Consider the following 144,179-nt stretch of genomic DNA (forward strand, 5'->3'; position numbering starts at 1 on the left):
ATGGAGGCAATGGTGAAGATCGCACTCAATGGGATGGGCTCGAGGATGTAGGGATGGGTTCGATTATCGCATTTGGAGAAGAAGAGAGATTTGTAGTTTGGGGTAATGTGTGTGGTGTAATGGCTGAAGCGAGAACCTCCGGATTTCTCCCAAGCCGTGATACATTGGCGTTGTAAGAAGGCCTCATTAACTTGGGAGTCGATCAACGCATCCTTGACCAAGTGACATGCATCCCATATTCCAAACCATTTCTTGATGTCAAGCATCCACCCCGAACTTAGTATTTTGCTCTTGCATGTCTTTTGGACCTTTTGACTTGCTTCATATGCGATTCTAGGAAGTCAATACAAAGGGCTACGTTGTGTCTTAAGCATGTACTCCACAACCCTTTGCATGCCCAAGACCTCAATGGGAAGCGATCCGGACTCAAGAAGTAAGAGCATGTAGGATGTTTGTGTCTTGACTTGAAGAAATTTGGTGAGAAAATGCTTTTGGACATTCTTAAATCTTTCCAAGTAGACATCCCAATGCTACCACCCCACACCTCCACTCCATAAAGAAGCACCGGTGTCACCAATGTGTCAAAGAGGTACTTTTTGAGAGCCCAACACTTGATCTCTCTAGCATTGCATATGTTCTCAAATGCATACTAAGCCCTCTTTCCGGCTTCCAAGCGACGTGTTGCACAATCCTTCCATTTATGATTGGATGGAACCTCGAGGTCAAGGTACTTGAAGCTATCTACCACATCAAGTTGCTCATTGTTGTATACAATGCATGGATTTTTGTCATTGAGGGTCTTCACAAGCATAACCTTGGTTTTGGATCCATTCACGATCAGCCCGCTATGTTGGAAAAAGCGTTCCAAGACACTCGTAAGCTTTTGTGCATCTTCTAAGGTATGTGCCAAGAGCACTACATCATCAGCATAAAGCAAAAGCATGATCACCACATTTCCAATCTTAACCTCTTTTATGCCTTCTTGTTGCATAAAATCAAGAACCATGCATTCCAATTCATCAATGAGTAGCCCAAAGAGAGTTTGGGGAAGTGGGCATTTTTGTTTGACACCAATGGTGCATGCAAAAAACTCTAAAATTCCATCTCCCATACGTAGTTGACATATCACTTTTTAGTAGATGAGAGAGAGAGAGAGAGAGAGAGAGAGAGAGAGAGAGAGAGAGAGAGGTAGAGATAGAAAGGGAGAGAAATAGAGGGGGTAAAGAAAGAGAAAAAGGGAGAGAGAGGGAGTAGAAAGGCAGAGATAGATAGAGAGGGAGAGAGAAACAAAGAAAGGAAGGGATAGGTAGAGAGTAGAAAGGGAGAGAAAGAGGGAGAGGATAGGTAGAGAGAGAGAGAGAGAGAGAGAGAGAGAGAGAAAATAAAAGAGAGATAGAGAGTAGAAAGAGAGGGAGAGAAAGAGACACTAGAGATAGAGAGGGGGAGAGGTAGAGAAAGATAAAGAGAGGGAGAGATGGAGAAAGAAAGTAGAGAGAGACAGAGAGGAAAAGAGAGTAGAGAGAGAGAGAGAAAATAAAAGAGAGAGATAGAGAGTAGAAAGAGAGGGAGAGAAAGAGACACTAGAGATAGAGAGGGGGAGAGGTAGAGAAAGATAAAGAGAGGGAGAGATGGAGAAAGAAAGTAGAGAGAGACAAAGAGGAAAAGAGAGTGGAGAGAGAGAGAGAGAGGGGGGGGATGGAGAAAGGGAAAGAGATGGATAGACTAGAGAGGGAGAGAAAGAGAGATAGAAAGAGGGAAACAAAGTGAGAAACAGAGGGATGGAGAAAGAGAAAGAGATAGATAGACTAGAGAGGGGGAGAAAGAGAGATAGAGAGAGGGAGAGAAAGAGAGATCCTGACATTGCAAGGATCCCAAATATACCTTCCTTGACTCATTTGGATAAGTAAAAGCCCCTGCAATCAACCAAAAAACTAAACCTCAAGCTTAGTTTAGTTAGTTGGGTCAGACATACACCAAAAAAGCATCCAAACACTTCATACAAGGTGTCAAAAGACTCACTAGACAGAGTCCAACCAATGAGAAGTGATTGGGTTGAAAAATCTCTTTAAAGCCAGCTACCGCAGTTGATGTCATTGATCTTGTGATTTTCAATCAAAGATCTTCATCTTCTTGATCCATCCCTGCTTTTGGCCGTATTGGCTCTTTGGTATCCAGATTTATCAAACTTTTTGGCTTTGACTTGTTCTTCTTTGCTTTTGGCCTTCCATGGTTGTTATGGAAGCTGCTAGTAATAGTGGTGGCCGGAGTTCTTGTTAGGGGATGTCATAAGAATCATCTTGTTGTTACTATCCTCAACAAGGTTGAATTTTGGCACTTTCCCTTTGTGGTTTGGCTAGTTATGGAAAGTTATTATCTATTTGCTCTTGGATTGCAGTTTTTGGAAGGACTTTTCTAGACAATCGATTAGCTATGTGTTAGCTCATTGACATGGCTGTCTTCTTCTTGGTTGAGTCTTTTATTCCTGTATAGGAGCCACATATGAGGACTCTCATTGCGGTTATGTCACCACCGGGGATTTTGGAATCCATTTTTGATGCACTTTATTCTTGTAACGGTGAAATTGGTTCCTGGGTCTTTGATCTAGACAATCATAAAACCCTGCATTAGTTAAAGTGTCATTCATGTCACCTATTGGGTTGTCCAGATTTCTGTTGTCTGCATCCTTTTGAAGTTCCAACTGTTCTACCAAGTCATAGAACTCGTCTTCTTCTTCGTCTTGTAATTCGCCACATTCCTTTGTTTGCTCTCCATCTCAAGAACTTGTTGATGCCTGGTTCTCTTCATTTTCTTGGATCGCACTCAATGCAATGTAAGGAACGATATCAAAGCCACCTTTATCACAAAGCTTTGTTGTTGGACCGTCTTGAATAGCACACGCATTCACAGTAGCCAAGATGTGTTCCCATTCTAGTGGCTCTAGGTCTTCTTTAGGAAATGGTTATGAGATATAATCCTTATCTTTGATCGCCCTTTCTAGGATACATTCCTCTCGTTCTAAGCTTCCACATTGCAAAGATCCACACATCCATAGTTCTTTAGGCTTACCAAACCATGCTCGAAGTTTTGATCCAACTAAAGTAGTTGAATCAAACTCCTCAACCTATGTTCTCGTACACATCCTCTTTCAAGTTTATCCTTGTCGTGGTTTCCATATGTCTCAGGTAGATATTATCATAACCCCAATGTTGGACCATTTTTAATTGTCGCATGAATGGCCTTCCTAGAATGATGTCATAGTTGTTCTTCTTGCCAAAGTCAACAATAGCAAAAGTGTGTTCATATTCAATGCCACAAGAAGCAACAACTACTTTTTTTAGAACTCCTAGGGGCTTTTCCATGTGTCCGTCTGCAAGATAGAGTTTCATCTTGGTAGCCCTTAGTGCTGGTTTTGCCCATTGTTTCCAGATCTCTTTTTTTGTGATGGAAACACCAACTCCATTGTCAAGGACTGCCATAGTTTTTACACCTTGTAATTCCACATGAAGAGTGTTGTTCCCATCTTCTCCCTCATAGTACTCACCTACCTTGTTTAATGGCACTGGCTTAGTGTTTAGTTGAGGCATTTCAAGCTCTTTGATCCCTTCCTCGATTTGAGTCATTGGTTTTTAATGCCAAATTTCTCTAAGCATTTTCCCACAGTAGTCCACATGTTTAGTCCTATTCTAAGCAACTCAGCTAATGTTATTGTACATGTGACTAGGGTAGATAAAATATATATTAACTCTTTTGGATCGATGACCTTGTTGGAAGACAATCTCTATGATGGGACTGCAATAACATTTGACTTTGCCTCGTGCTCTCCCGTATAGGACGGTAGTGTTCTTAGTGAATGGGGTTGACTATGCATAGATTGTACAGATCCTTTGTATCCCCAATATGATTGCACTTCTACATTCATTTTAGATTCAGCCTCAAATTCTTCTATTGGTGGAAGAAACACTCCTCTTCCATCACCGGTCTGGTTTACTCATCTGCTTAGCTCATTTGCTTCATTGGCCTCTCTGACTTGTTTCCACAGTTCGTCAAGACCATCTATTTCTTTACAACCCTCAGGTATAGCTAGGTGAAATCCCTCAAAAGAGTTATTGGTGGTATTCAACACCATCATTGGTTCTAATGTTGGGTCTTTGAGCTTTGGTACATTCTCGTGTGACTGGTATCTGGCTTTATTTTTTCATCGTTTGATGGGATTACTATAGGTGGGACAAGGATAGAGGGGAACTTTCACAAAAGCAAAGATAGGTGGAAGTGTTCAATTGTATGGGTTGAAGTCCCATGATTGGCACAAGATTCTACAAGTAATTATTTCTCTCTATTATATCTATACCTCTCCCTCATTTTGTTTAGATATTGATTTTTGTGTATGATTTTATCTCACTATCATTTACTATTTTGACATTATGGTTCATGCCGGGACAAGAAAGTGTGGGAAGCTATTTTCAAACTTGGAGAGTTAGTAAGGTACACCACATCTCCACTCAACTAAACTTTTCTATGCACACAATACCCTCAACAAGCACTTAGTGTACTCTTGAGTGTTCTCTTGTAGATTTGTAAGCCTCTAGAGAAATTGAAATAGATGCCATCGCTATTGCTCAAACGCTTGTAGTGGAAACCATGTGTGCTATTGAGGATGCATTTCCTTAATCCGTTCTTAGCCAAATCCACCGCTTGGTTCACGTGGTTGAGGAGATTTCTATATGTGGAGTAGTGCATGCATGATGAAAGTTATTTTTAGAGAGGTTTTTAAAGACTCTCAAAGATTTTGTACAGCTACGGTCCCAGCTAGAGACATGTATGGCCAAGGGTGGATCATGCAAGAGGAATATGTTTATATTTTAGAGTATTTGGCACAAGTTGATCCCTCAATGCCTCGCATGTGTTCAAATGAGGATGATGCAAGGATGAATTCACACTTGCCAAGTGGAAAGGGAAAATTACTTAGCATGGATATGGATCTATCTCGAGTAATGTGCACAAAGGTTATGACCAAGTGGGTGGATTTGTGGACAATGGAAAAGGCAAGGCGTTTGTAGGAGAGGGAAGTATGGAAGCAACTACATGGAGGGAGCAGAGCACCCCCAGTGCCTAGACACCTTGCATGTTTCCCAGATCTCATTAGTGCCAAGTGGATTCATGATAGAAAGACCGAAGCAAAAGCATGCGAAGAAGACATCACCGAGAAAGAATGGGAGTATGCACAAGGTTGCATGTACCAAAGGTAGAGTACTTGTATACTTAAACCATATTGTATGGTTTTTTCTTGATTTATCTTTGTAATTGATAAGAAGATATTTGGTTATTTTGTAGTGCCTTTCCTTTAACTCTATGTGGTCAAAGGGTCGACACTTTTGTACACGCCACATTGACAAGCATTGAACCGCCATGGAATGTGGCATCATGGGAAACTTTGACACAGATGGCAATGAAGCCAGGTACTATGGGACTATTGAAAGGATACTAAATATTAAGTTTAGAGACTTTCATACCTTCATCTTTGAGTGCAAGTGGTTTGGAAATGTTTCTAGACATTTTGAGAATGGCCTCTACATGGTGGACTCTAGTGTGCATCACACAAGGAGGTATGATAATTTAGTTTTGCCACGCAATTGTGAGAAGGTGAGTGATTACCTTCTTTACCCTTATTTTCTTGTAGCATTAACTATACCAATGTTAGTCACTTTGAACTTTTCTTCTATAGGTAATTTATATCCCAGCAATCCACCAAACAAAACTTTGGTTTGTAGTTCTTGTAACACCTCGGGGAGAACCATCTTTGCCACTAATGAAGTGGAGACTATATTCGACCACCGTCTCCCACCTACCACTTTGGATGAGGGAAAGACAGAGGAGAGAGAGATTGATGATCCAAGTCCCAGGGGTGCAAGTCATAGCGAGGATGATTTCCATGATGAGATGGAGGATGACAAATTCAAAGATGATAAAGCCAATACATCCACAAACGACAATTCTATTTCTCTCTTTATTGTTTAGGAGCCATGGGCTTAGAATTTTTGGATGACACTTCTTATAGAGATCTTTTGGAAGATGATTCATAAACCTTTTATATACTTTAAGTTATGAGATTTGTTTACTTTGTCATTTATTCATCTCTCTCTTTTTCTCTCCCTCTTTCTCTCTCTAATTTTGTGAAGCATGCTAAATTATGTTAATCAAGTGGGTCCATGTTTAGCTTCTCATCTTTGATGATGCTTGCTTTACATGGAGACGCATGCAAAACTCTAGGATGAAGCTTCCTTTTCGTAGTTTCATGTTTATCCACATAGCCATTGTTTCAAGTTTAAATATCTTTTTTATTTTATTTTTTTGAACTTTTAAATAATGAAATGTAATTTTTATGCACAAGAAAAATAGAGGGAAACACCAAAATTTGAATGTTTAAGTGCTAAATTGGGGTTCGATAATAAGTGCGGCAATATACGCAACAATAATCATGGTAATTAACGTGGTAGTATATGCGGTTATATCTGTGTAATATTTGAAATACAAAAAAATGTCCCTTTGCCTCCTCTTTCTTCTCGGGCTAGCCCACTTTGGACTCTCTCTCTACAAAATGCGGTAAGGGGTTACGGTAAATATTTTTAGATTTTCATAGCGTTTCTAGTTTTTAAAAATGGCTTTTGGCCAATTATGTTGCTCAATGAATTATTTATATGGGCTTGAAACCACTAGAACTCTGACTTAACCTCACTTAGCCTTGCAATTAAAACCTTGTGAATATAAGTAATGCCCTATCTATGTGTTTAACTATTGCAACATGTGGGATGCTATGGTGCAAGTTGCCTTACCCATTTACTGTTGCATTTATGGTTGATGTAAAGTGAGTGTGTCATTGCCGTGAGCTTGAAGCTTTCTGCAAAGCTTTGGGCTTACTCCCCTTTGTGGACTGATCCTGTCCTCAGGGCATGGCACTTCCCTGAACAAAACAAAAAACTTGTGAGGTCCCCAGCGCGGGAGATTTGAGCGACTTTATAGATGGGCTTCCTTTATTCTCAAGTTCCGTTGATGACACCCTACTCCGATTTCACGGAGGAAGGATACAAGCAACAGAAGAGAGGAAGTCCTCTATCCATCATGATCGTGGTTGGAAGGGTCATACGCCACAAGCCACGTTAAAATATCAAAGGATTCTAAAAAAAACTAATTCCTATATCATAAGATAAAATCTCATTGGCAAACCTAGGATCCATAAACAATGCTTTTTTTCCATGTTTAAGAGACACGACCGCCATTCATAAAACTTAAATGTGACATGAGACTTATTCTTATCTAGCTAGTAATCTTGTGAAAAATACCCGACTAATCGGGTCCACTTGTCCATAGACATAGATTCGTCCAGATACTAGTCTCCCACTTTCCACACCACACTCACCCATTCCTCTTGTTTTTTAATTACTACCACACCGTTTTACATATACAAACAGGATTCCTTAATTAGTTTTGGATACAAGTTCTTTCATACAGCCCTTCAAACATCACAAAAAAATTTCTTTTCTCAAATAGGGTCTAATGAAAATAGTTCAATTAATCAATTTTCTTATGATTTTCTCGCTACCCACGGACTTTTGAGTTTTTCATTATCCATGGGATTTCTCAGTCTAACCAACAGAGCCATTGTAAAGGATTTACTTATTCGCTAACTGCAAAATGCACATCTTTTCCAATTGCTAACATCAGGGTCGTCTCGCTAACCGCAAGGCATCTTGCTACCTGCAAGGCATCTGGCTATCCGCAAGGCATCTTGCTAACCATAAGGCATCTTGCTAACTGCAAGGGATAAAAGCAAACTGATAACCTCATATTATAATCCGCTAACCACGGGATCATCTTGCTAAACCGCCACGAGTTCCAGTTAGAAACAAGATATTTTTTCAACAATTGTTTTCTTTAAGTGAGTCTTCAACATTATCAACCAACTCTTAAAATCAAGCAACCAACTCATAATATCAAGCAATAATAATTTATCAAACAAATCTTTAACTACTTTATTATCAAACAAGTCTTTTACTACTCTACGAAGTCATATGCTTGTTTCTTGTGATACAATCACGTTTCTTGGATATTTTAAGAGAATTTCTAAGCTTGACTTAACGATCATGATGTATAACAATGCATAACTATAAATTTGTCTTACCAGATTAGCAACATGTTCGACTACCTTCCGTGGTTGAAGTTGGATGGCTTCAACTTCTTCCATAGTCGATACCGCTGCTTGCATTATGATTGGAGTAGATGACCCCTTTCTTTGTACCTTCTTTGGAGATGCAATGACAAGGGCATCCTTGGCTTCCTTGCTTGCCAAGAAGACAACAAAGAGAGAGAAAGAGAGCTATGTAATTCAAGAGACGGCACGACGGCGTAAAAATGGAGTTAGAGTAGGAGATGGAGCTTGCTTAAGAGTGAGAGGTTATGGGAGAGAGGTTGAGGGTCAGAGTTCACCTCCAAAGTAAAGACAAGAGAGCTTCCGCTTCTGAGAACTTCTATGTGTGTGTTGAAAGAGAGGGAAGAGGGGCCTTTAAATAGGCTCTCAAGGGCCAAAATCACAAGGTAAGAATAGCGAAAAGAAAGGAGATAAATTTGTGCACGTTCGTGGCTTTTATATATATATATATATATATATATATATATATATATATATATATATAATTTATTTATTTATACCTTTTTTTCTTTGTTCACGCATCTCCATACACGATTTTGAAACTCCAATTTTAAGGGAAGCTTGTTTAAATTGAGAAAAAGAAGAAAAGAAGCTTTATACTTGGCTTACTTCTCTTTCTTCTTTAAAAATACTCTTCCTTTGCTAAAAATACTTCTTCTTTTCTAAAAATACTCCTTCTTCTTTCAGAGTCAACTCCTACCTTTAACATAGAATTGAGGCTTAAGTTCCCATATCCATCTATTGTTCCTAAGGGAGTAAGAGCCATAACTAATAGTTCTAGAGGAGTGTGTTTTTTTAGGAAGCTTCTAATTTCAAGCTTTTGCAATCAAAATAATTTTTGCAAAGCTTTTTGACATTTAACCTTGAGCCGTTTTTAGTGGCACAAAACACTAAAGAAAAAAGGACACATTTTACATACGATAGACACCAAAAAACATACATAAGTTTGGCAAAGTCTCAACTTTAATCTTGAACATCTTGCAATGTATGAACCTCATATATACATCAACAAGAATGTAAAGTTAAATTTGTAGACATAATTCTCTTAAATCAAGCACAATATATGCACAAAAATTGTCCACAAGCAATGGTCGAGAAACAATACACATGGATGACATTTTTGGTCTATATACACATGCAATGGCAACCCTCCTCTATGCTCGCATGTCTCATTACATTGTCTCTTGAATTAGGAGTCCCTTTTTATCTTTAGCTTGTCATGCATGTAATTTATTTTTCTGATATCACTTACTATGGTCTATATACACATGCAATGGCAACCCTCCTCTATGCTCGCATGTCTCATTACATTGTCTCTTGAATTAGGAGTCCCTTTTTATCTTTAGCTTGTCATGCATGTAATTTATTTTTCTAATATCACTTACTATGGAGAAGAGTAAGTGATATCAGAAAAATAAATTACATGCATGACAAGCTAAAGATAAAAAGGGACTCCTAATTCAAGAGACAATGTACAAATTTGATAGAGGTGCATGGTAGATTTCTTCATCAAGTCTGCAAGAAGTGAGAGAGACAAAGAGGAATTCACTAGGATGTATCATTACAACTATCATTGCCAAAAATACCACCATTGTCATTAGATACATCTACCATGATGTTCTCATGAACATGGAGGAAGGACTAGGTGGAAGTAGTGTATGGCCATTGTTAACCACTCATATTGCACAAAAATGATAATATAGAAACTAAGATGATGCACCTTCTAAAAATAATATCCAAACAACCATACTATGAGTGTCATTGTTGTATGTGTGTAACATTCTTTGAATTTTTCCCTAGCCTTGTGTGAAGTTGGAATTTGCTTTTAACTCTTACTTTTAGTAAAGAGAATATTGTAAAGAAAAATTGCAACAATGTCTTGCAAAGTTTCTTTGCTGGATTGGTTGCTCCATGTTTTGGAACAGAAGATTCTACAAGAATAAGATAGTTTCAAATCGGTTGTGGCCCATGTTGTTGCACACATAGAGTCCATATAAAGCTGCTATCTTTGCCATCTAATCATTGGGCCATTCCAAAGGGGTTAAATATCACATGAGAGGATTTGTATAGTCTTTTACAAGCTGGCTTCCCCTCTAGATTTGACACTACACTACAAGTTGGAACCTTTAAATATTGCCACTACAAGTGAAATAGACGTAGAAGCAAATCAAGGCATAAGATGGTAGGCATGGAATTTCTAAGCATTCTTAAAACAAGTTGAAGGTGGTTGAGACCATGGAATCTCAATTTTTCAATGAGCTAGTTAAGTTTTTGAGAGAGCATGTGGTATTTTGTGCCCTCACAAAGAGTTTCTATGGGGTAGACATTAAACCAGAGAGGCGCTTTGTCTTCATCTTTCTGCACTAGAATGGACACATTGGTCTATTAAATTGGCGCGCTCTCTCGCTTTCTCTTCATCTTTTGACAGAGTGGACACACTAGCCAATTATCTCCTATTTGGTCAAATATGAGGGGTGTATAGGGATTTTTTGAAACTTGAGGTGTATTTTGGGAATTTCCACAAACCTTTTTAGGGGAATTTTGTTAATTTTTCCTAGATTTTTTGCACAAATTGGCTATCTTAGAAACAAGGTTGAGAAAAAGGGTTTTTGTTGAGCAGTGTTGCATGTTGTGAAATGATCATTATACGTAGTATATTACTCACTCTAGTATCAATTTAACATTATAGGAATCTCAAGTAGATTCCCAATGCTTTCATCACATGCATAACCCCCACCACTTCAAAATTATAAGATCCAAGATCGAACCTCGTGCGCTTCATGAAAAATTCTAAGAGCCTTACACTAACCCCTTAGGCACCACACTTGCATTGTTGGGTAGGGTGTATCTCATTGAATCAAAAACAAAATTCCCCTCTTGCACCCATCCTCCTAGGAGGTGTCCATACCATGCAGTGGTGTTTTTGGCATTTGGCCTTTCGCTTCTTGCACCTAGCCCACCTCCCTTCCATACCATATGGTGATTGCTACTCATTCCTTCTTGTGCACGCCTTCTAGCATACACTCACATATCTCCACATTACACTCAAAATCATTTCCTTTGAGTTAAAAACGAGCACATCATCACAAGATTCTCCCATAGTCAAAGGTTGTCCACAACCAACGACTCTACATGTTAGCTCAAGAGTAGCTTGATCATCCATGTGTGCACGATCGACCAACAAGCTCCACACAGTTCCTGGTCCACAAAGTGGGTTATTTAAAAAAGACACATATTTTGAGAGTACATTATGGATGTGCATGTCAAATGTGGTACGCTCATGAAAGTGTCCTTTGCTGGGTACACCAAACAAAACTACCACAAGGAAGCCTTGTGTGATTTTTACCGAATGTGAAAGGGGGCTTGTATCTTTTACCAAATTTTCAATGCATGGTTGTTTGCAACCAAGTTGTTAGCTCAAGAGCATCCTGATCATTTGTGCGTACGTGGATGACCTGCAAGCTCCATAGAGTCGGTGGTCCACACAACGGGTTATTTGCATATGTTGGTGTGTGTATCAAATGTGGTACCCTCATGGAAGTGTTTATTGTAGGGTACACCAAACAACACTATTGCAAGGAATCCCTGTGCGATTTTTATGAGATATGAAAACGGGCTTGCACCTTGACGACCTCTGGCCTTTTGTAAGATGTTGGTTGAATGGTGCTTTGGTCGATATGGATGCCAAATGCAGTTCCGTATGGGAAGCATGAACATCTCTTGAAGGGCATCTCTTAATCGACATCTGTGGTACAGAGTTAAAAGTGACAAAGGAGTGCTTATATCATGATGAGAATCTATTCATCAAGATGACATCCATGAATGCCGCACAATTGGTGAAACTATGTCCTAATCATAAACATAGATTCACCAGTAACAATAAGAAGGCGTCACCTGTATGCATCAAATTCCCCTTATTTATCCCTATAAACAAGACCATGCCTTGTCAAATGTATCATTTCTACCTTGTATGAGTCCCCTTCCCGTATCTGATACTAACGATAATCCTCAGCAAATCCTCTAGGTCTAGAAGACCATTTTCTTGCAAGCTAAACACAAGAAATCTTATTACCTCTCCGCCATGAGGTTGACAACCGCATTGATAGGCACCATGATCGGTACCCTTTTGCCTTTGAGATTGAAGAAAGAGAACTGCTCACTGAAGCCGAAGAATTTCTCATCTTCTTCAACAACATATGTCAGAATTGCCCGGTACAACTTGCAATCCAAAACTTTGCCCTTGTTATTTGCTCCATTGTCAAAATTCATCAAAGCCAAGTTGTCTTTGTGTAGTTGCTCTTTGCATGCAACTCACACTGGGCTCTTCAATTCAAACACGTCATTCACCCTCAAGGTTTATTGATCTTGTCTAAGGGGAGTTGGTCCCTTTGCCCATAACCAGAGTAGAGAATCAAGTTGTCGCTATGCTTTTCGAGCAACCTAGTCGTCCATGCACACGTGGATGACTAGCAAGCTCCACAAGAGTTGGGCACTTAGTACCCTCATGATAGCAGCTTGAGGTCTAGTGAAACCAAAAGGGGGAGTTGGCTATGTATCGTGGAGCAGACCATAGAGATTTCAGCAAGTAGCAAGCAGCATGTGGAGATGTTTGGCATGACAACTCCCATGCTTGTGGTGAGAGTTGCAAATGAAGATAAGTACGCTAGGATCGTAGTTGCATTAACAGGTGCAATGCCAGCCATGCGATTCTTAAGTTGATGACCCAACATGCACTGGCTCATTATAGCAAAAGCTGGTTTCTCTCAACTCAGCAACAGAAAAAAAATATTGTGTATGTTTATTAAAGTTGAAAAATGAGGAACATGCCAAAAAAAGGGGGGGTTGGAGCCCCTCCATCATCCACACACACGGATGATGGGGAAGCTCCAACAACTCCCCTTTTTTTTTATACTTTCTTGGCAATGCATGGAGCTTATGAAATATCTACTATTTTTAGGATTTTCAAGCTATTTTTATTCACGTTTAAAATAGATTCAAACAAAATACTTATATACTTGGTGCCCCTAAAATTCATTACAAAAAAGATGCTTTTGCACCCACGCTTTGTGTGGTACACTGGTAGCCATGTGCAAGGAAAGAGGTTGAGGGACCACTCTCGCAAGCAGAGCACACACACACACACACACACACATAGAGAGAGAGAGAGAGAGAGAGAGAGAGAGAGAGAGAGAGAGATGCCTAGAACAGGCTCACGTGCAAACGGAAAGAGGGAGAGAAAATGAAAACAGAGGCATGGCCTATGTTGGAATTAGGGTTGCAAGAAAACACACACAGCTTGGAGAAGACGAAGGAAGATGCCCTGAGGACATGATCAGTCCACAAAGGGAGTAAGCCCAAAACTTTGCAAAAAGCTTCACTCTTCGTTGTGTCCCTTGAGCTTCCTTCGTCTTCTCCAAGATGTGTGTGTTTTCTTGCAACCCTTATTCCAACAAAGTGTATCTCTCATTGTTGCTAACGCGATGGTGTAGTCGCCTCCACAATGTAGCTTCTGTAGCACGTGTAGAGAAGAGAAGAAGACCTCACTCCCTCTTCGACACAAAGCACGTAGTCACGATACACTTGGTAGAGATCCAAAAGATGATTAATTAAAAGTCTCCTTTCGGGTTATAAAAGTTGGCTTATATACCTCAACCTTGGAGGTATTAACTCATCAAAAATTAACTCCTACTTGCTACCATGGGTTCTACTTATCCGCATAGTTAATAAGTTATAATTTGAAAACTTGATTGAGTCCCAAAAAATAATTACAATTAAGTTTTGTCGAATCAAATAATACAAGAATGGGCTTTCCAATTGTGGAGTGTCTTCCGTTCAATAGGGATTTATACCCAACACCACACTAACACACCACAACCAAGCTAGCAAGAAAATCTAAAAAAACTTTATTATGAACACCAAAAGACTCATACTCTATTGTTCTCCATGGTCATCATTTTGTGCTAAAGAAGAGACAAGGTAGCCATTCTTAGTCCAAATACACCTCCTTGATTTAATGAAATGTTGTGCTTATAGTTGGTTTTCATAATAACTAATATCTAATTCTCCTAAATGATTTTCTCATGTTAAACTGATCATTTAATATGGGGAAGTGCCAAGGGAGAAAAAGCTAGAATATTGGTTAAGCTAGCAGACCGGCCACAGTAGAGATCCACAAGAGGGAAAATAGGGATCCAAAGGGGGGGCCATCTGCAAAAGAGCAATGTGCAACAGTGGGCTTTAAAGACCCTAAGGTTCAGCCCATTAAGACTTCCAAAATTCGAAGGTTGTGTCCAAAGGTCAAAACTTAGGAAAATTGGATGCTTTGTGTGTGTACAAAAAGTCTTCAATGAGTCCTACATAGGAGGGGGCAAGCCCTAGAAGTAGGGGATGAGAGATAAACACACACACACAAGCTTCCTTTACACAAAGAGAATGAGGGACACATGTCAACTCCATAGCCTAGATGCCCACAAGGTGTACTCAAATCCTATTGGATGGCCATGGAGGTGGACCAATGAGGATTAGGCTAGAGTAAATCTAGTTTAATTAATTTAAAAACACTTAATAAAAGAAACAATAAGAATTAAGCTCTCTAGAAAACTATTGGACAGTCTCCCAAGGGGTCCAATGAGCATTGAGCATCCCAATGGCTTGCCCGATTCCTATTAGCCAGGAGACAAAGGGGTCCAATGAGAGTTTACTTGCATTAATCAATGACTTAAATCTCTCACAAAAGGAAAAAGGGGGACACATGTCAAGAGGCTATCACTTATGCTGCTTAAATTTCATTGGCTAAGCTGGGAGAGGTCCAATGGGGTGTCAGCATGAGTAAAATGCAAGAGGGGTCGACCAAGAGAGAGGGGGGGCTGAATTTTTCAAGTCATTATCACACACACACTCACACAATATCATGTGTGAAGCAAGAAGACTCTCTCTCTCTCCTTCTCAAGATTTAATGGAAAGCTTAGCACCTACTCCATGCTTGTGAGAAGGGAGGCCTACACCAACAACTCTTGGCTTTGTAATGCAAATCCAACCAACAGACAAGCTTCAATGCATGCTCATCTCCTCTACCATGCTAATTACTAAGCTATGCTATGCTAATATGAGTGATTATGTGAGGAGACATACATCTTTCTTCTAAGACTACTCCTTCTTCCTCTCAATCTACTCTCATACCCCGCTAGCTCTCACCATCTTTGAAGGTGTGTGAGGTCTTGGGTCTGAGATCGTGAGGGAATTGATGTTGTGTTTTATAAGTGTTTTGCTTAGTGCTTGAAGCTTCCATCTTCATTGCACTGGCTAGTATCAAAGGAACACAAAGAATTGTATGTAAAATGCCTCTCTTGATGGGATAAACCTATAATACAAAGCCTTTTGGAGGGGGGGGCAGTTCCATGTAAATCTGGTCCTCAATTGTTGTCAATAGCTTAATTTCTCTCTCTTTTGAATTATTGTTCATGCTATCTAACTAGGTGTTATGATTTTTGTTGCTCTCTCCATCCAAGCACTCTTGTTATGCTCATTAGGAACCTATTCAACGAAATGCTCACTATGTTTATGTTATTTTCCGCTACACACAAGTTACAAGGCCATTAAATGTTACATGGTAGGAGAGCACAAGGTTTATCTTTTCTTGCTCAAGAAGGGAGTTCCTCAAGCTAGCTATAAATGGTTGGTATTATTAATTGCAATTGAGTAATTAGAATAGGGATTTTTCAGCCTTGCAGTGTGCCTGTCTTCATGCAGATAATGGGGCATCACCGTCGAGAGCTATGGTCTTAATAGTGAAGTCCTATGGGGCTTGAGCTATTAGAAGCTTGACAAGAGCCGTTGTTGTTTTGGTGTTGAACGACCCTCTCTTATATTCCTTGCAATTAATGGTATTTGAGCCACGGGTACAGTAGCTTGAGTGCTTTTCTAAAGGGGTAAAGAGGAATAGCAACTAGGGCTTGAAGTGCCAAAGTACACCTAAAAAAGTTTACACCTAAAATTTGTTAGAATGGATGACAATAGTATAGAGAGTGAAATTAATGTTGATAGCTTTTATTTTGCTAATGAGCAAGCTACTAATGATGCCCCTATGCTTGTTAACTACCTTGTTTCTAGGCTTCAACAAGCCATGGGCAATCCATCCCCCCAAAGTGAAGTGCAATGGCAGCTTTGTGCTCATGGGATTCTCCAAGCTCCTCACCAAGACAAGAGAGTACCTAGGAAGCAGCCTTGCAAGACTCTCAAAAGAGGCCTCTCTTTGATTCGGGAAGAAGAAGAGGATCCATACGAAGGGCTAAAAAATTTGCTTCTTGATGACGCATCTCCTTCTCAAAGGAGAACTCAAGAACCCCCACCAAAGGAACGAGAAAGAAGTGAGTCTCCTGCCACCTCGGTGGAGATGGCTCCACGAAGACGGCGGTCTAAACGCTCACCATCACCTCCTAAGCGGGGAAGACCATCGTACACTTCTCCACACCATAATTCAAAGAGGGATGACAAAAATCAAGAGAAGAAAAAGGCGAGAAAGAGGACACCCTCTTCCTTCATCCTCTTCCTCTTATGAAAGTGATGGTGCAGACAAAGAAGATCAAGGCAAGAAAGAGGTCACCCTCTTCTGCATCTTCCTCAAATTATTCATCTTTTGAAGAAAGCGATGGTGCAACTTTTGAACCATCAAAAAGAAGAGGCCATAGGAAATCCTATGCCTCGTGGAAAAGGTCGTCCAAGCTCAAGAAGTTCAAAGAGGGAGGGAAGAGCACCTCTTTCCTTACCTACAATGGCACCTTTGGTGCTACAAACAAAGTCTTGGCCTTTATCCAACAATTTGATGCGGTGTTTGGAGATGAGGGCTTCACGGAGTCCTCTAAGCTACTCCATGTAGCTATGCACTTTGAAAAGTCCACCAGGCAATGGTGGTCTAGCCTACGGGAAAACGATGAATCTCCAGGAACATGAAAAGCTTTGAGAGCTTCCATTATAAAGCAGTTTTTGGCCACCGATGGCAAAGACAAAGTGCTCACCGAATGGCGAAGCTTGAAGCTCTCTTTCTACGAATCCATTCAAAAATATGTAGACAGTTTTGGGACCTACATCTCAAAGCCACTGTCTTCAAAAATATGGATTTTGGAGAGCAAAAGCAACAATTTTGTGTGGGCTTAACTGAAGAAATGGCGGAGTATGTCAACTCCCAAAGGCCACGTACCATATCCGCGGTTATACACCATACTATGGTGTCTTCTCAAATCAATTTCCAAACAGGGGCTAAGAGAAATTATAAGCCCACGGAAAACAAGGTTTCCAATGAGCCTAAGGGGAAGGACAATGTCCAAAAGTCTCCTAAGGGAAATTCCAACAAAGCTAAGGAGAAGGGATTTTACAAATGCAAAAAAAAACTCTCTCATGAAGAGCTTGAGGGTTATCGCAAGGATAACCGTTGTTTCAAGTGCAGCGAGCAAGGGCATGCGTACTGCACTTATCCCAAAAAGAACACCCACCATGAGCCTCCTAGAGCTACCTTGGTCGAAATCCAAGAAGAGGAAGCTCATCACAAAGGATCCCCTCTATGCCATGCTTGGGGAAAGATAAGAGAACATGATGCTTTTATTCTCTTTGACCCTGGTTCTACTCACAATTTCATATCCACAGAGTTGGCCACCAAGCTAGGTATCCAAGCCTCTGAGATGGGAGATGTCCTACCCGTAGATGGTGCTTTCAAGGGGCAAGAATCTTCAGTCACTCCCTTAATTAGGAAATTGAGGCTCCATGTCCAAAGCTATGTGGACAAAGAGGACTTCTTTATCTCTCCTCTCAAGCATGAGGATGTAATCCTAGGGGCACCATGGTTTGATAGCATGGCTGCAAATGTTAAATTCCCTGAAAGGAAAATCTACTTTAAGTATAGGGAAAAGGATATGTACATAGATGCTAAGGAAATGGGTAACACCATACCCATTGTACATATGCAAGCTTTTAATAAGTCAATAAAGAGCTCTATTTCCGTGTACATGATTTTTGTTAAAGATTCTCAAAATGAACCTAATGCTTTAGCAAAAGAAAGTATAAACAACCACAAGGAATTAGATTTATCCAATTTTCTCAAGGGGTTTCAAGATGTCTTTATTGACGACATCCCTTGTGAACTACCTCCTAAATGAGGCAAACAATGACCATGCAATTGAACTTCTTCCAGGACGTTCACCGCCTAATAAACCTCCTTATAGAGTTTCGCAAGCTCAACAAGAGGAGATTATGTGGCAAGTGCATGAATTAGTTGAGAAGGGCATGGTTAGGCCTAGCTCATCTCCATTTTTCTCACCCGTGTTACTAGTGCAAAAGAAAGACGGCACATATTGTATGTGTGTTGATTATAGAGCACTAAATATGATCACTATCAAAAATAGGTTTCCCGTTCAACGGGTAGAAGACCTATTTGATAAGCTACAAGGGTCGACCTACTTTAGTAGGACTGACCTAAAAAGTGGCTACCATCAAATAAGGATAGTTGATCAAGACATTGTAAAGACCGCATTTCGCACTATGTTTGGTCTTTATGAATACATTGTCATGCCTTTTGGCTTGACCAATGCACCAGCCACATTCAAGCACTTGATGGAGAAGCTATTCTGGCTTCACCGAACCTTACTAGAGTGTTCTTTGATGATATTATCATCTACTCTAATTCTCTAGACAAACACAAGCAACACCTCCACGTAATATTTCAAGTCTTAAGAGAGAATAAACTTTATGTTAATTGAAAGAAAAGTGAGTTTTTCTTACAAGAGATTCAGTATTTAGGTCACAATATCTCTCAAGATGGCATCCAAATGGATCCATCAGGTAATGAAAGGATGGCCTAAACCAAGGAATCTTCATGAACTAAGAAGCTTTTTAGGTATGTGTGCATACTATAAATGCTTCATAGAAAAGTTCTCACAATTTGCAGGACCATTACATGACCTAACAAAGAAAAATGTTAGGTATACATGGTCCGCCAAGGAGAACAATGCTTTCAAAAAGCTTATTTAAAAGCTTATCTCTCAACCTATACTGACATTGCCGAATCTCTCAAAGCCATTTAAGGTCCAATGTGACGCTTGTGGTGATTGTCTTGGAGCTGTTTTTCTCCAAGAAGGGCATGCCATAGCCTATGAAAGTCGAAGGCTCGACCCTGTTGAGCAAGCTCTAGGCATATATGAAAAGGAACTCCTCGCAGTTCTACATGCCTTAGACTCATGGAAGCACTATTTATTGGGGATTCCTTTCATTCTGTGGACGGATCACCAAAGCCTAAGTACTTCATGACATAGACCAAGATCTCCAACAAACAAATGAGGTGGGCGAATTTCCTTTCACAATTTCATTTTCATATTGCTCACATTTTTGGCAAGCATAATCAAGTAGCCGACGCACTCTCAAGACAGCAGAGAGTGAATGCGTTTCCATAGCAACTCACAATGATCTAACTTCTATGATAGATGAGTATGCTATTGATCCGAATTTTAGAGATGTGATTTCAGCCCTTGCACTAGGGAAGAAAGAGGAACCATTTACTTTACAAGATGGTTATCTTCTCTATGGCAATAGATTATGCGTTACAAACTCACTACGTGAGAATGTAATGTATGAGTCACATGCTCCTCCTTATGCAGGGCATAGAGGAATTCAATCTACCCTAAAAGGGATTGAAACATATTTCTATTGGCCTAACATACAAGAGTATGTTTCTAAATGTGTGGTACGCCAAAAGACAAAGTTTGATAGAGGGAAGCAACGTGGATTGCTTCAACCTTTGCCAATCCCTAATTCACCATGGGAGAGCATATCCATGGATTTTATCTTTGGATTGCCTAAGTCTATCCATGGGAATACGAGAATATGAATGATAGTAGACAGGTTCAGTAAACAAGCTCATTTTATACCTGCCAAAAAGACTATCAAAGCCCATCAAATGGCAACCCTCTTCATTTCAAAGATCTTCAAGTACCATGGCTTGCCAATGTCCATAGTGTCAGATAGAGATCCTAGAATGATCAGTAATTTCTGGAAGGGTCTCTTTTAGAATTTAGGGACAAGGCTAAAATTCTCTTCGGCCTATCACCCGCAAACGGATGGCCAAAGTGAAATAGCTAACCAAACAATTCTTGATCTACTAAAAGCCTATGTAACGGAAGTAGATCAAAGGTCCCAATGGGAGAAGTACTTACCCTTAGTGGAGTATGCCTACAATAACATTGTACATACCTCCACAGGAAAAGCACCTTTCAAGGTAATTGAGGGATCCGAAGATCAAAAAGGCCCTTGCTACTTAACGTACACAGGAAGATCTTCGCTGCAAATGAGTATAGCTGAGACCTACAAGAATCTTTCCAAAACAAAAGGCTGCTGCTGATAAGCACAGAAGAGCCCATGCCTTTAAAGAAAATGATTGGGTCTTACTCAAATTTCCCAAGGCTCGATTAAGGCACACGACGGGCAAGAATCCTACGGGACACCAAAAGTACTATGCTAAGTTAGCAAAAAGGTACTATGGTCCCTTTCATATTCTTAGGCTGATCAATGAGATGGCCTATCAACTCAAGTTGTCTAGCCATTGGCTGATACACAATGCTTTTCATGTGAGCCTACTAAAGCCTTACAAAGTAGAGCCACCTCAAGAACCAACTATTGAAGACCCACCGGAGATCGAGGACCAAGAAGAGGTGCTACAACCCGAGTCCATTCTCCGACATGAAGACAAGGTATTAAGAGGCGGTAAGACTATCCAACGACATCTTAGCAAGTTTAAGAATTATCCTTTTGAAGATGCTAGATGGATGCAAGGTATACAATTAAAGGATAACCTAAACCTTGTCAATGCTTACAATGCTTCCCTAGAGTAAGCAAATGTACAAATGTTTAAAATGAAAAAAGTTTTTGTCTTTTAATACTCTCTTTTTCTTTATTGTGCACAAATGTGAAGTAGTTTGCATTCTTAGAATCAAGTTTGCGGAGACGACGTCTCCCAAACACCAAGTAGAGCTTGTCACTCTACTATGGAAGATTGATAGGACTAATGTGCAGACATGCTTGCGGCAGCTCAGGCTCTCAAGCACCAAATGGACTAGTCATCCATTCTGGAACGATGTCGTAGGGTAAGATAGGGATCCTCTACCCACTAGAAAAAGAACTAATGAATAGGCTTTATCTTCTCTACCCCATAGTCGAGGACGACTATGATTTTAAGAGAGAGGTAATGTCATAATAACTAATATCTAATTCTCCTAAATGATTTTCTCATGTTAAACTGATCATTTAATATGGGGAAGTGCCAGGGGAGAAAAAGCTAGAATATAGGTTAAGCTAGCAGACAGGCCAAAATAGGGATCCACAAGAGGGAAAATAGGGATCCAAAGGGGGGCCATCTGCAAAAGAGCAATGTGCAACAAAGGGCGTTAAAGACCCTAAGGTTCAGCCCATTAAGACTTCCGAAATGATAAGGTTCCAAAATTCAAAGGTTGTGTCCAAAGGTCAAAGCTTAGGAAATTGGATGCTTTGTGTGTGTACAAAAAGTCTTCAATGAGTCCTACATAGGAGGGGGCGAGTCCTGGAAGTAGGGGATGAGAGAGAAACACACACACACACACACTCACAAGTTTACATGACTTTTTGGACTCAGATTGGGCTGGTTGTTATGACACGCGAGTGTCCACAATTGGTTTTTGTTTCATGCTTGACAATTCATGCATATCATGGTTGAGCAAGAAGCAACCTACTATGGCCACTTCTAGTTGTGAGACTGAGTATAGTGCTACAGACGGAAGACGTAGCGTCCCTGCAAAATACCTCGAATAGCATGATGGAAACAACAAAACACTGCAAATACGCATACCTGACAAAGCCTGTGAGCATATAATCAAGTCGTACACGAACAGAGAGAGATAGAGAGCGGGAGAGAGCGAAAGAACACGTGCAGGCGCACCTCCTAGAGCGGAGTGCTACGCCTGCACGGCGAGAGAGAAGAGAGGAGAGGAGAGAACAAGACACAAGCACTGGGTACAATCTCCCCCCGTGCAAGAGTGACCATTGCCCTCTTGCATGTATTTCATTTATAGATTTCTTAAATGGTCAAATTGAGTACAAACTGGCCGACCGGTCATAAATGGCCAAAGCTCATAAAAGAGCACTTGAGTAATAAAATGTACATGATATACAAATACATTTGCATAGGCCAAGCTGGGTCTAGTCTTTTCCACCTGTCAATTCTATAACATACCTCTCCGTTGGAAAGCAACTGTCCTCAATTGCGAAGATAAAAATCTGTAAACAATACTTGTCAAAAACAATGATTAGAAATCTGTATCAAATAATTTTATAAAAAAAATTCATAAGATTAAACAACATTTCTTATGCCTGCCGTCATCCACGTACTACCTATTCTAGTGTCCCATAGCACTAGAGTAAGCACTATATGTCATACCCTGATGAATCAGGATATCATTGGTCACACTCATCATCAATCTCATAATGTCAAGTCTCATCACATAAACACTGTTGTTATAATCACCAGATACCAAGTCCCAATCCAATTCCAATTCCAATTCCATAATATAAGTCCAAATCCAAATCACTATCATTATGTACCCGGGTAACAAAATCATACCAGTTACAGTGGTGGCCAGCCACTGCAGCATGATTTTGTGATCGGTGTTGCCTCATCCGGCGAGTCTACACCAATAAAACGTGCTGCCTAAATCGGCGAATCTGCACTAATGCTGCCTAAATCGGCGGATCTGCATTGGATATTGTTCAAAAATCATAGATCTGAAGTTTATTATTGTGCTGCCTAAATCGGCGGATCTGCACCAAGATGAGTATCTACACACTGCCTAGATCGACGAATCTGTGTGTGTGTGACCAATGGACTAGGCAAGACATAAAGGAAAAAATATTTTCTATGTTGTTGATATCACAGTGTAGTATATCAAAGCACTTACAAATTGTTGTGCACTATCCCAGAGTATCTTAGCTCACATGAGTAGCCGCATAGCTTATTGACAACTCATCTCAATAAAAATTTCTTCCAATACAATTAGAAACCATGACCTTAGCAGTGTTTAAGTATTCATCTTAGAACACAATGAAGAGAAATGAAATATGGAAAGAGGAATGATGTATGTGATGTACATACCTGAAGGAGAATTTGCATCGAAATATGTGCGTACTTGTATGTGTGGCGAGCATGAGGTTCGAGTAGTATTGTAGCTCATGTGTTTAGCAATGTAACTCTCATACTACTTGAAATCCTATTCTTATAAACACCATTTGCTATCCCGTCATTTGTGTCTCAATACATACTTGAAATCAGGAAGAATACTCAGCGCATGTGCCAGTTGAGAGTGTCAGAGTTCCAGAAAATAAGCACACAAAATTGCAAAAAAAAATTAGTGTCAGGAGAGATTTTGCAGTAATCAACCATACTATCTACTTTAAAAGGAAAAAATAAAATAAAATTATTCAATAGTTTAGATATCTGGCAGTAACAAATGTTTGCAAAAAAACAACTATATAGAACATGAATATAGCATAGCGACTCCCAAAATTGTAACGTAAAATTGTGGATAAAGTGCCAATATACGGATGATAACTAAAAGAAAACATGGCCCATCTGTGAAATGAAGGTAGGGTAAGTTGATGATTAGAATTGAGATGCAAGGGAGAGATCCACTAACAAGTTATACTTACTCTGAATGGTAGGGTTCTTCCTAGTCATAACTATAGGCTGATCTTTAAGAAGAATATCAAAAGTACAACACCAAGATCACTCACTACCTGACTTGATCAAAATCAAACAATAAAATGGGGTAGTTTTTGGGCAATTAACGCGAGGTATCTCACTTGGTTGAAGCGACAAGGGTCTCTTCGCGTCAAGGTTTACAAATTGTACATAGTTAGATAATGCAGACTATTTATACGAGAGAAAAAGAAATGACCTATCAACAATGTACAAGGATTGGATTCTTTGCCTTAATTTGATCCAAGGCGTGTAAAATTTTAATCGTATCCATGTTTTTTTTTTTTGACTGCAGGTGGCAAGTAGCGGAATGAGTAACAAATACACTATCAAAAAAACCAGTAAGGAGGAGATTATTACCGCCTAGCCAGAATTATAATAATGATTTGATACAATTCAATAGTGTTGTGTCGATGAGCCCAATCGTCCCAGAGTTTATGATTGTGCAGTCCCATGGATACCTTGCAGTCGAGGAGTATCTGACTTCATCAACCAAGGTCTTGGATCGTGATTAACGTCTCTAATTTTACTGTGGTCATCAATTTTTGAATTGGCCGATGATAGTTATGGAACGTACATAAGGCGACGATATATATATATATATATTATATTATTTTATTTTTTTAAATTTGTTTATGCTACCACGTCTAAAAGATTCCACAAGAGAACGTCGAGGTTGACGATCAAAGATACAAACACATATGCTTACGAAGGACACCATTACGTCGTTAATAGACTAACCGTTAGCAAAAATCCTATGAGAACAAATTGATACAATCGTTATGGACCGTGATACAATGGCTAGGTATAAAATAAAACAAATTAGTACAATAAAAGAATGGAAACAGTAGCGGTGTCAATGCCTGAGGATGCTCTGCATAGGGCGTCGATTGAGAAATTATTGTAGTGGCCATCGAAGAGCATCCTCAATGTCCGTTTTTGTAGATGCAGTGGGGGAGAGCAAGAAATGAAATGAAATGGTATATGAACAGGCTTCAAAAAGGCCAAAATGACCTATGAAATCAAACTCTTAAAATCCTTCTGGAGCGAATCCAATGTCTGGGTATAAAATTAAAATGAGGTGGTGAAGAATTAATTAAATCCCTAAAACTAAAAGCTTAGTATTGTCGATTGAAATCATCAGGGGATGCTCTGCAACGGCCGTCCTCAGAGGAATTAGTATCGCAGATGTCGCTGAAGAGCCTCGTCAAAATTCGCCACTGTAAGCAATCGTGTTCGGGGGGAACAGAAGTGGGAAGCTGGCGGCGGATTACTTTGGCGGATGCTACAGATCTCAGGATGCTGGGGTGGAAAAAGCAGTAGAGTGCGCCAGCTGTAGAACCCGCCAGTATCAGAAGACACCACCATTGTAGGCCGTTGTTGACACACCCAACCAGTGCTTTAGTTATAAACAACTAGAGAGAAGGCTGCTGGATAATGAGCCGACCCTCTCCACACTATCGGAGCCCCTTCTTTAACTGCAGCTTCCTCTGCATTGTGAAGGGAGTGAAAGCTTCACTGATCGCGAAGTCTCGAGGGCTGCTCTCTTGATGCACGACAACTGAAAAGGGTGCAGCGAGCAGAAGGAGAGGGGGAAGTCACCTCTTGAAGGTGATGCTAAGGTCTACCAAAAAGGGTGTACTTAGGGTGGTAGGTGTTCCTGCATGCAGTGGTGGCTATACACGGTATCACAGATGGTTATGGTGGGCGACACCCCTGGGAGAGAGAGAAAGAAACCCGTTATCGGTGGACGCTGCGTTTTTCCAGAAGCAAACGATAAGGGAGAGAGATTGAGGACGGAGTGGTTGCATGAGAGAGAGAGAGAGAGAGAGAGAGAGAGAGAGAGAGAGAGAGAGAGAGAGAGAGAGAGAGAGAGAGAGAGAGAGTGAGAGTTGTTGGTGTATGAGCAGTGGAACTGAGGAGCGCCGCCGAGGTTGTGTGGCTGGAAAATGACAAGGAGGGGCGAGAGAGAGAGTTCAAGAGGGGGTAGCAGCTGTACAAGCTGGAGTCGAGAGAGAGAGAGACTGAAACATCTGTTGACGCCATGCGGTTGTTTTTTTTTTCCGCGGCTGATGGCTTTTGCATGGGAGTAGTAGTTAGTTAGGGAGGAAAAGGGTGGCTAGAGAAGTGATAGAGAGAAAGAGACACACTGCATGTTTATACGAGGTTGTGGATGGCTTTGCGACGCCATGCACTAAAAGGTGGGTTGGAAAATACCCCAAAAAGTTGACTGTGAGAAGATTAGGCAGGCGGCCGTCAACAACGGGTAGGAAGGGTCCGGCCTGGTCGCCAAGTTGAGAGTGTGTACTCTACTGTCGTTGCTATTGCTGTTGCTGTTGCAAATCCTACTTGCTGGCAGTTGAAGTTGCCATTGTGTGTTGTCCCACCATATCATGGTGTGTTGACTACCGTCTTTTGAGTCGCCACTGTGGAGGTTTTTCTGGTTGTTAATTTGGGGTGGGCACCCATCTCAATCTTGAAAGAGATCTTCAAGATCTTTTCAATGATTACTTAGGATGGTCATTGGGCAGTTACTCAGTACACAATACTAAATAACGCTTATTACAAGAGGGATAAGAATTAGAGAAATTCCTCCTCCTTGCATTGTAAACTAAACGAAAGCTTCTTCTCTTTCCCCCCCCCCCCCCCCCCCCCCCCCCCCCCCCCCCCCCCCCCCCCCCCCCCTTCTCCATGAAGTTAAAGCTATCCTACTCCTCTGTCTAACCGTGCACAGTTAGGAGATATATAAATTTGCTTTATGTAATTTGAGCGCGCGATTGCCTTATGGTTCTGGTGAGATATACAACCTTTCCAATTCTTCTCTCTTAACGAGGACATCATCTATCAATGCATCGTTATGCTCTTTTCTCTCTAAACACAAATTGGAAAATTACCATCGGTATTGTAAGGCAAGCATCATGAAGTAATTGGAATTTTATATACAAAAACAAAAAAAAGACTTATCTTTGAGGTTTATCATCTCCATAGCTTTGGCTGAACTGTGCAAGGTCGAGAACGTAGCCATCGCTCTGATACCACTGCTACAGACGGAAGACGTAGCGTCCCTGCAAAATACCTCGAATAGCATGATGGAAACAACAAAACACTGCAAATACGCATACCTGACAAAGCCTGTGAGCATATAATCAAGTCGTACATGAACAGAGAGAGATAGAGAGTGGGAGAGAGCGAAAGAACACGTGCAGGCGCACCTCCTAGAGTGGAGTGCTACGCCGGCACGGCGAGAGAGAAGAGAGGAGAGGAGAGAACAAGACACAAGCACTGGGTACAATCTTCCCCCCGTGCAAGAGTGACCATTTCCCTCTTGCACGTATTTCATTTATAGATTTCTTAAATGGTCAAATTGAGTACAAACTGGCCGGCCGGTCATAAATGGCCAAAGCTCATAAAAGAGCACTTGAGTAATAAAATGCACATGATATACAAATACATTTGCATAGGCCAAGCTGGGTATAGTCTTTTCCACCTGTCAGTTGCAATAAATAATAAAATGTCAATTCTATAACATATAGGGCAGTCTTCACAGCCACATTAGAGTGTGTATGGCTCATACGCCTTATGGATGATTATGGTGTTGGATAGGACACTGCCAACATCATCTACACTAACAGTCAAAGCACATTGGCAATTGCGAGGAACCAGTGTTTCATGCTCGCACGAAGCACATTGAGGTGCGTTATCACGATTTCAGAGAGAGACTCTCAACGGGAGAGATAAGTTTGGCTTATGTGCAGACACAAGACAACCTTAAAGATCTCTTCACCAAGGCATTGCCTAGTGAGATGTTTGAAGCTTTCCACAAAGAATTGGGCTTACTCCCCTTTGTGGATTGATCATGTCCTCAAGGCATGGTACTTCCCTTTACACGAAGTGCCAACTCTCGCTCACCACATCACTCTAAGGGGGGATTTGTTACCATGTATATATGTCGTAGTGATGTCTGTGAACACACTTAAGACCGCCGGGGCATTTTTTCCCTCACTAGGAGGTTTTTTCCCCCGTGCATTGTATATATGCTCATCATTCAAGGGCTAGGTTATCTTTCCATTGTACACTAAGCAATATAATCTATGATGTGTGCCTTGAGCTTCTAGTCTTCTCCAAGGTGTGTGTGTTTCCTTGCAACCTTTTTCCAACACAATAAACAACCATCATTTAGTGAAAAATATTCATTGGTCTTGTTATTCTCTAAGTCAGTCATAATGGTAAAATAGTGTCCATATTCTACATACTTGCCAATCATACATGATGTAAGATCACCATTGTATACAATAGAGACATCATTGACCTTAGACCGACATGAGAGTTCATATGCAACAATATTTTGCTTTTCTGAAATGTAAGCTAGTTATAAAATAAATAAAAAAAGCTTACTTTATTGGTTTATCAAGAAGAGTGGTTTGCGTAAGAAAATATATGGATACTTTGATGGTCTATCTGATAAGGAAAGATGTACCTAGCAAGCAGTGATTCCAAGAACGTAATGCATGAATAATTGCAAGGAGTTATTTTTTATAGATTCTAAGTACTTGCTCTCTAGGTGTAATTGGTGATTTTCATAAGCAATGGGATGTCCTTCTTGGGCAATGAATGTCCCAAAGCTATCTCCACATGACAATGGGCCTCAAAAGGCTTAGTAAAAAATGGTAAAACCAAGAGTGATTTTGTCATCAGCTTTTCTTTTAGCTCATTAAAGGAAAGATCTACTTTAGTAGTCCTCACATTTAACCTTTTCCTTAGTTAAATAATGAAGTGGCCCAATTATCATTGAGAATTTCCCTATGAATTGTCTATAATAGGAACACATGCATGTAAAGCTTCTTAGCTCATGTAAGTTATCTGGTTGTGGCCATTTGTTTATTACTCTGAGTTTGTTAGGATCCAAATAGACTTCTTCTTTAGAGATAATATGACCCAAGTACTATATCTCATTGATAAAGAGTTCACTTTTCTTTCTATCTACATAGTGCATGTTAGCATGTTGTTCTTCAAAAACCACTTTTAAGTGCTCTTCCAAATTCTTGGAGTAGATGATTATATTGTTAGATAATACCCCTCTATATGTTCTATGCTTTCAAAAAAGTATTTCCATCAACCTATTAAAGGTTGCAAGAGCATTGTTAAGACCAAAAGAAATTAGTCGGTATTCATACAAACCAAATTGCATACAAAACGCGGTCTTTGTGTATGTCACAAGGCTCAATCCTGATTTGATAGTAGTAACTTTCAAGGTCAATTCTATTGAAGTAGGAAGAACCTTGTAGATGATCAAAGATGTCCTCTATGCAAGGAATTGGGACCCGATTCTCTATTTTGTTCTTGTTTAGTGCACTATAGTTCACCCATATATAGTAACATCCATCCTTCTTTTGCACTAAAAGCATAGGCAACCAAAAAGGAGACGAACTTCAATGTACAATTACCTTTTCTATGAGCTTATTAACTTGGAAGAGAATATTCTCTTATGCATGAGAAACATGATAAGGAGGTCTATTTGGAGAAGCGATTGCAAGCACTAGCTCAATGTTATGGGCATCATCCCCTCTTGAAGGAGGTAGTTCACTAAGGATAGAGTCAAAAAGATCATCGTGATTCGTTTCATCATTATCGCATGAGTTTTTTAAAATTCTTGTGAATATGTATCATGAGTGGGAGAGGAATCTTCGGCATAAACCGTATATGAGAAAAGATAAGACTTTATTGATTTTTGTATAAATACACATAACACCACTAGAATGATATTTTCCTTCTCCTTACTACTAAGACTCATAGCTCTAATTCTATGATGAAAACTTATGATCTATCATGAAACTTAAGTTGGTGGGTAGCCATGCAATGAAACCACTATGCTCTTAGAATTACATATTCATGAAGCAACGGAAATACAAATAACTTTTCTGTAAGATCCCCAACTTTTGGGTCTCTTTTAAAAATAAGAAAAATAGCTTTCAATATCTATTTTACCAAATTTTGATTTGAGATGCTTAATTGACAGTATTGGAAGGTTTTAAAGTAAAAAGCAAGGCCTTTTCCATGTTCGAGTAGGTTAGATAGATGTTTGGTTCAGTTTTGAAAAAATTCGCTATTTTTAGTTTTTTCATGCTTTTTATGCTTTTATGTGTTTTTTTTCAAAAAGCAAGGTTGGATCCTTGATCTACGTGTTTCAGGGACGCTATGGTTCAATTTTGTAAATATCTGCTTTTCGAATGCTTTTGACGCTATTTTTAGTTTTTCATGATTTTTAGTGCTTTGATGAAAAGCGAGTCCGCTTTTATCCCAGTGGACGAGGGAAACACGTGGTTCAATTTTTTTTATTTTTTATTTTTGCTTTTTATACTATTTTTAGCTTTTCGGCATTTTTGAAAAGCAATGTGCTTTTTATGATGACCTAAACATAAAAATATTAATTTTTGTCTCCGTCGAATTTAAAAATGATCACCCAAAGCAAAAACGGGACCAAACAGGATTTTTACGAGATTTTTATTTAAAAAAGCGATATCGTAAATACATCGGGGCAGTACGAAAAAGTCATAATTATGTCGGGACATTACGGTGCGGCATAGTCTAGCTAAGGTTCCAATAAGTTGGCCATATACTGTTCAATTGGCCAATTTTGTTGTAAAAATTGAAAGAGAAGTGGGAACGTTGACCACCAAAAGCAAAGGCATGTTTTTAGCAAAGTGCACAAAAAGATGGAGCTATTCCTGGCCCAAAATCTAGCGCTAGTTTTTGCCTTGGGACTCACTCTAGCCAGCTCCAGTGTCTATAAATTGCCAGTTCTAGTGCTCAGCTTTTAGGGCTGTCTGCTGCGTCTATTATCGGAAGGCTATACGTATCTATTATACGGAGTGGTGCAAGCTCTTGATTACCATCTCCATAAGCTCTTCTCTTGAGAAAAAGAAGAAGAAGAAGGATACTCTCTCTCTACTTGCTTATTATCTCTTCTCTTGTTGCACGATGTACGCGCTCTCCAAAAGCTTTCGTGGTAAATACCTCTATGTAGCTCTCATCACCGCTCTCTTGCGGCAAAGCAAGAAGCCTTTCGACAGTCCCTAATCGATTCTAAAGCTCAGTGAAAAGCTCTAAACTCTATAGCCATTATCATCTCTCTCTGTATGTCGTTTTTTTTAGTAGTCACCCTCTCGGTGATTTTTTTTTCGTATATGAGTGCATGTATGGATTAACCGAGTACGTATGAAGTTGCCCCATGATTATTTCATCATGTTTAACACGCTGATTTATGCATATGATGCGTTTATGATCACGTGCGTGCATAAAAATCGTTTTTTGTTTCACGTCATAGAGGCGGTAGGAACAGTGTTTTGGTCATAACTCAAAAACCGTTATGAATCAGCCCGAACCCTTTGTACTAGAGAAAAAATACATCATTTAGAACATTTTTTCTCTTTGGTGTCGTGTGAAAATCACGCACAAGCTAAGAGATATAGTCAAAAAATAGCTTGCTGTCCATTATTGCACAACCAAATTTTGGACTCCATGCTCCTTGGAGAATCACTATATTGATTCACTGGATGGGCAAACCCACTTAACCAATTGAAAATCTTGATGAAACTTGATGATAAATGTGTTTAGCTCTCCGTTATCATCTCGAGAATGCGAGTTATTAATCATTCCATAACCCGTTTTACCTACATGTATAGGGGTGCTACCAAGGGGGAGTACCATATGACGTCGTGAGTTAATCGGGCCGTTTATGTGACTTATGGTTTGTTTTGGTGAGTTGATTTCAGCTACTAGATGGCCATAAACTTATATGAGAGTATATGGTTAGACATCCCGAACTGCATAGGCAAATATTACTAAAGTGGCTTTCTTTTTAGGTTACCGTTTGTTGTGTAAGTACCATATGGATAAAGTGACGTGGTAGAGTGATAGTCTATATTATGGAGCTGAGTTTGATGCATTGGTTTGAGGTTAAATACTTTCATTTACATGTTATACATGCTCCGAAAAATAGCAAAAAGTTGTTTTTTGCATTTGTGTGAAGTATGGTTTATGGTTGACCTAAAGGTTGGAGCTGTTTTGCATCATGTTTATGGTGATGGAATGTTATCATATGATGTATGGAAACTTATGGATTGATGTGGATGCCTCATATGCATACATGATTATGATTGCTTTCCACCTTTCTAGGTCAAAACTAGCTCCATGTGCTAGGGAGGTGAAGTGCAGATGTGATGCATCAATTTTGCATGGTTGGATGTTGTTAAAAATTGGATTTTTAAATCATGATTAGTTGCTGGTCAAACTCTTTTTATGCATGAAAGAATCATGTCTTAAGGGTCATATATATATGGACTCCGATTGATTGCAGTGGATATGTCAAACACCAAGTGTGGAAGTTGGTTCAATGTGATAATGATTTATGGTTAAGGGTTGAGATTGCCTTATGGATTATGGTTATGATTTTTATGGTGGAAGCCATTCATGGGTGTTTTTTTTTATATGGTTATACTGTCGAAATACTTCTGAAATTTTTATAGCCATGTTATGTTCTAAAGTGGTTATGCAGGATTGGTCATGTCTCACCCAAGTTGGGTAGAGTGCTCACCCGCGTGATGTGATTGGATTATGGTTTATGGTTTTGGGATTGGATCATGAAGTGATCTAGATGATTTATGGTAGACATGTAAGGGTAGAGACCCTGTATAGTCTAACTGCTTGGAAAAGATTGTTTGTGCATATGGGAAGTGATATCGTGATTGGACTCATGTATTATGTTTCCCATGGCAGCGTCACTACAAGACTAGGATCACATACATCGCTTAGCCTTAGACTAAAGGGTTGTTGACTTGGGTTTTGCTGGATCGAGGGTGTTGCTTAGGCCTAATCTTCTTCTTTTTGTTAGGCTCATCTACATAGTTAGTGCGTCGAGGGTTGAAGGACCTACATAGCTAACGGGTCGGGGATTTTGCCTTGGATTTTCCTAAACACCCGATGCTGGGTATCGAAGAGGCGTGGCGCCTAAACTGGTATGGTTGGTGTTGATACCCTACCACCTATTGGTACTTGGGATCCTTTCAGAGCTCGGGTTCATGGAGGGAGGCGAAGCGGCCTCAGCTTATGTCTGGCTCAGGTAGGTTGGAGGTGTTCTGGCACGCTGTCGTGCTGTGACATGTACATAGTGGGAACACATGCTACAAGAGTTATCTTGTAACTTTTTAGATACATAATTATATTTCCTATAATGTGCATATGCATATGTAAGTATAAAAATAAGCTTTCTATCTCATCTTATTATTTATCTCAAGGGTAATGTATTCTTACTTTACCATCAAAAAATACTATGGGAAAAGTGTCAATAGCTCCACCTCTTTAACTTGGGGCAAAAAGCATTGATTCTTTCTTTCTACCATCTCATTATTATCTCACACCCTATCTAGATCCTATATCTAGAGTAATTTCCAATCTATATATATTCTATGTACTTTTCTTATATTTCTTTTTAAATAGCTACTAGGAGAGAATCAAATCCTAGTGGGACACTAGGTGGCATGATTTCAAAGATACACTTATTTTAATGCATTATTGCAAGCATGATTACAAAACTTTGTCAAGGAGCAATGTCATGCTTTCATATGGCATGAGGTGTCCTTTGGAATCAAATGAAAGTCTACGCTAAGGGGACCACATGAAGACTTTTGCTGCCAGAAATGGACCCTATTTTGATGAATTTTTTACACAAGGTTCCAATCCGAATTGGAAAATGATTTTAAAATGAAAATCGTAGCTAATGAGCTGAAGTTTCTGCCCATATTTTTACTTTTTTATTTGGAGCTACGATTGAGGAGATATAATCAATATACTGGACCCAGTCTGCCCACATCATGCAGGGACAGCTCATTTCCAACTTTTCCAATTCCTGTTCACACTGGCTCCTCTCTTCTTGTGTAAACCCTTGTGGGTTCCCTTCACCTATAAAAGGGGACCTCTTCTTCCTTGGAAGGAACTCAAGCATTCAAGCCATTGATGAGAGGAATTCTTGAGGGAGTGAGTAGTAATACCTAATTGTACTTAGCCCCATTATCATAAGCCCAAGCCTACACTTTCTCCTAGAGGAAAACTAGCCATTCTTGTACGCCATCCTTGGAGGATCAACTCTAATCAAAGAAGGTGTTGTACTTGGCGTATCAATCAAAGTGGAATTATCCACTCTTCTTCTCTCTCCATCAATAATGGTGCCGAAGGGTTTCAAGTACATCTCTCCCCGCAGTATCCTTATTGCCTACGGGCAAGAATAGGGCTTGGGAGGGAAACTTCTCATCTCTTCACTTCTCTCATATCTACATTTCTCACATACTATCCTAGATGAATAACCCACATGATGATCATTTCTATCGCTTTCACTCTGTACGATCTATTAGAATTAACGTACGGATTAGCCGTAAAATACACTTTCAACAACGTATAGTGTTTCTCTTCGGCCCTGAAAGGCTCAATGAAATACTTCTATCACCGGATCCCATCATACTACCTCTCATAGACTATAATTTTTCTTTTGATGTAAGCGTAGTTATCTTGCTATGAACCAAGAGGATTTGTACACACAATTAATCCCAATCACTAGACAAAATATATATATTATGGTAAGCACAAAACTACGATTCCAAAGAACAATTCGTAGCCTATTTGGTCAGCCAAGATTGAATGCCATTAACTCATCCATTAACCCTTTCATATTACCCATGATACGATATGACCATAGCCTTGATGTTTTCATCTTCGTATTTTTTTGACATTCTCTTTTGCGTTCTTTCTTTGTGTGTGTGTGAGTGCAAGAGAGAAAGGGTGAGTCTTCTTTGATTGCACTTCTTTCCAAACCCTAGTCTTCATGGCATCTATGGTTTAACTCCTTCATATAGTTTTTGTTGAGTTCTCTCACAAACTCTCACAGCCATAAGCCCGGTGCTTTCCTGGCAAGACCGCAAATTTCTCGACAACGCTCTCGGTGAAATGAAATTCTCTCTGCCCGTAGTAGAGCGGATGTGGATGGGTGGACCGGTCGATTCCTACACAGGGTCCGGTGCTCTTCTAGTTATTTTGTCATAAACTTTTTTTGATGTTATGGTATACCTAGATTTTGTCATTGCATTAATACATGGTTGCTTGTTTCACTTAGATGGGGCATTTAAAGATTCTCTGTTGTCATTCTCTCACGTCTCTGTGCACTCTATTTTGCCCTCCACTATATTCTCCCTCTCTCTTTTACCGCAACGCAGTGTACACATCATATATTCACTCCCCACAATGTTATATTTTTCTTGAGTACGCTTTCATTCATAACACCCATTCATGGGTAGTACTAGTCGCTAGGTGCCTTTGTGGATACATCCCGGCTCATGGCCTAAACTCCATGCTTGGTCGGGTTCTGAGAACTCCTCCTCTATGCAAATGCTTCCGCGACTCTGATATATATTGAAAATTGTATAAAAGTGTAAATTGTATATTTTGTGCATAGACCCTCGGGAAGGGGTATCTCTCATCTTCTTAGTCTACGTAACCTTGTATCTGGAGCCTTATATTTATAATTAATAGTGTAATGGGAACATATTGCCCTTTAAAAGCTCCAATGCATCAAGCACTGGTTCCAATTCTTCATTTTTTATGCCCATCTTTTGAGCTAACTCAATTGAAATGAAGTTATAAGTAGAGCCAAGATCAAAGAGAATGAGAACACTTTGATCCCTGACTCCACCCCATCCATAACGTGGCTGACAAACTTCTTCACCCAGGTTATGGGACAAGAGATATAGGTAACATGAGGAGAGTTTGTCATGAAAATTAATTTCTAACCTTCTAAAAGTATTTTCCATCTTAAACTACCACTTAAGACTGGGAAAAATAAAAGAGAACAAGCGGAGTTAATTAAGTGCTTATATAAACTTAAATTTGGTCAAAGTCTTGGGACCAAAGAGAAGAAGTCTATAAAAGAGCAAGGATAATTGCTAGTTAGTTGATCTCAATCAAAGGTACATATCAACAAAGGATAATGTTATCATGAGCAATCTTGATGAAAGGTACAGGTTCAAAGGGAGTTAATTCGAGCAATTATAAGAGTCTAGAAATAGAATCTAGATGTGTAAATTTTAAGCAATAAAATTTATTCTTTAGACTCTAAGTATGAAGCGTGGGAAGTCTTAGGGTAATATTAAAATTTGCAAGAAAATAGTATAAATTTAGCAGGGTACAGGTCTAGCTTCAAAGCACCTCCAATGTGGGGAAGGGATAAAAGAGACTAACTCATAGGAAATTGGGTCCTTTCCTCTCTCTTTCGAGTGCCCAAGCTGGCAAAGCAAGCTCTCTCTCCCGCTCCTCTCTCATGGGAGCTCAAGAACTTTGCTATTGGATGCAAATCCAAGCAAGTAGATGCTTGAAATATCTTCTTCTTCTTCTTTACTAGTCTAGATATGCTTAATGCTTGCTCATATAGTAAGCATACTAGAAATTACTCTCTTTTTGCTTTAAAAGTACTTCTCTTCACCCTCATCTTTCTCCATCCCTGCAGTTCTTTCTCCCCGCTAGGGTGTTTAGGGCTTGGGAAGGAGAGTGGTTACAACCATGTGCTTTGGCGAAAACTTATAGATCATCATGAGGCCTCTAGAAATAGAATATGCCTCAAAACTCAAAGAAAGCATGGCGATGGTGATGTAACTAATGCTTCCTCACAGGGTGCTTGGTGTCGTGCTCTTAGATCTGGTGGCTTTATTAGCAGTGACAATGATATAACTTGATGGTATTGAGAGGAACTATCCGGGCCAAAGCAGACATGCTCAAGACTCAAGATCGAGGCTTTGACGCCCTTAATTTAAGCTTCAAGAAGGCCATTGATATCAAGCCTAGAAATGCATGTCCACGCTTTCAACTTGGGGACATGCTGTCTCAAACTTGCAACACCGAGGTTGAAAGTGGCACACATGACAAGAGTAGAGTAGGCTCAGTAATGCAAGAATGTCTGTGAAAAAGCTGATGCAACCATGATTAATATTGGTTAATGGTTAATCACTTAATAGGAGTGCTGCTAGTCCACCCATTTGTCAACAACATTATCGCAAGGGACGGACGCAACATGTAGAGGAAGAAAGTGGAGGTGGACAAGCGAAGCGTAGCATGCACTACGATCGAGTATATGTAGCCACACAAGCGTACATCAACAACAACCTTGGCCACACAAGTTGATATTTTCAGCCAGCATCTATGATACCGTCCACATGGATATCAACACACTTCGAATTAGCAAGAGACAAATTAGCCAAATTTTTACTCTACAAAACTAATAACATAAAACTAAACACAATAAATGTACCAATTTTAAGTCTCTTCTACAAGCTCCTGCACATCCTATCGCAGTTTACTCATTGTTTTGGCTGTATTCTTTAATTTTCGTCACCGAGTCGCGCCTGATGGTGTTTTTGAGGTCTCGCACGCGCACAGGGGCAGACCGTTTGTTTCAGCCATCGCCAATCTTTGATGGCGGAACTTTTCCCACCTTTAGATACAAGGCACGGATACTTCAGTGCACAGTTTTTGACCCCGAACAGGCTGTGCTTTTTGCTCCTTTTATAGGTTTCGTGGCTCCCACGGCAGGTTTCACTGGGGAGGGATGCACTATTAAGGCTGCTATAGAAGATTCGTGCAGAAAACTCATTTCTTATATTGAGTACCGCGTAGCGGGTGGATTGCTCCCATTTCATCCCGAATGCATTCGGAGTCACCTCAGATGTCTGCGAGAGTACGACATGTTTGAGGGAGAGTGGGAGCTTTTGACGATTGATGCATGGGGCGACTTTGCGTGGGGAGAGCGAGTGGATTTTGACATTGTAGCAGAGATTGATCAGGTAATTTGATAATATTTGTAAATTTGTCGTACTTTAATAAAAGCTTTAGTTTGTGTCTTTGTTTGTATTGCTCGGTTGTAAAGCTACATATGTGATTATTTTTTGCTAGGTTGCCGGTATTGTCAGACAGGTGGGGTGGCGGAAGCAAGGTCAGACACAGTGGCACATATGGAGAGAGCCTTCTTTCTTGGCTTTGAGTTAGGTATGTATACTTGTACGTTGCGATTTTTATGTGTTTCGATTGTGTGTTTTATGAAAATCTTCATGTAATTAGTAAGCTAAATAAAGGCCAAATAAACATATGAGACTTGACACCATTCTTGGTAAAACATAATAATACCTAAATTTCTAACCAGAAAGGGTATTGAACTTAATGGATAACTAGGATACAACCTCAATGATATGAAAAGAAAACGTTGAGATACAAGAATGAGGAGGACACAATATTGGGAGAAAGTGATGTGAGTTATCCCATGAATTCTCACATACAACATTACATCTTCGCAGAGGTGGGGTTTAGATAGTCGGCTGGTTTGTGTGTGTACTGCCTATGTAAGGTAGATTTGCTACATCGGATACTTCAATCATGTGTGCATTGCCATGTATTGTTGGTAAGATGTAGTAAGACTACAATGGGCGGTCGTTCAAAGCTTAAGGCTAGATTAAATTTTATTAGCAGCTTCGGGCTCTCCATGGGACCAGCGTTGAGGGCACATATCACCCGCATGAGGTTCTTTCTCCTTTCGAAGATCAGATCAGCCAGCATTTTTGCAAATCTGCCAGCGTATTGCAAAAGCCAGGCAAGCGATGGCACTTGGAGAGTTTTCATCGCGGAGGACCTTCTCCACCTACGTTTTTTTACTTCTTCCATTCGCGTTTTTGCTTGTGGCTATCAACGCTATCTTTTTGGGACTTTTCGACCTTGGGAAAACCCCTCTGCTCCATCTTCGTTTTCAGCTAGATCTGCGTTTCTGGGATCTGTTGCGTTTTTGGACAGCAAGGCAGCGTTTGCTGCACATAGGGTGAGCGCTGGGCCTTGCCCGCTACAGATCTGGCCTTCATCACCGGCTTGGCATCCAGTGCCTTGCTGGCCCGTATCCTCTCCATTTCCACCAGATTTCAACCATTCCCCACTGCTGTTTTTTCTCTGTTTACAGTCCTCTGACGGCTGTGCACACAGAGATAAACCCTTTCTAGACCCTCTGCACCATCGAGCATGTTGAAAATTAGTGGACAGCAGCATTTTCATCACCTCGTAGTTGCGTTTTTGGGTGCATAGCAGCCACATGGCTTGTGTTTTTTACAGAGGATGAGGTTACCTCCTGCCAGGATACCATCCGATGGTGGTCCGTGTGGTCTCTCAGTGACTGCTGCAGTACACGGTATCTTCGATGTCGGCTTGATCATCTACGGGTGTATGATCCTTGGGAGATCCATTCATTCCAGCCATCATTCGGCGGTTGCGCACTCCAGATGGGGGTGGTCACTTGTGGTTTGCTATGGACACACCTATGCACTCATAAGAGGAGTTCATACGAGATATGGCCATGCTCATGGCATATGGGATTCCGAAATTCCCAGAGACAACACCACCATCTTGGGTGGACAGGCACTTACCACTTGACCTCGACATGTCAGATCACTTGCTTACGGAGAGCATCTACATGGACCTAGGGAGAGGATCTTGGATCTCTTCTTGGACAGGTTCATTGCTTGGATCTACAGACTGAAGTGGGACTTCAGTGCTTTGAACTCTCTTGGAGAGAATCAACGATGTGTCCTTCAGATTGAAGTTGAGAGATCATTGGAGGATTCACAATGCATTTCACATGAGTCTATTGAGATCTTTCAAAGGTTAGGTGCCAGAGGAAGCAGCCAAAGGTCGAAGAAACAGAGGGGATTCTTCGGCCTGAGTAGATTCTAGTGCACAAGGACAGAAAGGTGAAGGGAAATTTGGTCCGTAGATATTTGGTCAAGTTCTGGAATTATCTGAAACCGGCTTGCCACATGGCGAGCCAATGAAACTGCAAACACGACTGAAAACTGAAAAGAGACTCGTACATTTTACCGACACATTACGATGAGAAGGCGGAGTTCCTTCTTATGAAGCATTGGCCCTCAAGACGAGCTCCCCCAAAGGGTATTTCTTTATCTTTAATTTGCAAAGGTTACAACTCTTGATTGGCTCGGCTCCAGAGCACTCGCGGGCATAGAGTGTACACGGGCTCGTCCTCGACGCAGGCTCAATATTTATAGGCCCCAAAGAGCTTGCTTTATTTGTGAAAGCACAGTTCAAAAAGCAATAACAATTTACGTTTTTGCTTTAAAAGGCCCAAAAAGCTTGTATCCGAGATCTCAACGTGGATGACGATGTAAACATGGAGATGTATGTCATGTTTATATATGTTAGGTGCAGCGGAATGAATGTTTGCGCTTTGCTCAAGATGAGTGATTCATATTTGCTCAAGGTTCCTTTTAGTTCTTATGGAAGGGAGAGCCTTCCATTCTTAATGGAGAGTGCTATGATCACGAACAAAGTGAGTGGACACTGTGCGTGCAAGTGTATGAGACTAAGAGATAGAGAGAAGAGAGATACGACACCAGAGACGTTGTAAAACCCTCCTCCGAAGGCCCCACACTCGTCGGCGAGAGTGGTCTACTTATGATTGCACAAATGGGTACAATGATGATGCATGGAGTGATGCAACTCGAGGCTATGTCGGTGACGACGACAGGGATGGCGACATTGACCTAAGGGCTGAAATCTGCAAGCTTTTAACGGCTGTCCAAAAACGCTATCTGCTGAAAATGCTGCTGAAAAACGTAGGTTTGGCTGCGTTTTTGGGAGGCTGAAATTCTTGACAAAAACGCTGATATGCTGCTGCTTCTGAAGCTGAAAAACGCTGCTTATATGATGCTGAAAACGCTGCTGAATTTGCTGTCGTTAGGGCTGAAAACGCTGGTAGTTGCAAACCAAAAACGCTAGAGATGCTGGTCTTTCCAAAACGCTAGGGAATGGAGTTGTTGGCGATGATGCTTGGGAGTGGAAACGCTAGATGCAAGGGAGCTGCTGCGGTCCACGATTACTGAAAACGCAAAGGCAAGATGGGGGCTAGCGATGAGCAAAATGCTAGGGCTGATGGGGTCTTGAGGGTTCTTGCTGAGAAGGTGCCTGTTGAGCGTGGAGCTCCTGCTGCCTCTTCTGCCATTTAGTGCTAACTTTTATATATTTTCTTACCCAAATTGCCCTACCTACTTTTGTTGTGAAGTCACTTAAATTAATAAGTGGAAAAATAGGCTAAATGCACTGGAAAATTCCCCTGATGGAATCTGATGGATTCTGATGGGAATACTGATGATCATGCTGCATGCACCCAGAGGATATGCATTTATACTAAGTGTCTGGCCATGCACGGTCTACGTAGTACGAATAGACTCACAAAAAGTGCCAGATCACTTCTAATCTAGATTGACTGGACTGACTGAACCTTGATCATGCTGTAGCTTGTCCACGAACACATAGGGTTGGATGATCGGTTCGTCTTGGATGATCTGTTCGAGAGCCAAGATCGGTTCTTCCTGGATGATCGAATCGTCCTGCGGGGGTTCTTTGGACCTCGACTCGAAAGCCAAGATCGATTCTTCGTGATTGATCGAATCTGCAATGATGTTAGCTGCGCTAGAGAAAGTATCAACTAACACATCATCCTTCTTGTGAAAAATCACATCTTCTTCATGCAACTCATCATGCTTGTGAGAAATCACATCTTGATAATGCAAATCATCATGCTTATCATTGTCAATCAAATCATCATCATGCTTCTCATAATCATGCAAATCCTGTGTATCATGCTTTGGAGAAGAAGAGACTGAGAGAGTCTCCTTTTCCCGAATCTCTTGCATCGGTGCCTGCACTTGAGAAAAAAATTGCAAGAACTCTTTCATGTGTTGGTCGCTCTTTTCTTTGAGGGCTTTGTTCTCGCGATCAAATTCTGCTTGTCTTGCTTTGTTCTCTCGATCAAATTTGGCTTCACTTTCTTTTTCTTCCAAGTCGTACTAACGCTCTATGGCTTCCATTCTTGCATCGAATTCACGATCTATGGCTGCCCTTCTTTCTTCGTAGTCGAACTTCCTGTCCATAAACAACTGCGGCAACTCCTTCATAGGAGTTAGTGCAATCCTTGTCGTAGATGGGGAAGGGGGAGGGTCGGAAAAACCTCCTGGTGGGGAAAATTCTTCTTCGCCTCTCTCATGCTCATCACCTCCAAGCGAAGTATCCATTCCGCTTCGAGTGATGACCATCCTGAAGTCGTGGGTTCTTGTGGGTTCTTGGGGTGTTGGGTTCTTAAGTTCACGAGGAACTTGGGTTCTTGCGGGTCTTGGGTTCTTGAGGGTCTTGAGGTTCTTGAAGTTTTCTTTCGCTTGCAATCTGTGTTTGAGAAGGATCTTCTCCTCACCTGAGTTCTACTCCTTTCCGTGGGCGCACCCCTTGGCGGCCTTGCGCTCACACCAAGGTTGCTTTTTCCCACCTCACGTCGTTGGCCGGCCGCTAAGTGCATGGTCCGCTCTCAATGAGTGAAAAGAGACACAAGGGGAGGCTGGACAAGCCCTTCTTTCCTGGGATTCCTGTCACTCTTCAGAAACACGATTAGGAATCGACACGCTCAAGCGAACTTGGGTTCGTGCGACCGCAACAAGCAAAAAAAATTCTTGTGATTCTTGTGGTTCTTTCCTTGAGTGATACAGAACACTGCCAAAGCTCTGATACCAATGTTAGGTGCAGCGGAATGAATGTTTGCGCTTTGCTCAAGATGAGTGATCCATATTTGCTCAAGGTTCCTTTTGGTTCTTATGGAAAGGAGAGCCTTCCGTTCTTAATGGAGAGTGCTATCATCACGAACAAAGTGAGTGGACACTGTGCGTGCAAGTGTATGAGACTGAGAGATAGAGAGAAGAGAGATACGACACCAGAGACGACGTAAAACCCTCCTCCGAAGGCCCCACTCTCGTCGGCGAGAGTGGTCTACTTATGATTGCACAAATGGGTACAATGATGATGCATGGACTGATGCAACTCGAGGCTATGTCGTTGACGACGAACGGGGATGGCGACACTGACCTAAGGGCTGAAATCTGCAAGCTTTTAACGGCTGTCCAAAAATGCTATCTGCTGAAAATCTAGGCCCCTTTGGGGCTGCTGAAAAACGCAGGTTTGACTGCGTTTTTGGGAGGCTGAAATTCTTGACAAAAACGCTGATATGCTGTTGCTTTTGAGGCTGAAAAATGCTGCTTATATGATGCTGAAAACGCTGCTGAATCTGCTGTCGTTAGGTCTGAAAATGTTGGTAGTTGCAAACCAAAAACGCTAGAGATGCTGGTCTTTCCAAAACGCTAGGGAACGGAACTGCTGGCGATGATGCTTGGGAGTGGAAACGCTAGATGCAAGGGAGCTGCTGCGGTCCAGGATTGCTGAAAACGCCAAGGCAAGATGGGGGCTGGCGATGAGCAAAACGCTAGGGCTAATGGGTTCTTGAGGGTTCTTGCTGAGAAGGTGCCTGTTGAGCGTGGAGCTCCTGGTGCCTCTTCTGCCATTTAGTGCTAACTTTGGTTTGCTTATATATTTTCTTACCCAAATTGCCCTACCTACTTTTGTTGGGAAGTCACTTAAGTTAATAAGTGAAAAATGTCAAAAACATGGAAAATAGGCTAAATGCACTGGAAAATTCCCCTGATGGAATCTGATGGATTCTGATGGGAATGCTAATGATCATGCTGTGTGCAACCAGAGGATATGCATCTATACTAAGTGATTGGGCATGCACGGTCTACGAATAGACTCACAAAAGCCAGATCACTTCTAATCTAGACTGGCTGGTCTGACTGAACCCTGATCATGCTGTAGCTTGTCCACGGACACATAGGGTTGGATGTGTCACGTGACAATAAATGAGGTCTCAACGGGGAATAAGATATGAATGTGATTGTGTAATATGGTGTGGATCAATGCTCATTTGGGGTCTGTAGACATCTAGAGACATTGGCCATTGGGTCTTTGTACGATGTGGACAAGGGTGACTTTCATTTGGAGGCACTATATCGTGAAGCATGCTCCATGGTTGTGATGCCATGCGTGAGTACTGTCTTGTGTGGATAGTAAATGAGTATGCATGACCGTTGTTAGTGTTTGCTTTTTTGATGATCTTTTTGCAAGTGTAATTGAAGCGATTATCCTTCTTTTATAGGGGGGTATGTCACAAAATTGATGACGTGTCATATCGTCGGCCGCTTTAACTGAAGAGAAACCGCCAAAGTGGAGGAGAAAGATTAAAACTGCGATGTTGATGTAGCAGCCTGGGACTTGCGACGTGAATTATGCTGAGAATCACTGTGCTGACATGGCACTGAATGGACAGGCCGAGGTGGTTGATGTTCCTGCGCATGCTTTCTGGGTGCTATGCTTTCTAGAGCCATAAAGCAGGTGCTTTATGCCTTGGTAGGTGGTTTATATACAGGGCTTGCAAGCCTATTTGGGTATCAGTCCAAGAGAGACAAGCCCGTGTAATTGGAGCCCGTGCCTCAACGTGTTGAGCACTCGGGAGTTGTATCTTATGCAGATTAAGGATAAAGAAATACCCTTGGGGGGCGCATGGCAAAGGGCCAATACCTCTGGAGAACGAACTCCGCCTTCAGCTTCTTGAGTATTGTTGTTGTTTTGCAGATTGTTCTCGCATTCTTTGTTCTACTATCATTTGTGGGCTTTCTGTAGAAATACTGCCTTGTTGGGTGATGCGCGGATTTCAACTTTGCAGCTAGTTCTGGTGAAACAAAGTTCGCCTTCGCACCACTGTCAAAGAAAATCAAGTACTCCTTATCTTGAACTTTTTCCCATGCTTTGGCAGTTCTTAAGAGTCATCCTCTTTCCACAAACCCAAAATATCCGAAACTAAACCAACATTGGTCTTGACTTTCTTGCCCTTTCTGTCTTTTGGTGCTTTTGAGGTCTCTGCAACGCCGATATCATTCTTCTTGGCCTTGGTTTGGACAAGCATTATGTCCTTGAACGTCACACCCAAAGCCTGGACATGTCCAACAATTTAGGTTTACTAGTTCCGTAACCCTCTTACATAATTGGTTTGTACACTCTCATCCAACCACATAAAATTTGTTACTTCAGTATCCACATCTTCCTCCTCGGAATGGTCACCCTAGAGGAGATCATGACCGCCATTCAGGCGGCTAATGAAGCATCAGAAGCACGCATGATAGCCCAATTTGACGTCTTAGAGAGACAGATCAATGACATCCAGGTGCAAATGCATAACATGCAGGGAGACTTAGGGATTCTCCAAGGACAGGGTACCGACTCGGTGATCCAAATGGAGTTGTTATCCAACACACGTCATGATCCAACAGCAAGTGACAGCCCTACAAGAATGTAGTCCAGCACAGAGTTGGGGAAACACAGGACGGCAGGTACCCCCGAATCAGACCAGGTTGTCTCCTATAGTAGAGGAGAAGGAGGAGGTCGTGGATGGGACCGACTCCGATGCAGAGGAGGATGACTGTCACAAAAATACGGAAGCGTAAACTGACGTTTAATTGCACTTCAAATACTCAAGAGAATTAGAGGGAGCGAGAAAACTTGACACTTCACTGGGGAACAGAAGATGGGCTGGTCCCCCCCCATAAAGAGAATATCTTTATTACTAAGGGAGAATCTTTACAAGCACAGGAACGGGGCATACGCCCGTCCTCTATTCTTTCTTTTGTTCTGTTCTGACTACTGACTGAGAAAGTGTTTCCACTTTCTTACTGCTTAGGGGATTTCCCCTCTTCTGCGAGACTGGTTGGAAGCTCTCGAAAAGAGAGTCTATCTTTCGAAACAGCTCATCGGAAGCTCTCACAGAGGAGAGTCCATCTTCCGTTATGTGTTGCCTTCATGCTCATTCATTCATGCATCAAACACAAAAGAGAAACAAGCAAAATGCACACGCACATGCTTGCTGTAATTTTCTGCACATAACCTGAAATTCTTACCTGTGCACACCCCTACGCCGAAACAGAGGTCTTCTTCGCGATGGAATCGCGCCAAACTTGATGTAGACTTAGGATAAGGAGAGAGAAGAGAATTTCTATGGCTGATCTGCTGAAAACAGCCCTAATCTAGGTGATTAGGGGCTGAAAACAGAGAATTACAGCAGCCGCACTCTGCTAAGAGAGCGTCTACGGCAGCTTCTCGCGATGAAACTTCACCAGAAGGTGTCTATGACTGTGAGATCCCTTGTTCTTGACAATGGGAGCACAAGGCTACCACATATGTCGCAAGGGGCTGCTCTCAAGCTTCAATGGAGGGCTCCACCGCGTAGAGCACGCTCACATTAGGGGGGGTAGGTGCACTGCCAGCCCTGAAAATGGGGGAGGGGGGCTCCTAAATAGCCATCAGGGAGAGGGGGCGCTAGGAAGAGAGAGAGGGTGAGAGTGAGAGTGAGAGAGAGTTAGTTTGCATTGGTAAGTGTGCCACTTGGCACACTTACTTTAGAAACTTAAAAACCATTCAACTTTTGACTTTAAAAACTTCTAGCTCATTAATTAAAAATGTGCAACTAACTAACAAATGCTACCAATGATTCTTTTATGAGAACACCAAAGGTCTGCCGGCGCAATGCCGCACTGGCACTGCACCGCCTTTACCTATTCACACTTGTCCGGCCGCCTGCGCGGGCACGGACCGTTAAATTTAATTTAACGAAACTTATCCTAAGGCTTTATTAGCTTTATTATCCTTAGGGTCACTGTTCTAAGGACCCCATCTCATTCATGTGCTTGTACTGACGCGCGTATTTTTCTGAGGCTACTGCTTACCCCTTTCTGAAGACCCGATTTCCCAATCACTAGGGCTTCAGGGTAATTTCTGCTAAGGTCCCTCTGAGGTGTTCCAGCCCGCATTTAGGCTCACCTGAGGCCTTAGAACTGCTAGGTCTATTCTGGTGTGCACACAACTAATTAGATAATTCTTTTCTCGTAAATAAATTAATTATTTACAAAGTCTGACTTAGTTACATCCCTCTTGGTTCTAAACAGTTGACCTCAGCTGTAGAGCGTCAACATAACTGTGTAAGATGTCAGGGTAGTCCTTGAGATTGGACTCAGTCATCCACTTTGCATCTAAAGGAGTGTAATTCTTGAACTTGACTAAATACTTTCGATGTAGACTCCCCGACTTGAGTTGTCTCTCCGAGTGGTGTATTATCTGTTCAGGTTGAAGGATTTCCTCAGTCTCTTCGACTTCTGGAGGATCTTCTTGTACGGGCGCCACTGGAGGAGGTCCAACATATGGTCGGAGGAGACTGACATGAAAAGCATTGTGGATGCGTCAGTTAGAAGGCAAATCCAATCTGAAAGTCACATCATTGACTTTATCTGTAATTTTGAAAGGGCCGTAAAATCTATGGGAAAGTTTGACAACTTTCCCTTTGCCGACCCGCCTTTTCAATCTAGCTTTCTCAAACCGAAGCAGGACATATTGTCCTTTTTCAAGATTGAGATTCCTTCCGTGCTTGTCTGCTTTTCTCTTCTGTTGCTCTTGAGTTCGAAGAATCGCTTGCTTTACTTGTTGATGGGCAATATCAATATTGCGCACAAATTCATGTGCAGCGAAGATGTTTTCTTTGGTCACCATAATAGGAAGTAAGAGTGGCTTCCCATAAATAATTTCGAAAGGGGCTTTACCAGTTGAGGAATGTATGGTATTATTATACGCAAACTCAACTATTGGTAAGTACTGTTCCCATTCGGATTGTCGTTCCGAAACATAGCACTTGAGGAGATCTAAAACAGTGGCATTAGCGATTTCGCTTTGACCATCTGTTTGAGGATGATAAGCTGATGAAAAATCAAGCTTAGTTCCCAAGTTTTCAAACAATGCCTGCCAAAATAGACTAGTCATGCGGGGATCTCTATCGCTGACAATAGTCTTTGGCAATCCATGGTGTTTAAAAATCTGAGCTAGAAATATTCTAGCCATGTGATCAGCTTTGATCGTCTTCTTTACTGGAAGAAAATGGGCTTGCTTACTGAATCTGTCTACGATAGTCGAGATTGCATCATTTCCATTCTTGGATCGAGGAAGATCCGTAATAAAATCCATGGCAATACTTTCCCATGGCGTGTTAGGCACAGGGAGCGGCTGAAGCTTGCCATAAACTTTATGTCTGTCATATTTCACTTTTTGGCATACTAAACACTCACGTACATGTTTTTCAATGTCCGCACGGAGTGTTGGGCAAAAGAAATACCTTTCGAGGGCACTAGTGGTGGAAGCAATTCCCCGATGCCCGGCATAAGGAGAATTATGTGCTTCATCCATCACCTTTTGTCGTAAGGGCTGAGCTATGCATATTACTTGTCGACGATAGAGTGTATTATCCCTGATAGAATAAGGTGGCTTTGAGTGACCAGCTTGAAGATCTGCCCAAATTGTGGCGAAATCTGGATCTTGAGGATACATCTCGCTGAGAGATTCTAGTTCCTCATGATAAATTGTTGTTAGTGCATTGATCTTTGGACGCCTGGAGAGAGCATCTGCAGCTGCATTCTTTGTTCCAGAAGTGTGTAAAATCTGAAAACGAAACATTGAAAGAAAGTTGGCCCATCTCATCTGCTTTTCTGATAACTTTCTCTGTGTGAGAAAGTAGCGAAGACTTTGATGATCTGTCTTGATAATAAAATCAGCTCCTAATAGATAGTGTTTCCAAATGGAAAGAGCATGAATTACTGCCAGTAGCTCTTTTTCGTATATGGAGGCATGCAACTCTGCATCTTTAAGGCGCCGACTTTCATAGGCTATCGCGTGACCCTCTTGGTTCAGAACTGCTCCTACACAATCTCCAGATGCATCGTAGTATACCTGGAAAGGTTTGCGAAGATTAGGGATGGTGAGAACAGGTCCGTGACCGAGTAGATACTTAAGCTTTTCGAAAGCTTGTTTTTGTCCAAACCCCCAATGGAATGGAATCCGCTTCTTTGTCAGGTCATGGAGGGGACCTGCTATCGCGGCAAAAGCTCGAATGAAACGCCGATAATAAGAACAGAGGCCAAGGAAACTTCGTACATCATGTACTGTAGTTGGCGTAGGCTATTCTACAACTGCTTGAATCTTATCAGGGTCCATTCTCACCTGGTTGTGAGATACTATATGGCCCAAATAGTGGATTTCTTTTAGAAAGAACTCACTCTTCTTAGCATTCACAAATAATTTGTGTTTGCGTAATTCTTCAAACACTAAGGCGGGATGCTTATAGTGTTCGTCTTCCGTCTCTGAGAAGATTAAGACGTCATCAAAGAAAATGCCTGTAAAGCTTCTGTATGAGTGGAAGATTCTATCCATCATTCTATTGAATGTAGCTGGTGCATTAGTGAGCCCAAAAGGCATCACTAGAAATTCATACAACCCGAAGGTTGTTCTAAATGAAGTCTTATGCACATCCTGAGGAGCTATGCGGATTTGATGATAACCGCTCTTCAAGTCTATACGACTAAAGACACTGGCTCCTTGTAACTTATCAAGAATGTCGTCAATCCGAGGGATTGGAAATCGATTCTTGATTGTGATCTTGTTTAGAGATCTATAGTCTATGCACATGCGGAATGTGCCATCCTTTTTCTGTACTAGCAAGACAGGTGAACAATATGGAGAAGTACTAGGCCTTATTAAGCCCTTCTCCAAAAGTTCGTTAACCTGCTTGAGAATTTCCTCTTGTTGCATTAGACTAACTCGATAAGGGGGCTGATTTGGAGGAGAACTTCCTGGGATCAAATCAATGGTATGATCCTCAGGTCCTGAAGGTGGGAGTTCATTTGGAAGTTCATCTGCAAAACAATCTTTATATCTTTCTATTAACTTAAGTCTTTTTTGCTCTAAAGAGGAAGAAAGTTGTGAAACAGACACATCTCTCTCTCTTGCAAAAATCAAGTACGCTGAAACACACTTTTTCATTTCTTTCTTGATGGCAATGTGGTTGGCGATAGGAATAAGCCAATCACCTGCATCTGCAAGTACAAGATACTCCTTTCCTTTATGAGCAAAAGATAAGGTTTTCTGAACATAGTCAGGAATGGGATGCATCTTGTAGTGCCAAGGCATTCCCAAGATAACATCGCATCCTTCAAGTGAAGCTAGTAAGAAAAACTCTTGATCCTTGTAGCCGTCGACCTTTAGATTCAACTTCCCTATGATTGGAGTAGTGTTTGAGTTCTGCCCTTTGAAAGCAGATTGCGCTTGAATAGAGACTCCAAAACGATTGGGCTGCAAGTTCAGGTCGTCAGCTAGCTTGGTAGAGATGAAGTTGTCTGTACTACCAGGGTCAAACAAAATAAGAGCCCGTTGGTTGTTGATACTACCCCATGCTTTGAGAAGAGCTCTTTCTTTTCCATCCTTGGTTGTATTTCCCTGTACATCTGGGACTGCATTGGAAGAGGGTGGTTGTGGAGGTTTGGTTGGACAGTCACCCTTCATATGACCAACTTGTCCGCACTTGAAGCATCTTCCTTCACTAATGTAGGTCCGCAACTCAGCAGGAGAGAGATATCTCCCTTTCTTGGGCTGATTTGGCTTTGCTTCTGCTTCGGAGGCGGTTCTTTTCTTCTTTTGAGAAGAAGTAGAGGAGGTAGGCTGCTCATGGAGAGCCTTCTGCTTAGCATGGTAAGTGCTTTGCTCCATCTTCCTGGGAGTACCCTTGTCATGTATTCCATCAGCTATGCGGGCTGATTCCATAAGTATCTGCAAGTTACCTCGAGGATAAAGCTTCATAGCCTTTTGCAAGGCTTCATGCAAACCTGCTTCAAACTTGCGCATCTTCTCCGAATCATCAATCTTCTTGAAAGGAGTGACTTTCAAGAGAACGTCCCAAAACCTATCCACATAGCGTGGAACAATTTCGTTCTCTGACTGTGAAAGTCGATCCCATTCTTTCTTTACCTCTTCCTCATAGTCTGGAGGAAGGAACTGTGCGTAGAACTCCTTCTTGAAGGCAGTCCAATCTTGGGGTTTGCGATCTTCCAGGATAAGGGTTAACCACCAATTGCTGGCGGTGCCTTTCAGGTACAAACTAACATGGCGAAGCTTGGATCTTTCTTTAAAATTCCCTTCAGCAAATGCAACTTCAAATTGGCGGATGAAAGCCAAAGCTTTGTCATTATCACGCCGTCCGTTGTAGGTGTCGAATTTCACATCTCTATCTCCCGACTTGAATGTTTTCTGCCTGTGGTGCTTCTTCTTATGGTGCTCCTTCTTTCTATGCTTAGACTCCTTGGGGACAGGAGTCCTTTCCCTTGAATGTACTTGTTGCTGCGACGGATCGTCGAGAAACATGTCTTCCGGAGAAACTGTCTTCCAGATCCTTCATGAAAGAGAACTGAGGGGAATCAGGGGGATCCTGCTCTTGAACTTTTGGATTAAACCGCACATGACGTTCTGGAGATTTCTTCTGCCTCTCGTGCATGCAGGAAGTTTCAATCAAAGGATCTTTTTTTGGTTGTGGCGCCTTTGGGTTCTGCGGGATTTCTCCCGACCCCATCAACATTTTCTCCTTCCCTTTTTCAAGAGTATGGAGAATCTTTTGGACTTCTGGATGGGAGAGAGCTTTCTGCAACTCTTCCACCTGCTGTTGAAGGGGAGAGAACTCTATCTCGCGTCCTCCCATTTCTGCAGTCTGCCAAGAGTCGTCAATCCCTTCAGGAAGAGAGAGAGGACCTTGCTCTGATACCACTGTCACAAAAATACGGAAGCGTAAACTGACGTTTAATTGCACTTCAAATACTCAAGAGAATTAGAGGGAGCGAGAAAACTTGACACTTCATTGGGGACCAGAAGATGGGCTGGTCCCCCCCCATAAAGAGAATATCTTTATTACTAAGAGAGAATCTTTACAAGCACAGGAACGGGGCATACGCCCGTCCTCTATTCTTTCTTTTGTTCTGTTCTGACTACTGACTGAGAAAGTGTTTCCACTTTCTTACTGCTTAGGGGATTTCCCCTCTTCTGCGAGACTGGTTGGAAGCTCTCGAAAAGAGAGTCTATCTTCCGAAACAGCTCATCGGAAGCTCTCACAGAGGAGAGTCCATCTTCCGTTATGTGTTGCCTTCATGCTCATTCATTCATGCATCGAACACAAAAGAGAAACAAGCAAAATGCACACGCACATGCTTGCTGTAATTTTCTGCACATAACCTGAAATTCTTACCTGTGCACACCCCTACGCCGAAACAGAGGTCTTCTTCGCGATGGAATCGCGCCAAACTTGATGTAGACTTAGGATAAGGAGAGAGAAGAGAATTTCTATGGCTGATCTGCTGAAAACAGCCCTAATCTAGGTGATTAGGGGCTGAAAACAGAGAATTACAGCAGCCGCACTCTGCTAAGAGAGCGTCTACGGCAGCTTCTCGCGATGAAACTTCACCAGAAGGTGTCTATGACTGTGAGATCCCTTGTTCTTGACAATGGGAGCACAAGGCTACCACATATGTCGCAAGGGGCTGCTCTCAAGCTTCAATGGAGGGCTCCACCGCGTAGAGCACGCTCACATTAGGGGGGGTAGGTGCACTGCCAGCCCTGAAAATGGGGGAGGGGGGGCTCCTAAATAGCCATCAGGGAGAGGGGGCGCTAGGAAGAGAGAGAGGGGGAGAGTGAGAGTGAGAGAGAGTTAGTTTGCATTGGTAAGTGTGCCACTTGGCACACTTACTTTAAATACTTAAAAACCATTCAACTTTTGACTTTAAAAACTTCTAGCTCATTAATTAAAAATGTGCAACTAACTAACAAATGCTACCAATGATTCTTTTATGAGAACACCAAAGGTCTGCCGGCGCAATGCCGCACTGGCACTGCACCGCCTTTACCTATTCACACTTGTCCGGCCGCTTGCCCGGGCACAGACCGTTAAATTTAATTTAACGAAACTTACCCTAAGGCTTTATTAGCTTTATTATCCTTAGGGTCACTGTTCTAAGGACCCCATCTCATTCATGTGCTTGTACTGACGCGCGTATTTTTCTGAGGCTACTGCTTACCCCTTTCTGAAGACCCGATTTCCCAATCACTAGGGCTTCAGGGTAATTTCTGATAAGGTCCCTCTGAGGTGTTCCAGCCCGCATTTAGGCTCACCTGAGGCCTTAGAACTGCTAGGTCTATTCTGGTGTGCACACAACTAATTAGATAATTCTTTTCTCGTAAATAAATTAATTATTTACAAAGTCTAACTTAGTTACAATGACACGAGTTTGTATCGTACAACTGACGAGACGAACCCCATGCAGCAATTGCTGGAGCAGTTTGAGAAAGCGAGTCTCCAAGAGCGTCGTCTTCGCAGGAAGGAACTCACGAAACTTGTGGCCGCCATGAAGGCTCCCCATGCTTCCAGTACCAGCTCAGTAGCACAACCATTGGTTTGAAACTCACCGAATTTCACCGAGTATGACTGTAAGATCGACCATGGAGCAGTCAACCAGTTTATCCATCAATATGTGGCTCACTTTCTGTTGGCCAAAATTAGGGACCTGTAGGATAAGGTTCATTTGGCAGCCCTGCATCTCACAGGCGAGGCAGTCGCATGGTACGAAGTTCTAGTGGGATATCTTCATCTCGGATTTCAAGCAGCGGTTTCTCCCTCCAGAGTACCTCACCGCATTGGAGGATGAGTTTGCCGACCTCAAACAGAGAGGTATGCCAATTTTGACGTATTTCAACAAGCTACTCACATTGGCTCAGTAGATAGGAACCACATAAAAGATTCCACCCTCTCGACTAGAAGACCATCATATCAAGCTCATTCCAGGCGCAGAACCACCCAACCAATTTCCCTATCGCTTATCCAAAGCGTTAGAAGGGGAGTTGGAAACACAGATTGCAGACCTCTTACAGGACAGATTTATCCGCCCATCATCCTCACCATTCGCCGCACCAGTCCTCTTCGTCATGAAGAAGGATAAGTCAGCCCGATTATGTGTCGACTACAGAGCATTAAACAAGTTGACGATCAAGAACAAGTTTCCCATGCGTTGCATCGAGTACATTTGGAGCGATTTGATGGCGCAAAGTTCTTCACCAAAATCGACTTGAAGAGCGGCTACCACCAGATTTGCATTTTTGAAGCCGACATTCCGAAAATGGCTTTCAGAACAGAACGTGGCCGTTATGAGTTCGTGGTGATTCCCTTTGGCCTCACATGCGCTCCAGGGTCATTCACTAAAACCATGTCCCATGCATTTGCCGTGCTCATTGGGAAATGTGTCTTCATCTTCCTAGATGATATCTTAATCTTTTCAGCAACATATAAAAAGCATTTGTTGGATGTGGAGAAGGTTTTCCAGATTCTCAAAGAAAATCAACTCTACGCCAACGCCAAGAAGAGTACCTTTGGGGTACGCGAGGTTTCTTACCTCGGTTTCATCATCAGCAGCAAGGGCATCAGATTGGACCCCAAAAAGATCCAAGCCATTTTATCTTGGGAGATTTCCCAAACCGCCCAGCAGATTCGCTCTTTTCTAGGTCTTTGTCAGGCCTACAACAGACACATGAAGAATTGGCCTGTGCTTGTTGGGAATGTCCCGCAATCAATGTGTTCCAAGAGAGAACATTCCGGACATGAAACTTGTCACGAATCTTGGCATTGAGGGGCCAGGAAGGTCTAGATTGTTTTCAGCAGCCCCTTACTAACAATATCATCATGAATTTTGTTGCCCATATCAGCGTCTTGCATAGTGCCACCTACCTTCAAGATGAAAGCATAGGTGATTGCATCTGGAGAAATGCCCTCGCTCTCGCGCTGGCTGAAAACAGCCCAGGGCTTCCTGGCCCTGCCACATTTGCCATAAATGTCGACCAAGGCAGTGCAAGCAAAACATTTTGTTTTTGACAGCCGCTCAGTTTTTTGTGTTAAGCCAATTTTTAGAAATTTCAAAGTTCATAAATGGCTAGTTTGGGGGAGCACTTTGGGGGCCATTTTAGGGTCATCCCATGGGCTTTATAAGCCCAAAGCATAGAGGGTTTTTGGCAATGTGAAGCCCAACTTTCAAGTTCCCTCAACTTTCATGAGTGAAGACTCAAGCCTATTACCTCGGCCCTCAAGGCTGATTGTCTATTGCTAATGTGCTATATTGCCACAAGCTACAACTTTCAAGTTTCATTGCCTCAAGCCTCAACTTTCAAGGCTCTAGCCTCTCATTGCTTATAGTTGCATAGGCTCATTGTCTACTCTATTCTCATATGACATAGGCTCATAGCCTCTACTATGAGTATGCTACTACGCTCAAGGCTCAAGCCTCATTGATCTATGAACCTATCATCTATGCTCTATGACATATGTGTGGTTAATTTTTTTTTTTATAAACACATTTGTAATTTTTGCCGTACCTGACACCAACCCGTTCCCTGACTTTTGCCGTCCCGACCCCGTTCCCCGTCCCCCATTCCCGCTCCATGTTTCTATGGATTTTGGGTGGTGCTCTTGGCCTTCAAGAGCCTTTATAAGGCCTGGGCTGTATGCCAATTATCACACAGATATACTTTTGGAGCCCGTGGAGTTCTGAGGTAAAGAGCACTTGGGAGTTGTACCTTATCTTGATCAATAAAGAAAGAATTACCCTTTGGGGATGCTCGACTTGGGGCCAATACTTCTTGGAGGGGAACTCTGCCTCTCCCGTGTCTTGAGTACTGTTTGCTGCGATTTATGTTCGGTTGTGTTTGCAATTTTCTGTCAGTTTACCACCTTGCTAGGTGTCAAACCAATTTCAACCAATCTGCCACACTTGCTTTTACAACGATGCTTGCTACTCTTGTCCTGTCTTACCCCACTAGCATGCATTTGTCTATTAATTGGCTTCCTATGCAAGTTGCCTTGTCATCACCAACCCTTGGTCAAAGCCATCTTTGTTATCGTGTTTGCTTTGGGTTTGAGGCGCCATGCACCTTGCTTGTGGTGGGATTCTTTTTTGGTACAACGTCTCTTTGCCAGTGGCACAGTGCTATGATCTAGTGGTTCTCGAACATGTTCAGTCATGGGTGTTTCTATCGGAACCTTGGTTGCAGTACCTCTCAGAGTTAAGTTTTTTCTTCTCTTGGTGCCAACTGCAGATCCCTCTTAGGGCTTTGGTGCTCTCTCGCCATCACCTCTCAAAGTTTGGGTTTTTCTTTTTTAGGTGCTAATTGCAGATCCCCCTCCGCATTTTGGTGTCTGCTTTCTGTTGCTCGGTTTGAGCTCCTTTTCTTTGTTTCCTTATGGGTGGACTCCTTTTCTTTTGCACTATTGTCTCTTTCCTCTTTCTTTCCTTGTTTGCTTGTTCTTTTCTTGCTTTTTTCATTTTCTTGCTTGTTTTTCTTTTTCATGTTCTTTAGTGTGTGTGTTGCTGGCCTCATTTTGGGTGTGTGGGGGGGGGGGGGGGGGGGTGTGGGTGTGTGAAGTAGCGACCTTCTCTCCCCTGGTGCGTGTGTTGGTGGTATGGGTGTGTCGGTGAGATGGATTCGGTTTTTGTTTTTTGTCTTTCGCTTTCCATGAGGTTGGTTTTTTTGCTATTGTCTTTTTTATCTCGCTTTGGTTTTTTGTTTCCTTCTTTTTGGTACCTTTTTGGGTGGATTGGTTTGCTTGGGCTCTCTCTCTCTCTCTCTCTCTCTCTCTCTCTCTCTCTCTCTCTCTCTCTCTCTCTCTACTAGTTTAGAGGCTGTTGGTCTCCCCTGGGGGATATCTGTTTTTCCTCTTCCGTCTATTCCCTTGGGGATCCCTTGGTGTCGTGCTGATCAGGAGCCACCTTCAACAAGTGGACCGAGGTACCTTGAGTCAGAGCAGTTCTCGTGCTACTCTAGTACGGCCTTTTAGGCAGCTTTTTGGGTGCACCAGCTTGCTCCTCTTCTGGTGGCATCCGCAGTCTCTTCTCGTATCATCTTCGTCATGGACAGTCTCTTCCTCCATCTCTATTTACATGGTGGCTGAGGATCCATCTCTATCTCCTAATCAAGCGCTGATTGGCGATCTCTTCTGCTATGGGGTCTATTCAGTTGTGGAGTAGTGTTTTCTGATGTAATAGGGGGCCTATTCTTTCAGAGTCCATAGGTTCCCTCTCCTCTGCACGTAACTCGTCCATGGCACTTTTACTTTCTTTAGGACAATCGTTTTTTCAGTATTCAGTTTCGCCCTTGTGGCGCAATTGTATCAGTTTTCAGCTTTCGATTCGCCTTCGGGCATGCTCTTGTAACAGATGTACTTGCCCTCAGAATTTGGACGTTCTAAGGGTTTGTCAAGTAATAGAAATAGCCTCTTTTTTTTGGGGGGGGGGGGGGGGGGGGGGAAGAGAGAGAGAGAGAGAGAGAGAGAGAGAGAGAGAGAGAGAGAGAGAGAGAGAGAGAGAGAGAGAGAGAGAGAGAGAAAATGTAATATTAATGTCTGCAAAAGGCCAAAATGACCTATGAGACCAAAAGGCTACATGTGGTGAATCTAATACCAGGTCTGGGTACAAAAAGTACAAAGAACTAAAAAGAAAATAGTGGGTAGGGGTGGGGTGAAAGCTAATACAAAGGGAATACAAAGGGTGAGCTGATACAATGGAGCTCTCTGACAGTCGAGGCATCATATACATATACATCAGTATCCGGGACGGCTCCTATGTTGCGCCAGTATGGTATGGATCCTCTGTCGCAATCTGCGTCGATATCGAGAGGGCCCTCTCATCCGTGGGCGACGGGACCGTCCCAACTCTTATCGCCTGATCAAGCAGTATGCCTCTGGTGCCTCTGGTGTTGTTATGATGTGGGGGCTGCTCGAACTCCTGTCTGTGACTGAAAGAAATCTGTAATCTGCCGCTGTCGCTGGATCTCTCTCATTGTGCCCCTTTTCAAGAGGTCCTCTCTGTGTTTGCGAATCTCCAGTAAGTATAATCCGAGGCATCTCTGATCTTGGTATCTCATGACTCTAGAAAGTGGCCCAAAACCCTCTCTGAATAGACAGTGAAAGTGGCCTTGTATCTCATAGTATACTGGGCAGTGACATAAGCTCTGTCTCTGGCTCTATTTGGCACACTTGACAAATCCTGGACTCAGCGGGTACTCCTCTAAATCTGCCTCTCTCGATCTCTAGCTGATGTGAGGATATGCGTATCTGACCAATAGCACATCATATCCCGTGGGATAGATGAGTATCCATGTATCCTGGTCTGATCACAAAACCATCCTCCGTGAGTTGGAGAAGATGCACTCTATAGAAAGTCATCTGCTCATGTGTAGGTTGTATCCATGTCCTCTTCGTATCCAACTGAATCAAGTCTTGTCTGATGAGCCTGGTAATCTTTGCCCTTGTGAGAGGGATGGAGGGTGTTACAAACGGGAGCGCATAACAATATAAAATATATTCGGATAAATAGATTTATCACTTAATATTGAAGCCAGAGGATGTAGAGAGATAGAGTGAGAAGATCGACACAGTATTGGGGACCAGAAGATGGGCTGTTCCCCCCCCTTAAAGAGAATCCTTTATTAGGGAGAATCTTTTTTACAAGCACAAGAACCGGAGAAAACCCCTCTGTTCTAAATCTTTGACTCGATGGTTGTTCCTTCCCGTAAGGGAAATCCGAGAGACGAGCTCTCGATCCTTTTTCCGTCTGTACTCGAAGTCGAGACTCCACAGACAATTTCCGAATTCCGTTCCCGGAATTCCCAAGCGTAGGCCGAAGCCTTCTCGCTTCTCCTTCGCAATGAAGTACCTTCAAACACACACGCAAACACGCGACAACAATCCGTATGGCGAATCCACAATAGATACCTGTCGCTCTTTCGTGGGAAAAGCGACCTCCGTACTTCGCAGTCTCGCGATCTCTTGCGTCTTCTGGCGACAGAGTCTTCTCTTGCTGGCATTGGCAACCCCTTTTCAGTGAGGGCATGTGGTGCTTTTATAGCTCCTTGACCATTGCACGAATAGCTACTCGCGTAGAGATCGCGGCCGTTTTTTTTATTTTTAATTTTTGGGTTCTATTCGAAATAGAGAGAGAGAATTCGCTGGCTGGTTTTGTTGCTTTATTTTCTAAGTGGCTTCCCACTTATTACGTAGACGGCCGGCATATTTTAAAATTGGTCTGAACCTGCCGAAAAACTCAATAAAACCTTATAAGTTTAAAACAATGCTTTTCACAACGCTTCCCAGGCGTCCCTGGATGCAACCACATGCACAAATGAAATGCAGACATAGATTCCTCGCGGGAAAGCGTTTGCTCTTTCCGGAAAACTCGTTAAAATTTTCTGCTTTTTAAGAAAAGCTTTTCAGAAACCATCTTTATTGTTGTGCTTGCGTCCTTACGCGTATTCCTCTTTTCCAGTTCGGATTTTCTCTCGACTGTGGATATCCCCTTTCCGATGCACCTGTCACCCACCTTGTGACGCATCAGGAATACCCATCACCTAGTCCTTTCCTACTGAACTTACGGTACAATCCCCTTCACGATGCTCTATGTCACCCATCCTATGACGCATCAGAGATGTCCGTTTCCGAATGGTCGGATACTTCTTTACTGATGCTCCCTGTCACCCATCCGTTGTGACGCATCAGAAGTACCCGTTCCTGGTGGCGTTACAGATATTCCCTTTCACAGTGCTCCTGTCATTACTTTGAATGACGCACTAGGGATACTCTGTACTCGGATGTCTCCAGTGAGAAAAATCCTCTCACTTAAAAATCCAATAATTCAATTAGAATTATTTTTATGTCAGATAAAGCCAATTTAGCAACATCCCTCTCACTTATAAACAATTGTCCTCAACTGTAGAGGTTCAACTGAACTGTCGGGGAGAAACCGGAAAGATTCCAAATCTTGCTCAATGGTGAGTTGAGCTGGTCCTTTCTCAAAAGAGAACTTAAAAATTAAACTAAACAGAAATTCAAAAATTCAATAATTCAATACTTACCTTACCGGTTCATGTCCTTCCTTTAGTACTTCGAGGATATCCTTCACCATTCATCAAACTTACGAGCCATGTAAGAACTCGTCATTCGCGTCTTTCCGAAAATCTGTTAACTCAATTCCACCTTCTCAATCTCGAGAAGAATAATCCTCCTAAAAATCAATTTAGGTCTATGTCCTTGCGCACAACCTTGCGCTATTAGTCGTGAGGATATTAAACCTCTTGTGTCCTCCCACATAGGGAATGCCCAAATCATAGAGCATTAAGCTCGATGTCTTTCTTTCACAAACAAAGTTTGCGATCACCTTAAAGAAGGTTCTGTGTTTCGGGCTATCGCTCAACGTAGGCGGATGGTTCCAATCTGAAGATTCCTTGTGCACGGCGGCACTTCCTTCCAATCTTTTCCTCCTGCAAATTATTACCACCAGCAGTGTTTTTCCGACGCCCATTAGCGTCTCTTACTTACAAAATCATAAAAAAATGATTCACCTTGCGAGCATCAATGACGCCTTGCAAAATCTCAGGCAGATAGGATTCTAGCCATAGCATTTTTTAACGTACGTTCAAACCCAGTTCACAATAGAGCGAACCCTCTTTGATTCTTACCATTTTGAAACGGTTGGTGAACTATATTCTTACGAACACAATAGTTCGAATTTATTCTAGCAGCGTGTAAATGCTACTTGACTTGCTCATGGAGAAACATATACCTCAACCTAAAGTTGCTATTGTAATGGTAAAAGCACATAGTGTACTCAATGATCAACGACCATAAGAAAACCTCTTCTCCGTAGAGAAACTCAAATTCCTTCTACTGAACACATCTCAAATAGAGATTCTCGTGTCGGAATATCCTTGCGCGCAAAAAGGCGCTCAAGAGAGTATAACAAACTTGTCCAGTTCCTTGACATAGGTCTACATCTTCGTGTGTTATCCATGTACTCAAAAGTGTACATAATTCTTAAGCTGTGTTAGAGTTTCAGTGAACCTGGGAAATTACCTTTCCTTCGTAAGATCCTTAGAGCGAAGACGCTCAACTTGACAATCCCTTAGCTCGATCTTAGAGCAAAACCCGCTCATCAAATAAACTAGGATTTCAATCCTTGGATTCCTCGAGCACAGGCCGTAGTCGTCACTTGTTCCTTCCCTCATAAAGAGAGTGTTCATTCACTTGTGCGAAAAGCACTACCATGTCTTCCCTGATCGGGTAGGGGGTGTTGGTTCATAAGCTTAGTAAAAGCTTTTCTTGGTTGAAAGCTCGGAATGGTTCCTTCCTTTCTGCCATCCTACCCGCAATAGTAGGTAATTTGTTTGTGAACTACTGGATACGAGATCAATAGTTGACCTTCCGGATGGTTGAGCAAACCAATTCATCTTAGAAAACAATGTTTCAAATTGATCCTACTCTCATAAATACTCAAGAGTGATTGTCCTGGTTAAACACATGTATATCTCGTGCATAAAAGCAATACGCATTTTATGAGTTCCTCAAAGATTTAACTTTGATCAAAGACCTGCCCTCTCACTTAAAGTTTGAGGGTCAAAAACTCAGGAGTTAGATTGAATTCCCTTACTCCGAACTTTCTCCGGATAGCAATGTATCCTTCGAGGAGAGGTAACAAAAATTCGTTGTTTCTGTGTTCAGTGGTTCTCGTCCCACTACGGGGATTGTATTCTATGTACATCAAGGTGTACACTTTCAGCTTTTATTGTTGACTCCACCATCTGCTGCAAAGTAATTTGCCGATGCGTCTACAAAATTCGGGCAAAAATCCTTTGTTGAATTTCTTCATCTTTCCTCCCTCAGAGAGGGTCGAGAGTGGAGCTACCTTGGCAAGAGTGAACCACTACTTGCTTTGACTCACTCGTGTTCCTATTGGGAAAACCGATTCTAATCTTCTTGAATGCCTTCCTCAAAGCGTAGAGGAAAAAAAATTTGTCGGAAAATTCAGCCTTAAATTGAATCCAAGTCTTGTTGTTGTAAGTTCCTTGTAGAGCCTTGGTATACCACCAAGTACTTGCAATCCCCTTGAGGTGTTCCGTCACATGCCTCACCTTCGACGCTTCTCAGAAATTGTCGTTTGCAAAGGCAACTTCATACTGTCGAATGAAAGCGGTAGCTTTCGGGACATCTTCCCTTCCATCAAAAGTATCAAACTTGACCGAAGGGTTCTGAGGTCTAAAGACCTTCTTCATACCCTTCCCGAAATGACGGGATTTCTTGGCTATGGTTTTGGATTAATGTTCATGGATATTTTATGGATTCTGAAGGATCTCGAGCATTCCGCTCCTTGGATTCTCTAGGTTCTTGAGCATCATGCTCTTGTTGCCTTCTCAGAGAATTCCAAGTCTTGTGTCGACTTCTTGCAGAGAGACAAAAAAAATTTCCAACTCTGCGAGCTTTTTCCTGTAAGACTTAGGTTTCCGCCTGCTTACTTCTCTCTTGGCTTGTCATGGCTTCTTCCCGTATCTTCCTAGAGTCGTCCTCCTTTACAGAGAAAGAGAGGAGACCATGCTCTGATACCACTGTCACAAACGGGAGCACATAACAATATAAAATACATTCGGATAAATAGATTTATCACTTAATATTGAAGCCAGAGGATATAGAGAGAAATAGATAGAGAGAGAGAGAGAGATAGAGTGAGAAGATTGACACAATACTGGGGACTAGAAGATGGGTTGGTCCCCCTCTTAAAGAGAATCTTTTATTAGGGAGAATCTTTTTTACAAGCACAAGAACCGGAGAAAACCCCTCCGTTCTAAATCTCTGACTTGATGGTCGTTCCTTCTCGTAAGGGAAATCCGAGAGACGAGCTCTCAATCCTTTTTCCGTCTGTACTCGGAGTCGAGACTCCACAAACAATTCCCGAATTCCGTTCCCAGAATTCCCTAGCGTAGGCCGAAGCCTTCTCGCTTCTCCTTCGCCTGCAAACACACACGCAAACAGGTGACAACAATTCGTATGGCGAATCCACAATAGCTACCTGTCGCTCTTTCGTGGGAAAGGCGACCTCCGTACTTCGCAGTCTCGCGATCTCTTGCGTCTTTTGGCGACAGAGTCTTCTCTTGCTGGCACTGGCAACCCCTTTTCAGTGAGGGCATGTGGTGCTTTTATAGCTCCTCGACCATGGCACGAATAGCTGCTCGCGTAGAGATCACGCCTGTTTTTTTTTTTTTACAAATTTTTTTATCATTTTTTTTTTTGGTTCTACCCGAAATAGGGAGAGAGAATTCGCTGGCTGGTTTTGTTGCTTTATTTTCTAAGTGGCTGCCCACTTATTAAGTGGACGGCCGGCATATTTTAAAATTGGTCTGAACCTGCACAAAAACTCAATAAAACCTTATAAGTTTAAAACAATGCTTTTCACAACGCTTCCAGGTGTCCCTGGATGCAACCACATGCACAAATGAAATGCAAACATAGATTCCTCGCGGGAAAGCGTTTGCTCTTCCCGGAAAACTCGTTAAAATTTTCCGCTTTTTAAGAAAAGCTTCTCAGAACCCATCTTTATTCCTGTGCTTGCGTCTTTACGCGTATTCCTCTTTTCCAGTTCGGATTTCCTCTCGACTATGGATATCCCCTTTCCGATGCACCCGTCACCCACCTTGTGACGCATCAGGAATACCCATCACCTAATCCTTTCCTACCGAACTCACGGTACAATCCCCTTCACGATGCTTTGTCACCCATCCTATGACGCATCAAAGATGTCCGTTCCCGGATGGTCGGATACTTCTTTACTGATGCTCCCTGTCACCCATCCGTTGTGACGCATCAGAAGTACCTGTTCCTGGTGGCCTTACAGGTATTCCCTTTCACAATGCTCGTCATTACTTTGAATGACGCACTAGGGATACTCTGTACTCGGATGTCTCCAGTAAGAAAAACCCTCACTTAAAATTCAATTAGAATTATTTTTATGTCAGATAAAGCCAATTTAGCAACAGAGGGTGCATCCAGAGAGTACGGAAATGGGGGTAGCCGGTCCATATTAAAGCCATGTAAGTGAAACCAAGATGCCATCTCTGCATACCAACATGATCTATGTCACGTGACACATCCAACCCTATGTGTCCGTGACACATCCAACCCTTTGTGTTCGTGGACAAGCTGCAGCATGACCAGGGTTCAATTTCAAGTCAGTCTAGAATAGGAAGTGATCTGGCACTTTTGTGAGTTTGTTCGCAGATCGTGCATGTCCAGACACTTAGATTAGATGCATATCCTCTGGTTGCACACAACATGATCATAAGCATTCCCATCAAAATCCATCGGAATCCTTCAGGGGAATTTTCCAGTGCATTTGACCTATTTTCCCTATTTTTGACATTTTTCACTTTACTTTTAAGTGACTTTTGTTGGAAAGTAGGTCAATAGGCACCTTCTTAGCAAGACCCCCCCCCCTCGTAGCCCTAGCGTTTTCAGCCATCTGAGGATCTAGCATTTTGGCATCAGATCAGCCTTGGCATTTTGTGCATAGCAGATCAGCCCCGGCGTCATCACGACACAGCAGATCAGCCTAGCGTTTTGCATTGCAGAACAACCGGCGACAGCAAAAGACCATTTCAGCCCTAGCGTTTTTGGATCTGCATCATACCCCATCGTTCACCACGATGGAACATCAAGAACCACCAGCGTTTTCAGTTTTCAGCCTTTAGCACTCGCAGATCAAGTCGGGAACCTCGCAGATCTCACCTTCCCGCAGCAGTTTCTCGCCGCACGGTGGGATCCATCGAAGTTTGCAGTTTCAGCCCGGAAAACGCAGATTTCAGCATCTGCGTTTTCAGCCGGTCGTCGTCGCATCGTCGCCATCGACATCGTCACCGACATAGAGTCAGAATTCAACAGATAAAGATTTGCAGATTTCGGCCCTTAGAGTTTCCAAATTTCAGCCCGTCTCGTCGTCGTGCTCATCGTCGTCGACATCGTCGGCAAGTCCAAGCATTGTAGAGATTTGTGCAATCATAAGTAGACCACTCTCGCCATAGAGAGTGGGGCCTTCGGAGGAGGGTTTTACGTCTTTGGTGTCGTATTCTCTTCTTTATCTCTCAGTCTCATACACGTTCACGCACAGTGTCCATTCACTTTGTTTGTGTTTATTGCACTCTCTCACAACGGAAGGCTCTCCCTTCCGTAAGTAAAATGAACCCTTGAGCACAGTTCCGAGCACTCATCTGGAGCAAAGTTCAAACATTCATTCCACTGCACCTTACATTGGTATCAAAGCTTTGGCAGTGTTATGTATCACTCAAGGAAAGAATCACAAGAACCAAAGATTTTTTTTTGCTTGTTGCGGTCGCACGTAACCCAAGTCTTCTTGGGCGTGTCGATTACTAATCGTGTTTCTGAAGAGTGACAGGAAACCCAAGAAAGAAGGGCTTGTCCAGTGTCACGTGACATCCAACCCTATGTGTTCGTGGACAAGCTACACCATAGCAGGGTTCTCGTCAGTCAAGTCAGTTTAGATTAGCAGTGATCTGGCACTTTTGTGAGTCTATTCGTAGACTGTGCATGCCCAGTCACTTAGAGTAGATGCATATCCTTTGGTCGCATAAGCATAAGCATAAGCATTTCCATCAGATTCCATCAGAGTCAGTTTGGGGATTTTTCAAGTGACTTTATCCCATTTTCCCCTATTTTTCACATTTTTCACTTATTTATTAAGTGACTTTTGTTGGGTACTCAATAGGGAAAATTGGGTAAGTTAATATATAAGCAAACCCAAGTTAGCACAAATTGGCAGATGAGCAATGGCACAGCAAGCTTCCCCAAGCAACAGGTGTCCCTCCCTCTCTCAGCAAGACCCTCCCCAATCCCTTGGCGAGGCCACTCCATCAGCCAGCGTTTTCTCAACTGCTTGCCTCTCCCTCCCTTGGCGTTTCCCAGCATCAGCCCCATCGCCATCCATATCCTCATTTGCCTGGCGTTTCCCCCCTTCAAGCCGCCCAAAGCCAGTGTTTCTGGATCACTAAACCATCAGCAGGCTGCAGCGTTTTTGCTTCAGCATTTCAGCCCATTCACTAACGCTAGGCCACCAGCTTCTCTAGCGTTTTTTAGCATTAGAGGACCTGCTGTTCCAGCGTTTTTCAGCCAAGGAAAACAACCTAAAAATGCAGCCTAAAGAGCAGGTATACCAGCGTTTTTCATCAGCACATCAGCCCTCAGCCACAAATCAGTAGGGAAAACCTGTCATTTCAGCCCCCAAAAGTGGCACAAATTCTCAGCCCTTGCCCCTTTGTGGACAGCAGATAAAGAAGCATCGAATTCAGACCTAAAGTCTTCATCGTCTTCATCGACATAGTCCCCGTTTGCATCAGTTCATTGCATATGCATTGTACACCTTTGTGCAATCAAAGTAGACCACTCTCGCCGACGAGAGTAGGGCCTTCAGAGGAGCGTTTTACAACCTCTCGGGTGTCGTATCTCTTTTCTCTCCTTCTCTCAGTCTCATTCACTTGCACGCACAATATCCACTCACTTTGTTCGTGATCATCGCACTCTCCATAAAGACGGAAGGCTCTCTCCTTCCCTAAGAACTAAAAGGAACCTTGAGCAAATAAAGATCACTAATCTTGAGAAAATACAACATTCATTCCGCTGCACCTTACATCCAGCGTCCTCGTGTGCCTCTTTTCACTCATTGAGAGTGGACCATGCACTTCTCGGCCGGCCAATCGACGTGAGGTGGGAAAAAGCAACCTTGGTGTGAGCGCAAGGCCGCCTAGGGGTGTGCCCGCGGAAAAGAGTAGAACTCGGGTGAAGAGAAGATCCTTCTTTAACACAGATTGCAAGCGAAAGAAGAACCTCAAGAACCTCAAGACCCGCAAGAACCCCAAGAATCAAGACTCCCAAGAACCAAAGTTCCTCGTGAACTTAAGAACCCCAAGACCACAAGAACCCACAAGAACCCTCGAATGCAATAATTGGTCATCACTCGAAGCGGAATGGATATTTCGCTTGGAAGTGATGAGCATGAGAGAGGCGAAGAAGAATTTTCCCCACCGGGAGGTTTTTCTGACCCTCCCCCTTCCCCATCTACGCCAAGGATTGCATTAACTCCTATGGAGGAGTTGAAGCAGTTGTTTATGGAAAGGAAGTTAGAACGCGAAGCAAGAAAAGAAGAAAGACGAGCCAAAATGGAGCACGAACATCGAGAAAGAAATGCAGAAATAGCCCGCGAACACGAAGAAAGAATGGAAGCCATAGAGCGTGAGCACAATGAAAGAAAAGCCGCCTTGTTGCGACTTTTTTCTATTGTGCAGGCGCAGTTTGCACAGAATTAGGAAAAAGAGACTCTCTCAGTCTCTTATTCTCCACAGTCTGATACACAGGATTTGCATGATGATAAGCATGATGATTTGAATGATAATGATGAGCATGATGATTTGCATGATCAAGATGTGATTTCTCACAAGCATGATGATTTGCAGGAAGATGATGTGATTATTCACGAGCATGATGATGCGATTGTTCACAAGGTTGATGGTTTAGTTGATACTTTCTCTAGTGAAGCTAACCTCATTGCAGAGACGATCAATCACAAAGAACCGATCTTGGTTTAACTATGTCAGACTTTGTAAATAATTAATGTATTTACAAGAAAAAGAATTATCTAATTAGTTGTGTATACATCAGAATAGATCTAGCAGTTCTGGGGCCTCAGGTGCGCCCAAGTTTGGGCCAGCGTACCTCGGCGCCAGTACAAAAAGATCCTCCAGAAGTTGAAGAGACTGAGGAAATCCTTCAACTTGAACAGATAATACACCACTTTGAGAGACAACTAAAGTCGGGGAGCCTACATCGAAAGTATTTAGTCAAGTTCAAGAATTACACTCCTTTAGATGCAAAATGGATGACTGAGTCCGATCTCAAAGACTACCCAGACATCTTGCACAGTTATGTTGACGCTCTACAGTTGAGGTCAACTGTTTAGAACCAAGAGGGATGTAACTATGTCAGACTTTGTAAATAATTAATGTATTTATGAGAAAAAGAATTATCTAAATAGTTGTGTACACATCAGAATAGATCTAGCAGTTTTGGGGTCTCAGGTGCGCCCAAGTTTGGGCCAGTGCACCTCAGGGAGACTCTAGCAGAAAAATACCCTCAAGACCTAGTGATTGGGAAATCGGTTCTTCAATGAAGGGGTAAGCAGTAGCCTCATATTTCAGGCTCAGAAAAATTACGCGCGCTAGTGCAAGCACAAGAATGAGATGGGGTCCTTAGAACAACAGTAATTCTAAGGCCTGAATTATTTTTACGGCCTTAAGATAAGTCAATTAAATTATTTTAAACTGTCTACGCTAGACCAAATGGCCGGACAAGTGCGAACAGGTAATGCCAGAGCAGTGTTGGTACGGCATTGCGTTCGGAAGCAGCTAACATTTTCATTTGTTGCATCTATGTGTGCAGTTGTGCGCTTAATTGCACATTTCATTAATTAGCATAGGATGGTTTTTAAATTATTAAGTAAGTGTGCCACTTGGCACACTTACCCATGCAATCTCTCTCTCTCTCTCTCTCTTTATGCTAGCGCCCCCTCTTCTGGCTGGCTATATGAGAGCAGTCCCTCCCCCTCTTGCCAGGTTGGCAGTGCACTACCCCCCCTAAGTTCAACATCCTCTACGCAGTGAAGCTCTCCATTGAAGCTTGAGAGCAGCACCTTGTGGTGTATGTGGAGCCTCTGAGCACCCATCACCTATAACAAGGCCTCTCATGGTTGTAGGCAGCTGTGGGAGAAGTTTCATCGCGTAAACTAGTAGAGAACTCTCTTTCTCTTTCGTCTAGCTGCTACAAATTCTCTGTTTTCAGTCTCTAATCACCTGTATTAGGGTGAATTTCAGCAAAGCTTTAATAGAATCTTATTCCTCTCTACCTACTCTACACATACACAAAGTTTGGAGCGTTTCCATCCTGAAAAGGACCTCCATTTCGGCATTGGAACGCGCCTAGGTAACAATTTCTGGTTATGTGCAGAAAATTACAGCAAGCGTGTGTGGGTGTGTTTTGCATGTTTCTTTCGTGGGTTGATTGTAGGAATGATTATGTCCAAAGACTCAAGAGACAGAGTTAGTGGAAGATAGACTGAAACCGGCCCGTAGGGCGGTAGGCGTTGGCTTTCACCCGAAATTCTTTACTTTATACACACACACAGAGCACTTTGCAAAGGAGACCTGTAACGGGAGTTAACACTTAAACACACACACGGCTCGGAAGCTAGAATGCTCCGAGCAGACGCCGACAACCTGTAGGCCCCAAAATTGGCGTCCCTTTCGGTATTTCTTTATTCTTTAGGAGGGTAAATTACAAGGTAAGGTCCTGGGAATCCTTCACGTGTATCCACCTAGATACCATTTGATTTGGCCAAATTTCGGCAGCATAACAGCCCCAAAACTTGCGCGAAACCAATTCCCTTGCTGGTACTCGCTTGCACTGTCGTATACCCTCTGATTCTTGTCCAAAAACAGTAAATTCAGCACGCTGTATTTATTGGTTTTTGCCCTGTTTTCAGCCCCAAACAGTCCCCTCACTGTCCTCTGCCAGTGGGGCACGATTCCCAATGATCCTGGCGTCCGTATGGCTGAAAAACAGTGAATTTACAACGCATACACAACGCTGATTTTGCACCTGTACGGTGAGGTTATGACCCTCACCAGTGCCTGCTTTGGAGCAGCAGCTAGCTACCCCTGTTCCTGCTCAAGGAGGCTCTTGCCTCAGCACAAAAGCATGAACCCACACAACTGTACATCAGTCAAATGAGGAGCCCTCTTGTGGGGCATCACATAACTGCACGTAGGGGAGAGAGAGAGCAATGTGTAGTGTGCAGGGCATCACTCCTAGCACCACACTGTACATGGGAGGGAAAGGAAGCACTCCATAGCTCTTAACCTGTGACAGGTTCTCAATGAAGCATCCTCCTAGCATAAATCGAGCGCCCCCTCTGTTGCCCTTGACCTGTAATGCATCTATGAACAAATAGATGCAAAAAGGGGAAGATTTCCATGGCTGCCAAAACCTGCGTATCGCTGAAAACGCAGCAAAACAGCCCTGTAAACACGCATTTGATGCCTTCCAATGCTGAAAATGAGCTCCTTGGACCTAGGCAAAGTCATGGGAAGCTCAAAAATGGAGAGAAATGGCTGAAAATCAGCATTAACTGCCTCCAAAACTGCTCCAGAAAGTCAGTTACGAGTTCTCTTCTCCCAAACTTGGTAAATTGACGAAAAAGTGCCACTTGGCACTCATGCATGCAATTTCCCCGCATTGGGTTTCCTGCTTAAAAATATCTCAACTGGTGCATCAGTTGACTTTGCAGCAGAGTACTAAAATGTTCCCTTGGTCATACCAAAGGTAATGACGCGAACACATTTCACGGCCCAAAATAGCAGTTCCCTAATTTTTAGGAGATGCTTCCGTCGGGCTCCCGCTGGTCTTCTGACCATCTATGCTCATTGGGACCGCATCCAAAAGTGCAATATGACCCAACTGTCGGATACTTTCTGTTGGTGATCCCACCTTGACTTTATGCCTTTATTGAGTTCACTTCCTAGTATCCACCAACTTGCTAAGTGCGACGGGGGGACCTACATGATCTTGCTCTGAGCCTAGACATCCTCTTACTTTACGAATTCCAGTGCCGACCAACTTCCCGTCTGCGGGTGAAACTACCGTTCACATTGGCCATACAATGTCCGACCATTTGCAACTTCAAAAAGAGGGTCTTGAAAATTAAACAAAAATCATTGGAAAGAAACCAACAACTAAGGTTAGCAGTTGCCACGTCCTTGTGACATACCCCCCTCTTGAAATCGCAAACGTCCTCGATTGCATACCATAAATACATGCCACTGATGATCTTGTGTTGTTAGCACTCTTTTATCATCGCATGTATCCGCAAGAAAGACTGTCAAAACATGTGTACAAATGACTTAATGAGGCCTTCATACTTTTGTCAAATTGTACACTGCTGTTGCACTGAATCCATGAGTACATTTGATGTGCTAGCTCTATCATTACCCCTCCTTTGCAGACATTGGGTTGGGCATACGTAGGCTGCTCTTCCATCCACTTTGCATCCATAGGTGGATAGTTCTTGAACTTCACCACATGGCATCTTGCAACCTGTCCCTTAACTTTTTACCTATGCAAGAGGCTCTTGCCTCTGCAAACAAACATAATTCCACAACCTGACGTACCACCCACAACCAAGCAAGCTCAAATTTCAAGATGATTTACCAATGCGTCATAGAATCCAAGCAATCGCCTTAGAGAATCGGCAAGCAGCGTGTCACCTGGCAGACCCACATCACTCCCGAAGGAGATCTAGTGGCCAATCTACCACCGTGAGACCTCTCCCTATCTCATCTTGGTTCATACTTGCAAACCCTAAAAACGCAGCAGAAAATCACCCCTAATTTGACCACTTTTTAGCAGGGCGTACATGCGGAATTTCCTGTCTGTCTTGTGAAGAGGAACCCTCTTCCATAATGCCATTCCCTTTGTCGGCCATAGTGTAATCCCGCATTACTGCACTCTGTGTCTTTACCCAAAATAACCGAGGCTCACTTCTTGAGGAAAAAGTGATTGATATCCTGTCTGTCCATGATCCCGGCAATGGAACCATGAAACCGGCCCGTAGGGCGGTAGGCGTTGGCTTTCACCCGAAATTCTCTACTTTATACACACACACAGAGCACTTTGCAAAGGAGACCTGTAACGGGAGTTAACACTTAAACACACACACGGCTCGGAAGCTAGAATGCTCCGAGCAAACGCCGACAACCTGTAGGCCCCAAAATTGGCGCCCCTTTCGGTATTTCTTTATTCTTTAGGAGGGTAAATTACAAGGTAAGGTCCTGGGAATCCTTCACGTGTATCCACCTAGATACCATTTGATTTGGCCAAATTTCGGCAGCATAACAGCCCCAAAACTTGCGCGAAACCAATTCCCTTGCTGGAACTCGCTTGCACTGTCGTATACCCTCTGATTCTTGTCCAAAAACAGTAAATTCAGCACGCTGTATTTACTGGTTTTTGCCCTGTTTTCAGCCCCAAACAGTCCCCTCACTGTCCTCTGCCAGTGGGGCACGATTCCCAATGATCCTGGCGTCCGTATGGCTGAAAAACAGTGAATTTACAGCGTATACACAACGCTGATTTTGCACCTGTACGGTGAGGTTATGACCCTCACCAGTGCCTGCTTTGGAGCAGCAGCTAGCTACCCCTGTTCCTGCTCAAGGAGGCTCTTGCCTTAGCACAAAAGCATGAACCCACACAACTGTACATCAGTCAAATGAGGAGTTCTCTTGTGGGGCATCACATAACTGCACGTAGGGGAGAGAGAGCAGTGTGTAGTGTGCAGGGCATCACTCCTAGCACCACACTGTACATGGGAGGGAAATGAAGCACTCCATAGCTCTTAACCTGTGACAGGTTCTCAATGAAGCATCCTCCCAGCATAAATCGAGCGCCCCCTCTGCTGCCCTTGACCTGTAATGCATCTATGAACAAATAGATGCAAAAAGGGGAAGATTTCCATGGCTGCCAAAACCTGCGTATCGCTGAAAACGCAGCAAAACAGCCCTGTAAACACGCATTTGATGCCTTCCAATGCTGAAAATGAGCTCCTTGGACCTAGGCAAAGTCATGGGAAGCTCAAAAATGGAGAGAAATGGCTGAAAATCAGCATTAACTGCCTCCAAAACTGCTCCAGAAAGTCAGTTACGAGTTCTCTTCTCCCAAGCTTGGTAAATTGACGAAAAAGTGCCACTTGGCACTCATGCATGCAATTTCCCCGCATTGGGTTTCTTGCTTAAAAATATCTCAACTGGTGCATCAGTTGACTTTGCAGCAGAGTACTAAAATGTTCCCTTGGTCATACCAAAGGTAATGACGCGAACACATTTCACGGCCCAAAATAGCAGTTCCCTAATTTTTAGGAGATGCTTCCGTCGGGCTCCCGCTGGTCTTCTGACCATCTATCCTCATTGGGACCGCATCCAAAAGTGCAATATGACCCAACTGTCGGATACTTTCTGTTGGTGATCCCACCTTGACTTTATGCCTTTATTGAGTTCACTTCCTAGTATCCACCAACTTGCTAAGTGCGACGGGGGGACCTACATGATCTTGCTCTGAGCCTAGACATCCTCTTACTTTATGAATTCCAGTGCCGACCAACTTCCCGTCTACGGGTGAAACTACCGTTCACATTGGCCATACAATGTCCGACCATTTGCAACTTCAAAAAGAGGGTCTTGAAAATTAAACAAAAATCATTGGAAAGAAACCAACAACTAAGGTTAGCAGTTGCCACGTCCTCGTGACATAGACTCTCATTTATGAGAGCTTCCGATGAGTTTTGTGGAAGGTAGACTCTCGCCTACGAGAGCTTCCCAAAATCTCATAGAAGAGGAAAGATCCTCTCAGTAGTCAGAGAGCAGTTCTTCTACTCTCTCAGTTAGAAGAAGAAAAAGGACAAGAAAGAATAGAGGACGGGCTTTTGCTCCGTTCCTGTGCTTGTAAAGATTCTCCCTTAGTAATAAAGATATTCTCTTTATTAGGGGGGACTAGCCCATCTTCTGGTCCCCAATGATGTGTCAACCTTCTCTTTCTCTCCAAAGTCTCTTGAGTAAAAAAATTGCATTTAACAGTAAGTTTTCGCTTCCGTATTTTTGTGACACTTGGCTCTCGAGTCGAGGTCCAAAGAACCCGCACAGGACGATTCGACCAATCAAGAAGGAGCGATCTTGGCTCTCGAGCCTAGGTCCAAAGAACCCTCACAGGAAGTATTATGTGTTCGCATGATTCATACGCACGCATTGTTCGAGTGTTTCATTCGTGATCGTTTCCTGTATTTTTGTCAGCGTCTTTATGTGATCCCTTTTCCTAGGCATGACATATTGTACGTTGAGCACGTTTCACCCATGAATGAACACAAATGTATGCGGATTTTTCATGAAAAGCTGAAAAGTATGCATTCATGGAAGTCACATTCCATGTCTCTTCCTTGGCATGACACATTTGTAGAAAGAGCACATGAAAGTATGAGCACCAAGCATTTGCATTTCCGTTGTGAATTGCCACAGTTGATTGCTTTAGATCAGAAGAGAAAGATTGGATCTCATTGTTTGCATATGTTTGATGAACGGTTTGACACTCCGTCTATTTGTTCATCTACATTGCATTCACAGTCTTTAGAGAAGACGATATTTTTCAGTCACTTTACATGGAATGGGTATGCTCATGGTTTTGCGTTGGAAATGGTTTAAGGAATTTTCAGACATGGAGTTTCTTGAAGAAGGAAGAAGCATGACTCTAGACGAAGTTGAAGCATTGAAGGAGCCACATAAGACTTTGTGTCGCTTTCGGTGTGGCCCAAAGAAGCAAGCGCTGCAGACCTTTCTGAAGTTCAAGTACTGCACGACCCACACATTAGAGTGGGCCGGCGAAGAGTCCCTTCCGGGATTCCGGATGCTATTGGCGATCTCCCTCAACGCCATACAGTTCGGTACCAGTACCTCACTTTGAAAAGGAGGGGATGTCACGTGACACATCCAACCCTATGTGTCCGTGGACAAGTTGCAGCATGACCAGGGTTCAGTTAGTCAAGTCAGTCTAGAATAGGAAGTGATCTGGCACTTTTGTGAGTTTGTTCGCAGATCGTGCATGTCCAGACACTTAGATTAGATGCATATCCTCTGGTTGCACACAGCATGATCATAAAGCATTCCCATCAGAATCCATAGGGGAATTTTTCATTGCATTTAATCTATTTTCCCTATTTTTGACATTTTTCACTTATTATTTTTAAGTGACTTTTGTTGGAAAGTAGGTAGGGCAAATTGAGTAAGTTTGTATATAAGCAAACCCAGAGTTAGCACTTTCTGACAGAAGAGATAGCAGGAGCACCTTGCTCAACAGCCACCTTCTCAACAAACCTCCTCCCCCCCCGCAGTAGCCCTAGCGTTTTCAGCCATCTGAGGACCTAGCGTTTTGGCATCAGATCAGCCTTGGCATTTTGTGTATAGCAGATCAGCCCCGGCGTCATCACGACACAGCAGATCAGCCTAGCGTTTTGCACTGCAGAACAACCGGCGACAGCAGAAGACCATTTCAGCCCTAGCGTTTTTGGATCTACATCATACCCCATCGTTTTGCAGATTCACCGCGATGGAACATCAAGAACCACCAGCGTTTTCAGTTTTCAGCCTTTAGCACTCGCAAATCAAGTCCGGAACCTCACAGATCTCACCTTCCCGCAACAGTTCCTTGCCGCACAGTGGGATCCATCGAAGTTTGCAGTTTCAGCCCGGAAAACACAGATTTCAGCATCTGCGTTTTCAGCACGTCGTCGTCGCATCGTCGCCATCAACATCGTCACCGACATAGAGTCAGAATTCAACAGATAAAGATTTGCAGATTTCAGCCCTTCAAGTTTCCAGATTTCAGCCCGTCTCGTCGTCGTCCTCATCGTCGTCGACATCGTCGGCAAGTCCAACCATTGTAGAGATTTGTGCAATCATAAGTAGACCACTCTTGCCATAGAGAGTGGGGCCTTCGGAGGAGGGTTTTACAACGTCTCTGGTGTCGTATTCTCTTCTCTATCTCTCAGTCTCATACACTTTCACGCATAGTGTCCATTCACTTTGTTTGTGTCCATTGCACTCTCTCACTAAAGGAACGGAAGGCGTTCAAACATTCATTCCGCTGCACCTTACAATCTATCTCCTTGCAATGCCAGCTGTCGCGAAGACTCTAGTGCTAATCAAGCATATTTGTCTCTAGGGAGAGCCGAAGTGCTATGCATAAATGAAACTGATCGAGTGAGTGCCTCCACTACCAATGGAGGAGTAGCGAGCTCCGCCCTAACAATGTCGTGTGGTATTGAGGCTTTGGCCCTAATCATCCGAGAAATCATAGACACCAAGGGCTTCTCCATACATCTCCATCCATCGGTACTACCAGCTCTGCTATGATGATCAACCATCTTCACTCCGTACAGCATGGCCGAAGTGACCAAAGTGTCAAAGAGCCAAAGCTTTGTCCGAGGTTCCTGGAACTGAACCTGCGAACATATCCTCTCAAGTCTCCCCAATGCTGCATAGGCTCTGTCTGGTCAATCGCGTATCTGCTGCACGTCTCAGGGAAAATAATGGATCACTGAAAACCGCCCCAAGATAAGTGTATGTATTTGCATACTCCACAGTCTCTCGACCATATGTAAAAGTGGGGGCGGACCTCCTTACCCACTGCGCCGTGGTGTTAAACACCATTACCTTGGTCTTACCAAGGTTCACAAACAATCCACTGTCCCGTGCAAATACATGCATTGCATCCAAATGACGCTTCATCCATTCTGGAGATTCGGAGATCAGCACAATATCATCAGCATATAATAGCAACGGAATCCATGTCCCTGCAAGCTGAGCACCTCTATCACCCTCTGTATGTACATAATCTGAAAACTCATCTACATATATCCCAAAGAGAGTCGGAGATAGGGGACAACCTTGCTTCACCCCAATGGTGGAGTGAACCATGTCGGACATGCCTTGAGTAGTGCGTACCTGTCCTACCACTGTCCTGTATAAAGCTAAGATCCCCCAGATCAGCTCTGTGGGCACCCCCATGTCTTGAAATCTGCGTACGAGTCTGGCTCGTGGCACTGTATCAAAGGCTTTGCGGAAATCCACAAAGCTACAATATATCCTCTTGCCATGGTGTTAGAGAGAGAGTATCCTTTCTTATGAGCATTTATTAGGTCGTCCTTTCCCACCAACTGCACGTGCAAGGCTTCTCTATGTTTGTTCCCATTTTTGGCATGCCCAAAGAGCAAAGGCTAGCACATATAAGCATTTGAAGGCACACATGTAGTTGCATGAATGTTATAATTTCCTTTCTTTTAATCTTAATCAGCATTTTTTGATATACAAGTATCAGCTTGTTGGATCAGTGTGTACACATTGAAAGTATCTTTTGGCCACTTGGAGTTGTCCTCATGTATGTTGCTTCTGGAGTGAAAGAGACACAGTTTTCAGTATTTAAACTTGTTGAGGTGCTTAACTGTGTCCAGAATGTTCAGTACAATTTCTGTCATGGAAGATGTCTGCACGGAAACCAGCGGGCAAAAGGAGCAGTTGATTTGGATGGAGGCGGTTGTTTTGTGTGTTGTCATTGAATGTTTTGTGTCCTACGGTTGACATATTTACATGGTAATGGGCTGAATGAGGACCTCTGTATTTAACATCATAAACTGCCTTGTATAGAGTCGATTTTTTCTGGGATATCAAGAAAGATCGGGAAGTGCAGAGTCTTGTATTGTACATACTTTGCCTCTCGCTGCTGGACTATGAGGCTGTGGTTCCCAACATCTGTTATTTTGGCCTTGGTTTTCTTTTTCACCTGGTCGTCATGGAGGTTGCTTAATGGCAAATTTAATGTGTCAACCTTTTTTATTTTGGATGAAAATCTATAACCGCTGGAGTATGTTGGATCAAACACAGCCTTCTTTGGTTGGTTTTGCAGGTGGACTGGGCAGAAGTATTGTGTAAAGACAAGGTGCTGACAGAAGCTTGAACTGGCCCTGAAGTTTGCTAACCAGAGAATGGATTTTTTGTTTGCTGAGGCTTTAGAATATGCGAATATACATATCCTGACAGTTGAAAAGAGCCAAGTGCAGAAGGTTACCAGGTGCTCCAATTTAGTTCGCGAGCTTCTCAATTACTTCGCCTATCCAACGTGGTGTTGATGCTCACACATTGATTGGTCCTTCCCATTTTGTGTTAATGCTATTGGACCTACAATCAGAACTTTCCAATTCTTTTCAAAACTTTGTGCTTCAAGGCCTGATATCTCAATAAGCTCTGGTATTTGTCGTTCCATGAGGACTAGCCTAATGGAGTATTGTGCACCTGGTTTTCAGCTCTGGAACCCGTAGTGCAGCATCCCCCTTCCTAAACTTCAAAGAACGCAATGGATGTCCATGGAAGGCATACTGCAAAGACCGACTTAATTTTTCAGGGAGCTGCCACCACAAGATCTGAAATGGCATTATTCTGATGTCTAATATTGCTGTTGTGTTGGTGCTTATGCGTAGATGTATGTTTGAAGCTGTGACACTGAGTCAGTGTTTGTGTACCTTGAGTTGCTTGAAATGTTTGCCAGGCTCACTTCTTTTGAGCTGAATTTTCTGGCTTGGATTGGCCCTGTCTTGAAATGAAATGAAGAAGCAACCTCTACCCTGAGCTAGTGATGTTCTCAGTACATTGAAATACATTCATGATGTAAAGATGGGCGAGGTCACCTGCTGCTTCAGTATCCATATTCGTCATTGGAAGTAAATTGCTCTATGTTCAAGGAATTATTTACAGTTTTGTGGCATCAATGAACGTTTTTAGTCGAGAAATAAGTTGAATCTGAGAAAGTGAAGACAATGTGGTGCTTTTTTGTGGCCAGATATAAGGTTGGTGCATTATTGTGGGACTCTGGATACCTCATTTTGATAGGGGCCTGTTTTGTTGAGGGTTAGAATTTAATTTAATGACACTTGGTCCGGACAGAGTGTTTGCTGCAAACGTTCCTCGAAGAGCCTCTGATATCACAATGTGTGTACTGTTTGCTGGTAAATAGGATCTCCGAGCTTAAGCTTGGTATGCGGCATAGTGTCATTTTTGTTCTAGTTTCTTTCCTTTCCAATGTTTTTCTCAATGCTCTGAAGGCTTGCCCCCCCCCCCCCCCCCCCCCCCCCCCCCCCCCCCTCTTAATAGTTACCTGATTGGTATAGACCTGAAATTCCTCTGGCCTTCTATTCTTTACCTAGTTTAGGTTTTGGAATCTCTCTTTTTCAAGTTTTAGGTATTATAAATACTCCACCTACATAAACCTTACTTTGGCCTTGTCAGCTGACAGCTCTGTTTTCTATTTTTGATGGCACCCCTTTGGCTCCTGCATAAAACTGGTTATGGCTTTCATTGGATGATATTTACGTTCTTTTGGATCAGAGTTTTTTGTAAGTTTAACCCTGTACCTCGCTCATGCATATGCGCCTAAATCAACTACTACCTCTGCAACAGTTGTGGTTTTTGCTCCCATACTCTTGATCTATTAGCACGTGGCACCCTGTGTTCTCTCATACTAAGGTGGTTTGTGGTTTAGGCTGGGTTGGGTTCCTTTGCCATTTGCCTTGTGACGCTTGCTATGTTGTTTCCCTTGTGACTCTTGCCATGGAATCTAGTGATAGTGTGTTGCAAGTGGTTCTATCTTTGGAGTCAAAAGAAAGAAATCCTCCTCTAGTACTATGAGTAGAAGCTTTTGAGGGCAGGTTCGGGAGGTGGCATCATAGGATAGTTGAACCAAAAAGTTTGTCAGCTACTGCGCTAGGACATGGGGGCAACACATAGTGTGTGAGTCCGACAATGTGAAGATGATACAATTCTTGGGGAACTAGAAGCTAATAGATGCAGAGAGAAGCCATTGATGTAACATATCTAATCCTCTTCCAGACCTCGTTTTAAATTACACACATTTAGACATTGCAGCTTAACTCTCACTAATATCTTTGAAGCATGCACACAATTTCCACACACACACACACTCTCTCTCTCTCTCTCTCTCTCTCTCTCTCTCTCTCTCTCTCTCACGGAGAATGATGAGGACATGCAACCACGAAGTGCACAATGTTCAGCACTCTAATCATTCAATTTCAAAGAGAAATTAGAGACTAATCCACTTTAAAACATCAATGAAAAGTATGAATGACAATGAGTGAAATTAGTATCCAAAGTTACAGGGCATGTAACCTCAAGAACATATGGCAATCTCCACTCCATATTCTAATTTTCTAAAATGACCTTAAAAGCATGCATTGTAAGTGTTGGAATTAGGGTTGCAGGGAAACACACACAGCTTGGAGAAGACGAAGGAAGCTCAAGGCACACAAAAGAGAGTGTATTACTTAGTGTGCAATGGGAAGATAGATAGCCCTAGAATGATGGGCGTATATACAATGCACGGGGGAAAAAAACTAGTGAGGGAAAAAATCCTTCGGCGGTCCTAAGTGTGTTCACACACATCACTACCACATGTATATGGTAACAAATCCCCCCTGGAGTGATGCGTTGAACTCACACATGAGTAAAGGAAAGTGCCATGCCTTGAAGACATGATCAATCCACAGAGGGGAGTAAGCCTAAAGCTTTGCAAAAAGCTTCAAACTTCTCATGAGACAATGACTTTGTGAAAACATCTGCAAGGGTGTTCTGTGTTGGCACATAAACCAACCTGATCTCTCTTGTTGAGAGCCTCTCCCTGACATAGTGGTAATGCACCTCAATGTTCTTTGTGCGAGCATGAAAAAATGGGTTCCTCTAACCTGCCAGTGCGCTCTGACTGTCAGTGTAGATAGTGTTGGCAGTGTCTTGTCCAACACCCAAATCAGCCATAAGGCTTCTAAGCCATACACACTCAACCGTAGCTATGAAGACTGCCATGTGCTCAGCCTCACAATTAGAAGTGGCCACATTAGGTTGCTTCTTGATCAACCATGATATACATGAACTGCAAATCATGAAACAGAAACCACTTGTGGACACTCGCGTGTCAAAACAACTAGCCCAATCTGAGTCTGAAAAAGCATGTAAGTCTGGCGGCAATGGCCCCCCTTGGGATAAAACAAGCCAAGATGTAAAGTGCCACTTAAGTAGCGGAAAATCCTTTTGACAGCCTGCCAATGCTTAGACCCTGGGCTATGCATAAATATGTTGACCTGTGAGACTGCAAACTGAATATCCGGCCTCGTGCTGCAAACATAAATGAGGCATCCACATTTTGGTAAAGAGTGACATCTGCAGGATCACCAACATCATGAACACTCAATTTCAAATCTGTTTCCATGGGAGTGGCAACATGTTTGCAATCCTCAAGTGCAAACTTACATAGCAATGTTTCTATGTAACTTTTTTGACACAAGGCAATACTACCATCACACTGCTTAAATTGTATACTCAAGTAATGATGCAACAGCCCTAAACCTTTCATTTTGAAAGTAGCATTCAAATCAGCCTTAAATTCAACAATATGTCTCTTATTTGATCCAGTGATCAGCAAATCATCTACATAAAGAACCACAATGAGAAGTACATCACCCTCACGCTTTACATACAATGTGCTTTCTGTTGGACTGTTATGAAAGCCTAGCACGAGGAGATTGCTTCAACCCATACAAAGCTTTGTTACATTTTCACACCTTATCCTCTTGTCTTTTCTTGACAAAACCGCGAGGCTGCATTACATAAACTTCCTCAAATATGTCACCATTCAAGAAAGCAATAACAATGTCTGATTGATGTACATCCCAACCAAAATGAGCTGCCAATGCACATAGAAAACGTACAGTAGTCATATGACAAGTGGGAGCAAAAGTCTCTTCATAATCTATGTCTTTTTGCTATGCATAACCCTTTGCAACAAGTCGAGCCTTATAGCGATCAATCTCACCATTTAGCTTGCATTTCAACTTGTAAACCCACTTCATACCAATGGCCTTTTTTCCTCAACATCATGTAAGCTAGACACAACCAAGCATAACAATCTGATGCATAAGATGCACGGCGAGAGCCTGAACGAGTTGCACCAGCCATTTTGGCATACCTCTAGCCTGCTCATTTTCAGCCATTTCCTCCTCAAGTACATCATGTACATCTACATTAGTAATAGACTGATCTATAACATTTTTAAAAACCCCCATAGGCTGTACATTTGCCTCATTGGAATTTACATTTGAACTTTCATTGTTGAAAAGAGGCAACAAAGTGTCAAAAATGTCTTGTGAGCTTACATTACTATCTCTAGTACATGACAGCAAGTGTTGAACAAAGTCTTCCACAGTCACAACATCCCGTGAAATCAGAATACACTTTGTTTGTGGATGATACAATTTGTAACCTTTGCTTTCAGCACTATAACCAACAAAAATACATTTCAAAACCTTATCATCCAATTTTATGCGTTGTGTTTGTGGCACCAAAGCATATGCCAAACATCCAAAAACACCCATGTGCTCAATAGAAGGCTTTCTATCATGCCATGCTTCATATGGAGTAATAGACTACAAAGCTTTCGTAGGCACCTGTTTAGTACATAAGTGGCACACATTATGGCCTCAAGCCAAAAAGAATGTGGCAAAGCTTGACTTTTGACCATGCATCGTGCCATTTCGATAAGTGACCCGTTTTTTCTCTCAACAACACCATTTTGCTGAGGTGTATAAGGCATTGTACACTGGTGTTTTATCTCATGACTAGCCAGAAATGAATTGAATTCACGAGACATATACTCCCCCCCTCGATCGAAAAATATGAGTAGAAGCTTTTGAGGGCATGTTCGGACGATGGCATTATAGGATAGTTGAACCAAAAAATATGTCAATACAAAGACTAGCTACTGTGCTAGGACATGGAGGCAACACATAGAGCGTGTGAGTCCAACAATGTGAAGATGATGATACAATTCTTGGGGAACTAGAAGCTAATAGATGTAGAGAGAAGCCATTGATGGAACACATCTAATTGTCTTCCAGATTTCATTTTAAATTACATACACACACATTTAGAATTGCAGCTTAACTCTCACTAATATCTTTGAAGCATGCACAAAATTTCATCTCTCTCTCTCTCTCTCACACACACACACACACACACACACACACACACACACACACACACACACACACACACACACACACACACACACACACACGGAGAATGATTACAACATGCAACCACGAAGTGCACTAATGTTCGGCTCTCGAATCATTCAACTCCAAAGAGAAATTAGAGACTAATCCACTTTAAAACATCAATGAAAAGTATGAATGACAATGAGCGAAATTAGTATCCAAAGTTACAGGAGCATGTAACCTCAAGAACATATGGCAATCCCCACTCCATATTATAATTCTCTAAGGTGAGCTTAAAAGCATGCATTGCAAGTGTTGGAATTAGGGTTGCAGGGAAACACACATAGCTTGGACAAGACAAAGGAAGCTCAAGGCACACAAAAGAGAGTGTATTACTTTGTGTGCAAACGCTATAAGGCTCGACTTGTTGCAAAGGGTTATGCACAACAAAAAGGCATAGATTATGAAGAGACTTTTGCTCTCACTCGTCATATGACTACTGTGCGTTTTCTATGTGCATTTGTAGCTCATTTTGGTTGGGATGTACATCAATCAAACATTGTTACTGCTTTCTTATATGGTGACATATTTGAGGAAGTTTATGTAACATAGCCTCACGGTTTTGTCAAGAAAGGAGGATAAGGTGTGCAAATGTAACCAATCTCCTCGTACTTGGTATGAGAAGGCTGACACTCATTTGGTCAAACGAGGCTTTTGTAACAGTCCAACAGAAAGCACATTGTATGTAAAGCGTGAGGGTGATGTACTTCTCATTGTGGTTCTTTATGTAGTTGATTTGCTAATCACTGGACCAAATGAGAGACATATTGCTAAATTTAAGACTAATTTGAATGCTACTTTCAAGATGAAATATTTGGGGCTATTGCATCATTACTTGGGTATACAATTTAGGCAGTGTGATGGTGGTATTGCCTTGTGTCAGAAAAGTTACATAGAAATATTGTTGTGTAAGTTTAGACTTGAGGATTGCAAACATATTGCTAGTCCCATGGAAACATGTTTGAAATTGAGTCTTCATGATGTTGGTGATCCTACAGATGTCACTCTTTACCAAAATGATGCTGGATGGCTCATCTATGTATGCAACACAAGGCCGGATATTTAATTTGCAGTCTCATAGGTCAGCATATTTATGCATAGCACAGGGTCTAAGCATTAGCAAGCTGTCAAGAGGATTTTTTGCTACTTAAGTGGCACTTTACATCTGGGCTTGTTTTATTCCAAGGGGGGATCATTGCCGCCAGACTTACATGTTTTTTCAGACTCAAATTGGGCTGGTTGTTTTGACACAGGAGTGTCCACAAGTGGTTTTTGTTTCATGCTTAGCACTTCATGTATATCATGGTTGAGAAAGAAGAAACCTACTGTGGCTACTTCTAGTTGTGAGGCTGAGTACAAGGAAGTCTTCACAGCTACGGTTGAGTGTGTATGGCTCAAATGCCTTATGGTTGATTTGGGTGTTGGACAGGACACTGCGATAACTATCTACACTGACAGTCAGAGCATATTGGCATTGTGAGGAACCCAATTTTTCATGCTCGCACAAAGCACATTGAGGTGCATTACCACTATGTCAGGGAGAGGTTCTCAACAGGAGAGATCAGCTTGGCATATGTGCCAACACATGACAACCTTGCAGAGCTTTTCACAAAGACATTGTCTCGTGAGAAGTTTGAAGCTTTCCACAAAGCATTGGGCTTACTCCCCTTTGTGGACTTGTCATGTCCTCAGGGCATGACACTTCCCTTTACTCATGTGCCAGCTCTCGTCCACCGCATCACTCCAGGGGGGATTTATTACCATATACATGTGGTAGTGATGTGTGTGAACACACTTAGGACCGTCGGGGCATTTTTTTCCTCACTAAGAGGTTCTTTCCCTTGTGCATTGTATATACGCCCATCATCTAGGGATATCTATCTTTCAATCTCACTATTTGGCTTGCGTTTCAACTTGTAAAAGCACTTCGTACCAATGGCCTTAGGCAAATCACATAAAGTCCATGTGTAATTTTCTATAAGTGCATCATATTCTGATTGCATGGCAACCATACAAGTTTCTAAATTTTGTACTTCATCAAAAGACAGAGGTTTCCTCATCATCATGTAAGCTAGACAAAGCCAAAGTATAACAATTCGATGCATAAGATGTATGGCGAGAGCTTGAATGAGTGAGACTAGACAAAGGTGCATCCAATTTAGTGTCACGCAATGTATGCACTAGCCATTTTGGCATGCCTCTAGCCTACTCATTTTCAACCATTTCCACATCATGTACATCTACATCAGTAATAGGCTGATCTGTAACATTTTCAAAAACCCCCATAGGCTGTACATTTGCTTCATTGGAATTTACATGTGAACTTTCACCACTTAAATGAGGCAAAAAAGTGCTATAAATGTCTTGTGAGCTTACATTACTATCTCTAGTACATGTCAGCAAGGGGCTGAACAGAGTTTTCCACAAACACAACATCCCGTGAAACCAGAATAGCTTTGTTTGTGATGATACAACATGTAACCTTTGTTTTCAGCACTATAACCAACACCAAATACTTTTGACAACCTTATCATCCAATTTTTTGCGCTGTGTTTGTGGCACCAAAGCATATGCCAAACTGCCAAAAACATGCATGTGCTCAATAGAAGGCTTTCTATCATGCCATGATTCATATGGAGTAAAAGACTGCAAAGTTTTTGTAGGACACCTGTTTAGTACATAAGTGGCGCACATGATGGCCTCAAGCCAAAAAGAATGCGGTAAAGCTTGACTTTTGACCATACATCGTGCCATTTTTGTAAGTGAACTGTTTTTCCTCTCAACAACACCATTTTGCTGAGGTGTATAAGGCACTATACTTTGGTGTTTTATCTCATGACTAGCCAAAAATCCATTAAATTCATGAGACGTATACTCCCCCCCTCGATCGGAACGGAGGGTGCCCATCGTACATTTCGAGACATTTTCAGCCATAGCCAGAAATTGTTTGAAGCACATAAAAACTTTGAACTTTGGTTTAAGCAGAAATACCCATGCATGCCCGGAGTAATCATCAATGAAAGTCACACAGTAAAGGTAATTTCCCAAGGATAGAGTTTGCATGGGTCCGTAGACATCACTATACACAAGCTGCAATCTGCATGTGGCCCTAACTGAACCATCCTTTGGAAACTTAGAACGCTGCATCTCACCCAAAATATAGCCTTCACAAACATGTTCAACATGTGATTCAAGAGGCGGCAAAGAAGCAACCATAACAGATTTTTGCAAACGCAGTAAACTGGCAAAATTCAAATGCCCAAAACGTGCATGCTAAAGTTTTGCATCTGAAATAGTTTTAGAATCCACAACTGCATTTGAAAAATTTTGCCCACTTGTCATACAAAGTGAGCTTATACAACCCACGACATAATATGCTAGATGCAACAATTTCATCACCAAAACTGAGATCATGTACTGTACATCTGTCGAACACAATCTTGACTACAAGTCCAAGTCTAGCAAGTGCATATACAGAAAAAAGGTTCTTCTTGATCCTAGGTACATAAAGTGCATCAACTATTGTGAAAGAAATGCCATTTGGAGCAGCAAGCACAATCTTTCCAACTCCTTGAACCAGATAAGAGGCATTGTTGGCAAAAGTAACTGAATTTCCATGAGGGACAGACTCAAGAGAGGTGAACAAATCACGATGTGAGGTAATGTGCTTTGTAGCACCACTGTCAAAATACCACACAAGTGAATCTGCAGCAACTGACATGCATGCATTATGGACAACACGATTATAAGTACACTATGCACTAAAAGCCCATTCTGCATCAACATCAACATTACAATATCGTTTCACAGAAGACTCAATAATAGATGCATTTTTAGTGGAACCACCCTCTTTCTTCTTAGCCTCTTTAGCCTTCCACTTAGGACACTGCTTGATCAAGTGATCATTAGCTTTAAAACAATGGCAACGCATCTTTTTGCCCTTATCTAGAATTACTAGATGAATTGCTGCCAGCAGAAGCATTAGGAACATGTCATTTTTCACTCACAAAAGAACCATAACAAGTGGTTGCATTGCTGTTACCTTCTTTCCTTTCAACAACTATAAAAGCCTGTTCAACTCACACTGTCTAGTCCTATTTTTTTTGGAAAGTGACTCTTGCAACAATAATGTGCATAATGCATCAAACTTGACAACTTCAGGATTTCCTTGGATCATAAGTCTCCAAGTACTATCAAAAGTCCAGTAAGAATCTGGCAACAAGAATAGTTTGCACAAGGGAACTTTTTGAAATGACTTCACCTGCAGAAATAAGTTGTCCATTGATATCCTTGACACCAACAAGGAAAGTGTCCATATCACCTTCCTCATGCATAATCTTCGATTATAGATCTTTACGCAATAATGCAATTTTAGCCTCATTGCGAGTTGCATAAAGACCAACCAGAATATCCCATGCCTGTTTCACAGATTTTGCTGAACGAATGTGAGGAGTAATGGTGCGCTTCACAAACAACCCAACCAGCGCATGAGCCTACGCATCCTTTACATCTCAACGAGCTTCTTTTGCCGTAGGCAAACCAACTCTAACAAAGGCAATCCTTGCAGCAAGACCTGCAACATCTTTAACATCGCCTACATCCTCAGAACCAGGACGTACATCAGTGCCCTGCACAATATTTTAGACGCCCTTCGACACAAGAACATATTGCATCATATAAGCCCACATAGGGTAACTGCCCAAAAAAAGGAGAAACGAAGCAGGAACAACACGTGCTATATAGCACAAACCGTAGAAGACTGTAAGGGACCTGATATGCAAAAAATGGCACTTATAAAAATTTTGCACAAAATGACGAAATAGCCTGTGCAGTACTGCTTGTAGTGAAAACGGAGGCCAAAATGAGCCCGAATAAGAAATCTGAGCAATGTAAAGATAGATAGAATGATTTCCAAAGCTCACTTAAATTGGAGAAAGTGAGCAAGCAGGATGCAACCTGCTCTGATATCAATTGTTGGAATTAGGATTGCAGGGAAACACACACAGCTAGGAGAAGATGAAAGAAGCTCAAGGCACACAAAAGAGAGTGTATTACTTAGTGTGCAATGGAAAGATAGATAGCCCTAGAATGAGCAATGCACAGGGGAAAAACCTCCTAGTGAGGGAAAAAATGCCCCGGTGGTCCTAAGTGTGTTCACACACATCACTACCACATGTATATGGTAACAACAAGAATGACCTATCTGACTGTCCAAGGGTACATATGCACATCTATCTCAGTCTAATATGCACATATCCCAGAGAGCTACAATAATACAACTTGGAACTCCTAAGAGCCCACTACATCCATCAATCAATGTACGTCCATAAGATGAAAAATACATGCCATATCTTAGAATGAAGAATCTATGAGTTAAAAATCCAAGCGTGTGTTGCATTCTATTGGTGTCTTCAAACATTCTCCCCTTCCTCAACTTTGTCATTGAAGATATGAATTTGCAATGATGACTAGAACACTAATGGGGAAGAAAGTGGTTGTAAAATAAACAAGTACGTGAAATTAGTAGTGCCAGCATGTATCCAGAAAAAGCATAAGTGATAGTGTAAATCATAGTTATGGTTATTAGTGGAATGCCAAAAAAAATGATTTGTTACATTATCAATGTAGAGTATATAAGTAGCACTCGTAAAAATTCATTAACAAGAGTTTTGACCTTATTAAGATATCTCTAAGTCAGATATCCACCACAATATAAGTTTGCAAGCTACCTAATAATTAAACGTTCATATGTGTGTTCTTCAGGGTAGTAAAGATAGCTCCTTGTTGCAACTCAAAATTGTGAGTATGAATAAGAAATGAAGTGCTATGGAAATTTGTTTTGTGCTTTCTTTTATTCAAGTGTTCTTTTGTTTTGTTTATCCAAGACTATTCAATAAAGAGTTCCTAGAACATGAGCCTTGTAGGCTCTAATCTCTCACAAAATAATTTTCTCTAGCATGTGCACTGCTTTATTTATCTCTAACAACATTATCCCCAATGTCTCCCGAGTCCCTCATATGGTAACTATACTCACAAGCTTGTGGACTCTATGGGAAATATTCTCACTAGGCATTACATCTTATGTAGAGCAAGGAGCATCGTTTGCAATGGTCACTCATGGATCTACAATCATCATCACTAAAAACATCATCCTTTTGGCAAGATGATCATTTTTCTCCATCTCCACTGCTCAAGATTGAAATGTATCTACTAAGCTCCGAGGAATTTCTTTTCTCTATTGTGGGGATGCAGGAGGTGATCTATTACAAGGTGGCTGACAATAATGATCCACTCTCAAGGGGAAATTTGTATCTATGACCAAGTATCTATGACCAAGCTTGTTGATAAAATTCATGGTGTCCTCTTACCTTTCCCAAAGCATGGCATAGAGGAGATCCTTTATGGTGAGGTTCCTCTTATTGGATTTCGACCAAGGTAGCTCTAGGAGGCTCATGGCGGGTGTTATTTTGGGGACAAGCGCAGTATGCATGCCCTTGCTCGTTGCACTTGAAACAATGGTTATCCTTGCGATAACGCTCAAACTCTTCAGGAGAGATTTTGTTTTTTCCTTTGTAAACTCCTTTCTCCTTAGCTTTGTTGTTATTGGAATTTCCCTTAGGAGACTTTTGGACATTTTCCTTCCCCTTAGGCTCATTGGAACCCTTGTTTTTTGTGGGCTTAAGATTTCTCTTAGCCCCTTTTTGGAAATTGATTCAAGAAGCCACCATAGTATGGTATATAATCGTAGATATGGTGCGTGGCCTTTGGGAGTTGACATACTCCGCCATTTCTTCGGTTAAGCCCGCACAAAATTGTTGTTTTTCCTGTCCAAAGTCCATTTTTTGAAGACAGTGGCTGGTAAGTCCCAAAACTTGTCTACATATTTATGAATGGATTTGTAGGGAGAGAGCTTCAAGCATATACCATATACACTTTGTTTTCTTTCCTAAGTGCACGTTTAACTTGAGTGTGTGAAAGAAGTGGGTGCGTCTCAAGTTTGGGGTTGCCTGTGAGAGTGATGTGTTGACCGTTAAAACTAAAGTACATTGTGTGCATCGTGTAGTCAATTTTGGGGTTATTCTCATGAAGAAAAGGCACACCTAAAATTTTGTCGGTGGATTGCAGTGGTGCAACAAGAAAATTATGCTTTTGGGTGTATGCACATAAAGTGATTTCAACATCATTAACCATGTAAATACCATTAATTGTGTACCTTGGAATGCACTCTTCACTTTAAAGGGTGATTTTATTATAGTTAATTGTGATTTGTGTGCAAGATGTTCAGAAATAAAATCATGTGTGCTGCCATCATCGTGCAAAAGAGAAACTATCGAATCGTGTATAGAAGCATAATTAAGACTATATTAGGTAACATGGGAAAATCTCAATTCCTAGGTTGGACAACTTTCAACATATCATGTATAAAGTAATGAGATTTTTGTCAAAGAGGTCAATTTGCTTAAGGTCTCATTCCAATTTATGCCCGTAGATTACACATTGAGAACAAAATTGGACATGAAGTTTCATGGTTTTAGTCCATTGAACCATTAAGATACTAGTGCATTCCAGTTATTATCATTGTGTATGCCTTATTGTCCTACCTATGATTTATCTCAAGGTGGAGTTTCAAGGCCCACCACTTATCCAAGATAAGTTCAAAATGAGTACCTAAACTTATTCAAGGTCCACCACTTGTCCAAGCTAGGACCCGAATTGAGGAAAACAACCCACTTTTTTATGACATTCAAACTCATCCAAGCAAAATCCATTGCTAATCTAGGATTTCTTCATTTGAGGCATGAAGCATACATAAAACATGTATCATATGATTGTTTGCATCATAAGAGTGTTGGTTTCATGGTGCACTTATCTAAGCTATGCTCCCTTGGATGAATATAAATCCCAGTGTAAGGAACTAGGCAACTAGGCTCTCCCTGGATCCTCCTCCCAACCTCCCTTTATAGGTGGGCTCCTAGCCCCTTGCCCTAGACGGATCCCCTGTCCACACTGCCTAGCCCGGCCCTTGGCCATAGTCCTTGCCTAGCCTAGTTCTTAGGGTACAGGACCCTTGTCCTGACATTACTTCCCCCTTAAGGAAGAGTTTTCGTCCTCGAAAACACAAGTAGTAATATCTTCTTAAGAATACCGATGTTCTCTTTATTGACGTCCCATAAGTGAGCCTAGTTGTTTGTATGACCGATAATTGGTGCAGTGAGGAGGTTCAATGAAACCAAGAGGAATATCTTGATGTTCAACATTGTTGTCCGTTTGCAACCACGTGGGTCTAAATGGTAACTCCATATATAATTCACTTGCGTACTGTAAAGGAGTAACCACAACTAAGAGTCACTTGGGTCCAAATGGTAACTCCATTCATAACTCACTTGAGTACTATAAAGGAGTAACCACAACTAAGAGTTTTCCAACGGCATAACCAGTTTTCAGATCTTCTGAAGGTACTGGAATAATGCAAGGAAACCTTGGCGTAACTTTCCATGCAGTTGTGATCCAGATTTCCTACTCGCCTGAGTATCTTGAAAAGTTTGTGACATGTTCATCCCTAATGAAGGTTACGTGCCAACGTACTCTGTCAGCACACCTGATAAGTCCTTGACGTATGAAAGTATTGACACAATCTTCAACCCCACCACAAGAGGTGTTCAAAGTCGAAAATTGTACTTAAGCAAATTCTAGAATAGGGAGAAAATCATCTATCTAGAAATGCGTTGTGCTAACGTATGCTCTTAGCAAATCCTTTAGCACAAGATTACTCTTTGTAATCTTTGTAATCTGCCTATCCCCTTGGATAACTGACAGTACTGAGGTGTGTTTTCCTCGCGGTCTACAGACAGTCGTCCCAGATGACTGGTAAACGGGAAATCACACTAGTGTTTAACATTGGTGCAGAATCAACAATGTCCGAAATAACCATTGTGGTTAACTTGAAAAAATCTAGGAACGCCCAAACTGAGCCATGACCTCTATTGGTGATTAGTGGATTTAAAAGTAATCTCATAGAGATAGTGCACATAGAGTGCAAAATGCTTCATAAGCAACAACCTATGGAATATGCATGCCATTCCAAATCAGCCTTTGCTAAACACTAGGGCCCATAACTCCTAGTGTGCATGCATTTAGCAAACAGATCCGAACCTGTATATCCATGGTGATCCTTGCCTTCAACTTGTGGCAAATGTGATGCACCTAGAACACATTAAAGAGGATTGTAAGTAGTTCTGAAAAGAAAGTAAATACTTCCAGTTGCAATCTTTTGCAAGCCTTGTTGAAATGTCTGAACCATAATAGAAGGTGAAACAATGATCACGTCTAGGTACAAACAATGAAACTTTTTCATTTGCTATATGTGTAAACAACCATCTGTAATGTTGTTTAGCAATACTTGTACCTTAACAAATCATTCTAAGTATTCGACAATTTCTGGCCACGAAATTGCTCCTGATACGTCGTGCTAAAAATGATCTAGAAAACAGACGTGACCAGCACTTAGGGACTTTGTCGTGACACATATTTGAAATAGGGGCGCCAGTGTCAGTCCCAGAGACTCATATTCGCCACATGTGGAATATGTCTCAACTAAGGATGTCTGAAAAAGAACATCCTACAAGTACAAGATGTACTTGTGTGTGGAGGTAGCTCTAAACATTTTACAACAGGAGTGAGAGGGACCCTCATTCATTGCTCCACACTGGCTAAACCGAACTCCTTGAGTTCCTAGACCATGTTGTATCCCATGTGACAACATGTGCCAAATTGAACCCTACAAGTATGTTAGTAACAACATAAGGCAGAAAGATAGATTGGCTACTTGGCCCAAAATACTTTGTGCCGACATGCCCTTGGCATGACTCTGTAACATTCAAGCGTACTTATACGTCTTGAAAAACCAAGCAAAGCATACTAAAAATGGAATAACACCAAATCAATAGATGCATACCTGGAAATTTGAACGTAATGTTCACTTACCCGTATTCAAATGGAGAGGAGCACGATCCCTACCTGAAAAAAAAACAGCATTGCACTGGGAAGCGTGGGTGTTGTCTTTGCAATCCAAGCTCTTGGATTAGAATTGACGTAGTCAAACCCCTTGATAAGACTCTTTGTAGAAACTGCTCAACTAGTAGATAATGGTAACCAACATAGTTAACCGTGTACAGATTGAGTGGAATCAACTTGAAAAGTGTGTTCGTCTGCTACCGCGTGGTAGATTGCGGAATTCTTTCCTTGAAAGTATAACTGGGAGAGATCAACTGTGATCCTCAATGCAGATCAAACTGTCCTGACACCCACCACTTGTCCAAGCGAGGTCCCCTTAACCTATGGAGGAATACAAAGTCAACTTCTTGTCCAAGCTACACTCAAAGTGATATGTAAAAATCAGTACCTACATATATGTCTAAGTTGTTCTCTATTGAAATAAATAAGGTCTCTAGTGAGGAAAACCCCATATCCAAGACTAAGATTACTTTCAATTTTTATGAATATAGCCAATTTGACCATTAACAAATAAAAAAATTGAATTTTATTTAAGATATCACTTTCAATTTTCTTTTTAGATATTTTTAAAGTTACATCAAGAAGTGTCAAGATCACATATATTACATTCTAGAATACCATGTGATATGCCACTTATGCACATAGATGTATTCTTTTGAACATGTTCATGAGGATAAGACATTTAGGTATTCAGCTACACTTATGCTAAGTCATCCTAATTTTATACATTTTATAACAAAAAGGTTTTTAAATCCACCACTTGGCTATTCTAAACTATTCAATCAATTCATCTTACTTGTATCAATGCTATTCTATGTGTATTTACGAGAAAAAAGCTATTGTTATAAAAAAAATTTCAATCTATTTGCAATTATAATAAATGTAAGGCTCTTGTGTTTATTACATTGTTTTTATTATTAAACATATTTGGAAAACACAAGTCTTAAGGAAGAAGAATTAAACTAATTTCAATAATGGATTTTATGATAGATAGTTGCAATTTTGACATCATGTTCTAAATGAATGGGTTATAGCTGCATATTTTTCAAAATTGTATGATTTAGATAAGAATTGTTTTATTTGTTCCATGAATACATGCATATGAATTCCCATCCCAATATCACAACAACACGGCATATTCTTGTATAAGTCTCTATGCTAATATGACAACAACATTGTTCAATGAATATTTTTTAAATTGAATGAGTATGAAGAAAGAGGTCTTCTATTGATACCAATTTATAAGTACAAAACAATATATACCACCCATTGACCCAACATAAGAAGTCGTACTCATGTTTTGAAGGAAAAAGGACGTTGTTCAAGTCGTACTTGTGTCTTGAAGCAAAAAGGGTTCTCTTGACTAAATTCGTTTATACATTGTAAACAAAAATAGTGATCACATTCCAAACTAAAAATACAAAGAAAAATTTGTATCCTTAAATTATAATTCACTCCATTAATAAAGAAGTCCCCTTTCACTAGGGTGAACAATTACAACGAGGCCTAAATATTTATAGTGGATCCATTTAGACAAGATATGAGCACAATATAGATAATTTTCTACTCAAAGCAACAAGAAAAAGAACACCCATAAGAAGGATGCACTCCATTAATAAAGAGTCCCCCAAATGTTAAGGTGCACTCCATGTGAAACACATTAGATTGAGTAGAATTCTCCTTGCAATAGGGTACACTTCAAGTAGAAAAAAATAAAGTGATAAATGGTTGAATGAAAGATAAATGGAAAATTTATAATCACCTTGAATAAAAATTTACAATGTCATTGAACCAATTCTAATTGATATGTGGTTTTGTGTAAAATTGATATCTTTGTCACTACATCCTTGCCAAACAACTTCAACATGTGACTCTCAACACTGTCTTCTTGACAAGTACAAGTTCATGACATAAGTTGTCTCAGGATCCTTTACCTTCTTCAAAATTGTATTGGAAGTATAACTCATCTTGTTTCTTGCACACATCTCACTAAACAAGGAACTATTGTGCCTTTTAAGAAGCATTGAAGTTGTTCAGGTGTTTGTCTCCAAAATTTTGGAAATATGAGATAAGTTCCTGGCATATTCCACATCAATCTATATGGAGTATCATAAAAAATTAATGTGTTGCTAGCATGTAGATCCTCAAACATCCCCAAAACTGAAGTCAAATTCTTATGATAAACTCTTTTTTATCCAATCATAATATTTGGATTTTGAAAATTCTTATTGCTCATAAACATCTTGAGCTTTGAACAATGCATAGGAAAGCACATCTCAAGTATATGTTGAGCTTTGGTTAGGTTATAGCAACTCCATATCCAAGGTTCAAAATAATCAAAACAAAAGTCCAAGAAAGCTTCTGCATCACGGCATACCACATGATAAACTTCATCTTTGTCATTGATAATTTGCATGTGCTCAGCCCATGATGGAACAATATCATCGTGCCGCATTTCAACTAAATGAAGTAGTAAACCCTCTATATCTAAGATAAGAACCCTCCATTGTTGCTTCAAGGTAAGTAGTAATTGAGTAGGGGGTGGTTGCTGGCTTCGATGAGGCCCCATAAAAGGTTGAATATAAGAATTTTCTCGTTCAAATGAATTATTCCACTCTAAAAACAACATATTTCTTTCTTTTGGCTCTGAAAAAAAACACGAAACATTTAGTTGAAATTTAACTTTTAAACCTTAAATCAAAATTGATGGTTTTAGCATTCAACATTTGATCACTATATACATCCAAAAGAATCTTAAATTGGCATCACAATACTAAAAAACCTTGTGATTATAAAATTAGGGCAACTTGTCAATACATAAGTAAACTTTAAAGCTCTCCAAGTCAATTGATACAATTGGTCTAAAAACCAATGGCTAAGTAAAAATAGGTGACAATTGGTCTAAAAACCAATGGTTCAATATCAAGAAAAACTCAAACACAAAGAATAACCTTTGTGTGAATTGTTTTTAATTGCAAAGACACAAAATTGTGCAAAGTAACCCATGGATGTTCTTAGAGGTTTCTTCTTTCATCTGAATGAAATGGTCCAAATTCCCTATGAAATACTCCTTCAAAGAATAATCTGGATGAAATCTGCAAGAAACCATGATGAAGTGAGTGTTTTGAATCAAAATACAAATATCATTTACAAAAGCATTTATTGAAAATTCAACATGATTTCTAGTGAGTAGCACCTTTATGTTTGAGAAGATTGTGCTCATTTAGTAGCTTCTTCACAAAAGCCTTAGCTATTACAGTCTTCAATGATGGTGCGGTACAACCCAACTTTCTTGCTAAGGATATTAATTGTGCTCCCTTCATCATATCAATATTGGTTTTTTCTTTTGCCATTATTTCTACTATTTCATTCCACCTATTCTCCTTTTTGCTGCTTGGATTAGTTGACTCCTCCTGCTTGCCAAAAAGGTCTCCTAGCTTCTCAAACATTGGTAGCTTATTTATGGTTGTCTCCTTTTGCCACCATCTTGAGTTTTGATCTTTCCAATAGTCCATGAGACCTTTGTATTCATTGTCATTGGAAATTGGGGCTTGTCCATAATGATTAGAGTCAATGAACTGACGCACGTTTTTGCTCTCGTCAAGTTGCAACAAGTATGGGAGCAACTCTTCTATGAGAACATTATCAACCATATTTTCTTCATCAAACTTTGAAGGAAATATGAAATTATTTATAGGTGAAACACAACATTTCTAAGGAGAGTCATCAACAAGAATTGTTCTGCATGGCGATCACATTCAAAGCATGTAGATATTTTTGCCAATGGCTTAAACATAGCTGGAACTTGAGGATTTTTTGGTCTAAATAATTTCAGACTTTGGAAACATTGCAAGATTCTTGAGACCAAACTACAAAAAATGGCAATATCTCCTTTGTAGTGCTTTAAAGTGTTCTCAACATCTAGTAAACATTAGCTTCTCTAGCTGCTAAACAAATCCCAACATTAAATATGGTAAAGAAGTGGATGCACCCTGGCCGTAACACAATATGCCTTCGTGAATCATATTGAATAGATTCATGAATTAATGATGGTTGTTGACTTCGTTTCAATAGTAGACCATTCAAGTCCAATATTACTGTCAACATGGATTTGTTGGGACTTGATGAAACCAAAGTAGTTGCATCAACAACACTCTTTTGCACATCTTTTATAGATTAAAAGTTTTCACCCATGGCTTCCTTTGATGAAATACGCAACAAAGAGGCCTCATGTATTTTCATTTGAGTGTCAGTTATTGGATTCAATTGTTCAAGTGAGAAGGTTCTCATTAATTGATGTTGGATTGAAGAATTATTTATCTATTCCACCCTCAATCCCTGGATCTAAGCAAAAAACAATGAAAGATCACACAATAGCCACCTAGAGGATGACATATTAACAGGTAAGATATTTTGAGATGATTGTTGACATCCACATAATCATCAAATTTTCTCAAACATTACTGCTCCATGTCTATTATGCAAGAAAAAAACACTTAGAGGTAAATCTATCCAAAATCTAAGTATTTTAATTTTGTTACTTACGTCCTTGAAAAAGACAAAGGCTATAATCCCAGTAGATCCTAGATATTTGTAACAATATTCACTCAGTCAATACTATTAAATAAGTTTTGTAAGGATGGGTGCATCTTTGATTCACCACTTGGCCAATCTAGACAAGTTTTGGGGAGAAAGAAAATTCTCAATCCACAATCAAGCCACCTTACAAGTTTTGAAAGGGAAAGCTCACTAGTTATCACATCTTTGAACCACAACAAGTGACCATTTTAAACAACTTATAGAAGATTTGTTGCATTTTAGATCTACCACTTGTCCGTTCTAAAAAGTTATAGAACACATATTGTTTCTTAGATGCATCACTTGAAGATTTGAAGTTCAAGTTCTTGTTGAAGAGTAAGGGAAATCTTAATCCACCACCAAGCCACTTTGAGCAAGGTGTGAGAAGGAAAAGTGCATCTTGTATTTATTACTTGCCCTTTTGAAACAAATTAAGTAAGGTTTGGTGCATCCAAGATCCATCACAAGACCATTCTAAACATGGTGGTGTAAGAGAAAAAATGCATCCGAGATTCACTACCTTTCCATTCCACTTGTCCAACCTAGGCTCTATTGAGTTATAGAGGACCATAAGATCCACCACTTGTATAATATATGTCCTATTGAAACATAGAGAGCCATAAGGTTCACCACTTGTCCAAGCTATGTTCCATTCAAGCATAGAGGACCATAAGGTCCCATTCTATGCTCTATTCAACCATAGAGAGCCATGAGGTCCACCACTTATCCAATCTATACTCATTCAAGCATAGAGAGCCACAAGACCCACCACTTATCCAATCTAATATTGATTCAAGCATAGAAAAACACAAGGTCCATCACTTGTATAGTCTATACTTTATTGAAGGGTATAGAGCCATAAGATCCACCACTTGTTTGAGGAACTAACCCATTCAAACATAGAAAGATACAAGGTTCACCACGTGTCCAATCTCTGCTCTATTGAAAGACAAATAGCCATAAGGTCCACCACTTGTCTAAGCTACACTCCATTAAAGCATAGAGGACCATAAGGTCCACCACTTGTCCAATTTATGCTCTATTGAAGCATAGAGAGCCATTAAATCCAACACTTGTTCAAGATATGCTCCATTCCACCATAGGTAGCCACAAAGTCCCGCACATGTCTAAGAAAAGTGCCATTCTAGCATAGAGAGCCACAAGGTCCACTACTAAATCTAGGCTCTATTGAAGCGTAGAGAACCTTAATTTCTACCACTTGTCCAATCTATGCTCCATTCAATCATAGAGGATCATTCAAGCATAAGGTCTACCACTTTTCTAAGCTATGATCCATTCAAGCATATAGAACCATATAATCACCACCACTTGTCCAATCTATGATTTACTCAAGCATAGAGGTGCATGAGTTCCACCACTCATCCAAGCTCTACTGTATTCAATCATAGAGAGACACAACGTCCACCGATCTAAGCTCTATTGAAACATATAGAGCCATAAGTTCCACCATGTGTCCAAGATATGGTCCATTCAATCATAGAGGACCATAACATTTAAAACTTGTCCAAACTATGCTCTATTGAAGCATATACAGCCACAAGGTCCACCACTTGTCCAAGCTAAGCTACAATCAACCATAGAGATCCACAAGGTCCACCACTTGTTCAATCTATGGTCTATTGAAGCATAGAGAGACATAAGGTCCACCAATTGTCCAAGCTATGCTCCATTCAAGCATAGGGGACCATAAGATCCATCACTTACCAGATATGCTCTATTGAAGCATAGAGGTCCATAAGGTTCTCCACTTGTCCATGCTATGTACCATTACAGTGTAGAGAGCCACTAGGTCCACCACTTATCCAAGATAAGCTCCATTGAAGCATAAAAATAGAGATAGACACATTGCATGGCCACAAGCTTCTATATTATCTTTAATGTATCATCCCTAGTGTCAATGATTCATTGCTCTCAAGATTCATTATATGCCCAACCACAAGTATCATGGTTTATTTAGTCTCAATCTCCATCACTTGTTCAACTTAACATATAATGGACTATTTGGTGTCAATCTCCATCACTTGTCTCCAATGAAGATCCCACTCATTGTGTGATATAAAGATAGGAGAAGGAAATGTATCCATACTAGTGGAGAAATCCATTCCAAACAATCTATTCTAAAAGCTTTTGTGCATCATAGATCCACCAGTTGGCCATTCTTAACAAGTTTTGGAAGGCAAGATGCTTCATATACCACCATGAATTCACGATTTGAAACACGTTTTTTAAGGAAATGTGCATATGAGGTTCACTACTTGGACTTTCTAAATGGCTATTAGAATGGGAGGTAAAATTTACACCCATAACTTGGATCTTCTAAGTAACCAAAAGACAAATTAGTGAAACTTAGAACTACCATTTGGCCATTATAAACAAGTCTTAGAAGGTGGTAGCATCTTAAACATAACATTCCAAAGAAGTTGTGGAAGGGTGGCTGGTGCACTCAATAAACTAGCACTTTTCCAATCAAAGAACATTGTGTAAATATGATTGCATCCTAGATCCACCATTTGTCCAATCTAAAAAAGTTCTTGAGAGGAGCAAGGAAATTTCCAATCCACCATCAAGACACTTTAAGCAAGGTATGGATGAAAAAGTGTATCCTTTACTTAACATTTAGCTATTCTAAACAAGTTTTACAAGGGTTTGGTACACTCCAAATCCACTATTGGTATATTCTTAACGGTACAAAATAAAAAATGCATTCAAAATGAACTATTACATAAATTGCTAATGCATAAGTTTATGCTTTGATAAAATATGTACAATCAGATACAAATTATTGTATGGATTATGTTTAACATGATACATGAACTTTGAAATAGAGCATTACTATGCTAGCTCAAAAATCCTTGTGAAATTCAATGGATATCACTCTAGGAACAAATTTCTCTATGAAATCAAGTATTGATTGCATAACATGGTAATGCCATCATAACTCATGGCGTTTATCATGATACATACTCAGTAATGAGTTGGTTTCAAATAGATTATCAAAAACTTTCATAAAAGGGACTTTATCATGAGATTTGAGTGATGTCATGTAAATTCATATTCTTCAAGAAGCTCTTCACCACTTTCTATGTGGCGTAGGGTTTGAACACAAACATAGCCACATTTATCCAAGCTAATTTGTGTTGTGGTGGCTTTATGTCATTATGGAAAATTGGGATCAAAAGTATAACATACATTTGCACTCATACTTAGACCATGAGTATTATTTATATATCCTGCTAAATTTCCATCTTCTATGTCACCAACAATATATATCTCATACTTTGGATCCTCCAAAAGTGAGTAACTAGCTGCCCTTGGAGATATTTCGCACAACTTCTTCCAAGTCTCATGGAAATAATTATCATCACCATAATGGAGAATAGTCATACCCTTTTGAAGATGTGTACGCACAAAAATCCCATAACCAGATCGTTGTATATTTGAAGCTTGTAATACAAAGATAACACCACTTATCCCAAAGACTTTATCCTTTGGAATGGGAAAAGTTTGTATACCAAGAGGGTCATCATGCCACACATAATGGGAAAGACCTTGCAATTTCAAATAAAGTGTGTGTGAAATAGGTAGACCTTAGATTCCCTAGTAGGCCATTCCAACATAGTCCTAGAGGGTAATTGCATCCAAGATCCACCAGTTGGCCATTCTAGCCAAGTTTTGGAAGGTGGGTGCAATGGTTGGTGTCTCCTAAATCCTCCAATTTACAACTTTCAACAAAGTATGTAAGAAAGGTAGACCTTAGATTCTTAGACATTCTAGCCAACTCCTAAAGGTGGGTGCATCCAAGATCCACCACTTGACCATTCTAAGCATATTTTTCAAGGTGGATGCAATGGTTGGTTTTTTCTACATCCACCAAACTTTCCATTTTAAACAAAGTGTATGCAATATGGAGACCTTAGATCCACCACTTGGCCATTCTAGCCAAGCCTTGAAAGTGGCTGCAATTTAATTCCACCACTTGGCCATTCTAACCTAATCTTGCAAGGTGAATGCAATGGTTGGTGTGGGACCCATGTCTAACCTCACCATCTTATCTTATTGCAGTATTAGCAAGAACCACGATTAATTTGTCAATCCATGGGATGGAGTTGACTTGATTAGTGCATAGAGGCTACAAGAGGGTGTCAATCTCTCGAAAAAAAACTAACAACTCGCATCTAACTCAAGCTACACTCAAGTGATTGAAATCACCAAATGCCAATCGCTCATTGACAAACAAATCACATCCGTTACAGCATCAAATGACATCCAAACGTAATGAAACTTCTAGGAAAATTTTATAAGACCTAAACACACATGCTTATAGTCTCAAACCCCACTTTACATCAAGTTCCAAAATCATGATTATTAACAACAGTGGATTTTTGACCTAGTCGTTTTCGACCCAGAATGCATCTAAATGCTTAGCAATGATGCCCCAATACTCCACCTATGCTTAGTTTTTGATTTGAAAGTGTAAATTCCTAGTCATGATGAAATTAGGCTGTGGGTCCGCGACGCCAAAAGCTACGAAATACTGTGAACAGCTTACGTCAATGCGTAGAGCTCTTACCTGCGATTGTAATACAACAAACATGACTACAATGTGACAACCGGGGAGGGAGTAGGAAGCACAAGAAGGAGAGGAGTGAGCACCGTTAGTTCACGTTGTGTATTTCTTATCCAAAAACTTATAAAAAACTTACAAAAATTGGCTTTTATACCTTAGCCAAGATTTTTGGGTGGTCAAAACTAATAATCTGGAGTTCTACCAAAGTTACAAAATGATTGGCTGATACAATCTGGAAGCTTGTAGTCCCAGCTCATTAATTATAGAGTTTATCTGAGAAAATAGGAGTTACACTATTAACGATTTATCAAAATAATAAATGTTTTACAAAGAGAACTCTAAAAAATGGTATCTGTGTTAGCTTGCTGCTAACATTCCCCCCCTCCTCGCTAGTATCGTCCCTTGACACAGCTTATGGACTGAAATAGTCTTTGGGTTGACGGCTGGCGAGGCAGTCTTTAAGCGCATCCAATGACTTCTGCTATCTGATTTTTCTTCCTTTGTCTAGTACTTGCAGAAATTGCATGGTCACTCTGTTCTTCAGCTCCACTGCTGAGTAGCCTTGAAATCTGGATGTGAGGTTGCTAATCACTGGCGCAAAGATCTTCGTTCGCCAAGTGAAGAATCCAGTGTAGAAAGCTTCCTTGAACGCCAACATATTATGCGATGGAAAGAACATACACCGGGCGTAGAAGCCATAGAGTACTTCTTCGGAAGGCTGGCTACTTAGATCATAGCATAACCCCTGATTTCCCTCGAGGAATGACATCCACGGGGTGCTTGCTTGCTCTGGCTCATGAAATACTTCAATACAAGTGAGCAGCATTTGGCATGGCGTAGGAGAGATCCGGTACACTCTTGAAGACAGACATGGCGCCCGTTAGAGTTTTCACCATGTATTCCTTTGTTGCTTGTCCTTTCTCTGGAGCTGCCAGTCGTGGGTAATTCAGCCAGGTCGGCCATTTCTTTGTCAGTGCCTCATGCTCTTGCCATGTCCTTACTCTGGGTACATGACAAAATGTTGGATCTCTTTGAAGGGCTACAATTGCTCTTGTAAACAGAACCAAATATCGCGGATTCTTGTTCAGCCAGCTTAACCTCCACTTTGGGTGGTCTTTATCTGCGCCATCTTCTTGCATGTCTTTGTAGAGCCTCTCCTTTACCTGTAGTAGTTTCACTTTTATGAGAGGGTATGGTAGGGATTGTTGATGCCATTGTGCATTGATCTCATTGGGAGTGAGTTGAGTGACGTTGACAGAGTGTAGAACTCTTAACTTCAAATCCATCGCGGCTTTCCACTGCTCATCCACCTCTTGGGTGATCTTCTCTTTCAGTGCGTCTCTTCAGCTTTTAACAGATGGACTATAGGCACTGTGTCTGCATCTGTAATGTTTATCTAAAAATCTTCTTCATCACTCGGATTTGCTGTGGACTGTGTCTCCAACTCAGCAAATGAGATCGAGGGTATGTCCATTTGCGGCGGCTCTGAAGTGCCTGCCTCTTCCTGCGTATCCGGCCTTCCTTCCCTCGGAAGCTGGTTAATTCTCTTGAGCTCAGCTATTTCTCTAAGGAGCTCTTCTTCTCTCTCAACCCGCATCAAAGCCAGGTCCTTGCGCTGTGATTGGTCCAACTTTAACTTTAACTCAAGGTCCTTGTTCTTCTTTTCTAGTGCCTTGTATACTTCATCAGTCTCCTTGATCAAGGTCACGACTGGATTTTCTCTGATTTGCCGTAAGAAGATTGCCTGATCATTGATTCGCTATTCAGAGTACTATAAAGAAGCATTTGCAACATCCAATTGTACTTGAATTTTTTGAGCTGATAGGGATGTCGTAAGAAGTTCATTTGTAACTTTTGTTAGCTATTCGTCTTTTGCCTTGCAAGCATTGGATAACTTGGTGAGCAGATCAGCTAACTCCTCCATTTCTTTCTGCTGTCTATCTCTAGCTAGCTGACGCTGTTCAGCTTTTGCTTTCATCTCTTGCACTTGCCTCTGAAGATTGGTGATGACAGTCATCCTGTCTTCTAACTCTCCTTGGAGAGTGTCAATCACCATCTCGAGCTCTTTAGCCTTGGTAGTACTGCGACTAAGTGCTGCTGATCGAGGTCTCTCCGTCATATCTTGCATCTGCCTTGCATATTCGTTACTTGCAATATGACCTCGTCATTTGACTGCCAATCCTCATGTCTTGCTCAGATGAGTTGATGTGCCTGCAGCCTCATGTGTGTCTTTCTGCTGCATTGTAGCTGCTAGTTCTTCTTGCGTGGAGGTAGAGGGTTGGTCTTTTTCTTTGTCATCTTGAGGCCTTGTGGATGCCTTGGCTGTTTCTTACTGTGTGGAAGTAGAGGGTGCTAGCCCAGACTGTGTAGTCTCTTTAGGTGCAGGGCTCACTTCCTTCTTTGGCTCAGGTTCTTTAGTTGTTGTTGCTTCTGTGTAGCAGTGGCCTCTTGTGCAGTGGTAGTCTCTTGTTCTGGCTCTACTTCTTTATCTTTTTGTTTCTTTGGCTGGTCAGCCTCTTGTGCAGATGCCGTTTCTTTGGTGGATTCAGATTCTTTGGCTTTCTCTTCTTTAGGTGATGGTGGTGGGCTTGGCATAGGATGGTCATGTTGTTCAGTAGGCGGTGAGGTGGGTCGGGGAGACTCATAACCTTGTTCTTGTGCTTCTTCTCTAGCCGTTTCCTCGGCTTGTCTTTGTTGCTCCACCTCTTTGGCTTTTCTAGCCGCTTCTTCGGCTTCCTTTGGCTTTAGGGCTTCAGCTTCTTGGTACATTTTTTGCAATGTCTCAGTGGGATCTTCAGCCTCTTTTCTTGTGTGATGCTTCGTTCTTGGGCCTTTAAGTCCGCTCGGCACCCATTTCTATGGGTCCTTCCCTTGTGCTTGTCGACTGTGCTGGTAGGCATGTTTTTCTCTTTTGAAGCAAGCTTATTTCTGCACGGGCTCTTCTTGGTGGGCTGCCACATGTTTTCTCTTCATTTCTTCCCTTCTCGCTCTCTTCTCCTTGTTATCAGAGCTCTCACTGCTGTGCCTTTTCGGCAAGCTGTCAGCTGATTCTTCATCGGATTTATATGATCTTTTTCCTGACCTTGTAGCTCTCGGAGATGGTTGTGCTGCCATTATCCAGGTGTTTTGGTCAAGGGCAGGTGGTAGATTGTCGGCCATGGCGATGGCATGGTATGCTATCCTCATCAAGACTTCTGGCGCACCCAAGTAAGTGATCTTGCCTTATTTCTTGGTGCCCTTCAAGGTGGTCAGGACATACTGAGCATGGACCACTGGTTACCTGGTTGTTGACTTTAGAACTTGGGTAAATGTAGTGGCAACTAAGTGATTTGGCATAGTGTACCTTGGTAGCATTTTTGCCAAAAAATGGAAGTGCTGATGGTATAACCTGGCTGGCTCTTCCACCTGTTTGTGAATCAAATCTGCAAAGGTAGCACGACGGTCTCTTTGGTAAAAGTCCCTGCTGTTTTCCTATCCCTTGCTCTCATGGTCATTCCCTCTGTAGGTAGTTTGAGTGCCTCTGCCACTACCACCTCGACCTTGTTTCCCTGCGTGTCAGATATCTGGGCCGTTCCATCTTCTTTGATTGTGGATAAAAGCTCGTAAGCTTTCTGAAAATCCACTCTGCAAGGCTCTTGTTCATAGAAGTCTCTGAGTCCCAGCTTGCGGTTGGCTTCTTTGGTCTCTGGCTTTGCGGCAACATCATATACTTCCTTTGGTAAGAGTTGCAACTCCACTTGATGTCCCTCTTCACTCTTGAATCTGCCGGTGAAGACTCTAGTGTGATGCTCTTTTAACTGTTCTCTGGAGAGGTATGCTGCCTTGGTTGCTTTGACTGAATCAGGGTCTAGTTGATAAGCGGGCAGTTCCTGCAACTTCTCCTTTTGGTTGAGCTGGTTCTTGGCCCTCTCTGCTGCTTGCATGGCTCCTGTTCAGTGAATAGAGTGCAAAGATAGCAGATTTGTCGGGATTTTCTCTGAAATGTCCTTTAGTCTGAAATGCTGACAATTTTGGTCCAATTTGCTTCAAATCAATTTTTGAACAAGCATAGATGCATAAAAACATGCAAGGAACAAAACTGTGAAGTCAAAACAAATTTTTGCAACCAAAGTAAATAATCGCGATTATTTACAGCTGAGCAAATTTTTTAACTTTTTGCAAACTTGGCTTCATAGGCTTGATGTATATACCAAATATATGCCAATGATTAGTGGCAAATTGTACTTCTTTAAACGACATCCACTAATTGAATCAGCCACTGGTTCACCATCTAGGATGGACAATTTTACTGCTCCACTTGGAGATACATCTTCAATGATAAATGGTCCGTTTCGCTTTTTCTTAAACTTGGGAATGTGTTGCTTAAGGGAGTAGACTAAAACTAAGTCCCCTTTCTTAAAATTTTTGTGATAAAGTGGGAATCAAAAAACTATTTTTGTTTCCATTTTTGTGTATAGATATGAGCTACAATAGTAACCCTTTCCTCATCTAGCTTTTCCAAATCTTCAAGTCTTTTTGACAATTCATGTCCAGTCCACTCAAGACTCCATGGCTACCCTTAACACTAGGTTGGTAACCTAACAGGACATAAAAGTGTCCTTTCAGGGTTTTGAAAAAAACCTCCAAAACCATAGTAGATCCACTCATTTTGTAAAATCCTTTCATGAGGTTATAGTTCAAGGCCTACTACATATGGAAAAAGTAAGAAACTTGTAAAATTTCTCATCTTTTGGTCACACCAAGCCTCCAAAGTTGATGGACCAGTACATTTTCATCAAAACAGTCATTTCTTATGTTTTGTTGCATAAAAATAAGATTAGGGATTTTGGTAGGACTTGAGATAAATTCCCTAGTTAACTTCAATGGGTTGGTGATCAGAACATATGATTGCTTCTCACTCACTATTTTTTGTTTTTCCAAAAGAAATCTATCTGCAAACCATTCTGCAAACCTATCATCAATGTTTCTATAGCCACGCTCAATACAAATAATATATGCATGTTTTCTTAGTTCCCTTTTGTCCTTTAGGTTCATAAGGAGCCATGGAGCATCTCAAAAGAATAATACATTTCTTACCAAGGGGAATCTTGGGGACAAAGATGAAGTGCTAAATATAGCCAACATGAAAAAAATAGGTTCAACATTATGAGTTGTAGAATCCCATAGAAACTATCCAATATCTAGCCAAATTTGATCCTTATGACTAGATATAGTTACTACCTACAAAATGCATATAGTTGTCACAAGAAACTAGCAATATTGAAAAAGGCTATACTTGATATACTAGAATGTTTCGTTTTCTTCTATAATTGAAAAAATCAACCATTGTTGTGTACTATGAAAAATAGGGTATTAGGTGCCCCAAAACTCAAGGAATATTAGCTTAATGTTACAATATGCGACATAGAAAATCAAAACTGCATTTGGATATCATGAAAGCCACCAAAAAAATCATAGAAGAGCTAAAATTGGCTAAAAAACAGGATTTGACAATTTTTGTAATTTGGTCATAACTTACAACTTTAACATTTATTTCTCCCTAGAAGCATTAGGACATGTTGAGGACTACTAAAGATAGTTCTCTAGCATTATAGACCTCACAAACATGAATTCTAGAGTGGTATAGTAGCAAAAAGTTGAAAAAAGCAAAAAACAAGACCCGTTTTTTCACACAGTTTAGGTTGTGAAATGTTGTGCAAGGACAAGGTTAAAGATGGAATTGATATTCCAAAAAAATGTCGAGTTTTTTTCAGCTCATGAGATAACTTTCTAGATAGATAGCACCTCAAAATACATTTTGAAACTCTTGACATAATTCAAGGAAAATGGTCACTTAACAGGACATAAAAGTGTCCCATTACCAACCTCGTGTTAATGTTGGCAATAGAAATTCTATTGGCATTATGGCATCAAGACCATAAGCAAGGTTAAAGGGTGTAGCATTTAAAGCTGTTTTGAATGAAACTCGATAAGCCCGTAGAGCAGCATGGAGATTCATTTCCCAGTCTGTCCTTCCTGAACTAACCACTTTAGTCAGCACCGAGTTGATAATTTTATTCGTATGTTCAGCTTGTCTGTTTGCTTGTGGGTGATAGGGAGCTGATTTGTTATGGATGACCATAAAATCATTAAGCAAATACTCGATTACCTCATTGACGAAATGAGTTCCCTAATGAGACTGAAAATTTCTATTGGTAGTCCATATCTCGTGAATACATACTCATATAAGAATGCAACAGTGGTTCTGGCATCATTCTTTTGAGTTGCTTTAGCCTCGGCCCACTTGGTCAAATAGCCCATAGCTACAATGATATATTGAGCTTGGGTTCTATAAGCAGGTGGTTGTATTGGTCCAACAAAATCTATACCCCATTTTGTGAAAGCTCTAGCCCCCATCATTGGTCTTAACGGCATGCTATCTACTCGTGTTGGCATTTTTTGCTCGTTGACAAGCATCACATCCTCGAACATATTCTTTGGCATTTGCAAAAAATGTTGGCCACCATATGCCTACCATCAAGATCGCTCTTGCGGTGGTCTCACTAGAAAAGTGACCTCCAGTTAATCCAGCATGTGCTTGTTCTATAATCGGAATATACTCATTTTCATTTGCACAAAGACACATAATGTTGATCTTTACCTCTCCCATACAATTGATTTCCAATAAGAGCATAGTCTCTTGCTTCAGTTTTAATTGCTCTTTGTTGATGGTGTTTACTCGTATCCTCAGGAAATGTTCAGCTTGATAAGTAAGTAACTAGATAGTTACTCCACTTAGGAACACGTGACATTTGAAACAATATTATATGAGATATGGGTGTTTGTTTTTGACATTGAGGACAATCCTTTACAGAAGATCTAACATCTCTCCTCATAGTCGGCCAAAATACTGCAAGTCTCAAGATTCGTTGCATAGTTTGGTCTTCTGCAAAGTGAAGTCCTACTATGGTAGCGTGTGCTTGACTTAGGTACTAATCTTTTTCTTCAGGATTAATGCATAAAAGAAATATCCCGTCCTGATTTATTTTGTATAGCCTACTAGCTAGTAATTAATACATAGCTGATTTCTGGATTAATTCGATTGTGATAGGAAGTGGTATTTGGGAATCCACTTGAGCTATTGTCATCAATGACACAATGTTTTCCGACGATCGAGGTATCATTTTCACAGAGAACAAATAGGCATCTGGTAGATCATCGTCTATACGTTTAGGTGGTTCTCCTGAAACAATCCTTGATAAATGATCTGCTCGTTGATGTATAGTGCCTTTTTTTACAACCACAGTGAAATCAAATTCCAGAAGAATGATGAACCATCTCACTATTCTTCCTGTGCTGCACGGCTTGTTGACCAAATACAACAAAGCTTGGTGGTCCACAAAGAACACAAACTTGTTGGCTAATAGGTAATGTCTATACTTTTTAACGGCATAGATCATTCCTAATCCTTCCCTTTCGGTGGTGGTCTAATTCTTTTTTGCCATGTTCAATTGTCAGCTAGCATAAGAAATAGGAAAGTCAATTTTTTTGTCTCCTGGTTGAGCTAGTATACAACCGATAGTGTAAGGTTTCCAGTTTTTGAAACCTTAAAGGTTGTATAAAGCTTAATCAAACTGATATGATTATTGAAAAAGCAATGTAGAATTGTCCGACCATGGAAAATATTGGTATTTTTGGAATCTTAAGCACAGCAAACCCCGGGTTAGAAATTTTCAGAATTGAATTCCGATAAAAACTGGCATAGTTATGTCCCCTAGAAGTTTACACTGTGAATTGAGTAAAATAGGTAAAATTGAAGGGTTGCAGTAATCATTTAAGCATAGACTTTATTAAAGTCCTCCTAGATATTTACAAGATATTTACCAATTAAGCAAAAATAGGTCAAAATATAGCATAATTGATATTTTAAAAGCTGGCAGGTAATGGGAGGGTCATCACTGACCTGCCAGGGACTCATTTAGCAACAGGGGTCGTTTTTTGACCTGTAGGGGGTTGCTTGAACTGCAAGCAATTGCTTTTTTAAGCGTGTGAGAGCTTAAGAGTGCCAGAAAACTATAAATAGGACCCCTAGCTTCACATTTTACACAGACTCGGAGCCTTGATACTCCCTCTCTCATCTAGAGAGGACACTACGCAGAAATCATTAGAGATTAATCTCTAATTGATTAACCCTAACGGTAATTAGCTTAATCCTTCTTAATTAGCAAGGTTAGATTAAGATATTTGTTAATAAATCAAAGATTAAGCTTAAGTATGCTCTTCAAACCTCTGTTAATTAATTAATCTCTGTTGATTATTAGAATTAAGCTTAGTAATACTAAGCTAATTAATTACCCTATTATAATAGGGCTGAAATTAGTCAAATTAACCATGAATTAATGGTTAATATATTAATTAAGATTAGATTAAGTTGAAGTAATTATCAGAGATGCATGAATTTGGCTGAAATTAGCCAAATTAACCATGAATTAATGGTAAATATATTAATTAAGATTATTAGATTAAGTTAAAGTAATTATCAGAGATGCATTAGACAGCTATTAATCTAGAAAAATTATCCTATATTTTTTTGAGAAGTTTTCTTAATTAATTAGGCATAATTACTTTTTTTATAGCAATTTTAATAGGGAAAATTAGTAAATAAATTTCAAATGTTGTGATATATTTATCACTGGTTAATTAAGTGTTTAAGAACTTGTGATAATTAGGAGAATCTTAGAAAATTAATCTAGCTAATTACTTTAGTTAAAATACCCTGTTTTTTGAGTAATTTAAATAGGGGAAACTAGTAAATAGAATTACAATGTTGTGATATATTTATCAGTGGTTAATTACATGTTCAACAACCCGTGATAATTAGGAGAAGATCAGAAAATTAATCTAGCTAATTAATCAGGTAGAATTACTCTGTTTTTGGAGAAATTTAAATTGGGGAAATTAGTAAATTGATTTCAATTTCTATAATATATTTACCAATGGTTAAATAGGTGTTAAGAAACCAGTGATAATTAGGAGAAGCTCAGAAAATTAATCTAGCTAATTACTTTAGCTAAAATACCTTGTTTTTTGAGTAATTTAAATAGGGGAAATTAGTAAATATAATTCAAATGGTGTGATATATTTATCAATGGTTTATTAGGTATTCAAAAACCTGTGATAATTAGGAGAAGCACAGAAAATTAATCTAGGTAATTAATTAGGCAGAATGACTCTGTTTTCTGAGAAATTTGAATAGGGGAAATTATTGAATTGATTTGAATTGCTATAATATATTTATCAGTGGTTAATTAGGTGTTAAGGAACCTGTGATAATTAGGAGAAGCTCAGGTAATTAATCTAGCTAATTAATTAGGCAGAATTACTGTGTTTTTTTGAGAAATTTAAATAGGGGAAATTAGTAAATTGATTTCAATTGCTGTAATATATTTATTAGTAGTTAATTGGGTGTTAAGAAACCCGTGATAATTATGAGAAGCTCAGATAATTAGTTTAACTAACTATCTTAGTGAAATTACGCTATTTTTAGGGGTAAAATAAAGAGGGAAATTAGTAAATCATACACTATAATTACATGGTATTTACTAGAGCTGTATTTTAGGGTGAAGAGTCCGTGATAATTATGCTAAGGTCAGAAAAGTAGTGTAGATATTTATCTAAGTCCAATTACTCTATGTTTAGCTAAAAACTAAAGAGGGAAATTCGTAAATCATGCTATATGATTACATCCTATTTATCAAAGCTATATTATAGGGTAAAGAGGCCGTGATAATTATGTCAAGGTTAGAAAAGTAGTATAGATATTTATTTAAGTCAAATTACTCTATTTTTAGCTAAAAACTAAAGAGGGAAATTAGTAAATCATGCTATATGATTACATGCTATTTATTAGAGCTATATTATAGGATAAAGAGTGCGTGATAATTATGCCAAGATCAGAAAAGTAGCATAGATGTTTATCTAAGTCAAATTACACTATTTTTAGCTAAAAACTAAAGAGGAAAATTAGTAAATCATCCTATATGATTACATCCTATTTATCAAAGCTATATTATAGGATAAAAAGGCCGTGATAATTATGCCAAGGTTAGAAAAGTAGTATAGATATTTATCTAAGTCAAATTACTCTATCTTTAGCTAAAAATTAAAGAGGGAAATTAGTAAATCATGCTATATGATTACATGCTATTTATCAGAGCTATATTATAGGGTAAATAGGCCGTGATAATTATGCCAAGGTGAGAAGAGTAGTATAGATATTTATCTAAGTCAAATTATACTATTTTTAGCTGAAAATTAAAGATGGAAATTATATAATTAAGTTATAAAGTTATAATATAATTACCAGAGGTCAAAAATATCCTTATCTACTTGTGGTAATTATACCATAGTTAATTAGTGAGGTTAGTAAATCATAATTGACCAAAAGTCTTATTTTGAGCAAATGATTAATTAAAATTAATAGACTTTGTGGTTAAAAGTTTTTAGAAAAATTATAGTAAGTGAAAACCTATGATATCAAGTTAAGGAAATGAAATCTTTAAGAGAAATTAAATACAATAAATATTAAGCCCAAAATAAGAAAATTATTAGCTTAAAAATTGATAGGATAATTAGGAAAAAGATATAGAAAATTATAAGAAAGTTAGGAGAGCTTAGAAAACCCTTAGGGAAGCGGTGGAAGAAGTTATCATGCTTATATAGACAAATAAGAAATTACTAGGTCACGAATTTACCAATTAAAACTATAAATTTAACCTTGGATGGGTTATGGCCGAATACAAAGGTAAAGTCTAGATTTTGAACTATTTACCTAATAATTAGACGTCCTTTTTATAAGGATAAGAAGTTATGATACCAAAAAGAACCCGAGCAAATCCTACATCTGATGATGAGGAAGTAGCTCCAAAACAAACTAGAGCGTTGCATGACGACGAAGCCGGGCCTAGTAGTAGGCCTACGGAGGAGAGTCTTCAGGCGCCAACGCAGCAACAGATGGCCAATCAATCCCATGTGGGTGTCCCATTATTCAATTAAGTTTGTAATTAGTTTAAGTTATTTTATAAATTAGCATTGTATACGTAAGAAGGATAAACTGACTCAAAACGGAAGGTAACTTCCAACGTGCATTTGTTTATAATGTAGGAAAGAATTGTTTGGGTTAAAAACTGGTTGAATTAGGAAAAATATGTTTGATCATCCTTAAGACAGCTTGTTTCAAGACACCTCCGACTCCTTGATATAAATTGATGATAATGATTGGCTTTCTAGCCACGGTTAAGTCGGTTACCCCCATGAACAATGAGTTTCTACTCCGTGTCATGTCTTGATGTTTCTACATAAGTTAGGATACAGTTTTTTTAATCCTAGGGAAGTCGCCCGGTTGTATGGGCAACTGGTTTGGTGTATGGGCACCCGGAACCTTGGGTGGGGGTTTATCCACTCTGGATTTGAATAAGGAATGGGTGCCGTTTTTCACCATTAGGTGGTCTTGAGACAAGAAGAGTACTGGTCATGGTTATTATGGATAATGTTTTGATTGACAGTACCGTGTCTTAAGTTTAAAGATGTCTGTTTTCTAAAAGAATGCTTTCAATGCCGTCTTCAAGGAATTACTGTGATGGAACATTAAAAGAGACCCTTATTTTAAATATTAAAACAATGTAATAATAAGATAAATGAATCTTATGTGAGTGCGGGGTGGTAAGTGGGGATTGACTAAGGTTGTCAATCATGGACAGGTGGACCTGATTAGTCAGGTAACTATCCAGTCCCGCGCACTAAAACGTTTTAGAAACTTCTCACTTGGAAGAGGAATCCACCAACGGCTGTGCCCTCACATATGCTAGGGGGAAAAAAGCATTGGCTAAGGAAACCATAATCTGAATGATGAAGTTATAGGGCCTAAATAAGAATTTTTTTTGTAGGTCGTTTGAGTACATTGTCCCGTTTCCGCTGCGAGACAGGACTAGGTCTGCTTCTAAGGCTATAGACCCAAGCCATTGTCAATGGTAAAGGTCTATTCCTTGGATTTTTCTTGTTTAGAGATTCCGATTTTTATAAGGCCTAGAGACCTGTCAAGGATCCCATCCCGATCACGGTATAGGCGGGTTGGGGACCTTACAGATAGCAATATTGGAAGCATCTACATGTACATGGAATACCTTATTCCAATCTGGTGCTTTCAATATTGAAGCTGCAACAGGTGAGAGCTTGCTTAAGCTTCATGAAGGATTCTTCACATGCCTTGGTCCACTCAAAGTGTGTAATCAAGCTATACATGGGTTTTTCTATAATAACGTACATGTAGATGAACCGTCGGTAATATCCACAATGCCCCATGAAGGCTTGTACCCCCTTTAGTGTTGTTGATCTAGGCAAATCAGCAATGATATGAATCTTCTCAATATCAGTAGCTATGCCATTTTTAGACACTATATTTTCAAGAATTTTTCCTTGTCTACCCATGAATGTGCACTTTTCAGGATTTAAGCAAATCCTATAACGTCTACATTTTTCGAAAACCTTTTTGAGGTGTTCAAAATGATCAGCCCGGATTGATGAATATATGCATAGATCATCCATATATACTTCTAAGAATTTCCTAAGATATTCTTTAAAGGCATGGCTCATCTACCTTTGAAATGTGGCTGGAGCATTAATTAACCCAAACGGCATAACCCGATAGGCAAATATAACCCATTCTATTGCAAAAGTAGTTTTAGATGATCTTTTGGGTCAACCAAAAGTTGATTGTATCCCAAAAAGCCATCTAAGAAATTGTAAGCTTCTTTTCCTGCAACTCGTTCTAAAACATGCTCAGTTATCGGAAGACGAAAGTTGTCTCTAATGGAAGCTGCATTCACCTTTTGAGATTAACACACACTCGTAATTTTCCATTCTTCTTGGATAATACCACAATTGGAGACACCCAATCTGTGTGTTCAATTTCGTAAATGAATTCGGCTTCCTTTAGTTTTTCAATCTCTTCTTTTATCTTCCTGGCAAGTGTTTCATTATACATGTATGACCTCTGTCTACTTGGTTTTGCATCATCTCTCATGGGTGTGGTATGTTGACAGATTTCTAGATCAACACCCTTGAGATCCTTGTACGACCAAGCGAAGATATCTCGGTAATCCTTTAACAAGCTTAGCAAAAGCTCTTCTTCTTCTTCTTCTGTTAGGTCATTCACAATGTAAGCCGGTCTGGGCTCTTCTCTTGGTTCAGTCAAGTCTATTTTTTTACTGTTTTCAGGCCCTTCGTAAGAATCACCCTGTTTCCATAGTTCCCTAATAGGTTGTTTGACTATGATTTTTTGATCTTGGAGAGTATACTTTTTGTAATGGGATGGAGCACTCATTACATCCTTACCATCCTCTTCCGTGGTTTCCATTTTGGTTGTATATATCTCCTTTAGAGATTTTTTCAACTCTTGATATTTCTTTTTCCGGTCGACTCGAGTCATGAGCGGTTTCTTATCCTGTGGGTTTGCTTGAGTAACCTTCCTTGTTTTCTCGATGTTTGAGGCATTTATGAGTTTTTGTTTGAAGGATATCTGTTAGGTATTTTGTCCTTGACACAATCATTTGCATTTATTTGCATCAGGAATTGTGTTTTACTGGAGACTGATGGCATAGGTCATGTTTTCACGTTTCTAGTGTCTCTTTTTTGTATATACCATTTTTGTCTTCTTGATTTTTGGTTTGAAAAGTTAAAAAACTTTTCCTCCCCTTATTTTAAGAGTAGCTTAGCTTCATATGCTCTTTTTTTGACCCCGAACCTTTTGAGATAGCTGAGTGTCCATCTAACTCATCAGTTGCATCATAATAGAGGTACGAAAAGACTTGTTGAGCTTTCATTAAGTCCTTGGGTTCCTGATCTTTGTCTTCAATGTTGAGGATTGAAATCATTTGGATGGGAATTATGTCGCAGCCATCCTCATTGTAGAATTGAGTAGGCATAGATGTATTTACACATGTATCCATTGTCGCTAAAATTTGAGTCCACTCAAATGGCTCAAACAAATGCTCCGAAAAGGTTCAGGTACATAGGCTTCGTATGTGTAGTTCATTTCTTGGATACATTTTTCTCGTCTTAAGATTCCATTTTTTGAAGCTCCACACATCCAAATAGAAGTGTCTTTGTTTATCCAGGATGAAAGTTTAGTTTCAGCCGAAGAGACTGAATCAGACTCTTGGATGGGTGTTTTAAAGACATCTCTATAAGTGTGATCTTTTAGATTTACTCTTGTTATAGATCTCACCTGCTTCAAGTACAGATAATTGTTTCTCCAATCTTGGATAAGCTGTACCTGTCGCATGAAAGGTCTTCCCAATATGATTTCATAGTTGAGTTTTCCCCCAAAGTCTACTATAGCAAAAGTGTGTTGATATTCAATTCTTCAAGAATTGACTATCACCTTTTCAAGAATCCCTAACGGTCGCTCAGTGTGTCCATCAGCCAACTGCAATTTCATTCGAGTTTGTCTAATGGCTGGATGTCCCCAAGATTCCCATACTGCTTTAGTGGCTATGGCTATGCCTGCTCCACTATCCAGTATTGCCATGGTTTCAATGTCACTACATTTCATGGGGAGGGTGGTATTTACTTATTCTCCTTCATAATATTCTCCAACTATGTTCATGGGAACTGATCGAATCTCTTTGTTGTGCATTTCATTTTTCAAATTTTCCAATTTTTTTGAGATTAATCCCGTTATCCCACCTTCTCTAGGTTTTTCTATAAATCATTCCATAAGTATGGTTTGAGTTTTAACAGTTCTCCCAAGGTAAGAGTGCATTGGATGGGTGTAGACATGATTGAATGAATGTTGTCTACTTCTAGGGTCCGTTCAACTCTTTTTACTTGAGTGGTCTTACACACGATGGATTCATCTTCGTTATCTCCCAAGTAAGAAGGTAATGTTTTCAAGGTCAATGGTTTTGACATTCCTGAAGCTTCAGATTTGCAATCCCCGTACAAGGATTGTACATCCACGTTCATATCAGAAGGTAGGTTATCCAACCAGACTTCCTCTATAGGAGCTGACTTTAGAGTTAGGCTCCCATCATTGATCTCTCTCACTTTTTCCCATAAGTGTCTTGGCCAGTCTTCCTCTACGAATGGAATTCCGTCTAAGGCATCTTCGCTGTCAGGCACTATAAGCTCTGGTTCTTTTGTTTCAAGGAGGGGTTCTGCCACCACATCGAATTTTTCATTAGCGTCTCTCACCACAAGCTCTTTAGATTTTGCGATACTTTCAAGCTTGGGTTTTTGTTTTTCCAGCATTTGTTGCACGATTCTTACCAAATTTTGATAAGCTTCCAGTTTAGCTGCTTCCATGTCTGGAGAAGGTTTATTTTTTCATTTGTTTTCCATGTTTTGGCCTGCTTTAAGTCCTGCTTGGTAGGCTTCCAAGGCGGCATTAATAGGCTCAATAAATTTATCAACCATAATGGATTCTCCAGATTTCATGGTTGTTTCCTTGAATTCACTTCCAATTTCTTTCAACTTTTCCTGGAATAGCTTCTTTGCTTTTTCCTTGTTTTCTACCCGTTGTTTTTGTTTTCTCATCTCATATCTTTTTCTTCTGCTCCTTTTGATTCTTTGAGAGGAACCTTTTGTATTTTTCAAATCATCAGATGAGTTGCGTTTCTTTTTCTTGGCCTGTGACTACCTTGATTGGAACAATTGGTTCACTCTCTGATGAGCTACTAGGTATCACTTGGACTATGTTTACTACGGTTTTACCCTTGTTCAAAGGATTTTAAGGACAATCTTCCGGAAAGTGTCCTCCCTTTTTGCAACATTGTATGCAATAGGCTTCAAATGATTTGAGGTTTTTGTCAGGTTCTGGATATTTGTTTTTCCACCAATGATCATCAGCACCACAGTTATAACAGTTTCTTGTTCTTGGCTTCATCATGGGTCGTACCATGGGAGGTCTGACACCCTTGATTAGCTACATAATACATTGGTGAAAGCTCTGGTGGAGCATAAGTCACGGTTTCTTCAATTGGTGGTGGATGTGAATTATACCAATATCCTTCTACCATTGTTGTAGATGGACGAGGCTTTGCATAGGGTGTAACAGTCACTAATGCTTGTTCATCTATGACTCCTTCAGAGTGCATGTACTTTACAGGCACTGCATTATGTCCTGGATACGGAGGTTGTTGTCCCAACACAGGTTGAGGTATTTCCATACCCATTGATGGTCTTTGAGCTTGGGCCATATTAGGTTGATATCTGTACATGGGTTGTCCTTGTGGCCTCATGGGCACGTATTGAACATTCCCATTATACTTTGGTCTGAAGTAGCACTCGTGGGTCTCATGGTTGGTCCATTTACCCTCGATTGCACACCATTTTTGTGGCCTAATTGGTTGTCCCTACGGAGGTATTCCTTGTCCTGGTCCCCTTATAGGTGCTTTTTGCATGTTGTTCAACATGTCATCCATCCTTTTTAGCATATCTTTGATAGCTGAGAGTGGTGTTGCAGCAGCCGTTCCAACTTGTGCTGGTTTCGTGGATGATATTTTCTCGCTTTGGTTATCCTTAGGGACATCTTCTTCGTTGAAAATTTCTCAATTGTCACCTAAGTCAATAGCATCTAACACACAAGCTTCTAGGGTTGCATGCTTTTTACTATAGAGTATAGCATGAAGTTCTTTGTTTAGCAGTCCCTCCAGAAAAAAAGATATAAGTCGTTCTTTTGCAGGTATCTCCAGCTCTGGGAATCTGGCAATGTATTGTTTCATTTGAGTTGCACAATCCCTAACAGACTCACCATGTTTTTGTTTAAACCTGTAGATTTGAGCTAACGTATTATGTTTGATCTCTATTTTGAACAAGCAGCTACAAATCCTTGAGATAATGTATTCAAGTCCATGATTGACCTTGGTGGAATGTTTTGGAACTATGTCAATGCTTTTCCTTTTAATGTCATTCCAAATCCCTCGAATTGAGTATGGAAATCAAATATACGTTCTGCTCTTAGCACTTGCTTAAAGCTTGCTAAGTGGCCGTATGGATCCCCTGATCCACTGTATTTTTTGACCCATTTCTGAAAATCAACTAGTCTGACATGTTTGTTTGGTTCAACTCCAGGTCTTCTAGTAGGTGGTCGTGTTCCGAGTCCTTCAAACCAGTCTATTGGAAATAGTGACTCATGTAGCCCTGGACTGGCCTTAGTGTCACCCGGTTTTCTACGTGATGAGGTGGTTTCTAGTTTCTTCACATTACTTTCATATGATCTCTCGCGGTGTTCATCTCTTGGAATTGTTTCTGGTCCTTGCCCCAATATCCAATCTCGTATGGAATACCCTTGGTATTTGGTTTGTTCTACCTCCTGAGGAGTCATCATAACAAAGTTGTTATTATAACAATCCCTAAATATATAAGTTAGTAGGTCTGCTAATTCCTTATCTTGATCTTGAAGATATAGATGATCTTCATGGTCATTAGTTGTCCTGGTTTGGCATGCGAAGTCCATAAAAGATCTTTTATGTTTCTATCTTCCTAACAATAGACCCCGATCTTAGGATTATCCGTACTAAGCCGTTTCAAAGGCTTCAAATCTACTTGATCGTATCCCTTGAATTCTAAATTTGGTTGTCCTTATTTTGCTGACATATCTGGGATTATGGTGTTTACTTCTAACCCCCATTTTTCTACCATGTCACGGTTTTTGACTTGTACATACTGAGTTCCATTTTCGTCCATGTACATTTTTCCTTGTTTGTTTGCCCTAATCTGTTCTTTAAAATCAATACCATGGTCATCAATGTGAATAGCATACTCCTTGTTAGGGTCCAAGTAAACCTGGGCTCCATGATGATTAGTCTTGTAAAAAGAGAGTATATACTTATAGCGCATTGTCGTTCCGGTTTTTGAGTGAGTCGAGTAAGAAGACATTTCGGATATTGAGTCTGAAAAAGTGTCTGAGACTTCTTCAAGAATTGTGTGCAAGGAATTGCCTTGATTCACGCTTTCTTCGGTGGATACTCTACTGGAGGTTTCTCCGAGTATGCCCTGATTCCCTAGTACACGATCAGATCTAAGGTTCATATAGACTTATGAAGCCCTGGATAGAGTACTCACCTTTGGATTGACTTTTTGTCAATTTCCACTTGATTCGATTGCAACTTCTTGTCAAGCCACTGATTCCTTGTCTGCAACCTGATTCCTGTACAAATTTGATCAAGTTAGCTATTCTTCTATAAAGACAGTAGAGTTTTTTGCTAACTCTCGTGATTGGTCTCTGTGTATCACTTCAAATCGAGCTATGGGAGTCAAAATTTGACTTTCAGATTCGACTCAGCAAAAAATCAAAGGTTTGATCTGCAACATGGAAACCGAGTGTACTTATACCAATTGTGATCCGATTGAATCCAAAATTGCCGTGTGGCTTTATATTATGTTGGTCTAACATTGTATAAGCCCAAAAGTCAAAATTGATGTCTCTGGATAGTAGAAGTAAATAATCACAATTATTTACTTTTGTCAAATTTTTGCACTTTTTGGATTGGTTTGGCAAGTGTACAACTTGTTAAAGTCCCTGGATAAGTTTCAACAAGTTTGGACAAAATCTGATCAAGTTTATCAATTATTTTGTGTCAGCAGACTCTGATTTTTGAGAATCTGGCTTAAGTCTCACTTTTGAGATCCAAATTTCACCAAAATTGATTTGTGAGGTCTACTTGATGTGCTTGACCTTGTTGTATACTCAAATGTGCAAATTTCTCAAGTTTTGAAGCAGATGTAAATAAGCGTGATTATTTACTTTCGCTATAATTTTGTAACATTTTGCCCCAACTTTGACACAGATTTGTTAAGCACCTTAAGTTAAGGTCACTTGCCAAGTTTCATCAAGTTTGGACAATTTTTGGTCAAATGGTCATCAATTATTTTTCCGCAGACTAACTTTGCAAATTTGGTCACAATTTTCAATCTAGTGATCCAAATGTTACCACGTTTGGTTTGTGGGCTTATTACAACATGTTAGAACTAGTGGTATGCTGACTTAGTCAAAAAAGTTAAAAAATGGGACATATGTAAATAATCATGATTATTTACCACTGACAAGTTTTTACAAATTTTTGGTCAAATGAGCATGTATACATGTTTATCACATCAATATAAGCTTATGAATCAATTTTCAACCAGTTTGGACAAAGTTTTTCCAATTTACACTCAAGATTCAAAAAGTCAATACAAACTTTAGTTTTTACTCAGTTGTTTGCCAGTTTAGTGATCCAAATCTCTTGGGCCTTTACAAAAGTTGTTTGTACACATGCAATGAGTCAATGGTATGAACCTTGGTCAATTTGGAGTAAGAAGTTAATAATCGTGATTATTAACTTCAGGCTTGAAATGAACACTTTTTTGCAATTTTTTCAAAGACAGTCTTTATATGAGCTATTTTAAGCCTATGACCCACTTTAGATCAAGCTCCAAAATTGCGATTATTAACAGCAATGGATTTTTGACCTAGCCATTTTTGACCCAGAATGCATCTAAATGCTTAGCAATGATGCCCCAATACCCCGTCGATGATTAGTTTTTGATTTGAAAGTGTAAATTCTTAGTTATGATGAAATTAGGCCGTGGGTCGGTGATCCCAAAAGCTACAAAATACTGTGAACAGCTTACGTCAATGCGTAGAGCTCTTACCTGCGGTTGCAATGCAACAAACATGACTGCACTATGACAACCGGGGAGGGAGTAGGAAGCGCGAGAAGGAGAGAAGTGAGCGCTATTAGCTCGCTTTGTGTATTTCTTATCCAAAAACTTATACAAAACTTACAAAAATTGCCTTTTTTACCTTAGTCAAGGTTTTTGGGTGGTCAAAACTAATAATCTGGAGTTCTATCAAAGTTGGGAAATTACTGGCTCATACAATCTGGAATCTTGTAGCCCCGGCTCATTAATTACAGAGTTTATCCAGAAAATGGGAGTTACAATATTCCCGATTTATCAAAATAATAAATGTTTTACAAAGAGAACTCCAAAAAATGGTATCCGTGTTAGCTTGATGCTAACAGTTGGTCTCTCCTACGTCCACCATCTATCAATTTTAAATAGTGTTTGTAGGAAAGATAGACCATATCTAACCATGTCTAAAGTTAGGTACATTCAACACTTGGCCATCATAAGAACTGTAATTTTACACAAATTTTGTGGGATGAGTAAATCCTAGATCCACCACTTGACCATTCAGACTAAGATATGGAAAGTATGTGCATCAAAGATCCACACCACTCGACCATTCTAACCAAGGCTTAAAATGTGCATCCAATTGTTTATGTCTCCTAGATCCACCACCTTGGAATTTCAAATAAAGTTCATGAAATAGATAGACCTTAAATTGGCTAGTGGGCCATTCTAATCAAGTCCTGTAGAGTGAGTGCATCCAAGATCCAACACTTGGACATTATAACCAAGTTTTTGAAGGTGGATATAATGGTTGATGTCTCCTAAATCCTCCAATTTACAACTTTCAACAAAGTGTGTGAGAAAGATAGAACTTAGATCCACCACTTATCCATTCTAGCCAATCCTTGAAGGTGGGTTCATTCAAGATTCACCACTTGGCCATTCTAACCATGTCTTGTAAGGTGGATGCAATGGTTGATTTCTCCTATATCCACCAACTTCTCATTTTAAACAAAGTTTGTGCAATATGTAGACCTTAGATTCACCACCTAGGGATTCTAACCAAGACTTGAGGGTGTCTAAAATTTAGATCCACCAAGTCTTGGCCATTCTAACCAAATTTTGGAAGGTGGATGCAATGATTGGTTTCTCCTACGTCCACCATCTATCAATTTTAAATACTGTTTATAGGAAAGATAGACCATAGATCCACCACTTGGACATTCTAACCAAGTATTGGTAGGTGGGTGTAAACTTTAGATCCACCACTTGGCCATTCTAACCATGTATTAAATTTAGGTGCATTCAACACTTGGCCATCATAAGACTTGTAATTTTACACAATGTTTGTGAGATGAGTAGATCCTAGATCCACCATTGGCCATTTAGACTAAGAATTGGGAAGAGGTGCATCAAAAGATCCACCACTCTGCCTAACCAAGGCTTGAAATGTGGATCCAATTGTTGGTGTCTCCTAGATCCACCACCTTGTAATCTCAAATAAAGTGTGTAAAATAGGTAGATGTTAGCAGCAAGCTAACATAGATACCACGGATACCATTTTGGGGAGTTCTCATTGTAAAAACACTTATTATTTTAATAATTGAGAATATTGTAACTCCTAATTTTTGGATAAACCATGTCATTGATGAGTCGGGGCTACAAGTTTCTAGATTGTATCAACCTGTCATTACCCATATTTGATATAACTCCCATATTATTAGTTTTGACCACTAAAAACCTTGGCTAAGGTATACAAGCCAATTTTTGTAAGTTATTAAAAGTTTTTGGATAATAAAATACACAACGTGAGCTAACAACGCTCACCTCTCTCCTTCTCACACTTCCTACTCTCTCCTTGATTGTCACATTGCAGTTGCGTTTGTTGCCTCGCAACCGCAGGTAAGAGCTCTACGCATTGAGGTAAGCACATCACAGTAATTCGTAGCTTTTGACATCGCCGACCCGCGGTCGACCCGCGGTCTAATTTCATCATAACTAGGAATTTAGACTTCAAAATCCAAAACTAAGCATAGACGGGGTATTGGGGCATCATTGCTAAGTATTTAGATGCATTCTAGGTCAAAAACGACCAGGTCAAAAATCCACTGCTATTAATAATCACGATTTTGGCACTTGACCTAAAGTGGAGTTTGAGACCATAAGCATGTGTGCTTAGGTCTTATAAACATATCCCAGAAGTTTCGGATGTCATTTTATGCTGCAACGGATGTAATTTGTTTGCTGATGAGTGATTGGATTTTAGTGATTTCCATCACTTGAGTGTAGCATGAGTTAGATGCAAGTTGTTAGTTGTTTTCTGAGAGATTGATAACCTCTTGTATCCTCTATGCACTAGTCGAGTCAGCTTCGTCCCATGGATTGACAATTTAATTGTGGTTCTCGCTAAAACTGCAATAAGATAGGATAGTGAGGCTAGACACGCATCCCACATTTAGCGCCGTTGCCGGGGATCGAAGAGACCTAAACTAGGGAGAAACATGAGCATCTTCTGAAGTTATCCTTTAGCTTCCTCTAGGATTGCCTTGAGTTCAAACTTTCTTTTAGAAACTGCATAGCCTAAGATTATCGTCTTTTGCTATGTAGAGGTACCTTGGAAGTAATCGTACTCGTCGAGTGCCTTTAAGATTTTCGGACTGTAGAAATAGATTAGGATTTTGAGAATGATTGATAGACGAGACAAGTCTTAATATGAATGCTCAGAAAACCATAAAAGACAAGAAAACGAGTGTTTGTGGACACTTTCCACAACCCCATTGCATGAGAATCTAGGAGTAGGGTAAGTAGGATCAGAGGTGGATTTCAGAACATTGCTCTCTTTGAAAAAATCATTGTAAGTTGTTATTGGAAGTTGCAGATTTTCAGGACTACGGCTAGAAATAACACGAAAAGACTCCAAACCACTCAATCCGACTGGAGAGTAAGCTTAAAAGTTGTCTGAACCAGTGGGTAAGCTCAAGGACACTTTGAGATAAAAATTTCAAGAGTTGGCCAAAACTCAAATTATTTACTTTTTCTTGACAATTTAGGCCGAAGTAAGTTTTGACTTGATTTCTAGGCTTAAAATAGCTAATGAAAAGACTGTCCATTGAAAAATTGCAAAAAAAAGTTAATTTCAAGCCTGAAGTTAATAATCGTGATTATTAACTTTCAGCTCAGATTTGACCAAGTTTCATACCATTGACTAAAATGCACGTGTACAAACAACTTTTGTAAAGGCACAAAAGATTTGGATCACCAAACTGGCAAAAAAGTGGGTAAAAACTAAAGTTTGTACTAACTTTCTGAATCTTGAGTGTAAATTTGGGAAAAATTGTCCAAACTTGTTGAAATTTGTTTTTTACGCTTATATTGAGGTGATACGTATGCGCCCATGCTCAGTTAACCAAAAAGATGAAAAAAGTTGCCAGAAGTAAATAATCGTGATTATTTATATTTGCCCCATTTTTCATTTCTTTTGACCAAGTTGGTATACCACTGGCTTTACCATGTTGTAATAAGCCCACAAACCAAATTTGGTAAGATTTGGATCATTGGATTGAAAATTGTGACCAAATTCGCAAAGTTAGTTTGCAGAACAAAAACTGATGACCATTTGACCAAAAATTGTCCAAACCTGATGAAACTTGGCTAGGAACCTTAACTTGAGGTGCTTAACAGATCTGTGTCAAAGTTGGGACAAAAATTTGCAAAAATATAGTTGGAGTAAATAATCGCGATTATTTACATATGCTTTAAAAATTGACAAATTTGTAAATTTAAGTATACCACAAGGTCAAGCAAATCAAGTAGACCCCACAAATCAATTTTGGTGAAATTTGGATCACAAAAGTGAGACTTAAGCCAGATTCTTGAAATCAGAGTCTGCGAACACAAAACAGTTGATAAACTTGAACAGATTTTGTTCAAACTTGTTGAAACTTGTCTAGGGACTTTAACAGGTTGTATACTTGCGAAACCAAGCCAAAAAGTGAAAAAAACTAGCAAAAGTAAATAATTGCAATCATTTACATTTGCTACACAGGGACACCAGTTTTGACTTTTAAACTTGTATACTGCTAGATCAGTATAATACAAAGTCGCCAGGCAATTTTGGATTCAATCGGATCCAAATTGGTACATGTTCATTCAGTTTCCAAGTTGCAATTTAATCTTTTGATTTTTTGCCAAAGTTGAATCTGAAAGTCATTTGCTGACTCCCATAGCTTGATTTGAAGTGATACACACAGACCAATCACATTAGTCAGCAAAGATTATACAATCTTTGTGAAACAATAGCTAACTCTATCAAATTTATAAAGGAATCACATTGTAGACAAGGAATCAATAGCTTGATAGGAAGTTGCAATCGAACCAAGTGGAAATTGACGACAAGTCAATCCAAAGGTAAGCACTCTATCCAAGGCTTCATAAGTCTATATGAACCTTAGATCTGGTCGTGTACTAGAAAATTAGGGCATACTTGGAGAAACCTCCAGTAGAGTATCCATCGAAGAGAGCGTGAATCAAGGAAATTCTTTGTACACTATTCTTGAAGAACTCTCATACACTTTTTCAGATTCAACCTCTAAAATGTCTTCTTTCTTGACTCACTCAAAAACTGGAATGACAGTGCGCTATAAGCATATACTCTCTTTTTATAAGACTAATTGCCATGGAGCTTAGGTTTATGTGGATCCCAACAAAGAGTATGCTATTCGCATTGATGACCATGGTATCGAGTTTGAAGAAGAAATTAGAGCAAACAAACAAGGAAAAATATACATGGACAAAAACGGAACTCAGTATGTACAAGTCAAAAACCGTGATGCGATAGAAAAATGGGGGTTATAAGTAAAAACCATAATCCCAGATATGTCGGCAAAAGAAGGACCACCAACTTTAGAATTCGAGGGATACAATCAAGTAGATTTGAAGCCTTTGAAACGGATTAGTACGGATAATCCTAGGATCGGAGTCTATTGTTGGGAGGATCGAAACGTAAAAGATCTTCTGTGGACTTCACATGTCAAATCAAGACAACAAATAGCCATGAAGATAATCTATATCTTCAAGATCAAAGATAAGGGATCAACAGACCTACCAACCTACCTGTTTAGGGATTTTTATAACAACAACTTTGTTATGATGACTCTTGAGGAGGTAGAACAAATCAAATACCAAGGGTATTCCATACGGGATTGGATATTGGGGCAAGGACCATAAACAATTCCAAGAGATGAACACCGTGAGAGATCATCTGAGAGTAATGTGAAGAAACTAGAAACCACCTCATCACGTAGAAAACCGGGTGACACTAAGGCCAATCGAGGGCTACATGAGTCACTATTTCCAACAGACTGGTTTGAAGGATTGGAACAAGACCACATGCTAGAAGACCTGGAGTTGAACCAAACAAACGCGTCAAACCAGTTGATTTTTAGAAATGGGTCAAAAAATACAGTGGATCAAGGATCTATACAACCACTTAGCAAGCTTTAAGCAAGTGCTAAGATCAGAGCATGTATTCAATTTCTATACTCAGTTCGAGCTCTTGATTCCCTTTAATGCAAGGATATGGTGTTTCCCAACTCATTAGAATCTATGTACATGCTCTCTTCCCTGTAGTAGGTGAAGTACATTCTATCGATAGAACCAGGCCGTTGAGAGTTGACATACTTTGCCATCTCTTTGGGTAATCCCGCACAAAATTGTTGCTTTTTCTTGGCAAAGTCTATCTTTTGAAAGATAATAGCCTTGAGATGTAAATCCCAAAACTTGTCCACATATTTGTGGATAGACTCATGAGAGAGAAGCTTTAAACTTGACCATTTGGTAAGCACTTTGTCCTTTGCATCACTTGCAAGAAATTGCTTCATGATGGAAACTCGTAGAGTTTTCCATGTCTTTGGGGCTTCACCGTTTCCACCAAGGCTAGCCCACCATTGACGAGCCAATTTTTGGAAGTGCATAGCTTGGAGGAATTTGTGAAGCCCTCGTCTCCAAAGGCCACATCAAATTGTTGGATGAAGGCCAATACTTTGTAAGTAGCACCAAAGGTGCCATCATAGGTGAGAAAAGAGATACTCTTTCCTCCCTCTTTGAACTTCTTGATCTTTTGGGACCTTTGCTATGCAGAGTAAGCTTTGCGATGTCCTCCCTCTTGTATTCTCTAGGAGAATAGCCATAGCTTTCATCGGTAGAGGAGGAAGGTGAAGAAGAAGGCAAAGAGGGTGACCTCTTTCTTGCCCTTTTCTTCCTTTGTTTCCTCTCTTGCTTTTTGAAGTGATGAGGAGAAGGACTATGGGTTAACCATTTCCTCTTGGGAGGAGTTGGTGATCGTTTAGTCCGCCTTCTTTGTGGAGCCACATCTTCGGAGGAATTAGGGATTCATTACTTTCTTGATCTTTGGATTCCTCCTCTTGTATGGGAGAGAGTCTTCTTTTTAGCGTCTCATCAAGAGGCCTCCTAAGCTCTCTCTCCTCTTGGAGAGGAAAGAAAATCCCATAAGCATGAAGTTGTTGAGTAACTTCGGCTTGCAAAGCGGAGTTGCCCATAGCTTGTTGCAACCTAGTGACAAGATAATTAACAAACATGGGGGCATCATCATTAGCACCTTCATGTACAAAATCAAAGTTATCAATGTTCATTCTACTCTCTTGGTTATTGTCAGCCATGCTAGTTAAAATTATGTGTTTACTTAGTGTATGCTTTGGAAATTCAAAACCTTAGTTGCTACTCCTCTTAGCCTTTGAAAATAGGCACTTAAGTATCTACACCTACGGCTCAAATTGGTTAATTATACAGAGTAGTGGAGTGGGTCGAACATAGGAGAGTTTCCAAGGGGTAGCTCCTTTCGGACTTCTTATGTCTCAATAATGGTAAAGCCATAGGCAAGTCTAAGAAGACTCCATTATTAAGACCAAAGCTCTCAAGGTGTGCACCATATCCCACATAGTGGGCTCAACAAAATTGATAATAGATCCTAGTCCCACTTACCATAACCAAATCAACCATTAATAGGCTACTTAATGACCTCTTGTCTTAAGCAAGAAAAGAGAAACCAAAGGCTCTGATACCAATGTAATGGAAATGGCCTATAAACTTTGAGAGTAGCGGAATTAGAAAATTAGATAAAGCACTTTTGTGAGATTACTTTGTGAGCATAGCGGGTAAACTTAATTTATGGTAGCAACATAAACATGGTACTTAGTTAACTTGGCATGAATAGTACTTTTGCAAGAGAGAGAGTTTAGAGATGACAACAATTGAGGGCTAGATTCATACGGAGCTGGTCCCCCCTCCAATAGGCATTTGTATTATAGTTTCTCCCATCAAGAGAGACTTGGTACAATACAGTATTTGTGCTCCTTGTGACCTTGGTGATGCAATGAAGATGGAAAGCTTCATGCATCACAAGCATAATACAAACGTTTTAGAAAGCATTAACTATCACAAGCCTCAGTTCCAAGGCCTCAAACACCTTCGAAGGTAGAGAGAGCTAGCGGGGAATGAGGGTAGGGAAGAGGAAGAAGAAACATTTCTTAGGAGAAAGAAATAGTTCCTCACTTATCATCACTCTTCTTGCTAGAATACATAATAGCATAGAAATGAAGATGGAGAAGAGGGCACGCTTAAGCATTGAAGCATGTCTCTTGGTTGGATTTGCATTCCATAGCCAAGAGTGTTGGTGTAGGCTCTCACTTCTCACAAGCTTGGAAAAGGAGGTGGAGTTTCTCAACTTTTACCAAGTGAGAATGAATCCACAAAATGAGTGTGTGTGTGTGTGGTGTATACCCCCGAGCACCCCCATTGCTTGCTTGGGGCAAGATCTAGCCTTTTCACATGCTTCAAGCTCGTTGGAACCCTCTCCCCTTAGCGAATCACATGCATCATGCATTCAAATACATGGGTAGTATTTGGACAAGTGTCCTCCTTACCCCTTAGAGAGAGAGAGCTTGAAAATATCTAGATATTTGTTAGACAAAAATAGAAGCTCATTGGACCCCTCTTTAGCCCAACCAATAGGATTCAAGCACACCATGTGGCTAAGCATAGGGAGAGTCTGACATGTGTCCCATGTGCCCGTTGAGAAAAGGGGTGCCCTTTGGGTGAGTGGGAGGTTAAGTCAATGATTCCCCTAACTTTGGGACTTTTCCACTCCTTTGTAGGGTCTCTTTTTGACTCAAGCACCTTATCCCCCATGCATGGGAAGCTTCTCATGCACATTCATGATTAAGTTTGTAGGGTCTCTTTTTGACTCAAGCACCTTACCCCCCAAGCATAGGAAGCTTCTCAAGCACCTTTCTCATTAAGTATGACAAGCAACTCAAGTACCTTAGTCATCAAATACGACAAGCTCCACCTCAACCACCTTAGTCATCAAGCATGACAAGCACCTCAAGCTTAGGTCGGGTTCCCAGCTCAGCCCTAGTTTGTCTAAGGTCAAAGTACTTTTAACACTAATTATTGGAGGTCTTAAATGAAGCTAACCCTAAGGTCTTTTAAGATCCATTAGGTTCACGTTGATCTTTGATAGAGTACCTCCTTTTGGACCCGTATTGAGATGTAACCATCTCTTCTCTTGGTCCCCCGTTGAGATAAGTCTAGAAGCACTTATTGCACATTGCTCTTTGGTAGACTGTCTCCTTTTGGACCCCTATTAAGATGCAACCATCTATCCTTTTGGACCCCTATTGAGATGCAACCATCTCTCCTTTTGGTCCCTTGTTAAGATAGGTCTAGAAGCACATGTCTCTATTCTAAATATTGTTCACATTTATTCTCACACATTAAATGATCAGTTTAATATGAAAAAATCTGTTAGTTAGATATTAGATTTTATGACATCTAAGATCCAACACTTGGCCATTCTAGCCAAGTTTTGGAAGGTGGGTGCAATGATTGGTGTCTCCTAAATCCTTCAACTTACAACTTTAAACAAATTGTGTGAGAAAGGAAGATAAACCTTATATCCACCACCTAGTCATTCTAGTGAATTTGAAGGTTACATCCAAAATCCACCACTTGGGCTATTCTAACCAGGCCTTTGTAAGGTGAATGTAATGGTTAGTTTCTCCTACATCCAACAACTCCCTATATAAACAAAGTGTGTGCAATATTTAGACCTTAGATTCACCACCTGGCCATTCTAACCAGCTTTTGAAGGTGGAATATGTAGACCTTAGATCCATGATTGTAGGGAGGCGTTGTAGCACGACCTAATCGCAACCCACAAAATTGTCAAATCGTGGATTGAGCAACCCGGATAGGGCATGGAAGCACGAGTCTAAGATGTATAGACATAGAGGATTCAAGGGATCCTTCTTCTCATCATAGAGAGAAGCCATGGAAAGGGGCTTCCTCTAATCAATAACATATTCCTACTCACTAATCACTTGCACACAATCATGCGGTTGAAATTAACCTCTCACATCAATCACTCTTATTCACAACTCTTAATCACAACTACACAAGCATGCAATTAACATACCTACTCCGCATTAGTGTGTCCATTCCGGCACAACCCCTCAATACGACTACGTATGCAAACACACTAACCGCACCTTGTAGAGAGAGATGAAGAGAAGGAAGGCATAGCCCTCACACACCATGGCCAAGGGTGTGGATAGAATAGATTAACTCAAAAAAGGGATTAGAGATCTACCATCACACTAATACAATCTCACTCCACATAATCAAGCAAAGAAGACTAATAAGAAAGAAAGAGTAATTTATTATTAGAAATCAAGAGCTACATGGGCATGGAAAGCCCATGAGCCTCATGACCATCCACTCTACAAAGAGGAGTCCTCATCCACGAATGACTTCTCATTAAGCATAGGGCTCTTTTATAGCTTTGGGCCTCAAACCCTTCAACTATGGGATAAAGTTGAGATCTCTAGCCTAGACTCATACAACTTTGGAACTCCTACATGAGCCCAAACCCTATACAATGAAAAGGAAATATTGTGCAATATAGAACATCCACAGCTTGGTGCATAATTGGTGTAGCCTGTGTTAGCCGCTGCTAACATTCCCCCCTTCCTAATTTGGCGCACGTCCTCGTGTGCCGGTGAAGCAAGACACGGTGACATGGTAGAAAAAAAGTCCCTGGAAGAAATGTTGAGCTTCAAAACATAAGAACAAGTAATGAGCATCAAAGGCCACCAAGAATGAATAAAACATGAAGCACAAATGAACAATGATGCAAAGTGATTTTTTGCTTCTAAAAGATGGATCAATCATAGTTAAAAAAGTAGACAACATAAAGAAAAAAAGACACCTAAACTATTGTGAAGATTAAACCACTTGAAATTTCAATTTTATGCATGAAACACAAGCAATCAATTATGACCCTAGGCTAATGCAAGTTCATAATCCTACTAGCCTAAAAACTATGTGAACAATATTAATAAATCATTCAAATCTAGCATGACTACGGCTATAAAAAAGCTCCTAATCTATTAGTATATTGTCAAAGCTTTTTGAAGCTCATGGAAGTTTTGATTTTGTCATTCATTGAAAAAATTAAAGCAATATTACAAAGCTACCACCCCAAGGCAAGTCTAGGTGTGACTCTCGGCTCCTTCAAGAAGGTGTTCCAAAAGCCTACTAGCCTACCAATGCGACGGTTAACCCCTACCAGCCCAGGGCATCGGTTTAGGGCCTTGACTAAGCGAGACAAAGTGATTCCCGTCGCCTGCCAAGTGCCAATAAGGCGCTAGGCCTCACATAGACACAACATAACATATAAATTTTGATTTTCATGTGTCTAGTAGCATTTTTGCTACTTTTTCTTGACACTTTTTTGCTTTATTGATTCATTTTTTAGCATTTTTTTGTTTCTTCCAATATGAGATTTTTATTGCAATTGGACTAAAGGACTAAAGCCTAATCATAGCCCTAGGTCATGTTAAAAAAGAATGGAGTATTAAAACTATCACTAAGATTCTAGGACTAATGAGAATGATCCTATATTAACCTAAGGTCAAGGCCAATTACCTATGATTAGCATTCATAAAACCTAATTTTTTTATGAGTTAATTTTCACAAAGTAAAGTGTTGAAACTTTAGGATGCCTAGATTTCAACCATGAAAAAACCATAGCTTAGAAGCAAACTTTCACTTAAGCCAGGCAAGAGAATGAAGAGATGAACATAGCAAATTCATGGAAGAATTACACCTATTCATGCTCTTTTGAGCATCCTTGAACAAGCATCCCTTTTGTGTAGAGAAGTCTCTTGATCCTTTTTATTTGCAAAAGAAGCTTTTTGAAGCTAAGTGTAAACACAAGCTACAAAAGCCAATTATTGAAAAGCAAAAAGCACACACAAAAAACATTAATAAAATCTAGGGTCTTGCATACCCGAATTTTTCCAAAGGGAAAAAAACCCAAGGGGAAAAAGTGCCTTTGGTTATGCACATGATGCTATTTGATAGCATATTTATGCATACATAACAACAATGAGAGAGATAAAATGCTTCTACATAAGCAAATTTTACAATGTTTACCATCTCTCATGCATGATTCAAAAGTTGATTAATTTCTAGCTCAATAAAATATGGAGTTAAAAACAAGGTAAGAGCTGAAAATAATGGAACTTTTGAATGAAATGAAGTGGCTCTTGATAGCCAAAGTTTACAATTTAAAGCTTTTCAAAAAGTTGGCTAACAACTAGCTCAATAAATTTTACATTTCTAGAGCAATCTATGAGCTAGAGATGACTGCAACTCCTAAAGGAATGAAAGGGATTAGAGATCTACCATCACACTAATACAATCTCACTCCACATAATCAAGCAAAGAAGACTAATAAGAAAGAAAGAGTAATTGATTATTAGAAATCAAGAGCTACATGGGCATGGAAAGCCCATGAGCCTCATGACCATCCACTCTACAAAGAGGAGTCCTCATCCACGAATGACTTCTCATTAAGCATAGGGCTCTTTTATAGCTTTGGGCCTCAAACCCTTCAACTATGGGATAAAGTTGAGATCTCTAGCCTAGACTCATACAACTTTGGAACTCCTACATGAGCCCAAACCCTATACAATGAAAAGGAAATATTGTGCAATATAGCACATCCACAGCTTGGAGCATAATTGGTGTAGCCTGTGCTAGCCGCTGCTAACATTCCCCCCTTCCTAATTTGGCGCACGTCCTCGTGTGCCGGTGAAGCAAGACACGGTGACATGGTAGAAAAAAAGTCCCTGGAAGAAATGTTGAGCTTCAAAACATAAGAACAAGTAATGAGCATCAAAGGCCACCAAGAATGAATAAAACATGAAGCACAAATGAACAATGATGCAAAGTGATTTTTTGCTTCTAAAAGATGGATCAATCATAGTTAAAAAAGTAGACAACATAAAGAAAAAAAGACACCTAAACTATTGTGAAGATTAAACCACTTGAAATTTCAATTTTATGCATGAAACACAAGCAATCAATTATGACCCTAGGCTAATGCAAGTTCATAATCCTACTAGCCTAAAAACTATGTGAACAATATTAATAAATCATTCAAATCTAGCATGACTACGGCTATAAAAAAGCTCCTAATCTATTAGTATATTGTCAAAGCTTTTTGAAGCTCATGGAAGTTTTGATTTTGTCATTCATTGAAAAAATTAAAGCAATATTACAAAGCTACCACCCCAAGGCAAGTCTAGGTGTGACTCTCGGCTCCTTCAAGAAGGTGTTCCAAAAGCCTAGTAACCTACCAATGCGACGGCTAACCCCTACCAGCCCAGGGCATCGGTTTAGGGCCTTGACTAAGCGAGACAAAGTGATTCCCGTCGCCTGCCAAGTGCCAATAAGGCGCTAGGCCTCAGATAGACACAACATAACATATAAATTTTGATTTTCATGTGTCTAGTAGCATTTTTGCTACTTTTTCTTGACACTTTTTTGCTTTATTGATTCATTTTTTAGCATTTTTTTGTTTCTTCCAATATGAGATTTTTATTGCAATTGGACTAAAGGACTAAAGCCTAATCATAGCCCTAGGTCATGTTAAAAAAGAATGGAGTATTAAAACTATCACTAAGATTCTAGGACTAATGAGAAATTATCCTATATTAACCTAAGGTCAAGGCCAATTACCTATGATTAGCATTCATAAAACCTAATTTTTTTATGAGTTAATTTTCACAAAGTAAAGTGTTGAAACTTTAGGATGCCTAGCTTTCAACCATGAAAAAACCATAGCTTAGAAGCAAACTTTCACTTAAGCCAAGCAAGAGAATGAAGAGATGAACATAGCAAATTCATGGAAGAATTACACCTATTCATGCTCTTTTGAGCATCCTTGAACAAGCATCCCTTTTGTGTAGAGAAGTCTCTTGATCCTTTTTATTTGCAAAAGAAGCTTTTTGAAGCTAAGTGTAAACACAAGCTACAAAAGCCAATTATTGAAAAGCAAAAAGCACACACAAAAAACATTAATAAAATCTAGGGTCTTGCATACCCGAATTTTTCCAAAGGGAAAAAAACCCAAGGGGAAAAAGTGCCTTTGGTTATGCACATGATGCTCTTTGATAGCAAATTTATGCATACATAACAACAACGAGAGAGATAAAATGCTTCTACATAAGCAAATTTTACAATGTTTACGATCTCTCATGCATGATTCAAAAGTTGATTAATCTCTAGCTCAATAAAATATGGAGTTAAAAACAAGCTAAGAGCTGAAAATAATGGAACTTTTGAATGAAATGAAGTGGCTCTCGATAGCCAAAGTTTACAATTTAAAGCTTTTCAAAAAGTTGGCTAACAACTAGCTCAATAAATTTTACATTTCTAGAGCAATCTATGAGCTAGAGATGACTACAACTCCTAAAGGAATGAAAGTGAATGGCTCTCAATAGCCAAATTATGTACTTGAAAGCTCAAAAAAGTTGGTTAAACACTAGCTCAAAATGAAAAAAATTGTATTTTTAGACCAAGCTATGAGCTAGCATTACAACTTTAATCCAAACAATTGGAATGGCTCTAAGTAGCCCAATATTGCAATATTTTGCAATGATGACCCCTTCTTGGATCATTTGGAAGTACACACCTGCCCACATCACTTCACAAAAGTCTGAAATCATTAGTGCTCTTTAGCTTTTGAACATCCAATACAAGCAATAACGGAATTCATAATCAATCATAAGCCCAAAATTTTAATGTTCACTCTTGGCCATCAAAACAAGCTCAATTTTAATGCTTTCCAATGCTTTTTCATTCAAGTGGAGAACTAAAATATATCATGCAATGCCAGACCCAAAGTTTAATGATCATTCTTGGCCATTAAAACAAGCTCAATTTTGAATGCTTTTCAATGTTTGTTCATTCAAGTCGAGCATTAAAATGAACAAGCAATGTTAAGTTTAAGCACCACTCATCATCCACAGTGTTACTCGCACTACAAGAGGTTGTGTGCTCTTGTGACGCTTATAGAGACGGAAATACATTGGGTTTTTTAAACCCCCGACGTCGCTAAAAGCGTCAATATCAGAACGTCGCTACCGCAGTCTCTATCAACGTCGCTATATAGCGACGCCTATAGCGATGCATACAGTGATGCTGCAGGGCCATAGATAGCGACGCTTATAGCGACGTTGCAGTGCACAATTTAGCGACTCCCATAGCGATGCTCGAGATTAAAATTTTTTGGTGGAAGGGCATTCACCCATCAACCATATTGAATGTTTCATTGGTCTATTTACCTTTGAAAAAAAGTACAAAGGTAAATATAGACCCAAAATAGTCATCCACAAAACAATATAATCATTAACTCCATCATCCGTAGTACGTATTGTTTGCAAAATAAAGATACAAGAATGACAAGCGTGAATTGACGGAAGTAAAAAAATGACAATTGTACATAGTAGCAAAATCACTTGATTGTTAATCATTGCAAATGTAATAGTTACAAACCATTGTCATTATTTAAAAAATATACGTGGTTTTCAAAAATACATAGTTACATGGTCTCATGATACATAAGCTAGGAGAAAAAGAAACTAATGCTATCTAGCAATGGCTAAACTAACGTCATCTAATCAGACGTCTCATGGCGTCCAAGCGGCGTATCTGTCGGATTTTGCAAAAAAACACAATAAGATAGATTTTGGTAAGTATAAACATATAGCGAGCGACGTTTATAAAACAATACAATAAATAGAAAAGAATAAACCCTAATACTAACCATGCCGCCACGAGAAGTCAGGATGTCTATAAGGGCGTTTAAGCCCTTCCTGCCTACGTACTCACGCTCGTATGGAGTGGGATCACGTCTTGTAAACGACCACTGTCAAAACATACAAAGAATCCATTATGTTAGAATTTCAAATCCCATAAACCCTAAACTATCGAACATAGATGCGAAAACCCTTACAAAATTGGCCTCAAATGATGCCCACTCGCCGCTCCCCAAGTGGTGCGAGCTCCCTGCCTCTACTCGCGCTCTGGCTACCTCCTTTTGTTGCTTCCACTTGTCGGGATTCTGGCGCGCTTCTTTCTTCCCATGCTTCCAATCTTCTTTGGCCAGCCAATCTGGTCTGTTCCATCCATGCTTGATTGCTTTTTGCACTTCGGAACGCTTATGCTTGCAGTATTCGCGCATTCGAACCTTCATCATATCTTCATTGAAGCGGTCATCCCGTGTTGGAACGGGAAACTCGTCATGAAGCATGCTAATGACTCTGTCTTTTAATTCATTCGGTACTTCACTCCAGGTGTTTAGTATGTAGTGTCTAAACACCTGAGAGCAAAGACCGCACATGCGTGAAATCACCTTCTTGCCGTCATCATCCAAGATGATGCCGCCGCTGAAGTCGATGGAGTAAGGCAAGCCCTCTCGCCGCTGATACATGAACCTAGGTGTCTCAACAGGGGTCTCTAGCGGCGTGTCAATGGGGGTACGAATGCCAGGTGTCTCCACTGGAGTCTGAGCCCCGAAGCGAGGAGTGTCCACTGGAGTGAGTCCTGGAGGAGTAGCTAGTGGTGTGTAGCTGTGGGGAACGGCACTCAGCCGTGCAAAACCTGGTGTCGATGGAGATGCCGTGGCTGGTGTCGGGATGGGCAAAGAAGGGGAGGGTAAAGATCCTCGTCAAACACGGGGCGGTGTCGAAGCATCGGTGGCGCCACCTCCACAACAACCGCCACCGCCACCACCACCACCACCACTAGAACGTTGGTGCCTAGACTAGTGTAAAGATCGTCTCGTCGACACCGAAGCTTCGGAGCGCGCTGAGGACTCTAAAACAGAGGGAGATGCGGATGGAGTAGGAATGCGCGATGGTACACCTGAGCGATGACACTCCACGTACCACTGTCTCTGCTGGGGTGACAAAGAATAAAGAAACTCATCATCATCCATACCTGCATTAAACACACGAACATTTAAACTTAATATTGAATGAATGGAGTAGAAAACATGGACAAGTAGATAGATAGATAGCGAGAGAGAGAGAGAGAGAGAGAGAGAGAGAGAGAGAGAGAGAGAGAGAGAGAGAGAGAGAGAGAGAGAGAGAGAGAGAGAGAGAGAGAGAGGAGGTGCTCGTCGTCTCTGCTAATGAGAACATACCTAGAGCATACGTACCTGGAGTGGACACAAAGACCATTAAATACAATGACGCAATGACGCATATAAATAAAATGACGCAATGACGCAATGACGCAAATACTTAAAGAGCCAGAGAATCGTACAAGAACACTCCAGTGCTTGTAGCTTTGGAATGTTCAAAGGCTAGCAGCAACAGAAAGTGTTCTTCTTCTATTCAACTTGAGTGATGAAAGAGGAAAGTGCATAACTCTGAATTTACAAAACGAAGCACACTTGTTCAAATACAATATTTATGGCTTTAAGAGATCTCTCTCTCATCCTCACATAGCTCAGCATAACTTCCTATATCTATATAGAGCACTCCATTTAAACAGATGTCCTCTGTTTCATTTTGTAGATCCTCTGTATGCACCCCATAGAGAGTAGCATCTTGATGTTCGTCTGGCACCGCGTCCACAGCTTCTGACTTGGCATCTTCTCCGATCTCCTCCATTGATGCCGCTGTGATTGGCACATGGTAGCCTTCATACATCCGTACGCTACGAGGCCAGTATGGTAACTCATACCATAAAGATAGTCTCTTCATCCCTGGGGGCAATCCGTCATCACACATCTCCTTCTGCTCTAACCATGCTTGTGCAGACATCCTCGGTGGCTCTCTCCTCAAAAAGCCATCGCATAACACATGATTCTCTGGAAGATACGCTTGATGACCTTCGTAGATTTGCTTCTTCAGTGAGGGCGCCCTACGTGCATTCAGTCTAGGTCCACATGTGACACATGCACTGTATCCGCTTGTTTGAAGTCCTGCATGTATACACATGATAATAGATCAACTTGAGAAAAATCAAGATTTACAGTGTCTGAATGAGGAGTGTAAATAGATCCCCTGAGCATTCTGTTAGTCCGGGATAGTCATGCATGGTCCACATTAGAATGCCTCTGATCAAAGCATTCCGTTGACCTGTGTGTCGGCTCATATCCACCACCTCTATGCCAATCACAATTGTTGTAGCTCTTCCAATAGTGGATGAAGATACACATCCATATTCTTCACTTTATATCACATTTCAGACACTTCTCCATGTCTATATATTCCCCTCTGAAAAGAATGCAGTCATTAGGACAAGCGTGGATCGAGTTATAATCCATCCCCAAGTTTCGCAAAATCTTTCTTGCTTCCTCTCGAGAATCTAGCATCACATTATCAACTGGTAGTATGTGCTCTTTGAGCAATCTACACAACATAAAAATACGGTAGAATTGTGTAAAAATCTATCAGATCATTATACATTTAGAGTTTTATTAAAGTAAACTAATTGTAATAGATCACCTGAAAAGCGCTGTGACGCTAGTGTCACTCCATCCAAACTTTGTCTGCATGTTGAGAAGAACCAGGAGCGCTTTCAATCTAGACACACGTGCTCCATTATACAATGGCGTATCGGCTTCACTTTTCATATCATCATAGACAAGCCTTTCTGAATCCATGATCGTCTCGATCATTTCGTCAACTTCGGGCTCAAACATTGCCTCTGTTGGGGTATAAAGCCCAATGTGGTCGCCCAGGTAAGTGGGCGGGCCGCTTGGTATGTACACATATTCTTTTGTAAAAACCTAATAAGAACTCACTATGCTCTACACATTACAGTAGAGCGAGTTCACCATATCGTCGTGCTCTTCTTCTCGCACTCTCTCTCGCGTCGCACTTCCACTTGTACTCCTTCAACTGGTATCAGAGCTCAGATCGAGGCTCGGGGCAGCACTGCAGGAGGCTAGAGTGACCAACTCAGATTGGAGTGAAATTCGACAAGCGAAGACACAGCCCCAAATCTCGTGGGGGAACTCGAAGGGCTTGGTGTTGTCAGAATTTCATTCTGAGGTCATCTCGGCCACCGTTCGGCTTCAACAAAGGTCTGCACATGCCATTTTCGACTACGTGGTCTCGACGGGTGCAGATCCGACTCTGCAAATTTGGGGTTTTCGGCCTATGACTGCAGGTGCTGAGGATATCGACACTCCCAGAGTGTTGATTTGTGGCTGTCTACACATCGAAGGACGGCTCACAGTTCTTGGAGGCGTGTCACATACGACATGGACGCATCTACATACAGACTGTAGGCGACATCCACTAGTTCATCAGGTAGCTTGTGTTTGCTGCTTGATATTCCAGATTTCATCCTGACATTGTAGGTACTTCCACATGGGATGTATTGTCAGAGATGATGTATGTCTGTTAAGGGTTTGCTGGCTGTGAGTCACGCAGCAAACAACCGCCGTAGCGGTTACAGCATATAGTGGGAAATTTGTGGATGTATGACTTTGTGGGAAGTCTATGTACTGTCAGATTTACTGCAGCCTTTGTTGAGGGTCGAGTGAGGTTTTATTGAGCTGGGGGATTCTCGAATTTTGAGATCCTTTCGGTGATACAGGTCTTGGAGCGATCCCTCGAGCACCCTTAGATAGGCAGCTAGGATGTATTGACTGTGAGTTAGACAGTTGGGATTGCATCTTTGCTTTACTGCCGTTGAGGCATTGTCACAGTCTATGTTTATAGAACAGTGACAGGACAGTGAGAGACAGTACAGGTGTAGGACAGGTTTACCCGCAGCTTACAGTGTCAGAGAGACAGTGTTTTTTGAGCTGTTTTTTGGTCTGTTTTTGAGTACACCAGAGCCATTTTACAAAGGAGACTCTGCCGAAATTTATGCAGAATCTGAAGCTTTCTTGGTTCATTTGACAGGTTGATATTGGTTTAGAGGTCAGTTTACAGGGGAAACTCTGCCGAATTTTTCCCAGGAAAGTAAACCGCTGTGAAGCGTAGCTATGACTAAATCACAGGACACTGCTCTTTACAATATCAAGAAGCTGGATGGAACCAATTTCCCATTGTGGAAGAAGCAGATTTGGCACGTGTTGGTACAAAAGAAGCAGATAAAACCTATAAAGCTCAAGGGGATAAAACCAGAAGATATGGACGAAGATGAATGGAGCGAAATGGATGAATTGGCACTTTCTACCATTATGCTGACTTTGGCAGAAAGCGTTTACTTCAGTGTAGCATACGAGATGTCGGCTTATCAAGCATGGTTAAAGCTGAGTGATCTTTATGAGAAGCAGAGTGCAGCTTCACATGTATACTGGCTTAAGAAGCTTGTTGACTTGAAGATGAAAGAAGGGACACCTATGTCCAATCATCTGAATGAATTCAACACAATCTATAGTCAGTTGTCAGCTCAAGGTGTCAAGTTTGATGAACCTGTTAGAGCTATGTTCCTGTTGATCACATTGTCGGAAATTTGGGACACTTTTCGCACAGCTTTGAGTAATTCTGCACCTCCAGATGGTTTGAACATAGCAGGTGTAGAAGGAAGTCTGCTTACTGAAGAAACTAATAGAAAGACAATGGACAAAGGCAAAGAAACAGCTTTAGTTGTCAGGGGAAGGACCAAAGAAAAGTACAAAGGTGGAAAGAGGAATCAGTCTCGTAGCAAGTCCCGCAGTGCTAAAGGCAAGAGTGACATAGAATGCTACCATTGTGGCAAGAAGGGTCACATGAAAAGAGACTGCAGAGAATGGAAAGCAGAAAAAGGCAAAGAGAAAGCTGAAGACCATGGTGAGAAGAACAAGTCCTTAGTGAAGATTCAAGAAATAAATGTGACAAACACTGTTGCAGAGGATGACAGTCTAGTGTCAGGAGACATCTACTTCTTGAAGAATACAATGGACTCAGCTCTTCTTACAGCATCTGATGGAAATGCACTGAGTGACTGGATTATAAACTCAGGGGCATCACTTCATGTGTCTCCAAACAAGGAGTGGTTTACCTCTTATGTGACCACTAAAGATCATGTTCGGCTAGGCAATGGGAAGACATGTGAGATCTTAGGTGTTGGAGATGTTCAATTGAAGTTTCAGAATGGCTCTTCTTTCACGCTGAAGAATGTGAGACATGTTCCCGCAATTACCAAGAGCTTGATCAGCACAGGTTTACTTGATGATGCTGGCTACGTCACCACTTTTGGACAGAACATGTGGAAGATATCCAAGGGTTCTATGACAGTAGCACATGGAGTAAAGTCTGGAGGACTTTACATGATTTATGTATCAAATATCTCTAAAAATGTAATCAATGTAACCGAGCAGCCGAACGTTTCTTTGTGGCATAGCCGGTTAGGACATATGTCCAAGAAGGGAATGGAAATCTTGTCTTGTTCTGGTTATTTGCCTGGCTTTTCATTTAATGATTTTGAATTCTGTGAACATTGTCTGTATGGTAAGCAAACACAGCAGCCACATAAGCATAGAAGCAGTAGAAGAGATACACAGTTGGCACTTGTTCATAGTGATTTGTGTGGACCTATGCCTAACCTATCTCTAGGGGGAGCTTCTTACTTTATGAAATTTATAGATGATTACTCGAGGAAAGTATGGGTTTACTTTCGCAAGCACAAGGATGAAGCGTTTAGTGTTTTCAAAACGTTTGTGACACTTGTGGAGAATCAAAGTGGCAAGAAGCTTAAATGCTTACGCACTGACAATGGTGGAGAGTATGTTTCAAAGGCCTTTCAGGACTTTTGTGAGTCAAAAGGTATAAAACGTGAACTTACTGCTCCTTACAATCCTCCTCAAAATGGTGTTGCTGAGAGGATGAATAGGACCATACAAGAGAAGGTCAGAAGTATGTTGTCTAATGCACAACTGCCAAATGGGTTTTGGGCTGAAGCTGTATCAACAGCTGTTCATCTTGTAAATAGATCTCCTAGCAAGGTTTTGTAGAAGGATTCAGTGCCAGAGATGGTATGGTCAGGCAAAATTCCCTCATACAAGCATCTCAGAGTCTTTGGTTGTGAGGCATATACTCACGTTCCAAAGGAATTTAGGAACAAACTTGAGCCAAAGAGTAGACAATGCATCTTTCTAGGCTATGGTAATTCTGGTGAGATGGGGTACAGACTTTGGGATCCCGAATCTAGAAAGATTGTCCGCAGCAATGATGTTCACTTTAATGAATCTAAATATCATTCTAAACTAGAGAGGGTTGAGGAGATTAGAAGAGTTGTCTTCCAAGAAGATGGACCTGCACGTGCAAGACAAAATGTCAGGGCACAAGAGGAGCAAGGACAGGATAAAGTTGAACCACAGGTTGTGGCTGAGCCTGAGCCACCTATTGTGCATAGATCTGGACGTGTCACGCGACCTCCTGATAGGTTTGTTCCATCTATGAACTATGTCATGTTGACTGATTGCAATGAGCCTTCATGTTACAAGGAAGCAGTGCAAATAAAGGAATCCGGGAATTGGCAATTGGCCATGCAGTCAGAGATGACAGCTCTGCATAAAAACAAGACATGGAAGCTAGTTAAAGTACCACAGGGCAAAAAGGCTCTACCTTGTAAATGGGTTTACAGGTATAAGATCACCGCTCACGATAGTCAGCCAAAGTACAAAGCAAGGCTTATTGCCAAGGGCTTTAAGAAAGAACAAGGCATTGACTTTGATGAAGTCTTCTCTTCGGTGGTCAAGATGACTACATTGAGATGCTTTCTTGCATTGGTTTCCATATTAGATTTGGTGTTGCACCAAATGGATGTCAAGACACCGTTCTTGCATGGTGATTTTGTTAGGAAATAAGACGTAGCTAAATAGATAATTGAGCAGATTACTTAATGGAGAGAGACAAATTTATATACAGGAGATTATAGAGTAGAGAGAGAGAGAGAGAGTACACACGATATACGTGGTTCACCCAATGTGGGCTACGTCCACGGGAAAGCAGCCACTCAATGGCTTTAGTACTTCAAAACAAGAAGTAGTTTACAAAGGGATTATACCCTTAATGGAGCTCCCGCCTTGCTTCACTCTCACCACCTCACACTCACCTTGTTGCATCAACTTCACACTATGAAATGTGTGTAGAAATGGCCTCCTTTTATAGGCCAAAAGTGCTGCCCTCTCTTATGAGAGACAGCCATGTGTAGCCATCCTTGTGCGAATAAGTCCAAATCGGACCCTCCAATCCGCCCATGTATGGCCGCCCTTGAGAAGACAAGTCCGCTTTTGAATTCGGCCACCGGCCACCGGCCATCGGCCAACCGACCGGTTGTTTTCCAACCACTTTCCGGCCACCGTCCGACCATAATATTCCGGCGAAAAAGAATATTCCGGCGAAAAAAGTCTCGGGGGCCTCCGCCCTCGAGGCCTTTAAAGTTGCCCTTGATTCTTGTCCGTGAAAATTTTGGTTTCCAGTGAGTGATTTTTCTTCATGCACGATG

At 40.8% G+C, this 144,179-nt stretch overlaps 1 protein-coding gene across 2 annotated transcripts; it reads left to right on the forward strand.

Annotated features, from left to right (window-relative positions):
* Positions 1–37,334: 37,334 nt before the first annotated feature.
* On the forward strand, positions 37,335–78,171 carry LOC147421834 (uncharacterized). Of its 2 annotated transcripts, none has more exons than XM_086502755.1 (3): positions 37,335–37,843; positions 37,953–38,045; positions 76,856–77,169. In XM_086502755.1, exons 1-2 carry the CDS (start codon positions 37,409–37,411, stop codon positions 38,043–38,045), a joined length of 528 nt encoding a protein of 175 aa, XP_086358881.1. In that variant the 5' UTR covers positions 37,335–37,408; the 3' UTR covers positions 76,856–77,169. The 2 variants fall into 2 exon arrangements, with proteins under 2 accessions (XP_086358881.1, XP_086358882.1); XM_086502756.1 differs by lacking the exon at positions 76,856–77,169 and adding an exon at positions 77,308–78,171 and having other exon boundaries at positions 37,380–37,843.
* The last annotated feature ends 66,008 nt before the right edge of the window (positions 78,172–144,179 follow it).

Source organism: Adiantum capillus-veneris, chromosome 27 (genome assembly GCF_014529385.1).
Source record: "Adiantum capillus-veneris isolate H3 chromosome 27, ASM1452938v2, whole genome shotgun sequence".
Lineage (NCBI taxonomy): Eukaryota > Viridiplantae > Streptophyta > Polypodiopsida > Polypodiales > Pteridaceae > Adiantum > Adiantum capillus-veneris.

Bases quoted from the DNA above. Each gene is read 5' to 3' on its own strand.
- LOC147421834 (XM_086502755.1), top strand. From the start codon at position 37,409: ATGGTGTTTTTGAGGTCTCGCACGCGCACAGGGGCAGACCGTTTGTTT. The intron at 37,844-37,952 runs GTAATTTGATAA...ATTTTTTGCTAG, and splicing joins TTGTAGCAGAGATTGATCAG to GTTGCCGGTATTGTCAGACA.